The sequence below is a fragment of the Cetorhinus maximus genome, chromosome 8 (assembly GCF_964194155.1).
Source record: "Cetorhinus maximus chromosome 8, sCetMax3.hap1.1, whole genome shotgun sequence".
Lineage (NCBI taxonomy): Eukaryota > Metazoa > Chordata > Chondrichthyes > Lamniformes > Cetorhinidae > Cetorhinus > Cetorhinus maximus.
In genome coordinates this window covers 8172530-8316708 of record NC_135886.1, presented here as the reverse complement: position 1 = coordinate 8316708, position 144179 = coordinate 8172530, and positions in this window count along the sequence as shown.

Genomic DNA, 144179 nt, shown 5'->3' with positions numbered 1-144179 from the left:
GCTGAAACCATATCCCCACCCCCCCGCCAAAAAAAAAAATCAATAATAAATCCCATTTGTAACTCCGCCGCAGTTTAAGCAGTGACCCTGCCCCCTCGCTCCGTCTCTCGCGTTGCTTGGACTGAATATTTGCTGACTTGCCTTTATTTCATTAGTTTGAGGGTCCAGGCACCGGGAGAGGGGGGTAGGGGGGGGTGGGGGGAGGGGGGTGGGGGTGAGTGTGGGGGAGGGGGGTGTGGGTGGGTGGGGGTGAGTGTGGGGGAGGGGGTGGGGGTGGGTGGGGGTGAGTGTGGGGGAGGGGGGTGGGGTGGGTGGGGGTGAGTGTGGGGGAGGGGGGTGGGTGGGGGTGAGTGTGGGGGAGGGGGGTGGGGGGGGTGGGGGTGAGTGTGGGGGAGGGGGGTAGGGGGGGTGGGGGTGAGTGTGGGGGAGGGGGGTGGGTGGGGGTGAGTGTGGGGGAGGGGGGGGTGGGGGTGGGTGGGGGTGAGTGTGGGGGAGGGGGGTGGGTGGGGGTGAGTGTGGGGGAGGGGGGTGGGGGGGGTGGGGGTGAGTGTGGGGGAGGGGGGTAGGGGGGGTGGGGGTGAGTGTGGGGGAGGGGGGTGGGTGGGGGTGAGTGTGGGGGAGGGGGGGTGGGGGTGGGTGGGGGTGAGTGTGGGGGAGGGGGGTGGGTGGGGGTGAGTGTGGGGGAGGGGGGTGGGGGTGGGTGGGGGTGAGTGTGGGGGAGGGGGGTGGGGGTGGGTGGGGGTGAGTGTGGGGGAGGGGGGTGGGGGTGGGTGGGGGTGAGTGTGGGGGAGGGGGGTAGGGTGGGTGGGGGTGAGTGTGGGGGAGGGGGGTAGGGGGGGTGGGGGTGAGTGTGGGGGAGGGGGGGGTGGGGGTGGGTGGGGGTGAGTGTGGGGGAGGGGGGTAGGGGGGTGGGGGTGAGTGTGGGGGAGGGGGGGTGGGGGTGGGGGTGGGGGTGGGGGTGTTCCTATAGACGGAGGAACCTGGCAATTAAGAACCACACAAGGTCACCCACCACCCCCTTGGGAGGGGAGGTGGGATTCAAGATAAAAGCAGGGTCATAACATCAGGAGGTTCCCCCAACCCTGGTTCACCTGCCTTCTTACCCCCCCCCCCCTCCCCATCTCATTCACTGGAGCCCCCTTGGTGAGGGGGGGGAGTTTATCCCAACGCGCGTTCAAAGTGGTCCAGGACCCCCAGATCCTCATATAGGGAGGAGGAGGAGGGCGGTATATAGCCTCACACTCCCATTAAGGCCTCCGATCCCCAATGAAGGGTGATGGGGGGGGGGGAGTCTGTCATCTCCATGAAGGGTCGCTATAATTGCTACACACCCATTACCCAGACCCCACGTACTACCCCTTCAAAATGTGTGTATGTGGGATGTGGGGGTGCCCCTAGTCCCTTGTTAAGGGATCCCAATTGCCCCCCTCGTAAAAGAGGTTCCTAGCCCCATATTGGGGTCCCTATCCCTAGAAAAGCAGGGATCACAGCCCTATATCAGGGGTCCTCTGTCCCCAGGTAGGTAGGTAGGTGGGTGGGTAGACCATCTCCCCATGTTACAGTGGGTCTCTCTCTCTCCCCCTCTCCATGTGCAGGCGGGTCCTGAGCCCCGTTGAAGGAGTCCCCAATATCCCAATGACAGGGAGCTCCATCCCTACACCCACCCACCCATTCAATGCAACACGGGCCTCTCTCTGCTCCTCCAATTCCCCATTCACAGGAGATCAGGGTCCACGGTTGCGTCCCTTTAATCCTTTAACACCCACAGAGGGTCCCACACCCCCAGGTGCAGAGGGTCGCCCTCTTCCCCCGCCAATGCTGGGGGTCCCGGTCCCGGTAACGCACGATGCGCAGCGCCAGCCCCGCAGTTTTGAGAGTACCGGATTCCGCTCCTTCACAGCCCTGTCTCCCTCCTCCGGGGTTCTTACCTGGACCCTTTCGCTTCTTCTCCACCTCCTCCTCCTGCTCCAGCGACCCACCCCCGGCAGCTGGTCCCCTCCCTTCTCCTTCTCTCGCTGTTTAATCTTTTCCTCCCTCTTTCTATTTCAGGTGCATTTCACTGGGGCGCCGCATTACAGCAAAAGAGAAAAAAAAAGCCCCACACACATACTCACATCAGCGTGCGCGCCCCCGACGCCATGCGCGTCCCCCAGCTGCAGTGTGGTGGGGAGGGGAAAAAGGCACTGTGCGCGCTCCCGAGAGCAGCACTGCACATAGGGACACAGGAGCGCGTGCTCGCCGGCTCAGGAGATCCCCCCCCACCTCCACCATCCCATTGATCCTCAGTTAAACTTCGAAAGATCCAAAGAAATCCAACCCTTCCATTCTCTGCATTCAGCAAACAACACAAGTCTCAGCTGCTGTTCCCCAGAGTCCATTGGCCCTGGTATCAGCACCAAGGTCAAACCAGCTCCTGAGGACACGGCCGTATACATTTCTCCACATCGCCTCCCGCCATCTCAGGAAGTTTTCAAAACATCCTACAGCCAATTAAATGTCTGTTTTTGCCAAGTGCAGTCACTGTCGTAATGTAGGGAAAAGTGCTGCGCACACATGGGAACACCACCACCACCACCTGGAGCTTCCCCTCCAAGCCACACACCACCCTGACTTGGAAATATATCGCCGTTCCTTCACTGTCGCTGGGTCAAAATCCTGGAACTCCCTCCCCAACAGCACTGCGGGTGTACCTACACCACATGGGACTGCAGCGGTTCAAGAAGGCAGCTCACCATCACCACCTTCTCCAGGGCAATTAGGGATGGGCAACAAATGTTGGACTAGCCCTGCGACACCCACATCCCGTGAGTGAATAGACAAATAAAGGAAAAAAACCTGAAAATGTTGGGAAAACTCAGCAGGTCTAACAGCACCTGTGGAAAGAAAAACAGAGTCAACATTTCGAGTCGGGTATTCAGTATTTAGGAAGGACAGACAAAAAGGAAAAGGCGGTGGAGTTGCATTGCTGCTTAAAGAGGAAATTAACGCAATAGTGAGGAAAGATATTACCTCCAACGATGTGGAATCTGTATGGGTAGAGCTGAGAAACACTAAGGGGCAAAAAACGTTAGTGGGGGTTGTATATAGACCCCCCAAGCTGTAGTGGTGATGTTGGGAATGACATTAAACAGGAAATTAGAGACACATGCAATAAAGGAACATTTGTAATTGTCTTGCATTCTTAATTAGCACTTTTCTCAGACAAAGACCACCACCTTCAACACCTCTTTGACCCTTTTGTCTCTGACATCTTTTGATTATCTGCTCACACCACACCCTCAATGTGTCTCTTCCCCCCCACCCACCTTAAACCAATTTATATTTCTCCCTTGTTGAAACTATGCTTCAGTTCTGCTGAAGGGCCATGAGGGCTCGAAACGTTGACTGATTTCTTCTCCGCCGATGCTGCCAGACTTGCTGAGTTTTTCCAGGTAATTCTGTTTTTATTTTGATTTGTAATTATGGGTGACTTTAATCTGCATATAGATTGGTCAAATCAAATTAGTAACAATACAGTAGAGGAGGAATTCCTGAAGTGTATAAGGGATGGTTTTCTGGACCAATACGTTGAGGAACCAACTAGAGAACTGGCCATCCTAGACTGGGTATTGTGTAATGAGAAAGGAATAATTGGCAATCTAGTTATGCATTTATTGGGGATGAGTGACCATAATATGTTAGAATTCTTCATCAAGATGGAGAATGACGTAGTTGATTCTGAGACTAAGGTCCTGAATCTTAATAAAAGAAACTACGATGGTATGAGGTGCGAGTTGACTATGATGAATTGGGAAACGTTATTTAAAGGGATGACGGTGGATAGGCAATGGCAAACATTCAAAGAGCGCATGGGTGAACTGCAACAATTGTTTATTCCTGTTTAGCGCAAAAGTAAAACAGGAGAGGTGGCCAAACCATGGCTTACAAGGGAAATTAGAGATAGTATTAGATCCAAGGATGAGGAATACAATTTGGCCAGAAAAAACAACAGACCTGAGGATTGGGAGCAGTTTAGAATTTAGCAAAGGAGGACCAAGGGACTGATTAAGAAGGGGAAAATTGAGTACGAGAGTAAGCTTGCGGGGAACATAAAAACTGACTGTAAAAGTTTCTATAGGTATGTGAAGAGAAAAAGATTGGTGAAGACAAATGTGGGTCCCTTACAGTCAGAAACAGAGGAATATATAATGGGGAACAAAGAAATGGCTGACCAACTAAATACATACTTTAGTTCTGCTTCACAAAGGAGGACACAAATAACATACCAGAAATGTTGGGGAACAGAGGGTTTAGTGAGAGGGAGGAACTGAAAGAAATCAGTATTAGTAGAGAAATAGTGATGGGGAAATTGATGGGATTGAAGGCCAATAAATCCTCAGGGCCTGATAATCTACATCCCAGAGTACTTAAGGAAGTGGCCCTAGAAATAGTAGATGCATTGGTGGTCATCTTCCGAGATTCTATAGACTCTGGAACAGTTCCTACAGATTGGAGGGTAGCTAATGTAACCCCATTATTTAAAAAGGGAGGTAGAGAGAAATCAGGGAATTATAGACCAGTCAGCCTGGCATCAGTAGTGGGGAAAGTTCTAGAGTCCATTATAAAAGATTTAATAGCTGAGCACGTGGAAAACAGTGGCAGAATCAGACAGAGTCAGCATGGATTTATGAAATGGAAATCATGTTTGACAAACCTACTGGAATTTTTCGAGGATGTAACCAGTAGAGTTGATGAGGGGGAGCCAGTGGATGTGGTTTACTTGGACTTTCAGAAGGCTTTTGACATAAGAGATTAGCGTGTAAAATTAAAGCGCATGGGATTGGGGGTAGTGTATTGAGATGGATAGAAAACTGGTTGGCAGACAGGAAACTAAGAGTAAGAATAAACGGGTCTTCTTCCGAACGGCAGGCAATGACTAGCGGGGTACCGCAGGGATCGGTGCTGGGACCTCAGCTATTCACAAGATATATATTAATGATTTAGATGAGGGAACTAAATGTAATATCTCCAGATTTGCAGATGACACAAAGCTGGCTGGGAGAGTGAGCTGTGGGGAGGATGCAGAGAATCTTCAGTGTGTTTTGGACAAGCTAAGTGAGTGGGCAAATGCATGGCAGATGCAGTATAATGTGGATAAATGTGAGGTTATCCACTTTGGTAGCAAAAACAGGAAGGCAGATTATTATCTGAATAGCTATAAATTGAGAGAGGGAAATGTGCAACGAGACCTGGGTGTCCTCGTATACCAGTCGCTGAAGGTAAGCATGCAGGTGCAGCAGGCGGTAAAGAAGGCAAATGGTATGCTGGCCTTCATAGCAAGAGGATTTGAGTACAGGAGCAGGGATGACTTGCTGCAATTACAGATTGCCTTGGTGAGACCACACCTGGAATATTGTGTGCAGTTTTGGTCTCTTTATCTAAGGAATGATGTACTTGCTATAGTGGGAGTGCAGCGAAGGTTTACCAGACTGATTCCTGGGATGGTGGGACTGACATATGAGGAGAGATTGAGTCGATTAGGATTATATTTGCTGGAGTTCAGAAGAATGAGGGGGGATCTCATAGAAACCTATAAAATTCTAACAGGACTAGACAGGGTAGATGCAGGAAGGATGTTCCTGATGGTGAGGGAGTCCAGAACCAGGGGTCACAGTCTGAGGATACGGGCTGGACCATTTAGGACTGAGATGAGGAGAAATTTTTTCACCCAGAGAGTGGTGAGCCTGTGGAATTCGTTACCACAGAAAGTAGTTGAGGCCAAAACATTGTATGTTTTCAAGAAGGAGTTAGATATAGCTCTTGGAACGAAAGGGATCAAAGGATATGGGGAGAAAGCAGGAGCAGGCTATTGAGTTGGATGATCAGCCATGATCATAATGAATGACGGAACAGGCTCGAAGGGCCGAATGGCCTACTCCTGCTCCTATGTTTCTATGAGTCAATGTGACTTTTCTCAGAGCCATGAATGTCAGCTATGAAGAAGAGTCATATGGACTCGAAATGTTATCTCTGTCTTTCTCTCCACAGATGCTGTTAGACCTGCTGAGTTTTTCCAGCAATTTTTGTTTTTGTTTCAGATTTCCAGCATCTGCAGTATTTTGCTTTTATATAAATAAAGGAAATTTGGCAGCTAAATTGCACACAGCAAGCTCCCACAAACAGCAATGACTGGATCTCTTTTTAGTGAGGGATACATATTGGCTGGGAGGCTGGGGAGAATTCCCCTGCTCTTCTTCATATTGTGCCTCGGGATCATTTACAGGACGTTGGTTTAATGTCTCATCTGAAAGACAGCACGTCGGGCAGTGCAGCACTCCCTCTGTCCTGTCCTGAGTGTTACCCCAGGTTCCTCTGATAAAGGGACTGACTCCTGCTGGGGTTATGGTTACTCAGACACAAGCTTCCCTGCAGCATCTCATCCAAGTGATTATTTTTCACGGAGATTTTGGCAATGAATGTCATCAGGGTATTTGACTGTGGTGACGTCATGGTGATAGAATCCTAGAACCATAGAAAATTCATGGCACAGAAGGAGGTCATTCGGCCCATTGTGTCCATGTGGTCAAGGAAGAGTTACCCAGTCTAACCTCGCCTCCCTGTCCTGCAGGTCACAGCTCTTTACTGAATCTGATCTTGTTTTTAATCCAACACCCAAGCAGAATTACTTGCCAGCAGGGCATAAAATGGTTGCAGCACAAAAGGAGGCCATTCTGCCCATCGTGTCCGGGCCAAATCTCTGCAAAAGCAACTCATCTAGCCCCACTCCCCTACCTTTTCCCTGTAGTCCTGCAATTTTTCATTCATTCACAGGAGGTGGATGTTTTTGGCTAGGCCAGCATTTATTTGCCCCTCCTTAATTGCCCTTGAGAAGATGGTGGTGAGCTGCCATCTTGAACCGCTACAGTCCATGTGGTGTACGTAACTGCACAGTGCTGTTAGGGACGGAGTTTCAGGATTTTGGATCAGTGACGATAAAGGAACAGTGATACATTTCCAATTCAGGATGGTATGTGTCCTGGAGGGAAGATTGGAAGTGGTGGTGTTCCCATTGACTTTGGGTCCTTGCCTAACCAAGTGAGGAAGTGGGTTTGGGAGAGGCTGTCGAAGAAGCCTTGGCGAGTTGCTGCAGATGGTACAGACTGCAGCCACAATACACCAATGGTGAAGAGAGTAGCTGTTTAAGCAGATGCAGATCAAACTGCATTAACTAGCAACTTGAGGTTTGTGCACACACCAGCTGAGCCCTGTGACATACAGAGTAATACATCTGTAAGTCAGCAATGTAGGTAAGCAGGAGTGTCAGATGTGGATCAGTAGTAGTACTCTTAAACACAAAATCAGACTGACACTGGGACAGTACTGAGGGAATGCAGCATTGTCAGAGGTGCTGTCCTTTTGGAAAAGGTATCAAATCAAGACCATGTCTGCCCTCTCAGGTTGATGTAAAAATCCATGCGGTATTCTTTTGAAGAAGAGCAGGGGAATTCTCCTTGGGGCCCTGGCTAACTTTAATCCCCCTAACCAAGGTCATTAAAGCAGATCATCTGGTCATTATCACAGTGCTGTTTGTGGGATCTTGGCTGTGGTTGCACATATTCAGATGCACTCTGACAGGGCTGCAGGAGCAGAAAGGACAATCTACGCTGTTCCTGATACAGCAGTGGTGGTCACTAAGAAAACTTTCCCCCAGGCTGTTTCCCAGGAATATCCTGAGATTATCCGTCAATTCTGGGAGACTCCTGAACAACCTGTGTTGCGTGAAAATCTTAGTGCGTGAATTTGGCAGTAGAAACACCTCGACAATCACAAAACAAAAAATGTGTAATATTGAATACATTCAAGGCCGTGTTAGACAGACCTTTGATCGACAAGCGAGTTAAGGGTTATGGGGGGACAGGCAGGGAAGTGGAGTTAAGGCCACATTCAGATCAGCCATGTTCTTATCAAATGGCAGAGTAGGCTCGATGGGCCGAATGGACTACTCATGCTCCTATTCCTTATGATCTTACAACATAGTCCACTGACAAATATGCCAAACAAAATATCAAGAATGGGCCTTTTATTGGTTCCCTCATATTTCCACAAGATGAATAGGACTTAGTGTTTAGCTCTTGCAAAGTACCAGCACAAGCACGATGGGTTGAATGGCCTCCTTCTGTGCTGTATTGTTCTATGAAAATATGAACAGGAGGAGATTATTTAGCACCTTCAGGCTGTTTCATCCTTCAGCTAGGTTACTTTTAATCTGTATCTCGACTCTATTTATCCACCTTGTTTCATATTCCTTGACGCCCTTACTTAAGAAGAGTGTTTGCTACGGCTCTAAGTGACCTAGGCTCTAACTTTATGGTTGTTCCCCTTTGTTCTGCAGTCCCTTACCAGAGGAAATCACTTCTCTCTATCAATCTGTCTGTCGAATCATTTTAACATTTCAAATACCTTGGTCAGATTGCCCCCTTGACCTTCCAAATTTACAGGAACATAAGCCAAGTTAATGCAATCTATCATCATTATTTAACCCTTTAAGCCATGAACACAATTACGTAAAGGAACCCAATTAACTTGTATCTGTGGGCATGTTGGTATTTGAAGATAGGTACCTGTATTTGGATGTGTGCGTGAAATCATTTAGTGTGTGCACAACTGTATCTGTTCAATCTGCGTGCATGTGTATGTCAGTACCACAGTGTGCACATGTTTGTGGCTCTCTCTGATTTGAAACTCCGCCTCTTTAATTTGGGCCTTCATTTCTTCTGCCACTGTCCAATTTAGGGACAGCATTAAAATAAAATTAAAAGGAAAATAAGCGGTGTTAAAATTTATTGGCGATTTCATTCAGCTGTTTAATTTGGAAAGCAAACAGGAATTCTGAGATTCCCTCCTCATTTAAGCTTGCTGTAGTGTACTGCAGTTCCTAACTCTCGTGAGGCGACTGTGATTGCCTTTAGTAGATTGTCCCCTAGAGGTGATAATAGGATGTGCAGTTATTAAACAGGAAAGGCAAGGGGTTGACAGTGGCATATTGCTCATGTCCCTGGGCTAGGAATCCAGAGGCCTAGGCTAATGCTCTGGGGATATGGGTTCAGATACCACCATAACAGCTGGTGGGATTTAATGTAAATTCTAATGAATTATTCTGGAATTGAAAGCTCGTGACCATGAAACTACCATCAGTTGTTAAAAACACACCTGGCTCACTCATGCCCTTTAGGGAAGGAAATGTGCTGTCCTTGCCCAGTCTGGCCTACATGTGACTCCAGGCCCACAGCAATATGGTTGACTCTTAACTGCCCTCTGAATGGCTGAGCAAGCCAATTCAAGGGGCAAGTAGGGATTGGCAACAAAAGCTGACCTTGCCAGAGACACCCACAACCCATGAAAGATTGAGGAACCCTGCCCAATCCCTTCCTTTGATCCAGATTCATTTCTCATATAATATCCTTCCATAGTTGTCAAGTGTATGGGAACACCCCGAGGTTGTAAAAGGTGCTAGAGAAATGTCTTTTTTAAACTTTCTCTACAAGAAAGGCACTTAAAACAGAACACGAGAAGAGAAATAACCCACAGTATCTAACTCTCTTTCCGCTATCAATAAACAGCACTTGGATGTGGTAAAGATAATTAGAAAACTACGCACTGTAACAATAATGAGGCATAGCATCCTCAAGTAAAGATATCGAGTGAGGTGACCTTTTCAAAGTCAGAACTTTAATTGTAGTTCAGTTTTTCGAAATGCATCCAATGAATGGAGTCTCTATATTTCTCTATATTCCAGCTCCAGGACATCACTGCGGGAGTTCCTCAGGGTAGTGTCCTCAGCCCAGCCATCTTCAACTGCTTCATCAAGGACCCCCCTCCCATCATAAGGTCAGAAATGGGGATGTTCGCTGATGATTGCACAATGTTCAGCACCATTAGTGACTCCTCAGGTACTGAAGCAGTCCATGTGCAAATGCAGCAAGGCCTGGACAATATTCAGGCTTGGGCTGATAAGGGGAGGTGTTGGCATTGGGAGGGGGCAGGGAGGTTACCATTGATCAGAAACTGAACTGGACTAGCCATATAAATACTGTGGCTACAAGAGCAGGTCAGAGGCTGGGAATTCTGTGAAGGGGTAACTCACCTCCTGACCCCCCAAAGCCTGCCCATCATCTACAAGGCACAAGTCGGGAGTGTGATGGAATACTCTCCACTTGCCTGGAGGAGTGCAGCTAAAACAATGCTCAACACCATCCAGGGCAAAGCAGCCACCACCATTCAGTCCCTCTACCACTGACGCTCAATGGTAGCAGTGTATACGTTTACAAGATGTACTGCAGCAACACACCACTTCGACAGCACCTTCCAAACCTGCGACCTCTACCAACCAGGAGGACAAGGGCAGCAGGTGCATGGGAACACCACCACCTGCAAGTTCCCCTCTAAGTCACACACCATCCTGACTTGAAACTATATCGCTGTTCCTTCGCTGTTGCTGGGTTAAAATCCAGGAATTGCCTCCCTAACAACACTGTGGGTGCTCCTGCAACACATGGACTGCAGCGGTTCAAGAGGACAGCTCACCACCACCAGAGATGGCCAACAAATGCTGGTCTAGCTGACGCACGCATCCCATGAGGGAATTAAAAAAAAAGATCGGATCCATTGTTTGTGGGATCGCTTAGCTTTGTCTATTGCATGCTGCTTATGCTGTTTGGCATGCAAGTAGTCCTGTGTTGTAGCTTCACCAGTTTGACACCTCATTCTTAGATATCCGTGGTATAGCTCCTGGCATGCCCTCCTGCACTCTTTATTGAACCAGGGTTGATGTTAATGGTAGAGTGGGGGAAATGCTGGGCCATGAGGTTACAGATTGTGGTTGTGATCAATTCTGCTGCTGCTAATGGCCCACAGTTCCCCATGGATGCCCAGTTTTGAGTAGCAAGATCTGTTCAAAATCTAACCCATTTAGCACGGTGGTAGTGCCACACAACATGATGGAGGGTATCCTCAATGTGAAGGCGGGACTTCATCTTCACAGGAACTGTATGGTGGTCACTCCTACCGATACTGTCTTGGACAGATGCACCTGTGGCATATAGATTGGTGAGGATGAGGTCAAGTAGGTTTTTTCCCCTCTTGTTGACTCCCTCACTACCTCCTGCAGACCCAGCCTAGCAGCGATGTCCTTTAGGACTCAGCCAACTTGGTCAGCTCGACCGTTTGAGGGATTCCAAACAAAGCGAAAAGCAATGACTGCATTCAATGAAGTTGAAAAAACTACTTCCATGACGGGAATCTGCTGTAGTTGCCACTGACGACAAGCGAGGTGTCCACCAATTGGCAAGTCTGCGAAATCCACTCTCATCTCAATCCTGAAGGTGATTCAGACATCTTGAGAGGATCACAAAGATTTCACATTGTGGCTGCTTGTCATGGTAAACACTGAGTGATTTTGTGTTCGACTATGCAGTCAATTCCTGGGAACCATATCTTTTCCCCAAGGAGTTTGGTTTGACAATTCCCTGGTGACCGTCATGTGTTGTATCAATGACACATTCCATCAATGAGTGTGGAATGACAATACAGTTGCTGCATAGCGCGAGATCAGCTGGTGTTTGTAACGGTGAGGTAATTTCAAACACTGTGAAGACCTTGTGGTGTGTGTGAAATTTTGTTTGCAGATATTCTTTCAATCTCATCTTCCCAGCTTTGTGATTCCATAGCCGCCAGACATAGTTTCAACGCCTCACCTTGGTTTGTTGCAACTTTGATGTCAGCTATTTTTATCGACTTTGGCACTTCGTTTAGACTTACGTAGTTAAAAAGTTATTCAGCAATCTTTTCGTTGCGACTGGTCGGACTAAATGTCGGCAACGGATGTTACACAAGACAGTTCGCTGGGTTGAGCTTGTCTGGCTGATACTCAACATGGGACTCGTACTCTTGTAGTCTGACCGTCCGACACTCTATTTGAATGGGTGGTTTGCTGTGTGGATTGTTGAACAGGCTCACAATGGTCTATGATCAGTTATTACTTCAAGCTCATTTCCATACATGTAGAGATGAAACTGTAAGATGCTCCATGTGACTGAGGGTGCTTCTATCTCTGCTTGTGAATGCATTGCTCTACACATGTTAGTGATCTCCTTGCCATCACAATGATTTATGGGTCTTGCCTCGTCTTTCTGCATGCGATCTGCATCGAAACCAATCGGGCATGAGCCCACAACAAGCTGGGTCGTTTCCTCAGAGCCGAAATAGACATTTGTGTAACTTGCTGTCAATCGTTGTTTAACCTGGTGTACAGCCTATTTGTGTGATGTAGTCCACTCCCACTTTGTGGTCTATTTTGTCAGATCATGTAGGAGGGCAGATGACATAGCCACGTCAGGAATGAAGCGCGTGATGAGTCCAAGCAGATTCCAGACTTCCTGCACATTGGTGGGATCTTCAGGATTTGCAATGGTTTCAGCTTTCCATGGATCCGGTGATACTCCTTCACCACTGAGCACATGGCTGAAGAATTTGACTCTACTTTCATCAAACAGGCACTTGTCTTTGTTCAAGGTGAGGTTACATTCGCTAAGACGTTGTAGGCATGTGGGTAGTGTTATGACCACAGCCGATGTTATTCGTTGGGCAAGCCAAATCCCAGAGGGAAACTTGACTTACGGATCATAACCTTCCTTTTGTATTTTGAAAACGAGGGGAAAACTACTGATCGCAGAAGCATAGAATCCCAGCAACGCTTTTAGGTTTTTAAAATTATAGGATTTATTAAGAAGAAGAAAAAATACTTAAGCACACAAGGCTAAAGTTACACAGTTAACAGTCTGACAAAACATCCCCCAAAAGAAACCCACCTGGTGAGAACACACAAGTAAACTACTTGGAAACAGCTCCCTTATAGATTTTTAACCATAAAAATCCACTAATAATAGCCAAAGCACAAACTACTGCTACTTTAGTAACGTATACCACATGGCTTCTCACTCTCTTTTAGTCTACTGTGGAAATCCAAGATAAGTTCAAAAACAGACTGCTTTGTGAAAACAAAGACTTTTCTGGCTTGGAACTGGATGGCTGCTTCAAATTCACAACCTTTCCCAGTACAGAGCTGGTCTCAGGACATCTCCCCACACAGCCAACCCAACTCAACTAAACATCTTACTTTATATATCTTCTTTCATCTTAGACTCCATTGTTCTGAATACCTCTTTGAACTCAACTTTCCCAAAATATAAAAATCTTTCATATTTTCCTATTACCTCCACTTTTGGATCAAATAAAATTTAATGACCATCTCTTGTTTACTTATGAAACCTGTGTAAGTTGTAAAAGTCCCTTGTCGCTTCTAAACTCCCCTTTGAAATTAAGCAGCTGAAGAGTCAAATCCCTACCTATCACCTAATGCAAATTTTAAAACCCAACCTATTTATTTGTAATTTCAACTTCACCATAGCCTCTCATTACAAATGCATGCATCTAGCACCTTAACCTCTTACCTCTCAGTTCCCATAAACAAGCTGTCTCTATGAACCTTCCCCTAATTTAATTACCCATGGACACAGAGCCTTCTATACAGAATACCACCATATTCCCAAAAATATTAAAAAAGGTAACATCTATCTTCACAGCAGGCTTGTCTTCAGTTCACTTTCAGCGCAACCATAGATGAGAGTGTCACTGCTAATGTTCAAGTCATTGAAGTGCAGACTGAATCATGTGCTGGAATACCTCAGCTGCTGAGTTGACTCCAAGGTTGAGCCTCTTGTATCGAAGAAGTCCCTCTGGGAGAAAACTGTAATGTACCTTGATTCTTTTGCAAGTTCAGTTTGATGGTAGCCTGCATTGAGGTCAAGTTTAGGAAGGTGTTTAGCCTTCACTTCCAATGATTGACAGTGTCAAGTGCCTTTCTAGTTGTATGGCTTAGTTTGGTGACCACGCATCAACACAGATTCTAATCTGGCTCTCGCTCTTGGGTTTCTTAATGACTTGTATGGGTGAGGCCCAAGGGGAAGGCTCATCCCCATATTTCTCAATAATGTCAAGGTCCACTCGGCTTTGAGGTTCGTCCTCTGCCTGCTTCCTGATATGAAATGGTATACTTTGCTGTTGATGTGCAGCTGGGGACACATTGAGATCCACGTGCAACTTGTATGTAATATCTCCTTTCTTGCCAACACCAGTGAAGCGGTCAGCATACAGTTCGAGAATGTTGTTGGTATGTGTACGAATCACCTGTGTGACCGCGATTTTGTGCAGACCTGTTGCTACGAAGAAACTGACAAGCATGTCACATTCTCCAGATATGACATAAAACACAACATTCTTTCCAGTGTCTTGGAGTGAGACTGGGGTTTCAAAAGCAACGAGAGCTTTCAGTGCTTTGTCACTGATATAAGGGAAAATGTTCGTACCCTCTGGTTTGAATAGAATGGGGCAATTCTGAAGTTTGTTGAACATTTTGTCTCCCATGACATTGACAGATGTTCCTGTACCTATGGGAACATCTACGTTCGAGCAGCCAATGATCACTGTCACACATGGCTGGTTGCTGAGTCCAAACGAATCACAGAATCTTTACAGTGCAGAAGGAGGCCATTCAGCCCATCGAGTCTGCACTGGCTCTCTGAAAGAGCATTCTACCTCGTCCCACTCCCCTGCCTTATCCCCATAACCTTGCTCATTCTCTCTTTTCAGGTAGCAATTCAATTCCCTTTTGAACACCTCGATCAAACCTGCCTCCACCACCCTCTCAGGAAGTTTGTTCCAGACTCCAACCACACTTTAGGTGAAAACACTTTTCCTCACATCACTTTTATCCTTTTGTCAATTATTTTGAATCTGTGCCCTCTAGTTCTTGATGTTCTCTTGAGTGTGAACAGTTTCTCACTACTTAGCCTGCCTATACTCCTCAGGATCCTGAATACCTCTGTCAAGTCTCTTCTCAGCTTCTTTTCTCCCAGGAAAACTGTCTCAACCTCTCCAATCTATCCTCATAGCTACAGTTATTTATCCCTGCAACCATTCTTGTGAATCTCCTCTGTACTCTCTCCAATGCCTTCACATCCTTCCCCAAGTATGGTGCCCAGAACTGGATGCAGTACGCCAGATGAGGCCTAACTAGTGTCTTATACAGGTTTAACATGACCTCCTTACTCTTGTACTCAATGCCCCTATTAATAAAGCCTAAGATACTATATGCTTTATTAACTGCTCTCTCAACATGCCCTGCCATCTTCAACTTATGTACATATACACCAAGGTCCCTCTATTCCTGCACCTCCTTTAGAGTTTCTCCCTTTATTTTGTACTGTCTCCCCATATTCTTCCTGCCAAAATGAATCACCTCACCCTCCTCTGTATTGAACCTTATCTGCCACTTGTCTGCCCAATCCACCAACAAGTCTATGTCCTTTTGAAGTTCACGACTATCCTCATCACAGTTGATGATGTTTCCAATCTTCATATCATCTTCAAATTTTGAAATCATGCCCTGCACACCACAGTCTAGGTCATTAATATATATCAGGAAGAGCAAGGGTCCCAACACTGACCCTCGGGGAACTCTATTACAGGCCTTCCTCCAATCTGAAAAATAACCATTTATCACTACTCTCTGTTTCCTGTCACTTCTTATACAAGTGCCTACTTTCCCTTTTATTCTATGAGCTAGAATTTTGCTCACAAGTCTGTTGTGTGGCACTGTATCAAATGCCTTGTGAAAATCCATATACACCACATCAACAGCATTGCCCTTATCAACCTCCTTTGTTACCTCCTCAAAAAACTCCATGTTAGATAAACATGATTTCCCTTAATGAACCCATGTTGGTTTTCCTTAATTATCCTGCACTTGTCTAAGTGACTACTGATTTTATCCCGCACTATAGTTTCCAGAGGTTTCCCGGCCACTGAGGTCAGACTAAGCGGTCTGTAGTTGCCAGGTTTATCCTTGCACTCCTTTTTGAACAAGGGTGTAACATTTGTGATTCTCCAGTCCTCTGGCATCACCCCTGTGTCTAACTAGTGTCTTGTACAAATTCAACATGACCTCTTTACTCTTATACTCAGTGGGCAGAACCCTCCCAGATTTGCACTAAGTGCGGTAGCGGATAGGTAAAACGATGTTTTACCTACCTGTCACGATTGTGGGTTTTTACGCTGTATCGTCCCAAACCCACCACATTATTTATGCACTCCCAAGAAACACGCCATTTCAATGGAGGGCGGGCTCTTGTTCGCCCGCCCGCCATCACCTCGCCGCTTCATCATGCCGGGCGCCACATTTAAAGTCCTGACGCAAGCACAGATGTCAGTGCTTCCAGCCCACGACTGCTGCACTGAAGACAGGATGGCCCTGAAAAGCAAAAAGACCGCAGCCCCCCTGCTTCAACAACTTGTCTCTGGAACGCCTTTCGGATGCAGTGGAGTCCCGCCAGGCTGTCCTATACCCCTGCCCTGGCCGCAAGACAGGCAGCGGCATCACCAACAAGATTTGGGAGGTGGTGGGAGCACCAACACCCATCAAAAGAGGGCAGCCACCCAGTGCCACAAGAGGATGAATGATCTCCTCCGTTCCACCAGGGTAAGTCACTCTTCTCATCACTCTCAACTCACACACTCACAAACCTATCACACATCCACAGGGCTCTCACTCATTGGCAGTTTAAGGGACATCAACATTCACTCTCTCACACTCACCTTCTTTGTCCTCATCACGTCCATGGGACCACTCACCACACGCACATGACAAACATACTTATCATCTGCTCAGTTGAAGGCAAAATCCAGCGGATGCTGGAAATCTGAAACAAAAACAAAAATAGCTGGAAAAACTCAGCAGGTCTGACAGCATCCATGGAGAGAAAGACAGAGTTAACATTTCTAGTCCATATGACTTAAAGGAGACCTTGGTCTAGGGCGTTGCTGCGCTGCTGCGTGGGCTTAACTCCATTGCTGAGGCCATAGTTGGCTTCCAAAAGTGTGTACACGAAAGGGGTGCAGGGCAACCTGATCTAACTCCAGCTACCTTGCACCCCTCTCCTCAAGGAGTCAGCCTGGGGTCCTCTGGCACCTATAGGGAGGAGGATCAGTAGGTCCACACTCTGGGCCCAACCACCCAGGTGACTCCGAGAGTGTCCGGCCCATCCGAATCCCCTCTTCCTGTCACCTCAGCAGCTCCAGCTCCACAGGCCAAGGAGGAGCCCTCCAAGTCTTGGTCCTCCAGAGGACGCCCGTAAAGGTCATCACAGACAGGGCATAGCAGTCAGTAGGCTGCCTCCACCTCCACTGTGGATGTCCGGGGAGCACCAAGACATAGTGGCAGGGTTAGGAAAGTTAAGAAGAATTAACTCTTGAGTCCAACCAATTAAACTAAATTAACAAAATCAGGAACAAAGCAAACAGAGCCCCAAAGAAGAATTATTTACACAGCCTGGGCACGGGTGTTAATCACTTGTACATATTGTTCACTATTGTCAATAAACTCCCAAGAATGTCTCCCTGCCTATGGCTCCTTGTTCTGATGAGCAGTGTTCTTGTCACTCAGATGTGAAACCTTTCTGCACAAGATAAAGGCAGGTGTCTCAGTCCAGGGCCTCTTCCCTGTGCTCTGTGCAGGCCCTGGACCAAAGTAATGGTCCAGCCTCACACTCCCTGGAGACATTACTGATGCCTGCACCTCGATGGTGCTGGTCATTGCTGCCAGAATGTAGTGGGCAGGGGCCACAGAGTTCTCTCATTCTCTCTGTGTGCTCTCAGCACTTTTGAGGTGGGGCTGGCCCCCATCTCTTCAGCATCTGTGACCACTGATACTGTGCTCCAGCTACTGAAGGGCTGAGGTGCTGAAAGCAGATAAAGGATCAGATGCTCCTAAAGTTTCATGGCTGCGTCTCTATAAAATGACCCTGAACACAGAGCGCAAGCGAGCTGCCCTCGGCCAGACAGGAGTCAGACATTCTCATGGGCTGTGTGAAGATCTACGGAGTGTCCTCACTGCATGTTGTCATCATCTGCCTGCAATTGAGTGACTATTAGGGCCTCCACTGGGTCTCCATGATAGGAGAATTCTCAGAGAGGGTACTCTGGCCATAAGCCAGACTGGAGTTAAACGTTCACAGATGCAATATGAGTAACTATGGGCTCACCTTACTGCAGGTCATCATCATCCTCCACAAATCTAGCAGCTATGAGGGCCTTCCAAGTGCGCCTGCCTTGTCTAGTCAGTGCGAGGGTCTAATCCCCGTCATTGTCTCCACCGAGGACCCCCTCAGCCTCATCCCCATCAGTGTCCTCCTCATCAGAGGAGACGTGCAGCTCCTCCATCTCCTCCTCAGCCAGCTCCTCTCCCCATTGCAGCGCCAGGTTGTAAAGGGTGCAGTAGGCGACAATGATATGTGACACCCTCTGTGGACTGTATTGCAGGGCTCCACCAGACTGGTCCAGACACTGGAACCTCATCTTCAGCATCCCGGTGGTTTGCTCGACCAAGTTACGAGCTGCAGCATGAGCCTCATTATAGCGTCGCTCTGCTGCAGTCTGAGGCCGGCGCACGGGTGTTATCAGCCATGGCTCTGGGGGGAGCCCTTGTTCCCAAGGAGCCATCCCTGTAGCTTCTGTGGACCCTGGAAGACTCCAGGAATCTGTGATAGACTGAGAATGTAGGAGTTGTGCACACTCCCTGGAAACTGTGTGCAGACCTGCAGGATGTGTTTGTGGTTGTCGCACACCAGCTGCACATTCAGCGAATGGAACCCCTTGTGATTGATGTGGTCCATCGTGTGTTGCGACGGAGATCTGAGCGCCACATGAGTGCAGTCGATCACACCCTGCACCTGTGGAAAACCCCAAGATCTGGGCAAATCCAATTGCTCTTGCATCCTGGCTGTCCTGGTCCCGGGCAAAATGCAGAAAGTTGTGTGCTAAAGAGATGGCGTCTGTGACCTCATGGGTGCATTTGTAGGTGAAGGCTTGTGAGATCCCACAGAGGTCACCTGTGGAGCCCTGAAAGGAGCCACCAGCATAGAAATTGAGCATCACGGTCACTTTAACAGTCACTGGCAGTGAATGCCCTCCATGTCCCCATGGTGCCAAATCCTGCGGTAGCTGGCTTGATGTGAGCAATCAGTTCCCTAGACAATCGCAGTCTTCAGCGACACTGGTTGTCGGTCATCTGCAGGAATGACAGGCGGCTGCTATAGACCCTGGGTGTTGCTATGTGCTGACCACTCGCTGTGGCTCTTCAGCAGCGTGTGAGGGAGCCCCAGCCATCCCTTCTTCCTGAGGTTGCTGCTCCTGCCTCTGTACAGCCAGGAGCCTCAGTCACTCTCTCCTCTGTCGTCTTCACGCTCTGTAGGCCATCAGGCATACAGCTAGTTCACCAGGCTCCATGATTCTGATGTACTCCTTCTGCAGGATGAAAGAAAGAGACATGTAGTTAGCTTGGGTGCACTAAGAACCTGTCCTGGTTAAGTCTGAAGGCCCCTTTACGCTTCCTGGAAAGTGCTGGCCACCACTTGGATGGCCAGAGATTAGTGCGCTGCATGGCTGCCCGAAACCCCACCCACCTCCGCCCCACTCCACCTGACCGATTGGCAGAAGCAGATTTACTTCTCCTAACCCGCACTGCAAGACTGCACTGTTAGCTTGAACCACAAGGGAGACTGGTCCAAACTGGGATGCTGACATTGCAAGGGGCTGTGAGCACCTCCACTAGCGAGTGCTCCATGGTCAGCTTTAGCGAGGAGATTATACAACGTGTGCAGTCGCCCAACTCTTCTACAGTCCACGAAAACGCTCATGACTTTTCAGTCTGTGCCAGGTGGTGGGGATTGGGGAGGGTGAAAAGCTCTGGAGCACTTGGTGGCTCTTTGATGCCTCTGCATTGTTTGAGTGGGCAGATAAGCTAGAAGCTCTACTCCAGTCATATCAATGTGGCTGCGCCTGAACTGTCTCAGCTGCAGAGGAATGGTCACTTTATACAAGTTTCCCGAATGTGTGGCCACTTCCCTCACCCACCCTACCCCCCACCCTGAATGCTTGTGCACTATATTCAATGACCGGGCTGCCTTTCCCCCCCACCCCCACAAGTCACCTTAATGACATGGCTGACCTTAACCCTGACCCCCACCCTCCCCCAGCGCCCCTCAAGCTTGAAAGTTTGGAGTCCAACAGGTGACCCTGGTGAGCACTGCACAACGTTACCGTGTACTCACCTCTGAGTTCCTCTCAAAGTTCAGCCCCGCCAAGTGCATGTCGCTTATGTGCTGTTGTGAAACGCATTGGCGTGTGGACAAACAATCTGGCGGGGGGTGGAGGGGGGGAAAATTCTGGCGGGCAGGCCTAATGATGATTTGCTGCTGTATTACAATGAGGTTCCTGACGTCCAATGGAGGGAAAAGCATCATCCCGCCATCGGTGGGCTGAGCAGACGATCGCGAGCTGGTTTCACACCATCGTAACACTGATCGCGCCATATTGTCTGCTCACGCCACCGAACATGCCTGTCGCTGGCGGGCACTCAATATTCTGCTCAATACCCCTATTAGTAAAGCCTAATACACTATTTGCTTTATTAACTGCTCTCTCAACATGGCCCCATGCTTCAGAAATCTAAAGGCCTCCCTCCTACTCCATTTCTCCAGCCATGTGTTGAACTGCTTAATCTTCCTATTCTTATGCTCACTAACACATGGCATTGGCAGTGCTCATAGACTCATAGACGTTTACAGCACAGAAGGGGGCCATTCGGCCCATCATTTCCACACTGGTCAACAAAGATCTGACGACACTAATCCCATTTTCCAGCATTTGGCCCATAGCCCTGGAGGCTATGGCAATGCAAGTAAATATCTAAGTACTTCTTAAAGTTTCTGACTCAACAACCCTTTCAGGCAGTGAGTTCCAGACTCCCACCACCCTCTGGGTGAAAAAATTTCTCCTCAACAAACCTCTTAGCCTTCTACCTCCTACCTTAAATCTACGCCCCCTGGTTATTGACCCTTCCACTATGTAAAAAGTGCCTTCCAATCCATGCTATCTATCCCCCTCATGCTCTTATACACCCCTATCAGGTCCCCTCTCAACCTGCGCTGTTCCAAGGAAAACAGCCCCAGCCTATCCAATCTTTCCTCATAGCTCAGACCCTCCAGCCCAGGCAGCATCCTGGTAAATCTCCTCTGCACCCTCTCCAGTGCAAACACATTCTTCCTATAATGTGGTGACCAGAAATGCACACAGTACGCCAGTTGTGGCCTAACCAGCATTTTATAAAGTTTCACATTACCTCCCTGCTCTTGTATTCTATGCCTCGGCTAATAAAGGCAAGTATCCCATATGCCTTCTTAACCAACTGATCTACCTGTCCTGCTACCTTCAGGAATCTGTGGATATGCACACCAAGGTCCCTCTGATCTTTACTACTTTCCAGGTACTACCATTCATTCACAGTGTAATCCCTTGCTTTGTCAGCCCTCCTCAAGTGCATTACCTCACACTTTTTAGGATTGAATTCCATTTGCCACTGCTCTGCCCACCTGACCAGTTCATTGATATCCCTCTGCAGTTTACGGCTATCCTCCTCACTATTTACCACCCTACCAATTTTCGTGCCATCTGCAAACTTCTTCATCATACCCCCTATATTTAAGTGCAAATCATTTATGTACACCACAAACAGCAAGGGCCCCAGCACCGAGCCCTGCGGAGACCCACTGGAAACAGACTTCCAGTCACAGAAACAACCCTCTACCATCACCCTCTGCTTCCTGCCTCTCAGCCAATTTTGGATCCAACGTGCCACTTTGCCTTGGATCCCATGGGCTCTTACTTTCTTGACCAGTCTGCTATGAGGGACCTTATCAAAAGCCTTGCTAAAGTCCATGTAGACCACATCTAATGCATTACCCTCAGCAACACTCCTGGTTACCTCCTCAAAAAATTCAATCAAATTTGTCAACACAACCTTTCCTTAACAAATCCGTGCTGACTATCCCTGATTAATCCGTGTCTCTCCAAGTGCAGGTATATTCTGTCCCTCATAATTCTTTCTCGTAACTTCCCCACCACTGAGGTTAGACTGACTGGTCTGTAATTTCCTGGTCTATCCCTTTTTCAATAATGGGACAACATTAGCAGTCCTCCAGTCCTCTGGCACCTCACCTGTGGCCAGAGAGGTTTTGAAAATTACTGCCAGGGCCCCTGATATCTCTTCCCTTGCTTCCCTCAACAGCCTGGGATACATCTCATCCGGGCCTGCGGATTTATCCACTTTTAAGGCTGCTAAACCCGTGAGTTCCTCCTCTCTCTCTATGTTAATTTCCTCTAATATTTCACAGTCCTCCGTCCTGATGTCTATACCTGCGTTGTCCTTTTCCATTGTGAAGACTGACGCAAGTATTCATTGAGGGCTTTACCCCTATAAGTCTTCCGGTTCCACACACACATTACCTCTATGGTCCATAATTGGCCCTATTCTTTCCCTAGTTATTCTCTTGCTCTATGGGCTGAATGTTGCCGTTGGTGAGTGGGGGCGGGGACTGCTCGCCGACGCATAAAATGACACGGGGTGACATTGGGCAGAACCCCCGACGTCATCCCGCCCCATTTAAATTTTCAGGAAGGTGGGGGCACAGCCAAATCAGCTGTGTGCCCGCTGACCTGTCAATGGCCAATTGAGGCCATTGACAGGATAATTAAAACAATTAAAGGACCTGCCCATCCAACCTTAAGGCTGGTGGGCAGGCCAGGAGCCCCGGCTGGCGGTATGAGGTTTCATGTAGGGTTTAAAAAACTTTAATAAAGTTTTAGTGAAATTTATTAACATGTCCCATCTCGTGGGACATTGTCACATGAGGGGGACATGTTAAGGATTTTATTATTTTTCTATTTTTAATGTTTGTACAAGTGTCAGCGATCTCCCTGAGGCTGCACTTAGCCTCAGGGAGATGTGCGCTCTTTCGTGCGCATGCGCACTCTCGCTTTTGGGGAATCACCTCCACCGCCTGCACAGGGAGTGCATAGCGCTTCCCGTTGGGTGTCACGCTGGACGGGCCTTAATTGGCCCGCCCACTTAAAATGGCGGCGGGGCCCGCTTCTCCGGCAGGAATCAGCTCCCTGCCCGCCGGAGATTGGGTCAGGCCCGCCCGCCCGACAGGCAGAAAATTCTGCCCTATATAAATTTTAAAAACCCCTTTGGGTTTTCCTTTATTCTACCCACAATGCTTTCTCATGCATTCTCTTAGCTTTCCTAATTTCCTTTTTAATTTCCCCCTGCACTTTTTATACTCCTCTAGGGACTCTGCCGTATTGAGCCCTCGGTAATGCTGAGATTACTGCTCTTGTGGTCCTGATTTTTAATTCCCTTCCTAACTCCCTAAAACCTGCTTTCAGGACCTCATCCCTTTTCCTACCGATGTCATTGGTCCCAATGTGGGCCACGGCTTCTGGCTGTTCACCCTCACACAAAGAACGTCCTGCAGCCACTCTGTGACATCCTTGACCCTGGCACCAGGGCAGCATTCCATCCTGGAGTCATGTCTACAGACACAGAAATGTCTTTCTGCTCCCCTAACTATGGAATCCCCTACTATAGTGGTACTGTAGCTCTTCCAGTCTTCCTGCTCCTTTCCAGTGCCATGAACTTGGCTCTTGATTCAGTCCTCTGAGGAACCATCTCACTCACCAGTATCCAAAATGGAAAAGCAGTTAGAGAAGGAGATATCCCTCTGAAATGGCCTCGTAAGCCACTCAGTTCAAGGGCAGTGAGGGACGGGCAACGAATGCTGGCCTTGCCTGCAATGCCTGCATCCCATGAAAGAATAAAGTAAACAAATATTGTAGTGAGGGAACAGTTGGAAATACCCTCCTTTAGCTGAGGTGTTAAACCAAGACCACTTGCCTCTTAAGGTGGATTTGAAAAATTCCCCATCAATATTCAAAGAAGAGCCATCTTACTCAATCCCAGCTAAAGACAGATAATCTGGCCCATACACTCATGTTCAATTTATGGGTTTTATTTTAATTCATTGTCTGTGAGGTCTGGAGTCACATGTAGGCCAGACCAGGTAAGGACAGCAGATTTCCTTCCCTAATGAATATTAATGAATGAGCCAGGTAGGTTTTTACGACAATCGGTGATGGTTTCACGTTCATCATCGGACTTTTAATTCCAAAGTTTTATTGACTTCAATTTTCACCGTCTACTACGGTGGAATTTGAACCTGGCTCCTCAGAGCATTATGCTGGGTCTCTGGAATACTAATCCAGTAACAATACTACCACGCCACCACCTCCCTGCTGCTGTTTAAACAAAAGAGCCCACAGCAGCAGTGACTGAACTTCAAAGCATTTAATTGTACGCGAAGGGTTTTGGCCTAAAAATCACAAGATTGTACAACTCAAAAAGTGGCCATTCAGTCCATTGTGTCTGGGTTGGCTCTTTGCAAGAGCCATCCCATTAGTCTCACTCCCCTGCTCTTTCCACATAGCTCTGTAATGTTTTTTCCCTTTCAAGTATATCTAACCAGTTTTCCTCTGGAAGTTACTACTGATTCTGCTCCCGTCTCCTTTTCGGGCAGTGCATTGCCAGGTTGTTGTGTAAAAAGCAAAACCCTCCCTTCTCTTCCTTCTGGAACAATATCAATGGCTTAGAATAGTTACAGTAAAGGAAAGCTACAATCAAGCATCAAAGCACTTAACTCAAGGAGAGCTAAATTTAATGAGTTGAACACAAATTTGGATTGGACTCAAAAATGGAACCCAATGTTACAGCAGCTGACCACAAAAGAGTGAGGACCACGGAGACCGGCCTATGTGACAAGCAGACAAACTGGTACGACTCCAAAAATAGAGTCAAGGCTCAAGCCCCCCCTAATACCAGGCCGGAAGGTCTGGATTCAGGATCAGAAATCTGAAAGCACAGTCCTTCAGCGAACGGAATATTCCCACCTCATCCAAGCACCCTTGGGCACTTTCAGAAGAAACAGGAAAGCCTGGATCTCATTGACACCTGCGAGAACACACGTGTTCGATTGCCACAGGATTTGGGATGAAGGTCGGAAGGATACATCAATCAACTTGCGGATTCTTGACCTAGCCAACGAATCAGTTCAAGTCTACCATCCTGCTGAACAGTCAGAACAATGAGGTCAGGGAGAGGTGTGAAGACACCCCAAAGACTAAACCTGTGAACTTTGGACTTTGGGGGGAGGGTAAATGTAATATAAATAGTTTAAGAAATAGTTTAACATTGTTATTAAAGAAGTTAATATTATACTTTGAGGGAAGTGGTTAAGAGTTATGGTAATGAGTTAGCGATGTGTATCATGATGTATATAATGGCGACATCAGCAGTCATGCGTCTGAGACTGTAGAGTAGATGGAATATTCTAAACTCAAGAGAGCTGTGCCTATCTGCATCATGTATATAGTGCATATAGTATAAATAAAGCAGCTTGAAATAATCTTCCTGAGTTAGACCAGAGTTACTCAAGATAAGATAGAACACACTAGAACCAATACACTAAACAACACAGACAGAAAGCAGAGAGTAATGGTGAATGGTTGATTTCTAGACTGGAGAAACATGGTGTGCACAGGAGTCAGAATTGGGACTCATGCTATTTTTAATATATATTAATAACCTAACCTTGGGCCTACAAGGCAGCAGTTTAAAGTTTATAAATGACATGAAACTCAGAAATGTAGCACTGGTAATCAGAGAGGAGAATAGTAAAACAACTCAGGAGGAAAATAGACAGACTGATAAAACAGGCAGGCACAAGGCAGATGAAATTTCACATAGAGGGGTGTGAATTGATGCTTCTTATATAATTGTGGAATCATAGAATGGTTATGACACAAAAAGAAGCCATTCGGCCCATTGTGTCTGTGTTGTCTCTCAGCAAGAGCAGCTCAGCTATTCCCACTGCCTCGCCTTTTCCTGCAATTCCTTTTCTGTTATCCAATTATCCAATTCCATTTTGAAAGCCATGTTTGAATCTGCCCCCACCACACACCTAGGCAGTACATTCCAGATCCTAACTGTTATGTTGTTATATTATTCGCATAGAGCTAGGAACTAATTATTACCTGGATGTACACCCAGCGTGCCACATTTACTGCTGCATTGCGGTCAAGTGCCAAGCAACGACGTATCAGTCCAGCAGTCATTGAAAGCTGCAAGGATTACACTCAATCAAGCTCCAGCATTTTGAGTCTAGAAGTGTGATTATTTCAAACTCATGGGAACCAGAAGGCATAACACTAACTAGTCGCTGCATAAAAAAAGTTTTTTTTCTCATGTCGCCTTTGGTTCTTTTGTCAATCACTAGCACCCTCTAGTTCTCACACCCTCCACCAATGGGAGAGGTGCTGCCCTAGGAGCCACAGCTTCCATGTAGGAAGAATGAGCAGAGGTAATATAAATTAAATGGTGCAATTCTAAAGGATGTACAGAAACAGAGAGACTTGCAGGTCCAGTGACCAGATTTTCAAAAGTCAAAACCGGGACCCATTGACCAGCCCTTGGTAATGTTGAGTTTCACAGTAAGGAGATATGAGAGCCTGTGTGATTGTGCCCCACTCCAGTGTAGTACTGAGTTGCTTCTCCCTCACCGAGTGCTTTTACCTAGAGCTGCACCACCTGCTGCTCCTCCTCCGTCACCAGTGAGCTCATCGTTGCTAACGGACGCTGTCAAGGCCACACCCGTGAAAGTGGCCCAGACAGGTCATGTGAGAGCTCCCGGAGCGCAACCCCGGATGGGTCGGCTGTCAATCATCCTAGAGTGCTCCATCCCACTGCCCAGCTCTGCTGTATCTTATCAGTTTACATTCTGGTTGCAGTCGTATTTTGCTGCCGCATCATTCCTATTGGCTTAGTCTAAGAGTCATCCAAAGAGGGAAAAGCTGAAAACCAGGACATCTGAAGGATTTTAAGGAAATTGTCGGGCCATCGGGATGTTTAATGAAAATCTAAGTGTGAAGAAACAATCATATTTTTCCTAATATTATTGTGGGATATTTTAAAGCAGGTGTGCCTGTGCGTGTGTATTATTCTGTGTGTGTGGCTAATTTAATTAAATTAGAGACAGGTAGACTGCAAGGTTTAAATTCTCAAAGGAGTGAGGTGTGAGACAGGAATTTGAAATGGAGATGGGTAAAGCTAGGGTGAAGTCTCAGCAGGTACGGTGCGAATGATATTTGCATTTTTAGATAAGGGGGAAAGGTGTTTGATTTTCAAAGAGATATAATAAGATTTTTACAACTGGCAAGACAAATAAGACATTGATTTTTCCCAAAAGTGCTGTCCATAATGATAACATGAAAGGTTGTTATATTCTGGGAAAAGTAACTTCTAAAGACAAGGTGAAACAATGGGATTTACAGATCAAAAAGGGAGAAATATATTTCAAGAAGGATGGATGTGTGAGTTGTGGTCATGTGAGATCTTGAAAGGTGATTGTGTGAACCAGACTTGGAAAAAAAAGCTTTTGGCCGGCCTGCAGAAGTCTTCTGTTCCAGTAACCAAAGTTACATTAAGAGCCTTTGGAAGTCTATTGTCCAGTGGGTGCTTGTGGTAAAATTGCTGGATGACTTTATACATTTGCAATCTATTCGGACTGTTGCCTTAAAGGGGGTGTATAGTTGGGAGTCTAGTTAAGTTGAAATTTTGGGAAGAAATGTGTAACTGTAATCTTGGCCAGAATCTTCCATTCAGCGTGCGATGTCACCGCGCGTCATTCCGACCTTCAGTTCGGTGGGCGCGCACTAGAGTCGGCTGCGCACCCGCCGAACTGTCAAAGGCTTGTTAAGGCCATTAGTTAATTAATTAAAATGATTTTCAGGGCTGCCCGTCCAATCTTAAGGTCGGCGGGGGTGGGGGGGAGGGGCAGGCGAAGAGCCCAGGCGGCCTTCGCAATTTTCATGAAACCTCATCCACGGGCGGGAAGAGGCTTCATGAAGTGTTTATTAATTAAATAAAATCTGTTATGAAAATTCATAAACATGTCCCAGCTCATGTGACAATGTCACATGAGGGGACATGTCTGAGTAATTTTATTTGGTCTTTTTTTCCCAATGATTTATTCTTAAATTAATCCCCCTGAGGCAGCTCTGTGCCTCGGGGAGATTTCTGCGCTCTTTCACACACATGCATGAAACAGCGCAGGCCCTGACTCTCCTTCATCCCCCCGCCCGCACAGGGAGCGCTCAGCGCTTCTGGGTGCACATCACGCTGGGCGGGCCTTAACTGCCCCCACCATGTAAAATGGCGGTGCGCAGCCGATTGCAGGCAGCGATCGGCTCTGTGCCCGCCTGCACCCGCTCCCAACCGGCCCACCCGACGGGGAGAAAATTCTCCCCCTTGTGTGTGTTTAAGTTCGTTCTTCTTTTGTTAGTAAATATTTTAATTTAATCTTCAAAATCTTTAAAGGTGGTCGCGGACTCATCACTTCTGACTTCAGTGCACAAGCCTTCTCGTAATAAATATAAATTGCAAAAATGATTGTGTTAGGCGTGGCCAAGTTTCCCTTGTAGACTTGGCCAGCCTGGCAAATACCATCTGCCATATCCTAACACAAGACTGTCCCGGCAAATGCAGGACATCTGGCCACCTGGCTTGGTGGTGTATGTACACAGATCTTTGACTGTGGCAGGACAAGTTGAGAAATCCGTTAAAAAAAGCATTTGAGATCCTTTGGTTTTATTAATAGAGCAGAAAGACAAGAAAGCTCTCAGTCGGATTAGTGTGGAGAATTCTGGGCACCTATATATATATATGTGTGTGTGTGTGTGTGTGTGTGTGTGTGTGTTAAGAAAGGTAAGATGGTTTCATTTTTATTTTTGGTTGTTTATGAGCCTTGGTGCCTAGAAGTCTAGATGGACCCATGGCTGAAATGTCAGTATTTTGGGCTTATTTAAATATATATACATATTAATGAGGTTTTACAACCCCTGGCATTAAAGAGATGGGTTAAAAAGGTGTTAGAAGTTTAGTGATTTCAAGGAAAAAAACGCTAAGTAGAAAAAAATAGGGCCGTTGCCTAGCGACAGTCATCAGGTGACACAGAGACGGAGAGAAAGACAGGGAAGAGTTCAGAGCGTGTCAGAGAGTGAAGACTGGGATTTCTCAGCTGTCTGAGAATAGAAAGTGCAAGGCAAGTGGGACGGTAGTTAACTGAACAGCCAGTTACAGGACTCAGTTTAACGATGTTGCTACCGACACAGGGAGCTGGAAGTACGGTTATTTTGGGGGGTCTCGGGGAGGGATATGAGTTGGATGAGAAGCATCGAGGGAATGCTCAAGGAGTCACTGGAAGAAAAACTGTTTGCGGCTGTGCCAGTCACAAGCAAGGAGTCTCTGTGTCAAGCTAGAGTTAACCCTTCGCTGGTTGATGTGTCTGTAAAGATATTCGACAGCAATATTGTAAAATTGAATCATCTTCTTGGGCAGCGTTTTTCCCCTGTCATGGGGGTTGTGCGGGAGCGAGCGGGTTCCTGATCGGCGCCCCCGGTCGGGGGGTGCGCCGCCATTTTATGAGGGCGGGCCAATTAAGGTGAGCGCTCCCTGTGCAGGCAAGGGTGGGGGATGGGTGCGAAAGAGCAGACAGATCTCCCTGAGACAAAGCGCTGCCTCAGGGAGATCAGTGTTACTTTCAAAAATGGATGAGAAAAATTTTATTGACATGTCCCCTCATGTGACTCTGTCATGTGAGCTGGGACACGCCAATTACTTTTATTAAAAATTGTAACACAAATTTTAAACCCCTCACGAAACCCCCATCCCGCCCGTGGATGAGGTTTCATGTTTTTTCTGAAGGCTGCCTGGGTTCTTTGCCTGCCCGCCAACCTTAAGGTTGGACGGGCAAGTCTATTAAACATTTAAATTACTTTTGTAATGGCCTTAATAGGCTATTGACAAGTCGGTGGGCACGCAGCTGACCCAGCTGTGCACCCACCGAACTGAAAATCTAAATGACGCAGGGTGATGTCAGGACGCATGCCCCACGTCACCCCCGCGTCATTTTACACATCGGCGAGTGGGCCCCACCCCCCACTCGCCAACCGGAAAATGCTGCCCCTTGTGTTTGTATTGGGATCTTTCCAACCTTTTTGTCTGGTGTAATATGGTTCATTTTTGTTCTTGTTTTAATAGGTATTTTATTCTTTGGGTTAAAAGCTCGTCAGCAGACTCCTGTGAATTTGTTCAGTAGCTTTCCTCCATTATTTCTAAAACAAAAGGTAGGATCTATAAAGCCAGGTTTCACCCTGGGATCGGCCTTGTCCAGTATTAACTGGGATTGTAACGAGGTGCCGGTGGGGGGGATTTACTGGGATGGTGCTTCAGGGATCAGGGACTTCAGTTTTGTGGAGACTGGAGAAGCTGAGATTGCATTCCTTTGAACTGGAAAGGTTAAGAGGAGATTAGATAGAGGTGCTCAAAGTGAAAAATGGTTTCAAGGAAGTAAATATTAAAAAAAAAATGTTTCCAGAGGGACACAGATTTAAGGTGATTGGCAGAAAAACCAGAGGTGACTTGAGGAAACATTGCTTTACACAGAGACTTGTTGTGATCTTGAATGTGACTCCTGAAAGGGTGGAAACAGGTTCATTGGTAGCTTAAAAAAGGGAATTGGATAAATACTTGAAGGAAAAACATTTTACTCAGCTATGGGGAAAGAATAGGTGAGTGCGACCAATTGGATAGCTCTTTCAAAGAGCTAGCACAGGCACAATGGGCCGAATGGTTTCCCTTCTGTGCTGTACCATACTATGATCCTAGGTGGAGAAAAGTTTGGATGGAGAGAGAGAAAAACAGACAGAAACGGAATCTAAGAAAAAAATCAAAAATTTGTATTGTTCAAAACTTTTACTGACAATTTACTACCTGCAGGAATGAGACTGCACAGTTTTAAGTCTTCCCTTGATGCAGCAGAGAGGTTGAGTGTCTTTGTAGAAGCTTAAATCCCATCATTATTAAAACTCCTCAAGCTGTTAATTTCCAGCCCTAACTTACTGCGTGAGTTTTATCTGGCAATTAATGCAGCAACTTCATCAATATCATGGGGTGTTTCTTTCTCTTTCAAAAGTTGGTGGTCGATCAAACGTGTGAATTGACATTAAACTTGCAGTTATTTTACCAGCTAACTCTGGGTCAGTATCTTGGCATGAGACATACTTCTGGGCCACCAGGTGGCATTCTGCAGCTGCCATACTTCTGGCTTCCACAAGGTGGCAGAAAGGGCCTAGCAATACCGCAGTTAGCTACCGAAATCAAGCGCCAACTCACACTGGTAGCACATAACCTGGTTCATGTTTCCAGGGGTTACAATACAAAAACTCAAAAGCAGACACAAACCAAAATTATAACAGCATGAAGACGCAATCTTTACAGAACTAATCAGAAATCCAAGCGAAGTGACTGACCCCTTGTTCAGTCAGTGACTCTGATCCGTCACCACATTTACTGCTAATTTCATATTATGGTCAGACAGAACTGATTAGATTTTCTGTGGTTGTAGCTGTTGTGTTATCAGCATCTTCCATAGAATGTCATAGGGTAAGAAGGGGCAGTGATTTAATATATTTTACTGTATTTGTATGTAGATGGAAGAGGAGAGTAAATGGGAATTCAATACTTCATCCTTTTAGTAAATGCATCAATCTCATGCAGTGGCCTCGTACCGGGGTCATTCTTGGTCACTGCCCAGGGTACGGAGGTCAACTTCAGCTGCTACTCATAGTACAAAAGTCAAGCCTGGCCAGTGACCCCCGAACAGGGGCCAATCACAAGCTAGTGGAGATGTCAATCCTGGGCAGTGTCCTGTGTCTGTGTTTCTAGTACAGAGACAGCCTGTCAGTATCTGGGTCTGTATGTGTCTGTGTCTGTGTTTATAACACAGGGACAGTCTGTCAGCGTCTGGGTCGGTATGTGTCTGTGTCTGTGCTTCTAGTACAGGGACAGTCTGTCAGTGTCTGGGTCTGTAAGTGTCTGTGTCAGTGCTTCTAGTACAGGGACAGTCTGTCAGTGTCTGGGTCTGTGTGTGTCTGGGCCTGTGTTTGTAATACAGGGACAGTCTGTCAGTGTCTGGGTCTGTATGTGTCTGGTCTATGTTCCTAAAACAGGGATAGTCTGTCAGTGTCTGGGTGTGTATGTGTCTGGGTGTATGTTCCTAATACAGTGACAGTCTGTCAGTGTCTGGGTGTGTATGTGTCTGTGTCTGTGTTTCTAATATAGGGACAGTCTGTCAGTGTCTGGGTGTGTATGTATCTGGGTTTGTGTTTCTAATACAGTGACAGTCTGTCAATGTCTGGGTCTGTATGTGTCTGGGTCTGTGTTCCTAATACAGGGACAGTCTGTCAGTGTCTGGGTCTGTGTGTGTCAGGACCTGTGTTCCTAATACAGGGACAGCCTGTCAGTGTCCAGGTCCGTATGTGTCTATGTCTGTGTTCCTAATACAGGGACAGTCTGTCAGCATCTTGGTCTGTATGTGTCTGGGTTTGTGTTTCTAATACAGTGACAGTCTGTCAATGTCTGGGTCTGTATGTGCCTGGGTCTGTGTTTCTAATACAGTGACAGTCTGTCAGTGTCTGGGTCTGAATGTGTCTGGGTCTGTGTTTCTAATACAGGGACAGTCTGTCAATGTCTGGGTTTGTATGTGTCTGGGTCTGTGTTTCTAATACAGGGACAGTCTGTCAGTGTCTGGGTCTGTATGTGTCTGGACCTGTGTTTCTAATACAGGGACAGTCTTTCAGTGTCCGGGTCTATATATGTCTGGGTCTGTGTTCCTAATACAGGGACAGTCTGTCAGTGTCTGGGTCTGTATGTGTCTGGGTTTGTGTTTCTAATACAGTGACAGTCTGTCAATGTCTGGGTTTGTATGTGTCTGGGTCTGTGTTTCTAATACAGGGACAGTCTGTCAGTGTCTGGGTCTGTATGTGTCTGGACCTGTGTTTCTAATACGGGGACAGCCTGTCAGCATCTTGGTCTGTATGTATCTGGGTCTGTGTTTCTAATACAGGGACAGCCAGTCAGTGTCTGGGTCTGTATGTATCTGGGTCTGTGTTTCTAATACAGGGACAGCCTGTCAGTGTCTTGGTCTGTATGTGTCTGTGTCTGTGTTCCTAATACAGGGACAATCTGTCAATGTCTGGGTCTGTATGTGTCTGGGCCTGTGTTTCTAATACAAGGACAGTCTGTCAGTGTCTGGGTCTGTATGTGTCTGGGCCTGTGTTTCTAATACAGGGGCAGTCTGTCAGTGTCTGGGTCTGTATGTGTCTGGGCCTGTGTTTCTAATACAGGGACAGCCTGTCAGTGTCTGGGTCTGTCTGAGTCTGGGTCTGTGTTTCTAATACAGGGAAAGCCTGTCAGTGTCTGGGTCTGTATGAGTCTGGGTCTGTGTTTCTAATACAGGGACAGTCTGTCAGTGTCTGGGTCTGTATATGTCTGGGCCTGTGTTCCTAATACAGGGACAGTATGTTAGCATCTTGGTCTGTACGTGTCTGGGTCTGTTTTCCTAAAACAGGGACAGTCTGTCAATGTCTTGGTTTGTATGTGTCTGGGCCTGTGTTTCTAATAATGGACAGCCTGTCAGTTTCTGGGTCTGTATGTGTCTGTGTCTGTGTTTCTAATAATGGACAGCCTGTCAGTTTCTGGGTCTGTCTTTCTAATACTGGGGAGTATGTGTCTGGCACTCGGCCTGGCTTTGGATCAGTGTCCATATGTCTGGGGATGGAGAAAAGGTTTGGGGAGGAGGATGTGTGGTGAAGATGGAAGGGTGAGGGCAAGGAGAGAGCAAGAGATGCGGAGGAGAGAAGAGTGAGCAAAGAATGCGTGGCGAAGGGGAGGAAGTAGGAGAGGGGGAATGGGGAAAGAAATGGGGAAGGGGGAGATGTGGGGGAGGAAGGGAGATATCGGAGAAGGAGGGAGATATTGGGGGAGAGGGAGATGAGGGCAAAGGAGGGAGATATAGGGGAGAAGGAGGGAAATTTGGGGGAGAGGGAGGGAGGTTTGTGGCAGAGGGCAATGTGGGGAATGGGGAAATATGGTCAAGGCAGGGAGATGTGGGAAAGAGAGGGAGAATTGGGGGAGAGTGAGAGAGATATGGCGGGGAGGGAGATGTGGGGAATTGGGAGATGCAGAGAGAGAGGGAGATTTAGGGAGAGGGAGATGTGGGAGAGGGAGCTCGGGAGATCTGGGAGAGAGGGACATGTAGGAGAGGGAGATATGTGGGGAAGAATAGAGGAGACTTGGGAGAGGGAGGGGGAATGGGGGAGGGAAATGGTCGAGGGGGGAGGTGTGCAGAACAGGAAGATAGAGAGGAGGGGCATTCTGCCTCAGTGTGCACCCCTGAACTAGCAAATGTCGACACCTTAGGAGAACAGCAAAGAGGAACAGCTGTGCAGCTGGCAGAGAAGGTCAGTGAGCAGTGAGAGCTGAGGGTGTGACAGATGAGCTGGAATTCATTCACAGTCGCGCTTTCTGGGAGAACTGCAGCTGTAGAGATGCTGCATGTGATGAATGACTCACTGCGCTAACACTCATCAGCTGCCTCACACACTCTCTACCTCTCAGCACTTCTGTAGCCTGCAGAGCCTACAAGACTCCAGTGAACATACATATAACTCACTTCAGTTTAACAAGGTTTCTGTGGTGTTGTAGATTAACACAAGTTTAAAAAAAAAAGCACAGATATTGCTGAGAGTGCATCGCAGCTCCTGAAAGAAACTAGGTTTAGCATGCGGGACCCTTTAAATCATAAAGGGGCCACAGCATCCAGAGTGACATTATGGTGAAGTGGACATTATGATTGAAATGGGTCCTGTGGCTGTGTTTCACAATCGGATGGGAATAGATTGCGGGGTTTAGGAGGTATTCTGTGATTAGGAGGTATTCTGTGATTAGGAGGTATTCTGTGATTAGGGGGTATTCTGTGGTTAGGAGGTATTCTGTGGTTAGGAGGTATTCTGTGATCAGGAGGTATTCTGTGATCAGGAGGTATTCTGTGGTTAGGAGGTATTCTGTGATTAGGAGGTATTCTGTGGTTAGGAGGTATTCTGTGGTTAGGAGGTATTCTGTGGTTAGGGGGTATTCTGTGGTTAGGAGGTATTTTGTGATTAGGAGGTATTCTGTGATTAGGAGGTATTCTGTGGTTAGGAGGTATTTTGTGATTAGGAGGTATTCTGTGGTTAGGAGGTATTCTGTGATTAGTACCAAAGGGCAGAGTCTTGATCTGGTCAGGATGGCTGACTCTACACACCTTCAGAAGGGAAGCTGGAATGTATTCCCAGCTGGGGCAGAGAGTGTATCAGATTCGAGCTAAGTGGATTAACAGTTAATGGAGACATGGGATCTCCTGAATTTCAATCGCCTGAGGGAGCCGGGCAGGAAATTTCCAAATTTCGTTTCAACCCCTTGTTGACCTCAGATTTTCTTCATCGTTTTTGAAAAAAAACAACTCCTGGGCCCGAATTTTGCGCAGGTCGGGCCCGGGAGTGGACGGGAATCGGGGCCCCCTGGACCCCGATCGACCCCTGGCTGTGATTTCACCCTGGCCGGCCAATTAACGGCCCCTGTGGGACGCGCCCTGTGAAAGGCTCGGCGCTGTCGGTGGGGGGTGGGCGGGGAGAGGGTGGGCGCTGACCTCACCGCGGGTGCTGGCGAGCGCTTCCACTGACCCCCCCACCCCGAAGGCAGACGGGTGCCTCAGAGACCCGCAGACCCCCCCAAAACAATAGAAGGAAGCACAAAAAATGCTGCGATAAAGTCTCCATGCAGCACAATCAAGCCCCTGAGAGCATCCCTCACAAACATACCTCTGTCTATGTTACATCCTAACGGAGGTTTCGTCCCACCCTCGCTTGAGGCTTCATCGAAAACGTAAAGGCCGCCTGGCCGATCGGTCTGTCCAACCTTACAATTGGGCCGTTAATGAGCTTAATTGTCGGCGGGCGCTCTTCCGACTGCCCCGCGCGTGCGCCCGCCGAGCGAAATGTCACGAAATATCGCACGAGTGGTCAATGACGTTGGGACGCCCGCTGACACCATCTTGCATGATTTTATGCCCGCCTTGGGTCAGGTGCCCGCCCGCCCGCCAGGCTTAAGATTCTGGCCCTGGAGATGATGTGGGCCGGGAGGAGAGGGGTAAGGAACAGGAAGAACTTGGACATTATTGAAATGAGGGACATGTTGCTGAAGCTTTTCATCCTGCCCTCGTCAGGACAAATGCAAGAATTCCAAATTTCAAATGATCCACAACGCCTTAGGGAGCCTATAGTTCCCAGTTGCTTCCTCCATGGCGACACCCCGGCCAATCAGGATCTACTTATCAACCAATCAGCACCCCTTTTCCCCTCTAGTTTAAGTTGTTGTGTTTTTTTGCCGCTGAGTCACAAGATTCTGGGTTCAAGTCCCTCTCCAGGGCCTGGGCACAATGCTGGCTCTCCAGTGCAATACTGAGGGAGTGCAACACTGTCAGAGGTGCTGTCTTTCAGATGAGATTTTAAACCGAGGTCCCATCTGCCTGCTCAGGTGGATGTAAAAGACCCTGTGGCAATATTTCAAAGAAGAACAGGGGATGGTTGTTTGGTAGTACAGAAGTTGAGTCTTACTGAAAAAAGAGACATGTTGACGCTTTTCATCTTGCACTCACCAGGAAACTTCCCCTTATATCGGTATTCTTGCAAAGTGTCCTGATGAGTGCAAGACGAAAAGCTTTGACATGTCTCTTTTTTCAGTAATACTCAAGAGCAGCGGAGTTATCCTCAATATCCAGGCCAATATTTAACCCTCAATCAGCACATCAAAAAAACCTAGAATATCTGGTCATTATCTCATTGCTAAGCGCCTACTGACTGCCTCATTCCCTACATTATGACATTGGCCACACTTCAAAAAAGGAAGGAAAGTGCTTTGAGATGTTTGGTAGTCATGAAAAGTGCTATATAAATGCAAGTCCTGCTGGGCGCAGTTCCACAGCTGACGACACCACTCTTGGGTACCTCCCAAACACCCATTTATCCTGCCTGAGTCTGGACAGTGATATTTATCTATGAACATTACAACAACTGCTTCAGGTACATTCGCTGGATCACCGGATAGCGATTAAGAACTCTGGCTGACCTTTGACCCACCAGGAATGCTTAAGTCAGTCATAATGGCCTTGTTGTTCAGCTCAGTCAGCACAGCCTGGGGCTCAAACCAGCCATCTTCATGGCCTGTTTACCTACCTCAGTGAATCACCACTGGTGGATGCACCCAGTGAGCCATAGAGGGACAAGCCATTTCGAGATGTGGTGCTGCTTTTCCGTTACTGTCTGCCCTTACTGAGTCTGCCCTTCTTTGTTAATGACTTGTCAAAATGTGTGCATCCTGCTCATATTGATATTGATGTAACTCAACAAAAATAACAATACCAGGACAAACTCAGCAGGTCTGGCAGCATCTGTGGAGAGGAACACAGTTAACGTTTCGAGTCCGTATGACTCTTCAACAGAACTAGGTAAAAATAGAAAAGAAGTGAAATATAACCTGGTTTAAGGGGGGTGGGACAAGTAGAGCTGGATAGAGGGCCAGTGATAGGTGGAGATAGCCAAAAGATGTCATAGACAAAAAGATAAAGAGGTGTTGAAGGTTGTGATATTAGCTAAGGAATGTGATAATTAAGGGTAGAAAGTGGGACAAGCAAGGTACAGATAGCCCTAGTGGGGGTGGGAGTGGGGTGAAGGAATTGAAATAGGCTAAAAGGTAGAGATAAAACAATGGATGGAAATACATTTAAAAATAATGGAAATAGGTGGGAAAAGAAAAATCTCTATAAATTATTGGGAAAAAAAAGTGGGATCGGAAAGGGGGTGGGGATGGAGGAGAGAGTTCATGATCTAAAATTGTTGAACTCAATATTCAGTCCGGAAGGCTGTAAAGTGCCTAATCGGAAGATGAGGTGCTGTTCCTCCAGTTTGCGTTGAGCTTCACTGGAACAATGCAGCAAGCCAAGGACAGACATGTGGGCAAGAGAGCAGGGTGGAGTGTTGAAATGGCAAGTGACAGGGAGGTCTGGGTCATGCTTGTGGACAGACCGAAGATGTTCTGCAAAGCGGTACCCAGTCTGCATTTGGTCTCTCCAATGTAGAGGAAACTGCATTGGGAGCAGCGAATGCAGTAGACTAAATTGAGGGAAGTGCAAGTGAAATGCTGCTTCACTTGAAAGGAGTGTTTGGGCCCTTGGACGGTGAGGAGAGGGGAAGTAAAGGGGCAGGTGTTGCACCTTCTGCGGTTGCATGGGAAGGTGCCATGGGAGGGGGTTGAGGTGTAGGGGGTGATGGAGGAGTGGACCCAGAGGGAACGATCCCTGCGGAATGCCGCCGGGGGGGGGTGAAGGGAAGATGTGTTTGGTGGTGGCATCATGCTGAAGTTGGCGGAAATGGCGGAGGATGATCCTTTGAATGCAGAGGCTGGTGGGGTGATAAGTGAGGACAAGGGGGACCCTATCATGTTTCTGGGAGGGAGAGGAAGGTATGAGGGTGGATGCGCGGGAGATGGGCCGGACACGGTTGAGGGCCCTGTCAACCACCGTGGGTGGAAAACCTCGGTTAAGGAAGAAGGAAGACATGTCAGAGGAACTGTTTTTGAAGGTGGCATCATCAGAACAGATGCAACAGAGGTGAAGGAGCTGAGAGAATGGGATGGAGTCCTTACAGGAAGCAGGGTGTGAGGAGCTGTAGTCGAGGTAGCTGTGGGAGTCTGTAGGCTTGTAATGGATATTGGTGGACAGTCTACCACCAGAGATTGAGACAGAGAGGTCAAGGAAGGGAAGGGAAGTGTCAGAGATGGACCATGTGAAAATAATGAAGGGGTGGAAATTGGAAGCAAAATTAATAAATTTTTCCAGGTGCTTTTATATTATATTGATGTACCTCTTTAAGCTACACCCAGAAGGCAGGCTTGAGCACTGAGGGAAATGTACTCCTTCCCAATGGATGGCCTTCCTGAGTAGGACCGCAGGCCTTGACTGGAATTTGAACTGGAGTCGCGTAGTCAGAAGGAAAGTCAATATTTGCATTGCATAAATGCTTAAATTCACAGAATATTCTAGAGTTTAAGGGCCCCTTCAGTTAAGACAGTAGCTTTTCCTCTATTCATTCATGGGATGTGGGTGTCACTAGTAAGCCATTGAGAAGGTGGTGGTGAGCCACCTTCTTGAACTGCTGCAGTCTGTGTAGTGTAAGTACGACCACACTGCTGTTAGGGAGGGAATTACAGGATTTTGACCCAATGACGGTGAAGGAACAGGGAAATAGTTCCATGTCAGCATAGTGTGTAGCTTGTCGGGGAATTTGCAGGTGGTGGTGTTCCCATGCATCTGCTGCTCTTGTTCTACTGGGGGGTAGAGGTCGTGGTTTTGGAAGGCGACATTAAACATGGCAAGTTGCTGGAGTGCATCTTCTCGATGGAACACTGCTGCCACTCTGCGCTGGTGGTGGATATTCAATATTTGAATGTTCGAATGTTCTCAATTAGAAGCTCAGCATTGAATTCCCAGAAGTTGACTAATGCTCAATTTACCAAATCTTTTATTGATTAACACAGAATGTTCCCATTGACATTTAAATGGAATTCTAACTAGTTGATTGTTATTCACTGTCAGTGTTGGCAAGCACTGACTCTGAGTTTATAAAACAGATTCTTATCAAATCTTGTGCACCACAAGTATTGTCAGATACATACAGATAGATTTTACTGAGGCAGCATCTTCCTTGCTCTCCTGACAGGCAGAGACTGGGTGGCAGTTGGGAGGTGGGTGTTTGTTAGATCTGTGGTAGCCTGAATTATCATCTCCATTTGTACTGTGAATACAGAAAATGATACAGTCCCTGCCCATATGCAGCCAGATCTGGACAGAATGCAGGCTTGGGCTGATAAGTAGCAAGGAACATTCATGCCTTCCAAGTGCCAGGCAATGGCAATCACCAACAGCATAGTCTAATCACTTTCCCTTGACCTTCAGTGGCATTACCATTATTGAATAGCCCACCATCAACATCCTGGGTGTTACCATTGACCAGAAACTGAACAGGACCAGCCATATTAATATTGTTGCCACAAGAGCAGGTCAGAGGCTGGGAATTCTGCAGCAACTCATTCACTCCCTGACTCCCCAAAGTTTGTCCACCATCTACAAGACTCAAGTCCGGAGTGTGATGGAGTACAATCCATTTGCCTGGATGAAGGTCGCTCCAACTACTCAGGGAGCTTGACACCATCCAGGACAAAGCAGCCCACGTGACTGTACTACCACAGGCACACAGTGGCAGCAGTGAGTACCATCTTACAAGATGCACTGCAACAACTCACCAAGCCTCCTTCGGCAGCACCTTCCAAACCTGCGACCTCTACCCAGGGCCAGGGAGAGAAAGCATGGGGCCTGGGCTTCTCCTGTTTCTAGGCTCTCAGTTGTGCCTGTGGGACTGCAATGGTTCAAGGAGGCAGCTCACCACCACCTTCTCAAGGGCAACTTGAGGGATGGGCAATAAACGCTGGCCCAGCCAGCAATGCCCATATCCCGTAAATGAATTTAAAAAACTGAACTTTTAAGAGGCCAGAGAACAAAGACTGAATGGTTCACAACTGCATCTGTTTCCTGATTAGCAAGTCTGAAGACTCTGCTCTTTGCTGCTTCTCACTAAAATATATTTTCAATATCTATATACAACATAACTTTATCATGATATTTTCATACTTAAAACTCTTTAAAAGCACCAAGCTAGAGTGGGATAATAGGTAAATAGACAAAAAGGGTAAGGTTAAAGTCAATGGAAAAGACTCTTGAGAACCATGTGCAGGAATAAAACAGGTTACTGATTCACTATGAGCCCATTATACAGCCCTGCCCTGGCCATCTCACCCCACAAAACCCACCCACAGTAAATCTTCATTAGCAACAAAATAAACAGAGCTCCAGCCATGATTCCACCCTCTGTTCACAAGATAATGATGGATGACAAAGGCCATCTAGCCCAGTTCATCCCATCCATCCCAGAATGACACATGAACATATATATTAGGAGCAGGAGTAGGTCATTCAGCCCTGGAGTCTGCTCAGCTATTTGATAACGTTGCCTGTATTATACCAGTGACTCCAACTCAGAGGGCCTTAATTGGCTGTAAAGCGATTTGGGACATTGTGAAAGGTGCTGTATAAATGTAGCTTTTGGCTTTCTTTCATTCCACCTCAATGCAATAGGCAGAGTGACTGTAACAATGGTGAAATTGGGGGCCCAATGCTGACTCTCTGAAGATAATTAATCACAGAGCAATCAACTGATGTTAGGAACGTGGCTACAAAGAAATCAATACATTTACAAAACAATTCAACTCTGCAGCTAACCTCCCTCCAAATGCCCCTCAAACCCCCCTCTAACATCGCCCAACCCCTTCTCCAAACTACCTCCCAAACCCCCTTCCAACCTTTCCCTCAACACCCCATCCAACCTCCCCCAAGCCCCCCCAAGCCCCTCCAATGTCTCCTCAAACCCCCCTACAACCTCCTTTCAAGACTCCCAACCTTCCTTGAACCCCTCTCCAACCTCCTCCCCAACCTCCCCACAACCTCCCCTCCAAACTTCCACCAACTCCCCCAAACCTACCCCCAACCCCTCCAGCCTTCCCCAAGCCCCACAAACTTCCCCCAACCCCCTTTCAACCTTCATCCCAACCCCACTCCCAGCCCCCCCCCAACCCTTCTCCAAACTTCCCCAACCCTTCCCAAACCCCCCAAAACTCCCCCCAACACCCCAACCATCCCCTCAACAACCCAACCTTCCCCCAACCCCCCAAACTTCCTCCAACCCTTCCAACCTTCCCCTAACTTCCCCTCCAAGCTTCTCCCCAATCCCCCTCCAACCTTCCACGCTGACTAAAATGCAATTTACCCGATTTTATCTTTGAAATAGATTCTGGTTCTGCAGCTCACGCCACGTCCCCCACCACCCTACACCCATCACTTCCCCACTACCTTGTCAAACTCCACGGGACCCCTGCCTAAGCACATTGATGAGAGGGGTCTTGTTCATCATTCTAAACCCCATTATGTCCTCACTCAGTAAAACATTCCTACTCTGCCTCTCAGAGGCTGCGCCCATCACTCTGTTGATTCCGGATTACTACTTGTCCATGAAGTACAAACGTTGTTTCTACCCGGTCTCAGCCGTGACTCGCTAAGCGGCGCCGCCGGCCTCAGAGTCGCGCTTCAGAGGCTTTTGCACAAAATTCCAGTCTGACAATTTTATTGCCAGTACCGCGGAGGTGCTTCCCTGCAGGAGGTGCTGTCTTTCGGTTGAGGTTTTGGCTCGAGGCCTGTCTTCCCTCTCAAGTGGACGTGAAAGATCCCAAGGCGTTATTTAGGAGAATAGTTAAGGGAGCTCTCTTTGGTGTCCTGGTGGATAGTAGTTTCTCAAACAACTTCTAAAACATTGATCTGGTCATTATCACATTGCTGCTTCTTTAGCTTTTTAATGGGACTTTGTGGTGTGACGCTTGGCTGCCGTGTTTTCTACATCACAACAGCGACTACGTTTCACTGAGGATTTAATTGCTGTAAACATCTTTGGGATGTCCTGGGGCCATGAACAGTACTATGTCGTATTTTGCGTGAACTCTGTGTTGGATTCCGAGGAGACGCATAGTCTTCGGTCAGCTCCTGGCTTTGTCATAACCGGATCAGCAAAACCAGAGACCCATGGAAGGTGGGTAAATGTGAACATCACTGAGTTATGTAATGGCCAAATTTTAGGTGTTTCCTTTTATTTTCCCACGATCAATGTTTTTGGATGTGGGTGTGTGTATTTTCTTAGCCTTGGAGTGATTGATTCAATTTTAATAACCCAGCAGCAAGCTTTGGTGCAGTTAAAAATGAAGAAGGCTATTTTATTTCTCACACACTTGCCGCGGAGGTTAACAAAATGTGACATCCCACTCACTGGACTCACCCACACTATCACATACACACACAAAATGAGATACAGATGAAGATTACAATTACTGTTTTAAAATGGAATTTAACTCCGCCTCTATTTCAGTGCAGGCCTGATGTTTCTTGGTTGATTTGATGCTTTGGTTGGAGCGAAGGTCTTGAAAAGGCAGAGATTTCTCAGTAGCTGCGAAGGTTCTTGTAGTTGATTTGACTGGAGGTGGATTTCTCAGGTGAACCTGAAGGTGCAACAGACTAGAGGAGAGGGTCATTCTTTCTTTTTCAAGATATTGCAGTTAGAGTACGAGAAGCAGCGGCGTCATTAACAGTGAGAGAGCGAGAGGAGCAACAGGGCCATTAACAGTGAGAGAGAGTGAGAGAAGCAGCGGCGTCATTAACAGTGAGAGAGCGAGAGGAGCAACAGGGTCATTAACAGTGAGACAGCGAGAAGAGCAGCAGGGCCATTAACAGTGAGAGAGCGAGAGGAGCAGCAGGGCCATTAACAGTGAGACAGCGAGAAGAGCAGCGGGGCCTTTAACAGTGAGAGTGCGGGAGAAAAGTGAGAGGCCATTAAAGAGCATGGAGAGCAGCTGATTGGTGAGTAGGATTGGTGAGTATTTCTAGTTTTAAAGCAAAAGTAAGGTCTTTAGTTTGTGTTTAGGTTTCTAGTCTTTTCTTTCCTATTTTCTCTTTTTCTTAAAAATTGCTTGTTAATTATAAGATAGATACTGGTGTGTAAAAAAATTACAATAAAGTGTAAAGAGGGGAGATTCTTCAAGTGTAAAGAGCAGGGATACTGGAGTAATTAATTAAATAATTAAATAAAATACAATAGCGATGGCAGGACTGGTGATGTGTTGCTGCTGCAGCATGTGAGAGCTGCTGGACACCAAGATGATCCAGACCAAACACATCTGTACCAAGTGTTTGCAGCTCAAGGAACTTTGGATCCGAGTTAAGGAGCTGGAGTCTGAGCTGCAGATATTACGCCACATCAGGAAGCGGGAAAGTTACCCAGACACTTTGCTCCAGGAGGCAGTCACACCTCTCAGATTAGGTCATTCAAATTTGGTCTGTGATCAGGGACAGGGGGGCGGTGTGACTGCAGGTGAAGCAGGTATGGGGGCTCTGGAGGTAGTGTTCGAGGAACCTCAGCCCGTGCAACTGTCCAACAGTTACAAGGTTCTTCCAAGCTGTGTGGATGAAAGCGGGGACTGCAGGAAGGATGAGAGAATTTACCACGACACCATGGTTCAGGAGCCATTCAAGTCGGGGGAGGAATTAGGGATGTGGTAGTAGGGGACAGTAAAATTAGGGGATAGATGCTGTTCTGTGCAGCCATGAGCATGAGTCCCGAAGGCTGTGTGGCCTGCCCAGTGCCAGGGTTAAGGGTGTCTCCTCAGGGCTGGAGAGGAACCTGGAGTGGGATGGGAGGGATCCAGTTGTCGTCATCCATGTTGATACCAACGACATTGATAGGACTAGAAAGGAGGTTCTGCTTAAAGAATTTGAACAGTTAGGGGTAAATTAAGAAGCGGAACTTCCAAAGTAATAATCTCGGGATTGCTACCTGAGCCAAGGGCAAACTGGCATAGGGTAAATAAAAGTCAAGGAATTAACTGTGTGGCTCAGAGATTGTTGTGGGAGGAATGGGTTTCAGTTCATGGGGCACTGGCACCAGTACTGGGCTAGAAGGGAGCTGTTCCGGTGGGATGGGCTTCACTTGAACCGTGCTGGGACCAGGGTCCTGGTGAATCGAATAACTTGGGCTGTAGAGAGGGGTTCAAACTAAATAGAGGTGGGGAGAGTGTTCTGGAGAGGGGTTACGCAGGCTAACAATGCAAAAGGATTTTGCAGCCTTGCAGGGCAGTTATATTAGGTAATGATACCCAGAGTGTGACAGGAAGGGATAGAGTGTACAAACATCAAAAAAGCAGCAAATAGGGTCAAAGGGGGAAAAAATGGTAAAAGGCAAAATTAATGGCTCTTTACTTAAATGCACGTAGTATTCGGAACAAAATAAATGAATTAACGGCACAAATAGAGGTTAATGGGTATGATCTTATAGCCATTACAGAGATGTGGTTACAAGGAGATCAAAGCTGGGAAATAAATATTTAGGGGTATGTGACTTTTTGAAAGGACAGGCAGGAAGGAAAGGGTGGTGGGGTAGCTTTGTTAGTACGAGATGGAATAAGTACAATAGCAAGAAATGATCTTGGATTGGAAGATGTAGAATCTACGTGGGTGTAGGTAAAAAATAACAAGAGGAAGAAGACACTGGTGGGAGTAGTCTATAGGTCCCCTACCAGTAGCTATACTGTAGGAGAGTGAATAAATCAAGAGATAATGAGGACATGTAAAAAAGGCAGTACATTAATCATGGGTGACTTTAATCTTCATGTAGATTGGGAAAATCAAACTAGCAGAGGTAGCCACGAGCAAGAATTCATAGAGTGTATTTGGGACAGTTTTCTAGAACAATATGTTGTGGATCCAACCAGGGATCAAGCTATTTTGGATCTGGTAATGTGTAATTGAGACAGGTTTAATAAATGATCTCAGTGTAAAAGATCCCCTAGGAAACAGTGACCATAATATTGTAGAATTTAGCATTCAGTTTGAGAGTGAGAAACTTGGGTGGGAAACAACTGTGCTAAACTTAAATAAGGGTAATTACAAAGGAATGAGGGCAGAGTTGGCTGGAGTGGACTGGGAAGGAGGTTAGCAGAAAAGATGCTTGATGAGCAATGGCAGAAAATAGTTCATGACTCACAACAAAGATATATCCCAGTGAGGAAGAAGGATCCTAGGAAGGGGTTAACCCAACCATGGTTAACCAAGGAAGTTAAGGATAGTATCAAATTGAAAGAAAAAACATACAATGTGGCAAAGATTAGTGGTAAGACAGAGGATTGGGAAAGTTTTAAAAACTAACAAAAGATGACCAAAAAATAATAAAGAGTAAACTTGGAGGGTAAATTAGCCAGTAATATAAAAACGAACAGTAAGAGCATCTTTAAATATATAAAAAGGAAGAGAGAGGCCAAAGTTGACATAGACCTCTTAGAGAATGAGGCTGGGAAAATAAGTATGGGGAACCAGGAAATGGCAGAGGAGTTGAATAAACACTTTACATTAGTCTTCATGGTAGGAGACACTAATTGCATTCCAAAAATACTAAATAATCAAGGGGGGTGGGGGCTGCAGTGGAGGGGAAATAAATACAATAACTATCACTACAGAAAAAGTACTAGGGAAACTAATGGGGCTAAAGGCTGATAAGTCCCCTGGACCTGATGGGTTGCATCCTAGGATATTAAAGGAAGTAGCTATAGAGATAGTGGATGCATTGGTAGTAATCTTCTAAGAATCTTTACATTCTGGAAAAGTCCCAGAAGATTGGAAAACTGCCAATGTAACACCCTTAATCAAAAAGGGAGGGAGACAAAAAGCAGGTAACTATGGGCCAGTTAGCTTAACATCTGTCATTGGGAAAATGTTAGAGTCAATTATAAAGGATGTAATAGAGCATTTAGAAATGCATAATATAATCAAACAGACTCAGCATGGCTTCATGAAGGGGAAATCATGCCTGACAAATTTATTAGAATTCTTTGAGGAGGTAACAAGCAGGATAGATAAAGGGGAACCAATAGATGTAATAAATTTGGATTTCCAAAAGGTATTCGATATATAACGCTACTTAATAAGGTAAGAGCCCATGGTGTTGGGGATAGTATATTAGCGTGGATAGAGGATTAGCTAATTAATAGAAGACAGAGAGTTGGGATAAGGGGAGCATTTTCAGGATGGCAACCTGTAACTAGTGGACTGCCACAGGGATCAGTGCTGGGCCACAATTGTTTACAATATATATTAATGACTAGGATGAGGGAAGCAAATGTCCTATTGCCAGGTTTGCGGATGACACAAAAATAGATGGGAAGGCAAGTGTTGAGGATGACACAAAGAGATAGATTAAGTCAGTTTGCAAAAACTTGGCAGATGGAATATAATGTGGGAAAATGTGAGGTTATGCATTTTGGCAGGAAGAATAAAGGAGCTGAATATTATTTAAATGGAGAAAAACTGCAGAAAGCTGCAGCACAGAGGGATTTTGAGTCCTCGTATATGAATCCCAAAAAGCTAACATACAAGTTCAGCAGGTAATAGGGATGGCAAATGGAATGTTGGCCTTTATTTCAAAGGGAATGGAGTATAAAAATAGGGAAGTCTTGCTAAAACTAGACAAGGCACTAGTTAGACCACCCCTAGAATATTGTGAACAATTTCGGTCCCCTTGTCTAAGGAAGGATATACTAGCACTGGAGGCAGTCCAGAGAATGTTCACTAGGTTGATCCTGAGTATGGAGGGATTTTCTCATGAGGAGAGTTTGAGTAGGTTGGGCCTGTACTCATTGGGGTTTAGATGAATGAGAGGTGACCCTATTGAAACTTATAAGATTCTTAGGGTGCTTGAGAGGGTAGATACTGAGAGGTTGTTTCCCCTTGTGGGAGAATCTAGGACCAGAGGGCATAATCTCAGAGTAAGGAGTCACCCATTTAAGACAGAAATGAGGAGGAATTTCCTCTCTCAGAGGGTAGCGAATCTGTGGAATTCTTCACCGCAGAGGGCTGTAAGGGCTGGGTCCTTAAGTATTTTCAAAGCTGAGATAGACAGATTTTTAATCAGTAAGGGAATCAAGGGCTAAGGGGAAAAGGCAGGGGAGTGGAGTTGAAGATCTCATTGAATGGCGGAGCAGACTCGATGGGTCCAATTGCCTACTTCTGCTCCTACGTCTTATGGTCTTATGGCCTTTGATGCATTCGGCTACTTAGCTGACTGCAGCGGTCTGATGGCTTTATCTGCAGAACTCTCACATTGATGGGATTCTTCTCTGGAGCTGTTTGAATTCTGCTGTATCTTTTAGCAGAGAGCAAAGATGGCCACCATACCATGTGACCTCGCATGACATGTCAAGTCATGGTCCAAATAAGGTATTGTGGTAATTTATTCAGCAGTCTGAATTCTTCTCCCACCTGTGACTTCCGTCGGACAAAACGTTTAGCGTCTGAAAAGGCAAACCCATATTTTTACAATGAAGGTGCTGAGAGGCCTTATCTATCCCTTGGCCAAACCACAGTGAGTCACAACCAAAGGTATTTATGCCTTCTCAGAACCACAGAATCACAGGGATAAATAATAATAATAATAATAATAATAATGATAATAATAATTGAGGGATAAGAGAACTCAATCCACAAAAGTGTTTGGAAAGCATCATGACTTTCGGTCTTTTTGAAATGTACTTTTAAAAAATATAGTTCTTAAAGATTCCCAATATTGTCATGCTGGCGTGACAGCTAAGAGGACCGGCTTAATCGGTTTAAATCCAGGGAGCCAGCTCTTGAACAGCCAGGAGCTTAATGAGTGCTGACGTGAAAATAGTCCATGTCATTCTGCTGGCCTACCCTACTGTACTGCCAAAATAAGCCCTTAAATATAATAACAAAGCCAATACTGCCGCCGACTGTGGGAGAACATGAAACATCCACTTTCAAATTGCAAGAATTTCTCTAGATTGTATATTTTTATGCAAATTTTTAGTAGTGAGGCAAGGGCAGGAAAATCTTCTGTATCTGGAAATTTCCGTTATTCTTTTTTTTTAAGCCTACCGTAAAACACAAGTCTGATTCAAGTTTATTCAAGTCAAATATTCTTTGACTAGGCTTTTGTTGAAGGTGCAAACATTTTTAAGTTCCTTTTAGCCTCTGGTCTGACTCTGCAGGAAGTCATTCCAAATGGGACTTTTTTTTTTCAATTCTGAAGGGTACTGTTCCTTTTCCATTGTGTCAGTGCAGAATGTAAGAAATAAGAGCAGGAGTAACAGCCCTCCAGGCCTGCTCTGCTAGTCAATATGATCATGGCTGATATTGAAGGAAAGGGAGAAATTGATAGGCAGGCTGATGCCCGATGCTCGAGCGTCAGCCTTGGCTCAGTGGGTAGCACACTCATCTCTCAGTTAGAAGCTTATGGGTTCAAGTCCCACTGAGCAGACTTGAGCATGTTGGCCAGTGCAGTATGGAGTGACTGCTGCACTGTTGACGGTGCCATCTATTGCACATAACATTTCTTCTTCTTAGAAAGACCCTCGAGATGGAGGCTGTCTCTCCAGTTCAATGGGTTATGGTCTCCTCCACCATCTTCCCTCTGCTGGCCTTATAAAATACTTTCGAAATCTTAACGGTTTCCATCAGGCCATCTCTTTTCCTAAAGATAAGAGTCCCAATCTTCTAGATGAGCTGCCAAGCCGAAAGTCTGCCTTTCAGGTGGATGTAAAAGAGCGCTGGGCACTCTTTGAAGAAGAGCAGGGGAGTTCTCTGCCCATGTCCTGACCAATATTCATCCCACAACTAACATTACTAAATAAAAAGACAGATTATCTGGTCATTATCTCATTGCTGTTGGTGAGACCTTGCTGTACATAAGTTGGCTGACACATTCCCTACAACCGTATTTACACTCAAGAAAGTATCGACCTGGCTGTAATGCACTTTTAGAACACCCCCAGGTCATGAAAGAGGCTTTTAAAATGGAAGTTCTTTCTTTTCCTGTTCCACTGAGTCATCGTGTAGATCAATGACTAATAAAAACTCTGTGAAGATTAATTTCTCATGTGAAAGTTTGTGAACTCATGTTTGCAAGCTATTGGAGTGAACTACATTGAATCAGAACTTTTATTGTTTTGATACAGTTTAATTTGCAGGGCACAGTAACATAGTAGTTATGTTATTGGACTAGTAATCGAGACCGGGATTAATGGCCTGAATTTTCAGAAACACATCGCCGTTGACTCCAGCAGCCCCGCTGCCATTTTAAGCTCTAACGAGCGTTGATTGGCATAAGACTGGACTTCTGCCCTTACTTGGGAGGAGGTCCCATCTTGGAGAGCTGCCGGCCAATCCGATTGGCTGGCAATTCTCCAGTCTCTCCAAGCACAGCGCTGCGGTGGCTGGAAGAGGCACAGCAAGGAGCTGCTTGGAATTAAGTCCCAGGACCTGGAGGACAGGTAAGTGGCAGGGGGTCCCAGGGCGGGGAGGGTAGGCAACATCTGGGGGGTCATGAGGGGGCGGCGATCATGGTCCCGGGGGATAGGCTGTGGGTTTTAAGGGTGGGCCGAAGGTCCTAAAGGGAGGACACCCCCAGTCAGAAGTGGCCTTCTGATGGAGGTGTCTCCCCCTTCCCGCCCGAGATGGAACTCAGTTTATTTCCCCCCCCCACCACTCCCTGAGTTGTCATCCACCCGCCAGCCTAAAAATTGAGGCTGGGTGGGAAAATGCCCATAAGCAGCCATTAAATGACCACTTAAGGGCCTGAATTGGGGCAAGGGCAGGCTACCCATCCAAGGCCCTGCCAGCCCCAGTATAAAATCGCTGTCAGGTCAGGACGGGTGGGAACCCAGAGGGAATCCCGTCCATGCAATTTCACGCTCCTTCCACCTCCCCACCCAGCCTCGGAACCCGCTGGGGGGGAGCGTAAAATTCTGGCCAATGATCTTAAGGCAGGAGTTCAAATCCCAGGCAGCTGAAGCAATTTAAATCCGGTAAATTAAATAAATCCAGAATTAAAAAGCTAGTCTCAGTAATGGTGACTAACTATTGGATTGTAGTTAAAAACTCATCGGGGTTCACTTTTGGGGGAGGAAACCTGCCATCCTTACCTGGCCTGGCCTACGTGTGACTCCAGACCCACAGCAATGTGGTTCACTCTTAATTGCCCTCGAAATGGCCTCCAAGCCAGTTGGTTGTAATCAAGAAGGTGGTTCACCACCACCTTCCTGATTAGGGATGGGCATTAAACACTGGCCTTGCCAGCGATGTTGACATCCTTTGAATAAGTAAAGGAAACCTACCTTTGAATGTTAAGTGTTGTATTGCTATTTTACTCTGTTGACTTAATTTGCTTCTATGTAAATTTCTTCCTTGCAATAAATAATTCACAGTTTAGTTTGAACAATATGGGCCCAATTCTTCTGGTCTCCGGATCGTCGGAGACTGGAGTACAAACCAAGACCTCCGTGGGAATTGCCCAGGGAGTTTCAACTCCCGATCAGCAATTCCCCTGCTACCTGGGACTCTTCAGGAATGTCTTTGACCCTGAGTTAGAGTTGGAGACTTCGGACGGTTCCACGGTAAGTACCTGGAAATGCTAGACAGAAAAGTCCTAATCCAACTCTCGGGTAAATAAAGACTTGACTCCCTAGCCACACCCCCCACCCCCACCCCCCACTCCCGGTCTACCCACCTCGACGCACCAACCAAACCCACTGACCCACCAACCTAAACCCTGGCCTCCAACTATGCCTCAACCCGAATACCCCACCCAATCACCTGGCTAACCCCCCAAACCCTGGATTACCCCGACCCAATCTGACTAGCCCCCCCCTCGACCACCTGATTACCCCCTAATCTGACCTGCCAACCCCCGACCTGACTACCCCTCTCGACCCGACCTGACCACTGTCCCGACCCACCTCCCACCTGCCACCCTAATCACCTCCCTACTTACCTGCTTACCTCACCCACCTACCCACCCTACCCATTCACTTACTCATCCATTCACCCACTAACACTCAAGCATTCACCAATTCACTAACATTCATCTGTTCAACCATTGACTTATTCATCCATTCATCCATTCACTAACACTCATCCATATCCATTCATCCATTCACTATCACACAAGCATTCACCCATTCACTCATTCATCCATTCACCCGTTCACTCATTCATCCATTCACCCATTCACTAACATTCACACTGAGCATTTAAACTAGCCATACGGCAGCTTGTGCTGTAAAAAGGGGTTGTGCCTTGTCTTCTCCCCAATAATCCAGCACTGTGGTGGAGTTCTACGAGGGATGTGGCATTCCGCATTTCTGGAGAAGCTGGGCTTGGAAGATCAAGCTTGAAATGGGAAGCAACAAGAGGTGTGGGAAAGATTGAGTAGATCGGTAATCCGTAGTTCCAGGCCAATGTCTCTCAGCTTTGTGTGCTTTTGCCTGTCGGAGGGATAAAGTGATATTGTGTAAAAAAAGATCCAGCACCATAATACACTACATAAACTCAGCCGGCTGTACCCTAACTTGCAGCAAGTCCTGTTCACCCTGTGCTTACTGACTTACATTGGCTCCTGGTCCACCATCACCTTGATTTTAACATTCCCACCTTCATGTTCAAATCTCTCCTTGGTCTCACCCCATTCTATCTTTATAGCCCCATTACACTCCTAGAACTCTGCATTGCTTTAACTCTGGCCTCTTGTACATCCCCCACTTGCTTTGCCCCACCAATTTCATAGAGTCATAGAGTCATAGAGGTCTGCAGCGCAGAAAAAGGCCCTTCGGCCCATTGAGTCTGCGCCGGTCAAACAAGTACCTAACTATTCTAAACCCATTTTCCAGTACTAGGCCCATAGCCTTGTATGCCATGGCATCGCAAGTGCACATCCATTCTTTCAGGTAGTGAGTTCCAGATTCCCACCACCCTCTGGGTGATGACATGACCTCCCCTTAACAAAACCATGCTGACTGTCCTTGATTAATCCCTGCTTCTCCAAGTGTAGATTAATTCTGTCCCTCAGAATTGCTTCCAATAGTTTTCCCACCCCTGAGTTTAGACTGACTGGCCAGTAGTTCCCTGGTTTATCCCTTCCTCCCTTCTTGAATAACAGTACCACATTGGCTGTCCTCCAGTCCTCTGGCACCTCTCCTGTCGCCAGAGAGGTTTTGAAAATTATTGCCAGCGCTCCTGCTATCTCCTCCCTTGCCTCGCTCAACAGCCTGGGATACCTTTCATCCGGGCCTGGAGATTTATTTACTTTTAAGCCTGCCAGGCCACTTAGAACCTCCTCTCTTTCTATGCTAATTTCTTTAATTATTTCACAGTCCTTCTGCCTGATTTCCATACCCACCTTGTCCCTCTCACTTGTGAACATCGACACAAAGTATTAATTTAGAACCCTACCTATGTCTTCTGGCTCCACACACAAATGACCACTATGGTCCTAATGGGCCCTATTCTTTCCCTAGTTATCCTCTTACTCTTAATATACTTGTAAAATGACTTTGAATTTTCCTTCATTTTACCTGCCAATGTTTTTTCATGCCCCCTTTTTGCTCCCCTAATTTCCTTTTTAAGTTCCCCTCTACACATTCTACACTCCTCTAGAGCTTCCGCTGTTTTGAGCCCTTGGTATCTGCCATAAGCCTCCCTTTTTCTCTTTATCCAATCCTGTAAATCCTCAGCCACCTTAGCTCTGAAATGCCCTCCGTAACCTCTTTGCATCTGTACCCCCTCCTTTAAAACCTACCTCTTTGTCCGAGCTTTTGTGCTAAACCTCCTTCTTTGGCTCCATGTCATTGTCTGATTACCCTCCTGTGAAACGCCTTAGGATATGTTACCATGTTAAAGGTGCTATACAAATGCAGCTTATTTCTGTTGCGCTCCGTACTTAAAAGAGAAAAAGACTTGCATTTTTTACAGCTTTTTTCACACCCATTGGGGGTCTCAAAGCACTTCACAGCACCTCTTGAAATGTAATGACTATTGTAATGCACCAGATAAACCTGTTTTTGTGATGTTGATTGAGAGATAAACACTACTCAGGACATCAGGGATAGCATTTGTGTTCAAGCTCTGAAGTGGGTCTTGAGCCCAAATGCTTGAGTGTTGCCAACTGAGCCACAATGACTTCATACGTAAAACGGTGTTTTGGTTCAAAGGAAGTGCATGGAAGCTATATTTTGCTTTCAGCATCAATAAAAAGCATCGAAAAGAAGCAGAGACAGGCTAATGAATTAAAAGCAAAGAACTGCGGATGCTGGAAATCCAAAACAAAAACAGAAACAGAAATACCTGGGAAAACTCAGCAGGTCTGGCAGCATCGGTGGAGAAGAGCACAATTGACGTTTCGAGTCCGAATGACCCTGCAACAGAACTAAGTAAAAATAGGAAGGGGGTGAAATATAAGCTGGTTTAAGGGGGGAGGGGTTGTTGGACAAGCAGCCAGTAATAGGTGGAGATAACCAAAAGATGTCACAGACAAATAGGACAAAGAGGTGTTGAAGGTGGTGATATTATCTAAAGGAATGTGCTAATTAAGAGTAGAAAGCAGGACAAACAAGGTACAGATAGCTCAGATGGGGGTGGGGTGGGGTGAAGGAATACTAAAAAAGCTAAAAGGTAGATATAAAACAATGGGTGGAAATACATTTAAAAATAATGGAAATAGGTGGGAAAAGAAAAATCTATATAAATTATTGGAAAAAACAAAAAGGAGGGGGAAGAAACGGAAAGGGGGTGGGGATGGAGGAGAGAGTTCATGATCTAAAATTGTTGAACTCAATATTCAGTCCGGAAGGCTGTAAAGTGCCTAGTCGGAAGATGAGGTGCTGTTCCTCCAGTTTGCGTTGGGCTTCACTGGAACAATGCAGCAGGCCAAGGACAGACATGTGGGAATGAGAGCAGGGTGGAGTGTTGAAATGACAAGCGACAGGGAGGTCTGGGTCATGCTTGCGGACAGACCGAAGGTGTTCTGCAAAGTGGACACCCAGTCTGCATTTGGTCTCTCCAATGTAGAGGAAACCGCATTGGGAGCAACGAATGCAGTAGACTAAATTGAGGGAAGTGCAAGTGAAAAGCTGGTTCACTTGAAAGGCTAATGAATTGCTTATTATCTACAGTCTATGGGGAAACAACATCAGATTTGGCAGCATTGGCATTTTAGCTACCTATCATTTCAGATTTTTACTGAAAACCTGTTCTAATGCAGAGAAGTGAAAAAACCTCCTTCTAAATAACACCTTTCACGACTTCAAGGTGTTCCAAAGTATTTCACTCCCGATGTACAACTTCTGAATCACTGGTGTCATACAGGGGAATGTAGCGGCCAATTTGCGCACAGCAAGATCTCACAAATCAGACAGATAGGTGTCAGATGAAAGTTAATAAGGCGGCATATTGCTCGTGGAGAAAGAAATGGAAAAAATATACCAAGTGGTAAAACTTTCAAAGAATTGAGATGAGCAGTGCGGCTCAGGTGGATAAATGCATAGGATATAGGGTGCAGAAACAGACCATTTGGCCCAACCAGTAACCAGTCCATAAGACCATAACACATAGGAGCAGAGTAGGCCATTCGGCCCATCGAGTCTGCTCTGCCATTCAATGAGATCATGGCTGATCTGATAATCCTCAACTCCACCTTCCTGCCTTTACCCCATAACCCTTGATTCCTTTACTGATTAAAAATTTGTCTAGCCCCGCCTTAAATATACTTATCCTTTATAGCCCTCTGTGGCAAAGAATTCCATAGATTCACTACCCTCTGAGAGACAAAATTCCTCCTAATTTCTGTTTTAAATGGGCAACCCCTTATTTTGATGTTATGCCTTTTGGTCCTAGATTCTCCCACAAGGGGAAACAGCCTCTCAGCAGCTACCCTGCCAAGCCCCCTAAGAATCTTATATGTTTCACTAAGGTCGCCTCTCATTCGTCTAAATTCCAGTAAGTACAAGCCCAACCTACTCAACCTCCCCTCATGAGAAAATCCCTCCATACTCAGGATCAACCCAGTGAACCTTCTCTGGACTGCCTCCAATGCCAGTACATCTTTTCTTAGATAAGGGGATCTGTCACAGTATTCTAGGTGTGGTCTGACTAGTGCCTTGTATAGTTTTACAAGACTTCCCTATTTTTATACTCCATTCCCTTTGAAATAATGTCCAACATTCTATTTGTCTTCCCTATTACCTGTTGAACTTGTATGTTAGCTTTTGGGGATTCATGCACAAAGACTTCTAAATCCCTCTGTGCTACAGCCTTCTACAGTCTTTCTCCATTTAAATAGTATTCAGCTCCTCTATTCTTCCTGCCAAAGTGCATAACCTCACATTTTCCCACATTATATTCCATCTGCCACTTTTCTTCCTACTCACTTAACCTGTCTATATCCCTCTGTAGACTCCTTGTTTCATCCTCACCACTTGTCTTCCCACCTATTTTTGTGTCATCCACAAACTTGGCAAAAGTACATTCACTTCCCTCATCTAAGTCATTAGTATATATTGTAAATAATTGAGGCCCCAGCACTGATCCCTGTGGCACTTCACTAGTTACAGGTTGCCATCCTGAAAATGCCCCCTTTATTCCAACTCTCTGTCTTCTATTAATTAGCCAATCCTCTATCCATGCTAGTACACTACCCCCAACACCGTGGGCTCTTCTCTTATTAAGCAGCCTTATGTGTGGTACCTTATCAAACGCCTTTTAGAAATCCAAATAGCTTACATCTACTGGTTCCCCTTTCTCTATCCTGCTTGTTACCTCCTGCTGTTGTTTATGTTCCAGTCAAGCCTCCTCCCACCTTTCTTCATCTAAGTCTTATCTCTGCTCCTTGCTCCCTACTCATGCTTGTCTAGCTTCCCCTTAAGTGCATCTATACTATTGCTTCAACCACTCCTTGTGGCAGTGAGTTCCACATTTGCACCATTCTTTGGGTACAGAGGTTTCTTCTGGAGTTTTTAAACTAATTCTTTCATGGGCTGTGGGCATCGCTGTGAAGACCAGCATTTGTTGCCCATCCTTAATCACCCTTGAATTGAGTGAGTCAGAGGGCCTTGCTGTGGGCCTGGAGTCATATGTAGGCCAGACCAGTTAAGGAAGACAGATTTCTTCTCCTAAAGGGCATTAATGAAACCAGGTGGGTTTTATTTTAATGACAATTTCATGGTTAACATTACTAAGACTAATTTTCAATTCCAGATAGAAATTGAATTCAAATTCCACCAGCTGCCGGGGTGGGATTTGAACCCATGTCCCTAGAGCATTAGCCCGAGCCTTTGGATTACTAGTCCAGTGACATTACCCTAACTCCCTCTTGGATTTTTTGATGACTATCGTATATTGATGGGCCCTAGTTATGTTCTTCCCCACAAGAGGAGATATTCTCTCTTTATCTATTCGCTATCCAACTTCTAGACCAGCTTTCATCATTTTGTCTTCCCGCATTTAAAGGTTGAGAGAGAATAGAGATAGAATGAAACAAGCGAATTAGGAGCAGGATATTCATATGTTTCACTCTATCCCTATTCTCTTTCAACCTTTAAAAGCGGGAAGACAAACTAATCCAAACTGGTCTAGAAATTGGATCGCTCAGCCCCTATATTTCAGGTGAAAATTGGGTGCTGAGAGGTTCAATATGGCACACGGAGTGTGGCATTCATTCTGTGCTGGGGAAGTGCCACGAGTCACGTTGATTAGGCCAACCCACCAAATTCTGAAAAGCCAGGAGAAAAACATTTCCTCAGATGGAGAAGTGAAAAGTGTTCCAGCCTTCTTATACATTTCAACTCAGGGCCTACAAAGCGATGCCAAAAGTGCTCTTAGCTCTACAGAGCTTGGATTATTCATGTTGAGCCTCACTCCTGTCAACATAAGTAGCCTAGGGGTTATTGTCAGTGGCAGTTAGCACTCTTGTCTCTAAGTTACAAAGCTGTGGGTTCAAGTCCCACTCCAAAGACTTGAGCACAAAATCCAGGCTGATGCTCCAGTGTGGTACTGAGGGAATGCTGTACTGTCGGTGGGTGCCATCTTTTGGGTGAGATGTTAAACTCAGGTTCCGTCTGCTCTCTCAGGTAGATGCAAAAAGATTCAATGGCACAATTTTGAAAAAAAGATTAGAGGAGTTCTCCCTGGTGTTCTGTCCAATAGTTGTCTCTCTATGAACATCACAAAAACAGATTACCTGGTTATTATCACATAGTTGGTTGCTGTGAGCATATTGGTTGCTGCATGTTCTACATGACAACATTTCAAAGTACTTCATTGGCTGAAAAGCACTTTGTAATGTTATGAAAGGTGCTATATAAATGCAACTCTTTCTCTTCTATGGCTGTGGATGAGAAACCAAGCAGTTATGTGTTAAAATCCCACAATTACGAAATGGAATTCAATTAATCCAGTGTTTGGCGTTAAAAATGGCCATCAAAGCTGCTAGATATTGTTAAAATAAAGCAACTGGTTCATTCATTCCCTTCAGGGAAGGGAATCTGCCACCTCTACACAGTCTGGCCTACATGTGACTCCAGCTCCTCACTGCATGGTTGAAATAATATCTTCACAGCAGAGTTCTTCACACAGAATTTTCTATCTTCCAGTTAGATCACCTATCATTCTTCTAAATTATGGGGAATTTAGGCCCATTCTACTTAATCTCTCCTCAGCCTCTCATCCCTGGAACCTAGTAGGCTTTAAGGAGCATTTTAAAGGAGGAGGCAGAGGGTAAGAGACAGAAAGAGGTTTTAGGCAGGGAATTCCAGAGCTTAGGGGCCCAGGTAGCAGAAAGCATGGTCCCCTCTGCTGGAACAATAAATATCAACAATGTTATCAATAAGTGTTGCTGCCTTTTGCCCAGTTTGCAGGTATAGCGATTGCGTCTTGTCCATGTTTGATTGCTGGAGGTCCATGCTCTCTGCTATATGTTAATAGCCATGATATTTATCTTCGGGAAGGATCACGTCATTTTCATTAATGCTCTAACGGGAGGGAGATTAAAGACAGCAAACAGCATTTAGGAGTTGATCTGTCTCGCTGGATCTTTAGGGTTTACCGTTTAGCTGTTTTTGTCTTGCAGCTATTTTAATTCAGATTCTCTTTCTCTAATTTGTTCTCCGGGTGTGGGTATCACTGGCAAGGCTGACATTTATCGCCTACCCCTGGTTGCTCTCATACAATGGAGTAGCTTGGTGGATTGCACAGAGTGATGGTGGAAAAGAGTGCAACGTGAACAGAGAGCTAAAGTTGGGGAATTTGCAAGTTGAAATTCAGTGCAAAGAGGGTAAAGGAAGTGCTGCACAAATACTTGGTGTGGAACTTTGAGGCAGCAAATATTTAAATGTTTTGTCCGTTGCTTAGCACAAGTTACTGTGTAGAAAAAAAAACTTACAACAAACTGGATATAAATAATAAAATTAATCAAAACTAGGATATGGCAGAGAAGGCTGTGTGGCTGGACCGCAGTATGCAGGAGTTTGAACAGTGAGACTGCACCACGCACACAGATCTGCAGCAATGTCTCTATCTTGAATGGATCCAGAGTCATTGAGCTGAAGTGTGAGTTGGAGACACCCTGACCACATAAAGGGAGGGAAGCAGTAGCTGGGCAGCTTGCCCCAGATCTCGGTCACACCTCTCAGAGAGGTACAGGTTCAGAACTGGGTTGGTGTGACCGATAGTGTCCAGAGGAAGTGGAATCCAGGTGAGATAGAGATCAAGGAACTGCACAAACCCGCCCTACCCAACAGGTATAATACCCTTGCTTTCTGTGAGGCTAAGGATGAAGACTGTCAGAAGGACAGCTAGAATGCGGGGCCATGGTGGCACCCAGGAGCAAGAGGTTGTTCAACGAACGGAGGGTAGGGAGGGGAAGACTAAAGTGGTAGTCATAGGAGATTCAGTAATTAAGGAGGGGACAGGGCATCCTTTGTAAGCAGCATCAAGAATCCCAGATGGTTTGCTACCTATCTGGTGACAAGGACATTGTCATGAAAAAATAATAATTTTCATAACATTATTGTGATTTATTGTAAAGGTAGGTTAACAGTGGGGTTTGGCTTAGTTTCTCTGTGTAAGGTTGTGTGTGTGTATGTGGGTTTTAATTGAATTGCAGACAGCTAGTCTGGAGCTTTTGAGTTATCAAAAGAGAAGCTCGGTTTAAAATGCTAAGTATGTAAACATGGCTTTAGAATGTGAGGTGTGAAGAACATTTGCATTTTTAGACAGAGTAGCTTGAATTTCAAAGAGATGGTAAGGTGTTACGCCTAGCCATAAGAGGCTAAGCCAAACAGTGTGTTTATTTTTCCCAAAGATTACTGATAAAATGAGTACTATGAAAGATATATATTATGGGAAATGTAAAGTTGCAATGACATATTGGGATAATGGAATTTACATTAAAAAAGGAGACACCTGTATAAAAGAGATGAGGTTATGTGTAAGGGGAAGGAATTCTGAGATCTAACAAGTGTGAAAAGACTCCAGCCTCTATGTATCAAGCTGCTGTCTACAGGAACCAAAGCTAAGAGAATTCACTTTGTATATCATTGTCCAGGATATTGTGCGCTTTGCCTGGGTCTGTTGAGATCTATGTTGTTTTATTGTTGCCTTAATGGAGGTGGAACTGGGAGCCAGATTAATTAGGGGAGTTAGGAATTATCATAGTAGTAATTTGTAGACCTATGTATGTGCTTAAAATCATTTCTTTTATTAATAACTGTATAATTTAGTTTTGTAAAAAAAAAACCTCTAAGACTAGGTGGACTTATTACTACTGAATACAAAGCACGCACCTCAAAATAAAAATACAAATTGCAAAAACAGTTGTGGCAGCTGTTTCTAGTTTCCCTCTGGGATTTGAGCAGCTCAGCGTTTACCATCTACTGTGCCATAACAGAATTGGGGCCCTTTGTGGGATATATCTGAAAGTCCTTGATTGGTTTGGAATTGGTGAATCTTAAAGTTACAAGTATGAGAGGCACTTTGAATTCAGGATTTGGTGTGAGGTTTTTTTTAAGTGGTGAGGCTGCAAAAATGGCTGTATCCATGGCTAAAACTTTTTTGGAAGTAGAAGATATAACTCTGCTTGGGTTACAAAAAGTATCTAAAAGTAAGTTAACAGAGTTGGTGGATATGCTGCACTGGAGGTTAGCTGTAGGGGCAAAGAAAGCAGACATAGTTGAAATGATAGCACAGTATTTAAAGTTGGAAGTGATGCCTGACACCAGTGAGTTACAGCTAGAGATAATGAGAGTTCAGTTACAAATGAAGAGACTTGAATTTGAACAAGCGAAGGAACTGAGAAAACTTGAATTGGAGGCAAACGAAAAGGAAAAATAATTGGAAATTAAAAAAAAAACTGGAACTAGAGGCAGCAGAAAAAGAAAGGGAAAAAAGAGAGATTATTTCAAAAAGAAAGGGAAATACGAAAACTTGATCTCCAGAGAAAAAGGTTAGCAACGGAAGAGAGAATGAAGGAAAGAGATAGAGAGTGCCGGCTTAAAAAGCTGGATTTTAAAAAGGAGACCTCAGATGCTGAGGAAAGCTCTGATGAAGAGAAAACCTTTAACCTAAAACCCAGCGAGGAGATGTTTAAATTTGTACAAGTTCTTCCAAAGTTGGAGAAAAGGGATGTTGAAGCATTCTTTATTTCATTTGAGAAGATAGCTAAACAGATGAAATGGCCCAGGGAAACTGGACATCGTTGTTACAATCCAGGTTGGTGGGTAGAGCACATGAGGTTTACGCTTCACTGTCAGAAGAACTGTTGGTGAGCTGTGATGTGGTAAAAAGGGCTATTTTGAGTGCATATTAGTTGGTTCCTGAGGCATACAGGTAGAAATTTAGGAACATGAGTAAAGGCAAACTTATATTGAGTTTGAGAGAGTAAAACAAAGTAATTTTGACCGGTGGGAAGGTGAAAGGAAGGTAGGTAGTCAGGGAAGAGGAGTAGGTGGAAATTCCCAGGAAGTTTTTTCTCAGACTAAAAAAGAAGGTGCTGAGTGTAGAAGTGATACTCAAAAACTGAGGTGTTTTCATTGTAATTAAGTTGGACACACTAAGTCAGTGTGTTGGAAATTATAGGGAAAATCTGTTGGGATTATTGGGGTGTAGGAAAGTTCTAAATGTAAAAGTACTATGGGTTCTGAGGTTCAGGCACAGGAAAAAACAATGGTTTGTGTACAGGTAAAACAGGAAGAATCAGTGATAGGTAAAGAAATGGAAATGTGTTTACAATTTATCCAAGGAAGTTCTGAGGAGCAGGTTGCAGAAATGTTTAAAGATTTTGTATGTGAAGGGAAATTTTTTCCATGTGTACAGGATGGAGTAGGTAAAGATGTTAAAATTTTAAGAGACACAGGGGCTAGTCAATCCTTAATGTTGTGTGATAGTGACATTTGTTGTTCAGAGGGAGTATTGCAGGAACAGATGATAATAAGTGGGCTTCATGGAGATGCTAAACCTATTCCTTTGTGGAAGGTAAATTTAAAGACTATGTGGAATTTAGGTGAGGTAATTGTTGGAGTAGTGGAAAAATTGCCCATTGCAGGGGTTCAATTTATTTTAGGTGATGATATAGCTGGGTCCCAGATGTGGATGATACCTATGGTAGTTGAGCAGCCTGAATGTTTCCAGTATTTTCTGTTATCCTGTATCTCTTGACTCCCTTAGTGCTCAAAAATCTATCGATCGCAGCCTTGAATGTATTTGATGACTGAGCATCCACATCTCTCTGGGTTAGAGAATTCCAAAGATTCATAACCCACTGAGTGAAGAAATGTCTCCTTATCTTGGTCCTAAATGGCTGACTCCTTATCCTGAGACTATGATCCCTGGTTCTGGACTCTCCAGCCAGGGGGAATCAGCCTCTCAACATCTATCTTGCCAAGCCTTATAAGAATTCTTTACATTTCAGAGAGATCGCCTCTCATTCTCCTCAAGTGCAGAGAATATAAGAACATTTTACCCAATCCTTCCTCATAGAACAACCCTCTCATCCCAGAAATCAATCTAGTGCAGTTGCTTTGAAGCGCAGTGGTAGGTTGTGGTTGCAAATTTGGCAGCCATTTTATGCACAGCAAGATGCCACAATGTTGAGAAGGACAAGCAATTATTTTTGGTGGTGTTGGCTGGGGGGGTGGAATGTTGACCAGGACACGAGAATGCAAACATATGAAAAAAGCCGGACAGAAAGTAAATCCAGCCTGTTCCACACATTTACAGCACTTTGTGAATCATAATATATACACTCTTCACTACACCTAAAATTATGTGGTCTCCTGGGACAGGTGAAAGACAAGATGAAAACTCAGGCTAATTTTGGGGGAAAAAAACTGGAAAATTCTCCTCCGCCCCATGTAAGCAGTTGAAATGAGCCAAGGGGAACATTCTGGCCCTGGTGTTTCCCCTTTCGTTAGAGGTGATTTCATCCCATCCAGGAAAAGTTGTCCACCTCTCATGTGAAGTGATTTAGTAAGTCAGCATCCGACAGAAGAACAGCCTTTGAATAGCACCATGGAAATAATTCACGTCTCTTTGTACGGGTAGACTGGGGTCAAGAGTGCCTCACCTAAAGGATGGCACATCAGGCAACACATAATTCCTTCAGAACTGTAATGTGGTGTCCCCCTAGTGCTAAAGCATTGGATTTGAACCCATAATCGCTCCAGGCCCCGCTTCCTAGGATGGCGGGACTGACATATGAGGAGAGGTTAAGTCGGTTAGGATTATATTTGCTGGAGTTCAGAAGAATATGGGGGGATCTCATAGAAACCTATAAAATTCTAACAGGGCTAGACAGGGTAGATGCAGGAAGGGTGTTCCCGATGGTGAGGGAGTCCAGAACCAGGGGTCACAGTCTGAGGATATGGGGTAGACCATTTGGGACTGAGATGAGGAGAAATTTCTTCACCCAGAGTGGTGAGCCTGTGGAATTCACTACCACAGAAAGTAGTTGAGGCCAAAACATTGTATGTTTTCAAGAAGGAGTTAGATATAGCTCTTGGGGCAAAAGGTATCAAAGGATAAGGGGAGAAAACTGGAGCAGGCTATTGAGTTGGATGATCAGCCATGATCATAATGAATGGCGGAGCAGGCTCAAAGGGCCGAATGGTTTACTTCTGCTCCTATTTTTTATGTTTCTATGTTTCAAGGATGCATGCAAGTGTGATATGAAGGCCCTAAACATCGACTATCGCACCTGGGAGTTACTAGCTGGTGGAAGAGAGAAACGGCAACATCTCCTGTGGGCTGGTGTGCACCGCCACAATGAACAGTGGCTACAGCGGCTTGGCAACAGGTGCCAACACCAAAACAGGAACCCTGTCAACTGGCAGCTTCATGTGCGGCACTTGTGGCCGATCCTGCCTCTCAAGGATTGTCCTTCACATCCATCAGCAAAGGTGCACCAAATGACGACACCACACCGAAATGGATTATTTGCTGCATATCCATCGTCTTTTGTAGATGGAAAGACGCCAACACAATCGCTCCACTTTTGGCGGCCATGCCTTCAGTTGCCTAGGCCCTAAGTTCTGGAATTTCCTCCTTAAGCCTCTACGCCGCTTTACCTCACTTTCCTTCTTTAAAACACTCTTTAAAACTTACCTTTCTTGACCAAGCTTTTGATTAAGAGGAAGGAACAAATGGATTGTTTATTTATTTCTTTATCACATCCACTGAAAATATTCAAAATCACATTGCAGAAAATGAGTCACTAATAAAGAAAGTCTTGCATGATATATCACACCTTGTGGTATATATTAATGACTTAGACTTAAATGTGAGAGGCATGATTGGGTAATTTGCAGATGACACAAAAATTGGCCGTGTAGTTGATAATGAAGAGGATAGCTGTCGACTCCAGAATGATGCCAATGGTTTGGTTGAGTGAGCGGAAAAGTGGCAAATGAAATTCAACCTGGAGAAGTGTGAGGTATTGCATTTTGGGAGGACAAATAAAGCAAGGGAGAATATTGAGAGGGGCGGAGGCAGTGAAAGACCTTGGAGTGCATGTCCGCAGGTCCCTGAAGGTGGCAGGACATGTGGATAAGGTGGTAAAGAAAGCATTTGGAATGTTTTCCTTTATTGCAAAAGGTATAGAATACAGAAGAAGGGATGTAATTCTAGAACTGTATAAAATACTGGTGAGGCCACAACTGTAGTTTTGTATACAGTTCTTGTCACCTCATTACAGGAAGAACATAATTGCTTTGGAGAGAGTACAGAAGAGGTTTACAAGAATGTTGCCAGGTCTTGAAAATTGCAACTATGATGAAAGCAGAAAATGCTAGAAAAACTCAGCAAATCTGACAGCATCTGTGGAGAGAGAAACAGAGTTAACGTTTCGAGTCCATATACGGACTCGAAACGTTAACTCTGTTTCTCTCTCCACAGATGCTGTCAGATCTGCTGAGTTTTTCCAGCATTTTCTGTTTTTATTTCAGGTTTCCAGCATCAGCAGTATTTTGCTTTTAGCTATGAGGAGAGATTGGATAGGCTAGGGTTGTTTCCCTTAGAACAGAGAAGGCTGAGGGGTTACCTGATTGAGGTGTACAAAATTATGAATGGCCTAGATAGGGTAGACAGGAAAGAGTTGTTTCACCTTGCTGGGGGGGGCGGGGGGGCGTCAATCACCATTGGGCACAGTTTTAAGGTGATTGGTAGAAGGATTAGAGGGGATATGAGGGAAAACCTTTTCACCCAGTGGGTGGTAAGTGGCTGAAATTCACTGCTCGGGTTAGTGGCTGAGGCAGAAACCCTCAACTCACTTAAAAGGTACCTGGATCTGCAACTGAAGTGCTGTAACCTGCAGGGCTACGGACTGGGAGCTGGAAGGTGGGATTAGAATGGGCGGCTAGTTTTTTCAGCCAGCGCGGGCACGATGGGCTGAACGGCCTCTTTCTGTGCCGTTGATTTACTATGGTTTTATGATGTAACAGTCAATGAAATATGTTTGAAGTGTAGTTACTGTTATAATATTGGAATGTGCAGCAACTGTTATAGAATCTTACAAATGTTTCCACAGAGAGGGAGGTCATTGATCCAATCAAGTCTGTGTTGTTATCATTCTCCACTTAAGGGTGTACAGCACTGAAACAGGCCATTGGGTCCAACTGGTCCATGCTGTCCGTTATGCATCCAATCCCACTCCCCCCCCTCCTCCAGGTTGCTCCCATCAATATTCCTGTTTGTCAGGAAACTATCCACTTCCCTTTTAAACAGAATTCAGGGACTCCGCAAGTCTCTGCCACGAGCCGTTGAAACATTCTCACCAAAACCTTCATGCAAAAAATTTCTTCCTCTAATTTTTCCTTTTAATGCTTTATGGGATTACCCTAAATTTGTGCCCTGTTCCGACACCAACACATCAACCAATCACTATTCATCTATTGTAACCCTCAATAATCTTGAAGGCCTCTTGGCTTCCTAATTTAATAAACCTTGACTAAGAATATGTGAAAGGAACCTTCAAGGACAAATATGAAGAGGGTGACCAAACATGGCTTGTTAAGGGAAATGTCGGCATCCTGTTACCATAACAACGCAAGTGCAAATGTGTTTTTTTTCACTGCTCAAGTGCTGGAATTCTACTTGAGAGGATAGAGTTGAGTGGCAAAGCTGCTTCCAAGTATGGGGAGTTTATGTTCTGAAGGGAAGCTAAGGAGGGTGACTTTGTTCTCTGTGGATGAGCAGATACTTGGAGCTGACCCTTTCAAAGCTTTCAGAATTAAGCAGGGAATTGACAAAGAGATGATGCAGGCAATTTACTGTGGGGAGAATTTAAAAACAACAGCAACTTGAGTCTTTTGCCTGGAAAAGTGCGTCAAGACCCTTGACAAAAGGGGAGCAGGGAGAACATTTATTTGATTAGCAAATAAAGAGGGTAGAGGTTGAGGCTTAGAGTAAGGGTGAGAAAAGAATGACAGAAGAGCATGCAGGACAATTGAATTTAGAAAAGGTTTTTAAGGAATGAAAGGGAAAAATTGGTTGTATTCTTTTCACCCAAGATCTGAGGAATAGGTTCGTAGGATTCATTAACCCATTATTCATCTTGGTAGCCTTCAACTTTTCCAGGTCAATTCCCTGACCTGAAAACCTTCCCTGCCCCTTCAACCCCTTCCACATGCCCGTCAGCTGAGCCCATTTTCACCAATCTAGAGTAAGGAGAGAGGAAGGCTGGATGAAACCTAAGCCAGGAACATGAAGCTCCTGACAAACATAATGGTGGAACTGGTAGTGTTCAACCATTCTGTGTTTGATTATGTGAGTCTGTTTACTGTTGATGCTCACTGTGCTTGATTGGTTGAGCCTGGCTGTGGACTCAGGGAAAAGTAAACAATCTATAGAAGGAGCTGGAAGCATGGAGCAGACATTTTAGAGCACTGTAAATAAATTGCTACACACATAGAAACTAGCATCATTTCTGCATTGCTCTAGGTATAAAGTATACTGTGACGAACCCCAAAGAGAAAGGACAAAAAAAACCCCACTTTTCAAGTCGCAGACCAGGCCTCGGAGTTTGGGAACCACAGCTCCCAGCGGGCCCCGGCAGCTTCTGCGCATGCGCCGACTGTGGAATGGCCGCATGTGTTGCAGTTTGTTCTTCTTACGATCTTTGGTGGTCCTGAGCATACGCTGGCCGGAGAATGGCCGCACATGCGCAGTTGGTCCAGCTCGATGTCTTCAGGCCGGTAAACAGCTCTGCGCACATGCACAGTTTGTTTCTTTTCTCTTATCTTAGCTGGAAACTGTCCCTGTGCGCCTGCACAGAAGGGAGTCACAAGACCCAAAAGTGAAACAGTGGGCAAAGAAGGTCAGGTGACCTTCTACATCGACGCAGAGGAGTGCGATTCTGCAAAAAAAAAGTGCTAGCGGAAGAAGCAGGACACGGAGCTGCAGGGAGCATGTCCCAGAACAAAGAAGAAAGGTCCTAAAAGCAGGGAGTGGGATAGAAAGAAGTCCCAAGAAGACAGTCAAGTCAAGGGACAAGAACAGGAATCTGAAACAGGTCTTGTTAAGTGGAATTGAATGTAAGGAGCAGAAGAAAAGACTCTGAATTGAAGAGACAGAGCAGCAAGGAACAGACCTAAAGCTCAGGTTAGATGTAAAAGACCCCATGGCATTTTTCAGATGAAAATCTGAGGAGTTCTCCCTGGTGTCCTGACCAGTATATCTACCCTCAATCAACAGATTATCTTGGCATTATCATGTTGCTGTTTGTGGGAGCTTGCTGTGTACAATTTGGCTGCCGCAATATTACAACAGTGACTTTACTTCAAAACTAATTAATTGGCTTGCTATATAAATGCAAGCTATGTCTTTCCTTAGGATAGTGTAGCAAAAAGTGCAATTAAGTTGAAAGGCAATGAACCCCGGAAATCTCCTGATACTTATGTCAGGCTCATACAAACCTGTGCCCACCATCACAGACCCTGCTGGAGTTTACCAGGTCAGGGGGAAGGTATCTAAGTTGCATGGAATTGTCGGGTATCCACTTTTCTGTGTGGGCACCTCTGCAGGTGGGCATCTTTGTGGGGAAGTGGTGGCATAGTGGTATTGTCACTGCCACTGCGCTGGTATCCCAGAGACCTAGGGTCCTGCTCTGTGTTCAAATCCCACCACGGCAGATGGTGAAATTTGAATCCAATAAAAAAAATCTGGAATTAAAAGCCTAAGGATGACCATGAAACCATTGTCGATTGTCGTAAAAACCCATCTGGGTCACTAATACCCTTCAGGGAAGGAAATCTGCCATCCTTACCTGGTCTGGCCTACATATGACACCAGACCCTCAGCAATGTGGTTGATTCTTAAATGCCCTCTGAACAAGGGCAATTAGGGATGGGCAATAAATGCTGGCTTAGCCAGTGACACCCACATCCCATGAACGAATACATATAAAAAAAAATCATAGAACCAGGAATGATACAGCATTTGGCTTGCTGTATCTGTTTGAAAGCTATCCTATGAGTCCTACTTTTTCCCATAATCTTGCAAATCTTTCTGCTTCGAGTATTTATCCAATTCCCTTTTGAAAGGCTTCCCTTAACTTTTCTTCTCAAAAAAAATCAGCATTTAGGTAAGAGGCGGGTGATGGTGGTGAGTGGGAAGGCCTGGCTCGGCCAGGATCCTTTCTCATACCAGCAGAGATTCCCTGTGTAATGAGCCCACTGCTGAAAAAAATATCTCGGTAGCCTTCAAACTTTCCAGGTCAATTCCCTTCCCCTTCAACCTCCTCCACACGCCTGTCCATTGAGCCCATTTTCACCAATTGCAATGAGCAAGATTGAATATACCAGTACCATGCAGGGTCCTGACTGTAATGTTCAATGGTTTAATTGACCTGTATTTGATTATGTTTTTGTGTGGTAACTGATCTATGCTCACTGCGCTTAATTGGTTGAGCCTGGGTGTGGATTCAGAGCAAAGTAAACAGACAGCACAGAAGCTGAGCCGAGACAACCATGAGTGAAGACATTTTTTTGATTGCAGAGATATTTTAAAACACTAGTAAATAAATCTGTTGTACACTTAGAAACCAGTGTCATCTTTTCATTGCTCTGAGGCCAATCAAGCGTGTAAAATATACAACACCGAATGGGCTAGAGAAGCAGGAGCCCCTGGCACAGAAAGTCACCGTACCTTAGCCATCCTGGTATTGTTTGTCTTGCATGAGGAGGGAAACGGGTTTGCGCTCCCACCCCTCACCCACCCAAAGGACACCTGTAAAATTTCAGGGAAGGTTAGGAAGATGGTACCTATAGCCGGCTCCCTTCTATTTCTCGGCAGATTCTCCTGTCATTCACCATTGGGAGGGGAGGGGAGTGGAGTGGGGCACTCAGAAGAAAATGAGGGATTTGTGTTTTGTGGAGTTTGGGGATTGAGGGCTGTTTGAGGGACAAGAGGGATGTTTCCCACCTCTCACTAAGCGCAGATTGAAAAACCAGCTCCTGTAAAGCAAATTTGAATAAAACGTGCATTTTATACGGCACCGAATCATTCATGTTTGATGTGCAGCGATAGCTGTTCTGCAGGAATGCTAGTGCCAGATCTTACGCCAACCTTGAAGAATGACAGGCCTTCTTCTGAAGTGCTGTGATGGGAGCATTCATGGCATCAATGTTTTCAGCAGCAACATCCTCCAGCAGTAAAATAAAAAAAGAATGCCTGGTTCATTTTTGTTGTTGTTTTCTTGCAAGAGAGAAATATTGGCCAAGTGGCGGTGAGGGTTACATGCCCCTCTTCGTGTGCTTCAGAAGCCAGGGCAGAATTTTACCAGCCCACACGACGTGTGTGTGGATCGGCTCCCTGACTATGTGCCACCATCAGGGAATTTTCCCAATGTTGGGAACGGGATTGGACAGGCTGCTTCCACAAGGAGGCGGGAAGCCAATTTAAATCTGCGAAGATGCTATTAAGGGCCACATTGCCAGACCGTCTGCATTTTGCCAATAGCAAATTGACCCTCCTCCAGCTGAATGGACGCAGACATGGAGTCATAGAGTCACAGAAGTCTACAGCACAGAAAAAAGGCCCTTCGGCCCATCGAGTCTGCGCCGGTCAGTGACAGCCCCGGATAGGGGGAAGGACCTTTGAAGCATAGAGGCCGTGGGCGGGGAAAGCATCCCCTACGGCCTCAGCCAATGCATTGGAGGGGTTTCCCCTCCATCACTCGAACACTTAATTTTAATTTTTTTTCCAGCCTCCTTCCTCAAAGCTGCAGAGCCCCTGCCTTTCTCAGCCGTGGCCACTGCTTTTGGTGGTGCTACTGATCTACCGTGATTGGTCCGGCAGCTCTCAGGGGTGGGTTGAATAAGCGGCAACCCCGGCAACGTTTACCTAATTAGACATATAAGAGCCTGAGGGGTCTTGACAGGGTGGATGCGGAGAGGATGTTTCCTCATGTGGGAGAATCTAGAACTAGGGGCCACTGTTTAAAAATAAGGGGTCGCCCATTTACGACAGAGGTGAGGAGAAATTTTTTTCTCTCAGAGGATAGTGAGTCTTTGGAACTCACTTCCTCAAAAGGCAGTGGAAGTGAGTCTTTGTATATTTTTAAGGCAGAGGTAGATAGATAGATTCTCGGTAAGCAAGGGGGTGAAAGGTTATTGGGGGCAGGTGGGAATGTAGAGTTGAGGTTACAATCAGATCAGCCATGATCTCATTGAATGGCGGAGTAGGCTCGAGGGGCCGAGTGGCCTCCTCCTAATCAAATCTGCATGTTCATGTGTTCTTAGCTGCTACCTGTAAAATTAGGAGGGAAGTCCTGCTGGCTTCACCCTCCTCTCCCAACCACCTGCATGTTGCTGACTCACATTACCAGCCAGTGTTGTGACCTCAACGAATTTGGTAAAATCCTGCCCCAGGGAGCAATGATTATAAAGGTCAGGTAGAAGGGGAGGAGGAGTTTGAAATGGAATTAGCATGATTAGATTTCTAAGAGCCCAACATTCAATCATAGAGGGAAAACCATTAGATTTAATATGATTAAGCACAACTATAAATAAATTGCAGCTATCTTAATTTACTGACTCATCTCTGGTTTTAAACTGTTGCCTAATTGTAATATTACACCGCTCGCTGATGTTAAGGGAAAAAAGAGACATGTCGAAGCTTTTCATCTTGCACTCATCAGGACTCTTTGCAAGAATACCAATATAAGGGGAAAACAACAATTTATACTGTATGGGAAGAGAGTGCTGATTGGTTGGCCAGTGGGCTTTGATTGGTAGAGGTATTGATCATTACTGTTGTTGCTTCAGTTTTTCGGCAGGTGAATTGGTTCCTGAAGAAGACTGCTACAAACTGGCCAAATTCATTAGAACCAGAACCAATAAAGGGCATGTTTATTCCATCAATTGAAGCACTTGACACTTTCAGTTCCCACACTACCCACCCTTACCGCTTGTCACATGATTCCACCTATTTAGTGCCATCAGTAGTAAATGAGAATCTTTACAATGGCCAAGGATTCAAACTCAACTAGGAACTGTGTACAGGTAGAGGTAGAGAGAGAGAGAGAGAGAGAGAGTAGAGAGGTTGAGAAAGAGAGAACAATTACCTCAGACTGAGGCCAGGATTTTCTGTCCCCATTGGCGTTGGGCGTGTTCGATGGCACGAGCAGATAATACAGTGAGAAGGCCAAAAATCGGTTTCACAACATCATGAAACCAGTTTGCAATCGCCCACTCAACCTGTCGACGGAGGGCTGCATTTCCCGCCATCAGACGTCAGGAACATCATTGTAATATATCTGCATATCTTTATACAGCCTGCCTGCTGGGCATGAGCCCCCCCACGCTGGATCGTCCACCCACACTGGCGGGAAAACACAACAACGTGTTTCACAACAGCATATATAAGGTCTGCACCTGGCGGGCTGCATTTCACTCTGGACTTCAAGGTTTGTTTTCCTACCTTGCGTCGGTCAGCACTCGCAGTTATCAGCGCCAGGCTTCGCAGGCAGCACCACATCAATTTTATCGGGGGTTTCATGGGTAGGTCTCTGTCTGCCAGATCAGCCATATGTGGGCAGCTTTTCAATAGCTGCAGGGCTAGGGCTTGCTTAGCAAAGAGGGAGAAGTGGCCTCAGGCAAGGGAAGAGGCCGCAGGACGAGGGCTGTGCTGGGGAAGGAGGGGATCCCAGGGCTTGTGTGGGGACACGTGTTGATCTGTGCAAGTAGCCTCAAAATAATGAGGGCTGAGGATGCAGTCTCCAGGGGAGATGAGGCCAGATGGAGTTGTGAGGGTGTGTGTGTGAGAGAGTGAGTGGTGATGTCCCTTGAGCTGGCAGTGAGTGAGATGCCAGTGAATGTGTGATGGGCTTGTGAGTGTGTGAGTGTAGAGTGATGAGATGGTTGCCTTACCCTGGTGGCACAGATGAGATCATTCATCCTCTTTCTGCACTGGATGGCCAACCTCTTCTGTGTGGCATTGGCACTGATCACCACTGCCATCTTCTATCAAGCCGGTGTGGTAATATAGCCCCTCCTGCAGCCACAGCGGGGGTAGAGGACATCATAGCGGGCCCCTACAGTGTCCAAAATGTGTTCGAGGGCTGCAGTCTTCTTGCCTTTCGGGGCCAAGTCTTCTTTGTTGCAGTCCTGGGCTGGAAGCGCTGAGCGTGGCTGTACTTTAAATGTGGTGCCTGGCGTGATGAGGTGGCGAGGTGACAGCGTACCAGGCGAATCGGAGCCTGCCCGCCATGGAAATGCATGGCGTATTTCCCGGGAATGCATAATTAATGCAGTGGGTTTGGGACGAGGCTGCGTGAAAAGCTGCCATTACGGCTGGCGGGTAAAACGTCGTGTTTTTCCTGCTGGCTACCGCATTTAGTGCAAATCTGGGACGATTCCGCCCTAATAGTGGGCAGGATTCCATAATCTCTTCAGCCTTCAGGTGAAGGACACTTGAAGGGACATAGAAAAAGAGCTGGAAATAAATTGACAGGCCACCACAGAATGCTCAGAGCAGAACCTTCCCATTTATCAGACGGGCAATTGAGCAGATATTTCAAGGTCTGTTGCTATTGTTGTGGTCTGAAAACATGATAGTAAACCATTGTACAGGTGCATCCAATTTCTTATTTGACACCCTCTTTACACAAAGAACAGACCTTTCCAGAGTCTGTGTGAAAAGAAGTCATCAGTTTCCATGGACTAACAGTTGGTGAAATGTGCTCGGTGGGTGCAGAGTTCACATTTCCATTTGCCTGTATGTTCCTTGTTATTGTTTTATATTTTGTGACATGTATTTCTTTTTCTGCTTGTTGATCATCAAGTTGATGGAGCGAAGCAATGTGCGTTGTATGACCTTCACAAGATGCCTTTGTGTTAATTATCCTACTCCTCAGCACCCTTTCCTGCCGAATATTTTCATCAAACCTCTGTCAGAAATCGAAGACTGGGTGAATGAAGAGCAGCCGGCCATTGCAAAGCCTTCTGCCCTGATTGTGGTTTCCTCTTTCCCTAGTGCACAAGGCAATTCTTCCCTCGTGTGTGTGCACAGCAAGATCAAACAAACAGCAATGATCAAACGATCTGTTTGCAATGGTGTTAAGAGGCACATTGATGAGGGTATGTGTGTAGCATTTGATTGCATCATTTTAGAAGAGAGCACAGCTTCACCAGCATGATGCCCGGGATGGGAAACTATAGTTATGGGGAGAGATTTGAAATGCTATTTCCACTTGAGAGTTTGGCGGAGGCAGATTCGGCTGTGACTTTAAAAAGGGAATTGGATATTTAAACAAATCCAAAAAAAAAAATGCTCGGCCATGGGGAAAAGGTGGGAGAATGGGACTAGCTGAGTTGTTCTTGCAGAGAGCTGGCATGGAAGCGATGGACTGAATGGCCTCCTCCTGTGCTGTATCCTTTCTATGATTCCATGATTCTATGACTCTAAAAACAATCCCATGGGATTATTTCGAAGAAGAGAAGAGGAGCTATCCCCAGCTTCCTAGTCAATATCTATCCCTCTATCACAAGCAGATGACCTAGTCATTATCGCATTGCAGTTTAGTGGGAACTTGCTGTGTGCAAATTGGCTGCCACATTTCCTACATTACAACAGTGACTACATTTCAAAAGTGCTTAATGAGCTGGAAAGTGCTTTGGGATCTCCTGAACTTGTGAAAGGAGCTCATTGCATGCGAGTCTTATTTCATTACTCCCTTTGAATCATATTGAAGAATGTTTAATGTGTAACAAAACCAGCATTGCATCCCTTCCAAGGTGTGAGGAACTGGTTGACAAAAGGCCAAGGTATTCATTGCATATACAAAACAAACAACACGTTACAGAGGGGGATGAGTGAGGAAAGGGTCAGCGATGAATTCCCCCATTATTAAAGCATTTCAACCTGTGCAGGGAGCCAGTGACACCAAATCACAGGCTAATGCAGACAAATTGGAATGACTAAATTTGCAGATCTGTGATTTGACCCCAGATAGTCGTTGGGTGAAGAGATAATTATACCGGTTAATTGACTCTTGCACTGTGAAGCTGCGACATGCTAATGGATTTAATGTATGAGTCAAGATCAGCATACAAGGAAATTTCTTTGGAGGTTCTTCATTGTGTTGCAGCTGCATTGATTTCACAAGGGCCACAAGAGAAATGCGGATGAGGAAGGCCATTTGGCCCATTGTAGATAGCAAGCCCAGAGAATCCTACAGTTCCTTCATGGAGATTGCTGCCTCTTGAGAGACTCCGGCTGACTGGAATCTGCAAACCAGCTTTTACTGGGATTTATATTGTATTCAAATAACAAACATGGAGTTGAAAGCTAACCTGAGTAATGGTGTCCATGAAGCTATCAGCGATTGTTGTAAAAATAACCCATCTAGTTTACAAATGTCCTTTAGGGAAGGAAATCTGCCATCCTTACCTGGCCTGGCCTACAGGTGACTCCAGACCCACAGATGTAGTTGACCCTTAACTGCCCTCTGAAATTGCCGAGCAAGCCACTCAGTTCAAAGGCAATTAGGGATGAGCAACAAATGTTGGTCTTGCCAGTGACGTCCATAATCCATGCAAAGCTAAAATAAGATGTTCTTACAGCCGCACAAATGAACTGGATCAACTGTTGGCATAAAGGAGTCTATGGCTTTGCCACCCACACAAGAACCTTCTCACCTATCATGCCAATCCATGCCAACCTGCACTGGCTACCCATCCATAGGCCAATTAACTTCAAAATCCACATCCTTGTCTTCGAATACCTCCATACCTATATCTCTGCAACCTCCTTCCTACTTATTTTCCACCTCATACCCTCAGCCCTCCTGTACACTCTCCCACGGTCTGCTCTGCCATTCCGGCAGAGCAACCTTTCTGCTAGCGCCTCCTGTTAATGAATGGCCTCATTCTCTAGAATCTTGTTCTGTGACTCTCACTCCAAACCCCTTTTGTCCTGGTCCGTGTATCCTAACCTTCACAATCCCCCCTAAAACCTCTTCAGTGATGCTTGCTGCCTCCACCAGTTCACCCTCCTACCCCATACTGGGGGTTGACCCACAACTGTTAACCACTTTGTGGAACTCCTTGCTACATCAAGGTCGCAAGAAGAGGAAGGGCCGAGCTTAAAATTGTTAACCTATCTTTTCTCACCGCACGTACTGACTCAGCTACTGCATGGCTACCAGCATTTCCTGTTTGTGTTCAAGAGGCCGCCCAGACTGCTCTCTCATTCAGTCATTCCGTACAAACAGAATGACTGCAGTGACTGTATAGAAGAAGTGCCGGAGATGAGTGAAGCGGCCACATTCGACAACTCTGTAAAAAGGGACCAGAGACCGTGAAGTGAGCACGTGATCAGTAAAGACCCTGTGTAACTGAGCCATAAAGACCAGAGTGTGAACTCTGACCTTCACTGTCCGGGCAGTAAACCAGTGGAGAAAACCGCCCCTCCTGTTATTGAGCCCATTCGAGTTGCACGACATTGAAATCAATCGAATGTAAAGGCAGTGCCTCCAGGAGGTAACTGGGCTGTTAAAGAGCATCTGTAATGACTCAGACCGTGCATTGCCTTCCGGGCTCTCACACGTAACAAAGGACTGGGGAGGTGCAGCAGTTCCCATCTGGGCCATTCTGTGCCAGAACGCTTGAGCGTTTGAAAAAGGATGGTTATGCTCACAGGCAGAGGACTATAAAAAAATTAAATTAAATCTAAGCAGACTGCACCGTCTTTAAACATTCTAACAGCTAAATTCGGCAGAAGAGATTGTACAGAGAGGGGAGGTTGCCAGCTTCCTAGTACACACGGGACGCAACTCAGCCTGTGTTACGCTTCGATACTCATGGATATTGCCAGTTCTCTCTTATTAGTGCGTTTCATGGATTGTTTGGCCTGCTAGGTTGGAGCCACAGTGATTCCAGCCAAGTCTGTGTTGGCTGATACTAAACTGGCAAGCCAAGTGCTGCTGAGCTGCATGATTCAATCTCGATGTGAGAAGCGTAGGATTTAAGGTGACATGCACCTGGAAGTTTCTCAGTGCCAACTGGTGTGGGGCTGGAAGAGCTGCGACATGGACACTAGTTACCTCCTCACACCCCATCCACCTTCACCGCTTCACATCCCCCCCCACTCAAAAGATTCTCCCTGTTTCTCTCATCTTCAAGTCAGAAGGGCATTGGTTCAAAATTCACTAAATTACAGCTATTGTTATGAACAATGTATAATTTTAATTTGAAAATATATCTACATAATTTGCATATTAAGAAAGGTAAAGATGCATTCAGTTTCATTTCGGTTTTGTTTACAAACCTTGGTGCCTGGGTGCCTGGATAGAGTTGTCAATGAAAGGTTTCGGGTCTTTTGGGCTTGTTTGTATATATACATTTTTAATTAAGTTTCACAACCCCTGAGGTGAAGGAGATGTGTTAAAAGGTGTTGGAAGTTCAGTGGCTGGGGAAACAAAACAAAAAAAAAGTAGACAAGGCTTTATTGCAAAAACAGAATTACCTGGAAAAACTCAGCAGGTCTGGCAGCATCGGTGGAGAAGAAAAGAGTCGACGTTTCGGGTCCACACTGCCTAGCAACAGTGATCCAGTGACACAGAGACAGAAAAAGGCAGGAATGGAGAGAGGAAGTTCAGTGTGTGTGTCAGAGAGAGAAGACAGGGTTTAAGCTCTCTGGGATGTAAAAGTACAAGGTGGGTGGGACAATAATTAACTGAATAATCAGTTGTGGGACTCAGTAAAGTGATCAGTTTAGCAGAGGTGCTACTGGAAGACTGATTTTAGAGAACTCATTTGTTGCTCTGCAGTTGAAGAAACAGTGAGTTTGGTGTGTAGCTTTTGGGTGTCCCAGGGAGAGATATGAGTTGGGTCCGAAGCATCAAGTGAATGCTCAGGAATTCACTGGAGGAAAACCATTTGCAACTGTACCATTCCCAAGCGAGAAGCCTTTGTGTCAAACTAGTGGTAACTCTTCACTGGTTTAAGGGTGGAATTTTCCATGCCCACTGGCGTCGGGCGACATGATGGGCGTCAGTAGACAATGTGGTGGGAAGGCCAAAAATCGGTTTCACGATGTTGTGAAACGAGTTTGCAATTGTCCGCTCTGCCCATCAATGGTGGGTCGTGTTTCCCACTGCCGGACATTGGGAACTTTATTGTAATACTCCTGCATTTCATTATAAGCCCAGCTCACCGGAATCACCCTCACGCTGGATCATCCGAGCACATCGGCATGATTGCACACTGACACGTTTCACGATAACATTTATAAGGCGTGCATCTGGCGAGCTGCACTTTGAGGGGAACTTGGAGGTGAGTGCGCAGTAACATTGCACAGCCCTCACGAGGGTCGCCTGCTGGACCTCAAGGTTGAGGTGCTGTGCATTCAGGTGAGGGCACAGGCAAGTCGCTCTTTCCTAGCTGGCTGAGAGTGCGGTGCTGGTGCAAGGACGCCACCCTGGTTGAGATGAATTAGGGGGAGAGGCCAAGGGCAACACTCCGGTTGAGGCAAATTTGCGGGGGGGGGGAAGGTTGGCAAGGGCAGCACCCCAGTTGAGGCGAGTTGGGGTGGGGGACAAGCACATGCAGGGTGAGGGGGGAAGGAAGGGGCCACACACATTGGTGAGACTGTTGTACAAACTGACCATTCCTCTGCAGCTGAGATGGTTCAGGTGTAGCCACATTGACTTGGAGTCCGGCCTCTAGCTTATCTGCCCACTCAAGCGAGGCAGAGGCATGAAATCGCCGGCAAACGCTCCTGAGATTTTCACCCTTCAGGCACAGGCTGCAAACTAATGAGCATTTTAGTGGACTGCAGAACGACTGGGTGACTGCACACGTTGTACAATCTCCTTGCGAAAGCTGGCCATGGTGCAGTCACTGGTGGAGGTGCTCACAGCCCCTTTGCAATATCACCATGCACAGCCTGGCAGTGACGAAGACAAAGGGGAGCGACGGAGGTGCCTGGCTGGGCAGAGGGAGGAGCAGCACCATCAGGAAGTAGAGCTGGCTCGGCCTCCGTACACACGGCTGTAGAGCCAGGGCCAGCCATCGCTGGTCAGTGCCTAGCTAGACCCAGGGACTGGAGATGCTGTTACGATTGGGATGGGAGGAATGCATGAATTATCAAGCCCCACTACCCCACAGGCTATACCATTAACCTAAATGTTTAAGTTTCTCACCAAAATGACCAATGGTGTCCCTCTACCTCTAGTACCCAGAAGAAAAGAGACTCTGACCAGGCTTCTTTCAAAAAACTCAGCATGGTTCATTTATTTTCAAAACAAAACTTCTTTTAACAAGTTGTAGGTATTGGTTAACACACAACTGTAATCGGGAAGTATAACTACCTATCTTTTCCTAAAGAATTCCCCCAGAGCACACACACACACACACACACAGACAAACAAAGGACAAACAGGTAGAGTCTCTCTGCAGGGATAGGCTTTGGAGGATGGGAGTTATGAAATAAGGGATAAAGTCTGCAGGGTCTTGCGCCTGTCAACCTGGAGTTCTTTCGTGTGAAGATGAGTCGCTGGTCCTGATGGATGCCTGGAAGTTCCCACTGCTGATCTCAGCTTTGCAGCTCCCAATGCAGACTGGTTACACTCAGATGAGCATTCTCTCGCTACAGGTTGATAGACACACATCATTTTAGGAAAGGTAGAGAGAGGAAGCCAGTCAAGGTAGCTTTCCTTACTCAGCTTGTTCTTCAATAAGACTGCCTTCAAAACCAGCAGGTTCACAACTTAAGTTTTTTTCCTCTCTCATGTCATTGCCTTTCTGTCTCCCAACTTTTCATTAATTAAAGACCTTTGCAGTTCAACACAAAAAAACAACCCATTCTCAAGTCCCTTATAGGTCAGGTGATTTCTTGGAAGAGGTCTGCTTGTTGACAGTTCCAAGGTGAACTTATGACCTTTTTAAAAAAAAATCCCAGGTTAGCATCCACATGTCCAAATCATGCCAAATCCTCCCATTTTGTAAAAGAAAACTTCAGTCTTAAGGGATATGATTCTAACAGCGCCGTCTTTCATTCCTGCAGATGACCAAGAACCAGTGTCACTGAAGACTGCACACGTCCAGGGAACTGGACGGTCACTTCTGCCACCTGCTGCAGGATTTGGTGCCATGGGGACAAGGAGGACATCCACTGCCGGTAGCCGTGAAAGTGACTGTGGTGCTCAATTTTTACGTCAGTGGCTCCTTTCAGGGCTCCACAGGTGACCTCTGTGGGATCGCACAACCCTCCACCCACAAATGCATCCAAGAGGTCATGGATGCCACCTTTGCGAGGGCACACAACTTTGTGCATTTCGCCCCGGACCAGGACAGCCAGGATACAAGAGCGCTGGGATTTCCCAGATCTCAGGTTTCCCACAGGTGCAGGGTGCCATCGACTGCACTCCCGTGACGCTCAGATCACCGTGGCAACAAGCAGTCAACTATGTCAACGGCAAGGGATTCCATTCACTGAATGCTCAGCTGGTGTGCGACCAGCAGAAATGCATCTGCAGGTGTGCGCACGGTTGTTATAACACAGCAGTTTGTAAAGGCAGAGTTATTTAAAATCCCAGAGGGAAACTTTAAACAACTGTCATAACCTATATTTTCAATTGGTATGTTTTGAGCTGCAGCTCTGAATTCAGGAATAAGACCACCAGTTCTCACAATGTTTTTATATGAAATTAATGAAACATTTACTCTGAAGAAGAGTCATACGGACTCGAAACGTTAACTCTGTCTTTCTCTCCACAGATGCTGTCAGACCTGCTGAGTTTTTCCAGCATTCTTTGTTTTTGAAACATTTATTAATTTACAACAAATTAAACACATACACATGGCTACAAATTACTACCATCATAACTTTTAACAAATTCCCAATTTAATCTCCACTAAGACCACAATAACCAATAGACTTAACCAGACTCCAGGCAAAGCATTTTGACCTGATGAATTCAAAATGGGGTTCCTTTCAATGTGGTTCCTTTGCAGACAGTTGTAGGCTTACAGGCTTTGACCTTACATGCCTCTGACCAGCACACACAAAACTGCTTTCTCTTAAACCCAGCCTTTCTCTCTGAATGTAAATTTTCATTGTATCACCAGGTCCTTTGAACCCCCTTTCATGATACCAATTTTATTAATAATATAAACACATTGCTTGGTGTCTCCTAGCTAGGTGCAAGATTTCACCCCCAGTCTTTGAATGCTCTATTTAAAAATGCAAATTGCCCCCACGTTTATCTAATTACCATTTCAAACCTACTTCTTTCTATGCATCAAAGCACCCAGACTAGCTGGCTTTAATCCAATTAACATGCACACAGACTAAACCTCTATTTAAAAAAATATAATTTCCAATAACATTATATACATTAATATCTCTTCCTGACAATGGTTTCCAGGGACTGTGCACGACTCCTACATCCTCAGTCGGTCATAGATCTCTGACGTCTTCCAGGGTCCACAGAGGCTGCAGGGATGGATCCCTCTGGACAAGGGCTACCCACAGAGGACGTGGCTGATGACACCCATGCAGCAGCCTGAGAGTGTAGCAGAGAGAAGGTACAATAAGGCTCATGCTGCAACTCGTACCTTGGTGGAGCAAATCATCAGAATGTTGAAAATGAGGTTGCGGTGCCTGGACCGGACTGGTGGAGCCCTGCAATATAGTCCACAGAGCGTGTCGCACATCTTCGCTGCCTGCTGCACCCTTAACAACCTAACTGATGAGGAGGAGATGGAGGAGCGGGACATCTCTTCCGATGAGGAGGACTGTCGACGAGGATGAGGGTGAAGAGGTTCTTGAAGGTGAGGATGAGGTGATGAGGCTATTGCTCTGGCCTGACAAAACAGGTGCACTCGGGAGGCCCTCATAGATGCTAGATTCATGGAGGATGATGATGATATGCAGTGAGCAGACACCATAGATCCTCACTTCACATCTGTGAACTTATTACTCGAGTCTGGCTGATGGTAGTGCATATACCCTCTGTGATAATGCTTCTGTCATGGAGACACAATGGTGGTCCTAATAGTCGCTAGATTCCAGGAGAATGATGACAACATGCAATGAGGACACTCCATAGATCTTCACACAGCCTCTGTGAATGTCTAACTCCTGCCTAGCTGAGGGCAGCTCGCTTGCGCTCTGTGATCAGGGTCATATCATAGAGATGCAGCCATGAAACTTTAAATGCACCTGATCCTTTGTCAGTTTTTAGCACCTGACCCCTTCAGGAGAACAGCGTCACTGGTCACAGAAGCTGAAGAGATGGGGGGGCCAGCCCCACCCACAGGCCAGTTAGCCTAACATCTGCCAAAGGGAAAATGTTAGAAGCTATAATTAAAGATGTTATAGCAGGGCACTTAGAAAAATTCAAGGCCATCAGGCAGAGTCAGCATGGTTTTGTAAAAGGGAAATCATGTTTAACCAATTTATTGGAGTTCTTTGAAGGAGTCACATGTGCTGTGGATAAAGTGGAACTGATGGGTTTACTGCACTTTGATTTCCAGAAGGCATTTGATAAAGTGCCACATCAAAGGTTTTTGTCGAAAATGAAAGCTCATGATAAATGGGTGTTAAGTTCCTACTGTCGGGTCGCTTTGCTCAGTGAACATGGTTGCACACCTATCTACTGGTGAGTGAGTTGGTAAACAAGATACTGCAGACTCAGAGACCAATGTAAGATGAAGCACATGCTGTTTATTAACTCCAGTAACAGAGCACTAACCCATGAGCTTCTCCAACCAGACCCTATTCTAAATACTGATTAACATTGTTACACAGCAATTGGGTAATACAGTCACGTGGTCAATCTGCTCACGTTCTCTTAAAGGTGTATTGCACCTCAGATTACCACATCCCTCCCCCTTTACCCGAAAGTACAATTCAGAATCTTTACAATATATCAACTATTTGCATAAATAAACTATCTACAAATTCAGTCCCCTGGAAACTTCTTCAACCATGTCGAACATCATAGTTCTACGACTTTGGATGGTTTATCTGAGGCCTCCATCTCAGGGGTTATCTGTCCACTAGGATCTCCAGCAGGAACCTGTAAGTTTGTTTCTTCAACTCTCTTAGGCTCAACGGATCCTACAGGCTCTTCCAAACCAAGGGGAGTTCCTTCCACATGCAGTGTAGACTCCAATGGGAATGCTTTCACCCTCTTTTGGGCCCAATCGCATGCACTCCTGCTGCTCCTCCCCTCCAAGTTCAACAATCTGAAGGTCAACTGTCAGGAAGGTTCCCAATATCAGGACGTGGGCAAGGCTAAATTCAACACGGTATGATCAGCTACCTGTTGTGTAAAAAAAATTCCAGGCCTTGTCGGTAATTACGCTATTTCTTCCTCCGTGCTTCTTTTGGTGGGTTTTCTTCTTGGCAGCGCTGACTTTAATCTCGGTTTCTTTTCAACTTCCCTTTTGGCCAGACTAGGTTCAGGTACGAGCTCAACTTGACTGAGCTCAGTGGTTGAGTCTTCCAGTGTTTCCTCATCTGTCAGCTCCTTTAAAAACTCAGGGGTCTCTATTTTTAAAGCTCCTCGGTTTTCACGTTGCTGATTCTTCAGCTCTTCCTTTGATTTTTTTTATATTTGTTAGTTGTTTCCTGGAGAATTAAGTACTGTCGTGTTTTCTTGGCTAATTTATTCTTCATCTCGACCAGAGATACGCTGAATTCTTCCTGTTCTTCATCATACATTTTCAGTGTTGCAAATTGGGATCTGAGGGAATCTTGCAATATGCGAAAGTCCTTCGGCAGATTGTCTTTTTCTTTTTGGAGGTTACTGATATCGACTCAAATTCTGCCCTGAAGCATCAGCTCTACGAGTTCCTTTCATTGAGTCTTTACATATTCCCTTTTCCCAGCAGTAACATATCCTGCTTCTGACTGAGATTTCAGTAGTCTCTCAAGATTAATCTCTCTCAACCAGTTCCTTCCGAGGAGACTTGATCCCCTGCCTTTTAAAAATGTTTTATTCATTCGCGGGATGTGGACTTCACTGGCTGGGCCAACATTTATTGCCCATTCCAAGTTGGCCTTGAGATGCTATAACTATTAGGGGTAGATTAACAGACTGATTTTCATACTGTACTGGAACATTGCATATACTTCTTACTTGTATGTCTTCACCAGCCTACGTCTTTAGCATCGGAATTGTCCAGATTTAATGAGTGGCCTCCTCCATTCAGATATTTGAACATATGTTCCCTATAACTGTTGTGGATGCCCCTGTCACCCACCTCCATTCGGATGGATTTCCCTTTGACTTCCACTGTCACGTAGGTTGGCACTGTTTTACCCATTTTTAAGCTGTGTAGTGAGTAAATATCTGGCTCTGTTTCTTCTGGTTCCTCTATGATGTGGATTTCACGATTTCCACCTTTCTGCTTAAAGTTTTGTCTTAATCTGCCTTTACTATATCACACCATATGCCCATTACAATCGCAGTAGAAACACTTGATTCTTTTAAATTGTCATTCATTGGCAGGCTGTCTGGTTCCATTTCTGTTGTTATTGTTATAGGTTTTCTCTGTTAACCCACTGCTTTTTGCTGGTCTGTTAATGGTGGTTGTTTCCTTCCTTACCGCGGAGCCCAGAGCTTCTGCACCGTTTCTAACCGGTGCTTCCCTCTCGATGTGAAGGACGGTGCCATTTTGTGCTCCCTTGATTGCTTCTGAGTCCCTGACTGCGTCTCCATTGTGAGCACCAACTCCAGCCCCTTGCTGAAGTCTAAATTCAATTCTGAAAACAACCTCTTTTGAATGGCGCCTTCATTAATCCCACTTACTTATCGTTTCTTAACATGTCGTTAATCGACATCCCGAACTCAGAGTGCTCTGTCAGTTGTTTTAAGGTTGCTACATAGCAAGTGACTGTCTCTCCAGGGATGCAACACCTCGAATTAAATTTAAAACATTGCGTTGTTACCGAGGGTTTCGGCTGAAAGTGGCTTTTCACAAGATTCACCGGCTCATCAAAGCTCTTGGAATCTGGGGTGTTGGGTGTTATTAGACTACAAATTAGGCCGTATGTTTTACTGCCACATGTTGATATGAGGATCGCTCGCCTCTTGTCCTCCCCCAATATGTCATTGGCCAAAAAGAAGAAGGCAAGGCATTCAATATAATGTGACCAGTCAGTGTTGGTCTGATCAAAGGGTTTGATACAGCCAAACAGTGGCATACTGGAGGCAGATAACTTCAATGACTATGATGAAGGCTGTACTCACAATCGCCTTGCAGGGAACGGCTGATTTACTTTGGTTGAATTTCCCACGGCTTTCTTTGGTGTCGCCAACTGGTCATGTTTTGCCTCGTCACCATTCGTTATGTTCCTTCTGTCGGGTCGCTTTGCTCAGTGAACACGGTTGCACACCTATCTACTGGTGAGTGAGTTGGTAAACAAGATACTGCAGACTCAGAGACCATGTAAGATGAAGCACATGCACTTTATTAACACAAGTAACAGAGCACTAACACAATGTGTGCTTCTCCAACCAGACCCTATTCTAAACTACTGATTAACATTGCAGCCCACGTTACACAGCTTTGGGGTCTTACAGTCACATGGTCAACCTGCTCACATTCCCTTAAAAGTGTATTGGGCACCCCAGATTACCACAAGGGGGCAATATATTGGCATGGATAGAAGATTGGTTAGCTAACAGGAAGCAGAGAGTTGGCATAAATGGGACTTTTTCTGTTTGGCAGGATGTGACGAGTGGTGTGCCAAAGGAATCAGTGCTGGGGCCTCAACTTTTTACAATTTATATAAATGATTTGGACGAAGGGACCAAAAGAATGGTGGCTAAATTTGCTGATGACACAAAGATAGGTGGGCAAGTAAATTGTGAAGAGAACGTAAGGAGGCTACCAAATGACACAGGTAGGTTAAGTGAGTGGGCAAAGACATGGCAAATGGAGTACAATGTGGGCAAATGTGAAATTGTTCATTTTGGCAGGAAGAATAAAAAAGAAGCTTATTATATAAATGGTGCGAGATTGCAGAGCTCTGAGATTCAGAGGAACCTGGGTGTCCTAGTGCATGAATCGCGAGGGGTTAGTATGCAGGTAAAACAGGTAGCTGGAAAGCTAATAGAATGTTATCATTTATTGTGAAGGGAATTGATTACAAAAGTAGGGAGGTTATGCTTCAGTTGTACAGGGCATTAGTGAGACCACATGTGGAGTATTGTGTACAGTACTGGTCTCCTTATTTAAAGAAAGATGTAAGTGCGTTAGAAGCCGTTCAGAGAAGGTTTACTAGATTAATACCAGAATGGGCAGGTTGCCTATGGGGAAGGGCTGGACAGGTTAGGCTTGTATCGACTGGAATTTAGAAGAGTAAGAGGTGACTTACTTGAAACCTTTAAGATCTTGAGGGGTCTTGACAGGGCGGATGTGGAGAGGATGTTTCCTCTTGTGGGAGAATCTAGAACTAGGGGTCACTGTTTAAAAATAAGGGGTCGCTCATTTAAGACAGAGATGAGAAGAAATTTTTTCTCTCAGAGGGCTGTGAGTCTTTGGAACTCTCTTCCTGAAAAGGCGGTGGAAGCAGAGTCTTTGAATATTTTTAAGGCAGAACTAGATAGATTCTTGATTAATAAGGAATGTGGGGTTGAGGTTACAGTCAGATCAGCCATGATCTTACTGAATGGCAGAGCAGGCTCGAGGGGCCGAGTGGCCTACTCTTGCTCCTAATTTGTATGTTCGTATGAGAGCACACCAAGAGAATGGTGGAACTCTGACACCTGCCCACGACATTCTGGCAGCAAAGACAAGCACCATCGAGAGGCAGGCATCATAATGTGCCCAGTGAGTGTGAAGCCAGACCATCACTTTGGTCTGAATGTTACACACTGCACAGGGAAGAGGCCCTGGACTGAGACACCTGCCTTTATCTTATGCAACCAAGGTTTCACATCTTAGTGACATGAACACTGCTCCTCAGAACAAGGAGACATGCGCAGGGAGACATTCTTGGGGGTTTACTTACAATAGTGAACAGGATGTACAAGTGATTAACACCCATGCCCAGACTGTGCAACTTTGTCTTCTTAACTTTTCTAACCCTGCGGCTATGTCGTGGTGCTCCCCGGACATCCACAGTGGAGGTGGAGGCAGCCTGCTGGCTGTGACTGTGACGTCTGTGATGACCTTGGTGGGCGTCTTCTGGAGGGCCGTGACTTAGAGGGCCCCGGCCTGCTTTCGGAGTCCTGCTGTGTGGCAGTGGCACCCTCCTCGGCCTCTGGAGTTGGAGCTGCTGAGGTCACAGAAGAAGGGATTTGGATGGACCAGATATTCCTGGAGTCACCTGGGTGGTTGGCCCCAGGGGGGACACCTGCTGATCTCCCTCCCTGTGGGTACACGAGGGCCCCAGGCTGACTCCTTTAGGAGAAGGGAAAGTTAGAGTGAGATCGAGCAGCCCCGCACCCCTCTCGCATTGACACTATTGGAGGCCAACTATGGCATCAGCGATGGAGTTCTTGCCACACAGCAGTGCAGGGGCGATGTCCTGGACCAAGGTCTCCATGACATTGACATTGGTGCATTGACATGCTGATGCTATCACCTCAGACTGAAGGCGGACAGACTCCTCCCTTGTGCCTTACAATCTGAGGAGTGCAGCGGACATCCCTTCCTGATGTTCCTGAGTTTGCCTTTGCAGCTCCAGCAACTGAGGTATAACCGAGTCCAGAGGCTCCTCACCTAACTAGGACTCAGCAGATTTCTGGCCTCCGGCAGTCCTCCGAGTGCTGGGAACCTGGGAAGCCCCTGCCTCTGCCTGCTGTGGATCAGACAGTGCGATGTGCTCACCAGATTGTCACCCCAAGGCTACTCTACAATTAAGTCCCACTGAGGTGTGTGTCTCTGCGCTGGCGGAGGGTGTGGGTGGGTGAGCGCTGTGTAGGGTCTTCATTTGGGGTTTCAGCAGATTCCTCTTTCCAGGTGTCTTCAGGGCTTGAGTCGAGGATCTGGGTCGTGAACCCCCTCAGCTATTTCCCAGATGTGTCTGAGAGATAACTAGTGCCTGTGAAACAGAACACATCACTCACAGCATGGTTATCTGAAGGATGTTGCACTGCTGAATCCTCACTTGGTAGAGCACTGCTGACCTCACCGTCAGCACAGGAACAGTCCAAATCTTCGCTGGCCAGCTGTGTGAATCTATTCACAAAGCTTATTAGAACCTTGATGTCGGGCATTCCTCCACCAGTCTGCGACCTCTCCCTCCTGTGTGTCAGCTTGGCTTGCATGTGTACAGATACAGTGTAAGCAGGACGCCTGCCAGGCCAGGTGATGAGTATGCCTGGCGTGGGTGGGTAGTGAGTGGTGGCATGGACGGGATGAGGACAATGAAGGTGTGCGTGAGAGAGTGAATGGTGATGCCCCTTGAACTGGCAGTGAGTGAGGGCCCTGTGGATGTGTGCTGGGTTTGTGAGTGTGTGAGTTGAGAATAATAAGAAGAGTGACTTAACCCAGCGGAACAGAAGAGATCATTCATCCTGTTTCGGTACTGGGTGGTTGTCCTCTTTTGCAAGGCATTGGCACTGACCACCATTGCCACCACCTCCCAAGCTGGATTTGGTGATGTTGCTGCCACTCCTGTGGCCAGAGTGGGGGTAGGGAACATCACGGCGGGCCTCCAAGGCATCCAAAAGGCGTTCCGGGGACGCGTCACTAAATCGGGGAGCTGCAGCCTTCTTGCCTTTCGGGGCCATGTCTTCTGTGCAGCAGTGCTGGGCTGGAAGCACTGAGAGGGTGTGTGTATGGCTGCAATTTAACTATGGCACGTGGGTGAATGAGACCCTGCCTGCCATTGAAACGGCGTGCTTCCCGGGAAAACATGGTTAATGAGGCGGGATTGGGACAATACGGGCGTGAAAAACCGTCATTGCGGCCGGCGGGTAAAACATTCTTTTTCCTGCCCGCTAGCACACTTTGGCACAAACCTGGGATGATTCAGCCTTATGTGTCTGTAAAGATATTGCTGGGGTAAAGGGATAGTGGGAATTTGAAATGTCTTCTTGTATTTGTGTTGAGATCTTTCCAACCTTTTTTGTCTGGTGTAATATAATTCACTTTTCTTGTTTCAATAAATATTTCATTCTTTGTATTAAAAGTTCCACAGCAGACTCCTGTGAATTTGTTCAGTCGCTTGCCTCCACAGTTTAAAGTTAGGATCTATCGAGCCAGGTTTCACTCTGGGATCTGACTTGTCCAGTGTTAACATCAGCTGGGATTATAACACTGTGAGATAGTAACCTTGGCTGACATTCCTGGACAGCACTGAGGGAGTGTTGCATTGTTGGAGGCACTGACTTTCAGACAAACCATGGCTCTGCCAGCCTTTTTGGATGGACACAAAAATCATCTCCTAACGCTATTTAACCAAAAGCCTTAACCAGTTGCCAGTTGCCTTAATCATTTTTTATCCGTCCATCAGGACAGATTAATTTATCAGCCATTTCATTGCTGATTGTGGGCCCTTGCTGTGATACAGCACAGAGTGAGGCCATTCTGCCTATCACGTTTGCACCAGCTCTCAGGGCAGACCGAATGAGCGATCCACTTAGTGCCATTCTCCCCGCAACCCTGTACATACACTTCAAAAATATTCGTTGGCTTTGAAAAATCCTGAGGATGTGGGTCTGGAGTCATTTGTAGGCAAGATTTCCTTCCCTAAAGGACATTAATGAACCAGATGGGTTTTCACAACAGTTGATGGTAGTTTCATGAAACTGTTACTGAGACCAGCTTTTAATTAATTAATTGAATTTAAGTTCCACCAGCCCTGTGGTGGATTTTGAATGAATGCCCCCAGATCATTATCCTTGGACTCTGAATTACTAGTCCAGTGACATTATCACTACATCACTGTCTCCCCCAATTTAAAGTCCTTCTTTCTTCTGGGTGGCCATGTTTTAGACACAAGGCCGCAGGATGAAGCCATGCAGTAAGGGGAGGCACCATCACAGGTGAACTGAATGTTCATACGAGTGAACTTTCTATTAGGTTTCTATTATTATCGTTCCCTCCGGGACACCCTGGTCCACTCCTCCATCACCCCCTACATCTCAACGCCCTCCCACGGCACCTTCCCATGCAACCGCAGAAGGTGCAACACCTGCCCCTTTACTTCCCCTCTCCTCACCGTCCAAGGGCCCAAACACTCCTTTCAAGTGAAGCAGCATTTCATTTGCACTTCCCTCAATTTAGTCTACTGCATTCGCTGCTCCCAATGCAGTTTCCTCTACATTGGAGAGACCAAACGCAGACTGTGTGACAACTTTGCAGAACACCTTCGGTCTGTCCACAAGCATGGCCCAGACCTCCCTGTCGCTTGCCATTTCAACACTCCACCCTGCTCCCATGCCCACATGTCCGTCCTTGGCCTGCTGCATTGTTCCAGTGAAGCTCAACGCAAACTGGAGGAACAGCAACTCATCTTCCGACTAGGCACTTTATAGCCTTCCGGACTGAATATTGAGTTCAACAATTATAGATCATGAACTCTCTCCTACATCCCCACTCCCTTTCCGATTCCCCTTTTTTCCAATAATTTATTAGGATTTTTCTTTTCCCACCTATTTCCATTATTTTTAAATGTATTTCCATCCGTTGTTTTATCTCTACCTTTTAGCCTATTTCAATCCCTTCCCTTCACCCCACTCCCACTAGGGCTATCTGTACCTTGCTTGTCCTGCTTTCTACCCTTAATTATCACATTCCTTAGACAATATCACCCCTTCAACACCTCTTTGTTCTTTTGTCTATGACATCTTTTGGCAATCTCCACCTATCACTGGCCCTCAATCCAGCTCTACCCTCCCCCCTTAAACCAGGTTATATTTCACCTCTCTTCTATTTTTCCTTAGTTCTGTTGAAGAGTCATGCGGACTCGAAACGTTAACTGTGTTCCTCTCCGCAGATGCTGCCAGACCTGCTGAGTTTTTCCAGGTATTTTTATTTTTGTTTTTTTCTATTAGGGCTATTGGACCAGAATCAGGAGCTGGAGCTCTGGCTGGTTTGGCCCTTACCTTGTCCAGGTTTGTTAACATCCGGGTGACCAGCTAACCCAGAGATACTGTCACATCTTTACGTGGTTCAAGGAATCGAGCCTTTTGTCTTCTCAGTCTCAGTGCCCCATTGGCACGTGTATTATTTATCAACTCGCCCTCCAGTGGAGCCACTTATCAGAGGAGCCATGCATGAAAAAGAAAGGAACTTGCATTGATGTTGAGGCTTTTACGCTCTAAGGGCATCCCAAAATGCTTTGCAGCAGATGAACGACTATTGAAATGTAATCGTTGTTGTAATGGAAGAAATGCCACAGCCGATCTGTGCAAAGCAAGATCCCACAATTAATAAATGGCAAGCTCATTGGTTTTAGGTGCTCATTGAGGGATAAATATTGGCCAGCTGGGGGAGAACTGCACTGCTCCGTGATAATGCGCCCATGAAACACCTTGAGGCATTTTAAGGTGCCATATAAGTGTAAGCTGTTGTTGTATTGGAGGGTGGCACTGTAGGATATCAGGTAAAATGTCTCCTCAGCAGTTTTCTGGGAAATAACAATTACTGATTAATTACTTCCCCACGGGAAAGGAGAAGTCACCCTGGGGCATTTCTTCCAGCCTATTTCCTGGCAGTTAGTAATGGAGACCTTGTAGCCTTCAATCGCTAACTACCGAGTGCTGTCTGTTAGCTGAAATACTGGAAAGTCCTGATTTCCTTCGGCAGGTATCATGGGTTCCTCAAGGTTCACCTAAATGAACAAGACCCATAGGGAAGGTTAAGGAAATGATGAGACTGAGTGAACGAAATCATACTGTAGCTTATTAAAATAAAGCGTGTAACGGTGAATAATGTCCTCATTAAATCTTTACAGTTTTTTCTGATCTTATTCGATGTTATTTATAGATAGGATTAAAACACCTAACTTCTGCCTCATGTGCCTGCACGCAGAGTAGTCAATAGATACAGTCTTCAGGTGGATTCTGTTTAGAATGGGAGGTCCTCTTCCACTAGAATATTTGCCCATGTTTGAATCTCTCTATCGCTTTCACTAGAATATTTTGGGAGGTGATGGCGCAGTGGTATTGTCACTGGGCTAGTAATCCAGAGACCCAGGGTAATACTCCGGGGACCCGGGTTTGAATCCCAACATGGCAGATGGTGGAATTTGACTTCAACAAAAATCTGGAATTAAAAGTCTAATGATGACTGATTGCTGTAAAGACCCATCCGGTTCACTATTATCCTTTAGGGAAGGAAATCCTCACCTGGTCTGGCCTACACGTAACTCCAGACCCACAGCAATGTGGTTGACTCTTAAATGGCCTAGCAAACCAATCAGTTGTATCAAACTGCTACAAAGTCTCAAAAAGAATGGACCACCTAGCATGAATGTAGGCACTGGAAACCGCCTGTTGACCCTGCAATGTCCTCCTTACTAACATCAATGCAAAAGTTGGGAGAGCTGTCTCACAAACTAGTTAAGCAACAGCCTGACATATTCATCCTCATGATATTCTATCTTATGGATCCCAGAGACCACCATTACCATCAGCAGAGGTGGCGGCACAGTGGTATACAGTTGGGAGGGAGTTGCCCTGGGAGTCCTCAACATCGACTCCGGACCCCATGAAGTCTCATGGCATCAGGTCAGACATGGGGAAGGAAACCTCCTGTTGATCACCATGTACAGTCCTCCCTCAGCTGATGAATCAGTGCTCCTTGGAGGAAGCACTGAAGGTGGCAAGGGCGCAGAATGTACTCTGGTTGGGGGACTTCAATGACCATCACCAAGAGTGGATTGGTAACACGCCTGCTGGCTGAGTCCTAAATGACATAGCTGCTAGACTGGGTCTGAAGCAGGTAATCAGGGAACCAACAAGAGGGAAAAACATACTTGACCTCATCCTCACCAACCTGCTTGCCGCAGATGCATCTGTCCATGACAGTATCGGTAGGAGTGACCACCGCACAGTCCTTGTGGAGATAAAATCCTGCCTCCATCGTGTTGTTTGGCACTACCACCGTGCTAAATGGGATAGATTTCGAACAGATCTAACAACTCAAGGCTGAGCATCCATGAGGTGCTGTGGGCATCAGCAGCAGCAGAATTGGACTCGAACACAATCTGTAACCTCATGGCCCAGCATATCCCCCAATCTACCATGACCATCAAGCCAGGGGATCAACCCTGGTTCAATGAAGAGTGCAGGAGGGCATGACCTAAAAGAGTGCAGGAGGGCAGAAGAGAAGCAGCACCAGGCAGACCTAAAAAAAATGATGAGGTGTCAACCTGGTGAAGCTATAACACAGGACTACTTCCGTGCTAAACATAGTTTCTTAAAATCCAAGGTTTACAACCCCACTCATGACCCTTCACGCTATGTGGGATGGGGGTGGGGGGAGGTTCAATCTCATTTGTTGATCACCCTTTGTATGAGGAAGAGGTCTCACATTTCAGTCATAAATTTTCCTACAAGATCTTGCTTTTATATAGTGACTTTAAAATAGTCAGTCCTCCCAAGGAGCTATTTCAAACAAAAAATTTCACTATAAGTCGCATTAGGAAGTATTAGACAGATAGCCTAAAGTTTGGTCAAAGAAACGGGTTTTAAGAAGTTGCTTAAAGGCAGGATAAAAAGTAGAGAGAGAGAGAGGGGTTTATGAAGGGAATTCTACAGCTTTGAGCCATGGCAGCTGAAGACATGGCCACCAATGGTCGGGAGGTCAGAACTGGAGGTGTGCAGAGATCTTGGAGGGTTGGAGGTTACTGTTGAAACTATGTGCCCTTGCCATATTCCTGCAATTTGTTTCTAAGGATATAGTATTCAAAAGTAATGAAGTTATTTTAAACTCTTGTACCTGTATTTCACCTGCCAGTCTGGCCTCGCCATGACCTCAGTCCATTTTTCTGGGGTTGATTAAGCATGCAAGGATCCTAGGAACATAGGAATAAGAAAAGGCCATTTAGCCCCTCGAGAGCCTGTTTTGCTATTCAATGAGATCATGGCTGATCTGCGAACTAACTCTACATATCCACTTTTACCCCATATTACTTTGGTTGACCAATATTAACCTCAGGGTTAAAATTCACAATCGATCTTGCATCAATTGACTTTTGCAGAAGAAAGTCCCAAACTTCTACTACACTTTGTTTGTAGAACTGTTTTCAAATTCCACTCCTTTGAGGTCGACTCTTGCCCCCTAGTCCTAGAGTCCCCAACCAATGGAAATAGTTTCTCTCTATCTATCCTACCTGTTCCCCTTAATACCCTGAAGACTTCAATCAAATCACCCCTTAACCTTCTGTATTGCAGGGATCAGATACCACCCTAGTTTGTGCAATTTCACCTTGAAATTTAACCTTTGGAATCCAGGTGTAATTCTGGTAAACGCATGTTACACTCTCTCCAAGGCCAATATATCCTTCCTAAGGTGTGGTGCCCAGAGCTGCTCAGAGTACTCGAGGCTTGGTCTAACCAGAACTTTGAATAGCTGAAGCATGACCTTTAACTCTTGTATTCTGGCCCTCTTCTGATATAAGCCAGCATAACATTAACTGCTTTGATTATTTTCTGTACCTTTTTAAAAATTCATTCATGCGATATGGGCTTCGCTGACTGCGCCGGCATCTATTGCCCATCCCTAATTGCCCCTGAGAAGGTGGTGATGAGTGTCATGAAGCTATTAATGTATGTAACATTTTGGGAAATATTTTTCATTTAAAGCAGAGGTTTAGTCTGCAAGTGTGTCTTAATTGGATTAAAGCCAGCTAGTCTGGGTGCTTTGATGGGCACTAGTTTTGATATGTAAGAGAGATAGTGTGCATTTGCATTTTTTGAATACAGCATTCAAGACGTGGGGTGAAAACTGACACCTTTCTAGCAGATACCAAGCAATATGTTTATATTACTAATAAAATTGGTACAATGAATGGGGTTTTACTGTTAGAGAGGTTTAGTTCAGAGGTTGTTGATACAATGAGAATTAACATTCAATGGGGCTGGTAGGTATAACATCAGTAGTTTTTGGGTGTGCAGAGCAGAGGCAATGTGAGATCAAAAGGCAGCTGTAAGCCTCCAACTGGGTCCACAGGTTTTGAATTCGTAAGGTGAAAATGCTTTGCCTGGTGTTTGGCTAAGTCTATGAGTTGCTGTTGCCTTAATGGAGATTAGTTTGGGAATTTGTTAAAAGTTATGACAGTAGTAATTTGTAGCCATGTGTATATATTTTAACTTGTGTAAATGAATAAAATGTTTCCTTTAGTTTAATGTAAAACCTCAAGAACTGGTTGTCTGATTCCTGCATTTAGAGTTGCATCTCAAACATAACACTTAAAATTATTGGTTATGACAGTTGTTTAAAGTTTCCCTCTGGGCTTTTTAAATAACTCCGCTGTACCAACTGCATTGGTCATAACAGTGAGCTATGTTCATAGATCCCCAAGTTTCTTTGGCCCTCTGCTGTTTCTAGCTTTTCCCCATTTAAGAAGGACCCGGTTCTATCTTGTTTAGGTCCATAGTGGATGACCTCACATTTTCCTATATTTAAATCAATTTTCTACTGTTCTTTTCCATTCAGGTTCAATTCAATCTATCAATATCTCTTTAATTTAATGCTTCTATTTACCCTATTTAAAATGCTGTCTATCTTTGTGTTACTGGCAAATTTGGATACGTGGCTTTCTATCCCATTATCTAAGTTGTTAATAAATGCAAAAATTTGATGCCGCATATATCGCCGTTCCTTCACTTGTCGCTGGGTCAAAATCCTGGAACTCCATCCCTAACAGCACAGTGGATGAACCTACACCACATGGACTACAGTGGTTCAGGAAGGTAGCTCACCACCACCTTCTCAAGGACAACTAGGGATGGGCAATAAATGCTGGCCCAGCCAGCGAAGCCCACATCCCATGAATGAATAAAAAAAAACCCAGGTTCTTGAGGGACACTGCTCATCACATCCTGCCAATGGGAGTACCTGCCCATTATCCCTATTCTGTGGAGGCAAAAAGGGTCTCAAGCACTTAACTGGACAATGGCAGGTCTTCCCAGTGATCAAGGGCCCCAGGGGGAAGTCCCGGCTGCTGAGAGCTATTGGTCAATCAGAGGCTGGTGGCTCGACTGAATAGCAGAGTCATAATAGCGGGGAAGCAGTGGCTACTGTTGCTACAACGCCCACTCAATGCCTAGGATGGCGGGAGGGGAGTCACTGGGTGGGTGGGGGGAGTTAGTAACAAAGGCAAGGAGGTGGCTCTCAGCGAGCCCTAACCTTCCCGGTGCCGGGTCCCTCAATCAGGCACTGAGTGCCTTAAGACAAGGCCCTCCCCGCAACGCCACCACATCGCCCACCTCCACCGACCCCCCTCCACCGCTCTCCTCCACCCACCCTCCCTCCCAGCCACCCACCCTCCCTCCCAGTCACCCACCCTACCCAGGAGCCTGGAAACAACCCGGCAAGAGTTTGCTTGTTGTGTTCCATGCATGACGAGTCCCTCCACCCCCTGCTGGGCTAATACCACTGGCAGTGGGATGAGACCCTTAAGTGGGCATTAATTTCCCACTTAAGGGCCTCAATTGGTCACGGGACAGGAAGGCAGTCCACAGGGATGAAGGTGGGAGGCCGGCGGGGCCCTTGCATCTGATTAAATGCCACCCCACTACCAAACCCACCAGGAGCATTAAATTTCGCCCTCTGTCTCCTTAACTTATCTCTTCAGGTCAATAATTAACATTTAATTTGCTTTTTGTTTTTCATTCTATGAGCTTAAACTTTGGCTAATAGTCTCTTTTAAGGGACTTCATCAAAAACCACAGGACAAGGTTTTTCGGTGAGCTGGTGGGCGCCTGCCAAACAAGGTAAAAGCCCTGCCCATAGACTTTCCACTCTGCATTACTTTAGCCACAGGAGGTAGGTTCATGGTGATACGAGATGGGATCTAACACTGCCAAGGGGTTGGTGGCGGGGGATGGGGGCGGTGGGGTGGTGGAGTGGATTGTAACCATAACCCCTTATGGGGCTATTCTAGATCAGGAGCACTCCCCTGATAATCACCCTCGCCTGAGTTTAAATCAGCCAGCCCTCATGGACACTCATTTGGGTCTGAAGAGATGATCTGTTTCTCCCTCAGGGAGGTTAATTAGCAATAAATGTTACCTCCTTCCAGATAGCCGCCTTTAAAAAGCATCAGCTGTGTTACAATTACCCGGACATTATAAATGTCCGGAGGTCTCTCTTCAAAAATGTATCTCCCCACTTGGGAATATACAGAGAGGGGTTCTTTGGAGCTGTATACAAGATGCTACATGAGACATTATATTTTACTAACTTAATTAAACACTTATTAAGGAACCAAACATGGTTAAGTGGCTAAGTGCATCGCAACGTTAAAGGTTAGGAGAAGATGGAAAACATAATCTTAGTTCTATTATAGAATCTAAAAGTTAAACCTCTACAAAGCTACAATCAAAAATATCTTAGAATATCCATCAAAATCGAAAGTAATGTGTTACCTTCAATGCCCTGAGCTGTCTGCTTCGCAGGACATTTTTTTCTCAATTAAGGTTAGAAATGTCCAAATGTGCCGTTGCCTCTAATGAGAAGCACTGATTTGAGGATTTCAATACTCCTGAGTTTCCAATGTGAATTTCCTAATTTTATACTAACGTTTCTAATTGGATTAGGTCATCTTTAGCAAACTTGGGTGTAGCCTCTTTGTGCAAGTTCATCCCCTTTTCATTACCCTTGAAAGGCTCTATCATTCCTTATTGTTTAGCAAATTATTTAATTGTTGAGAATTTTCCTATTACGAAGTGTGAACTTTTATCTGGTCAATAAATGTTTGTAGTGTTTTACAGTAGCAATTCCTTTTACTTGTTTCTTAGTTTCATAATCTGTATTTTATAAAAAGGGCTTCTAAACTTTAAACTATAGGTGTTTTTACAATTAGGTCACCCAAAGGCTAAAACCCTTTTTTTTATCATATATGATTCAACTAAGGGGCCTGTGCACTGCTCCATTTCTGTCTTTTGATTGCTAATTTGAAATGGATTGATAATAGTTCACAACATATTGTTTCCAACTACTACCCAAGATCTACTGAACTCTTTCTCCAAATTTAAAACATTAATGGAGCCAGGTTAGAAGCAAAACTGATATTGATGAATGTGAATAACCTTTTAACATTCCTTTTGCTAAAAACTACATAAATAGGATTGTCAAATAGAACTCAAATATTCTATTTTTCTCATATTAGCCTGTATCTGGTACCTATATTCGAAAAAGGCTTTTAAAGAAATTCCAGCGAGTTCTGAGATCATTAAATAATGATTATATGTTCCAAGCCAAGGATCAGGGATGGTCGTGTGTGTGCAAAGATGCCTGGGTGAAAGCATTAACCCTTTTCTGTTCCTTAAAAAAGAGTGACTGCTTATCCAATTCATTTGTGTTAGCTAAAATAATGTCCGAATTATATATGAATTCTGCGTAATTACCTCTCGTCCACCTAACTATATCTGCATTTTGTCACGAGGGTGGAGGGAAGGGGAGAGGGGAAGGAAGGACAATTTCTGCTCTTGCGTCATCGCCCTTGCAGCAGCAGCAGCTTAACCCACTGCTGGCCCACAAGTGCCAGATGAAAGTAAAACCCTTGAAAATGCAGGGGAACAAAGGGATTCGGAGACCTGCTTTGGTGAGTCATCATAGGAGGTGGCAGGAAGCAGTTGGAAGGGACAAAGGAGGCAGGTTCCTGGTCTCAGTGTCGACGCTCCTGGTTCCTTCTAATGAAGTACACCAACGGCCCTTCAAAACAGGTGCCATTCGGGCAGGGGGTGGGGGAATGGAGCAGAGGTGGGGCAGGCAGTAGGGAAATTGGGTGACCCGCAAACATTGGCTTCCAGTGTGGCGCAGCAGGCAGTCCACTTTGTGGGCTGAGAAAAATAACTGCAGTTTGTTTTAGGGGCAGGGTTTCAGTGAAAGGATTCCCTGTGTCAATTCCCTACATTGTCTACAGGCCTGTCCAAAAACAGGAGGTTTTCGTGAAGAAGGAACTTGCATTTATCTAGTACCTTCCGCATTCTCAAGATGCCCTAGGTTGCTTCGCAGCCAATGAAGCCCTTTTGCAATGTAGTCGCAATTCTTACGCAAGCAAAAATAACATAACGATGTGTGCACAGCAAGATTCCACAAGAAACAATGCGATAGATGGCCTGTTTTGACGACACTGGTTGGGTGGGGGGGGATAAATGTTGGCTAGGACATCAGGAGAACTCCATTGCTCTTCTTCAAGAAACACCTGAGCAGACAGAACTGGGTCTCAATTCAGGACCTCATCCCAAAGGATTCATGTCTCTGGTTGCCAACCCTCCAGGGCTGTCCTGGCCGCTCCAGGAATTAAACTTCAATCTCTTGGAAAACCACTGAGAATCCCAGGAGAAAATTCCTAAGGGTGTTAAATTGTGGTTTCTTTTCATTGAATGCTTTCAATTCCATCTTCTCCTCACGTCTAGCCACGCATGACACAGACAAAGCACATGTTTGTGTCTGTTCGACCTCCCCTGCTTTCAATTTTCAGTTATAAAAATATTGGAGATGGAAGGAAAGGCTGGTTGACTGGTGAGAGGCAGTTGGAGGTCATGTGGTGAAGCCTTCAGAATGTGTCTGAGCAGATTTGGGTGCTCTGGGAGTGGGGCTTGAACCCACAGCTCACTGCACTGTAAGCAAGAGAGCCATCATCGAGATAATGCTGGCAGAAGTTACTCTCCTGCTTCACATATAAAAAGGCTTGAAAGAGTTGCATTTCTATAGCACCTTTCATGCCCTCAGGGTGTGCCAAAGCACTTTGCAGCCAATGAAATACTTTTTTCAACTATAATCGCTATTGTAATGTAGGAAACGAGGAGGTCTTGCGGGGCAGTGGGTAGTGCCCCTACCTCTGGGTTCAAGTCCCACCTCAGGACTTAACGGCCACAGAAGGTGTGTGTAGAATGTGGCCAAACAGGTTGATTACCAGCCTGCAAATCCTTCCGATGTGCCTGATGGCAGGTGGTAAAAGCGGGAGAGTTTCCTGGCCAGCCATACTGCAGGAGGCAACGGCAAACCGCTGCAGCACTTTGCCGGGTAGAATCATGGACGAATCACAGAAGTCCATGGTCGCCAACGCCCTCCTAGGGCATGGTGCCCAAAGAAGGAGGAACGTAGGAAACAGGGCAGCCAATTTGTGAGCCGCAAACAGCAAATGTTTTAATTTGAGTGATTTGGGTTGATGGATAACTATTAGCTAGGACGCCAGGTAGGACTCCCCTTCCCTTTCTCGAATAGTGGCCCTGGGAGTGTTAACGTCCGCCTGAGATGGTAGGCCAGGCCTCGGTTTAATGTCTCATCTGAAAGGCAAGCCCTCTGTCAGTGCGGTGCTCCCTCACTGGGTGTGTCAGCCTAGGACCACACTGCACATGCCATTAGCCAGTGGGGGAGTTCCCAAGATGATCCCTCAGGGCCAGTGGTTGCATCGGTATCGAGTAGAGTGACATCAGAGGTCGCAGCGGAAGGGTTTATGTCATTTGAATCCAGTTTAATTGGAGCTGGGTCAGAGCTCGTGTCGGCATGTGGGTGGGAGATACGCATCCGAGCTGGAATCAAAGCAGATGTGCTCGTGCGGGTGCCACATGTGGCCAGTACTCCGTGATCTACCGAGGCCCCGTGTGAGACCAAATAATTCATTACCACTCATCAATCCCTCCAGAGATGTCCCGCTGTCATTCCAAATATAACAGCTGAGCATTCCTCTCTTGTCCCTCAGAGCGCTCTCTCCCCGCAGTCCTGCAAATTGTCTTTCATTTGCCTGGTTTGGTGCTCTCAAGCAAATTGACAGCCCTGCTTCTGGGGAGATGTCACTGCACGGTGTAGGTGCATGTGACATCGATGGATTGCAGCCTCATTGCCTGTCACTAACAAGCTGCTATTGAGCCACCTAATGAGTTGCAAGCGTGCCACATGATGGGGAGTTGCTGCAGTGATTTTCCAGTCGGATCTTTATTTCGGAGGCTGTGGTTTCAGAGATTCTCCATGGGGTGAGGCAGGTGTGTGGAGCCGGCAATGTTTTCCTGACACTTCACTTTAATTTTAATTTGCTTGTCTTAGCATCTTCCTTCCCGCCCTGCCTGACCCCCTGCCGCGTGGTGGGTAACGCTAAATTTAAAACATCTCAGTCAAGTCATCGCTTTGCCTACACAAGGTGGGCATCAACAAGCTATTTGACTGTGGCAGCATTGCAACTGAGCCCAATTCTGCCCTCAGCCAACCTCCAACCCTCCGAAGTTTCTAGCACTTGACCGCCTTATCTTTATCCCGCAGTCAATTCCAGTCATCAAACCGCAGCCCTGGATGAGGGAGGGTCATTTAAATATGTGACAGAATGTTTATAAACATAGGTAGGAGGATGTAAGTGTGCGTGTAAATGAGGATGCGAGGGCTTGTGCAGTAAGGAGCTCCGGCCACTATGTAATGGGTGGTGGAAGTCAGGGTGGGCGGGTGGTGTGGAGGTTAGGGAAGGAGGTGGGGGGTTGGCGTGGAGGTTAGGGAGGGGGGCGTTAGCGTGGAGGTTAGGGAGGGGGGGTGGCGTGGAGGTTAGGGTGAGGGGATGTCGTGGAGATCAGGGTGGGGGGTGGTGTGGAGGTTGAGGGGGGTGTTGAGGTCAGGGTGGGGGGTTGGTGTGGAGGTTATGGGAGGGGTGGCGTGGAGGTTAGGGAGGGGGGTTGGTGTGGAGGTTAGGGAGGGGGGTTTGGCGTGGAGGTTAGGGAGGGGGGAGTTGGCGTGGAGGTTAGGGAGGGGGGAGTTGGTGTGGAGGTTAGGGTGCGGGCGAGTTGGTGTGGAGGTTAGGGAGGGGGGTTAGGTGTGGAGGTTAGGGAGGGGGGAGTTGGTGTGGAGGTTAGGGAGGGGGAGTTGGTGTGGAGGTTAGGGAGGGGGGGTTGATGTGCTGGTTAGGGAGGGGGGGTAAGGGTGGAGGTTAGGGAGGGGGGAGTTGGTGTGGAGGTTAGGGAGGGGGGCTAGTTGTGCTGGTTAGGGAGGGGGGTAGGGGTGGAGGTTAGGGAGGGGGGAGTTGGTGTGGAGGTTAGGGAGGGGGGCTAGTTGTGCTGGTTAGGGAGGGGGGTAGGGGTGGAGGTTAGGGAGGGGGGAGTTGGTGTGGAGGTTAGGGAGGGGGAGTTGGTGTGGAGGTTAGGGAGGGGGGGTTGATGTGCTGGTTAGGGAGGGGGGCTAGTTGTGCTGGTTAGGGAGGGGGGAGTTGGTGTGGAGGTTAGGGAGGGGGAGTTGGTGTGGAGGTTAGGGAGGGGGAGTTGATGTGCTGGTTAGGGAGGGGGGCTAGTTGTGCTGGTTAGGGAGGGGGGAGTTGGTGTGGAGGTTAGGGAGGGGGGAGTTGGTGTGGAGGTTAGGGAGGGGGGAGTTGGTGTGGAGGTTAGGGAGGGGGGGTTGGTGTGGAGGTTAGGGAGGGGGGAGTTGGTGTGGAAGTTAGGGAGGGGGGAGTTGGCGTGGAGGTTAGGGAGGGGGGAGTTGGTGTGGAGGTTAGGGAGGGGGGGTTGGTGTGGATGTTAGGGAGGGGGGGTAGTTGTACTGGTTAGGGAGGGGGGTAGGGGTGGAGGTTAGGGAGGGGGGGTTGGTGTGGAGGTTAGGGAGGGGGGGTAGTTGTGCTGGTTAGGGAGGGGGGCTAGTTGTGCTGGTTAGGGAGGGGGGAGTTGGTGTGGAGGTTAGGGAGGGGGGAGTTGGTGTGGAGGTTAGGGAGGGGGGAGTTGGTGTGGAGGTTAGGGAGGGGGGGTTGGTGTGGAGGTTAGGGAGGGGGGAGTTGGTGTGGAAGTTAGGGAGGGGGGAGTTGGCGTGGAGGTTAGGGAGGGGGGAGTTGGTGTGGAGGTTAGGGAGGGGGGGTTGGTGTGGATGTTAGGGAGGGGGGGTAGTTGTACTGGTTAGGGAGGGGGGGTAGGGGTGGAGGTTAGGGAGGGGGGGTTGGTGTGGAGGTTAGGGAGGGGGAGTAGTTGTGCTGGTTAGGGAGGGGGGGGTAGTTTTTGTGGTGGTCTACTGAAATTATGTAAAGAAATCTAACCCTGGAAAATTTGCTGTGAATCAGAATCAACTGACCTCAGACATTGACCGACAGTCAAACCCCCCCCACCCCCAACTACTGCGCAACACATTGGGCGGGATCGTCCAGTGCCATTGGCAGCAGGTGTCATGGCGGGCCTGAGTGGACAATATGGCGTGAAAGCCAAAAGTCAGTTTTAAGCTGTTGTGTAACCCGTTTACAATCGTCCGCTCCACCAATGGTGGGTCGGGTCTCCTGCCGGCGCATGTCGGGAACCTAATTTCAATACTTTACCATCTCAATATAAGTCCTTCTTGCCGGAATCAACCCCCCCACGCCGGAACATCCAGGCACCCCAATCACGTCGATGTGTTTCACAACTGTACATAAGTGACGTGTGCCTGGCGAGCTGCACATCGCTCAGGACTTCGAGGTTTCTTTGCCTACCTGGCTTCGGGCAGCACTCACGGTCATCAGCGCCAGGCTTCACAGCCAGCGCCACATCACTTTTAGGGAGGCTCACGGGCAGGTCTCTATCTATCAGACCAGCCGTAAGGCAGGGGTGGCTTTTCAACGGCTGCAGAGGTAGGACTTGCTTGGGGAAAGGGGGTGAAGTGGCCTTAGGCAAGGGAAGAGGCTGCAGGATGAGAGCTATACTGGGGAATGGGGGTATCCCAGGGTGTGTGTGGGGGGCACATGTTGATCTGTGCAAGTGGCCTCAAGATGGTGAGGGGTGAAGAGGCAGTCTCCAGAGGAGATGAGGCCAGAAGGAGACATGAGGGTGTGTGTGTGAGAGAGTGAGTGGTGATGTCCCTTGAGCTGGCAGTGAGTGAGATGCCAGTGAATATGTGATGGGCTTGTGAGTGTGTGAGTGTAGAGTGATGAGATGGTTGCCTTACCCTGGTGGCACAGGTGAGATCATTCATCCTCTTCCTGCACTGGATGGCCAACCTCCTCTGTGCAGCATTGGCACTGACCACCACTGCCACTGCGTCCCGAGCTGGAGTGGTGAGCCTGATGGGCCTCCTGCAACCAGAGCGGGGGCGGAGGACATCACGTTGGGCCTCCAGAAGGTATTCCAATGATGGGTCACTGAACTCCTCTGGCTTTCAGGGCCATGTTTTCACTGGAACAGCCCAGGGCTGCAAACATTGAGGACTGTGCACACGGTCGCAATTTAGATACGGCACCCGGAGTGAGGTAATGGTGAGGAAATGGCATGGCGGACGATTCAAAGGCCGCCCACCAGCGAGATGGCGAGGTTCCTGTGGCTGCATAATTAATGAGGCAGAAAGCAGACGGTGTAGCGTGAAAACCCACCGTGGTGTCCGGCAGGTAAAACGTCGTTTTATTCGCGCCCACTTTTTACACTTTGTGCAATTCTGGGATGATTCCGCCCGTCATATTCATGAGCGCCAGAATGTTTTGGCTTATTTTTGGGGTTGTCCCAATGCCAGCTCCTTCGCTTGGCTTGCAGTAATGTAGCCTCAGGCCTTGAAGGCTCAGATCAGACGCCTTTCTAACTACATGTCCTAATGCTCCGCTGTACACTGCTGCGGCACTCTCCTCTCTGAGGCTGACTCCCCACTCCAGAGACATAATCCAGCAGGCTGACGCTGCAGCCCAGCACTGAGCGAGTGCTGCACTGTCCCAGGTACCGCCTTTCAGAAGGGACATAAAGCCAAGGCCTCGTCCGTCTGCTCAGGTGGATGTGAAAGATTGCGTGTCACTATCCCGAGAAGGTCAAGGGGGTCCTCCCCAGACGTCCTGGTCAACCCCAACCAACATCAATAGAAATCTAAACATTACCTGGTTTATTTTTGTGGGAGCTTGCTGTGCAGACGTAGGCTGCTGTATTTCCTCCAACCGTGGCTACACTTTCAAAATGAATTCATTGGCTGTGAAGTGCTTCGGGACATCCTGAGGTCATGAAATGTGTGATCTAAATGTAAATCCGTTTTTGTGCAGCATCATTAGGGATGCAGCATCATCCACCAGCAGGACTGAAAAGCAGCATTGCCTTCGGCCTTGGAAGCCTTCTAATGCTCCGGCCTTTAGGGGCCGAGCAAATGTAAGTGAAGCCTGTAAAACTGGGATGCCTTATGTAAAGTGGCAGTTTAAGAATAGCTGTGCCACCTGAGGTCCCAATGTCTTTGAGCACACGCTGTGATTGTCTTCGAATATCAGCCCTGTAATATCAGGGGCAGGTACGAGGACTGTGCGCTCTGTCCAATTAGTCAGTGCCTTTCCAGCCCCACTTGGAGACCAAGTAATTATTCCGGGGATTAGTTTTTTTTTTGCCCTGAATCTCCGAGGTTCTGCTGAACTTTCCGAAGTCACGGAGCTAATTCCTGCATTGGGATTGCCGTAGTTGCAGCAAAATAGAGAGTCACTGGGGAAAATTTTCCTCCCGTCGAGGGTTGTTGCGGGGGGGAAGTGCAGGAGCGGGCGCAGGCGGGTGTGCCTCTGATCGGCGCCCCCCCCAGTCGGGCCGCCATTTTATGTTGGCGGGCCAATTAAGGCCCACCCGGTGTGATGTCCACTCAGAAGCGCTATGCGCTCCCTGTGCGGGCGGGGGGGCGGGGGGTGGGGGAATTCCCTCAGCTGGGAGTGCGCTCTTTCGCGTGAAAGAGCACACAGATCGCCCTGAGGCTAAGTGCTGCCTCAGGGAGATCGGCTTCAAATTAAAATTTGCAATAGAAAATGATAGAAAAATTTCCCTGACATGTCCCCACGTGAAACCTTTATTAAAAATTTTAAAAACCTACATGAAACCTCATCCCGCCCGTGGATGAGGTTTGATGCTTTTTCTAAAGCCCGCCAGGGCTCCCGGCCTGCCCACCAATCTTAAGGTTGGACGGGCAGGTCCATTAATGACTTGAATTAGTTTCTCAATGGCCTCAATCGGCCGTTGACAGGTCGGGGGGCCCACAGCTGATTCGGCTGTGCCCCCGCCGACCTGAAAATGGAAATGCCGCGGGGTTCCGCCCAACGTCATCCCGCGTCATTTTACACGTTGGCGAGTGGGCCTCGCCCCCTTCTCGATGAGCGGAAGACCCTGCCCACTAAAATGAATGACCTGGTCATTCTCTCATTGTGGGATCTTGCTGTGTGTATTTCTTTTACACTACAGCTGTGGGGTTCCCTGTCAGATGGAGTGATTGAGGTGAATCAAAGAGAGGGTAGATAAATGCTTGAGGGAGAAATGAATAGAAGGATATGATTTTTGTTTTATTCTTTAATGGGACGTGGGCATTGCTGGCAAAAAGCCAGCATTTGTTGCCCATCCCTAATTGGCCTTAAACTGAGTGGCTTACTAGGCCATTTCAGAGTCAACCACATTGCTGTGGGTCAGGAGTCACAGGTAGGCCAGACCAGGGTAAGGACAGCAGATTTCCTTCCCTAGAGGGCATTAGTGGACCAGATGGGCTTTCACAGCAATCAGTGATAGATTCACGGTCATCATTACTGAGACTAGCTTTCAATTTTGGATTTTATTAATTGACTTTAAATTCCACCAGCTGCCATGGATGGGATTTGAACACTTACCCCTGGATTATTAGTCCAGTGACATCACCACTACGCCACCATCTCCCCTTACTTGATGAGGGGTCATGGGAGGAAACTCGTGTGAAGCATAAACACTGGAAAAGACCAGGGGATGAATGACCTGTTTCTCCACAGTAAATACAAGGTCATTTTATGACTATACTTCAAAAGGGGGAGGAGGGAAAGATTTATGGTAATTGGCCAAAGAAGCAATGAGACAGGAGGAGAAACTTTGAGTAAGTTTGAGATCACATGTGAAAGTGTATAAGAATGGACACCCCATTCACACTCTTGTATGAGAATCTGTTGGTATCTGTAAGCGCACGCAAGTATATGTGGAGTTGAGTATGTGTGACAGAGTATATGGGTAAATTTAAGTGAGGATCTGTGAGCTTACTTAAATGAGAGTTTAGCAGGATACTTGACTGAGACTTTTTCACAGAGCGAGTGGTTAGGACCTGGAATGCATTGCCTTGGAGTGCGATGGAGGCAGTTCAATCGAGGCATTCAAGGGGGGGAATTGGATTATTATCTGAAAAGGAAGAATGTACAGGTTTACAATGATAAGGTGGGGGAATGGCACTAGGCGAATTGCTCCTTCACAGAGCCAGCACAGACAAGATGGGCCGAATGGTCTCCTTCTGTGCTGAAACCATTCTGTGATTCTGAAAAGTATTTCATTGATTGTTAAGCGTTCTGGGACATCCTGAGGTCATGGAAGACATTATATAAATGCAAACCTTTCTTCCCAAACTTGTTTGGCATTTTTCATTAAACAATAATTTTCTGACTGTAATTCAGTCCAACTGTTCTAGACCTCCTTGTTGATAGAACATTCCGGAGACCTCAAACGTCCTCCCAGATTCACTCAAACATCCCCCCAGAGCCTCACTCAAATATCCTCCTAAACTCTCACTCAGGTATACTCATAGACCCTCACTTAAATTTACTCATATACTCTCTCACATATACTCAACTCCACATATACTCTTACAGATACCAACGTGCTCTCATACAAGAGTATGGATGGGCATTCTTACACACCTTCACATGTATACTCCGTTTTTTTTTCGGTTGACTACAAATGGTGGGGAGGGGGGGTGGTTGCTGCGGTGGGGGCTGCTGGTTTTGGTATCGCTTGTTTTGTATGATCGCCGAAGACATTTTTTCTCCCTTTGTCCTACACCCCCACTCTCACCGTGTGGCCTCCTGTCACTCACTATTTATTTCCCCGCTTGGCTCATCTGGACGTGGTATAGCTGATGTTTCTGAACTGCCCTGTGCACACACAACAGAAACTACTGAGGGCCCTTTAATTACTGTTCAGCATCATCAAACATTCATAGGAAGGAATAAATAAATAAGTCCCCAGTACCATTTTTAAATCTCTATCGTCTACTTCCTACCTGTAGGAAACTCGTTCGAGTTACCAACAGTCACAGATTGCAACTCTTTTCGAGTACAATCACAGTTCTTGGTTTCCGGGAGTGGGACATGAACCCACAACCCTCTGATTCAAAGGCGAGGGTGCTATGAACTGAGCCACAGCTGACAAGTCCCCAGTACCCTTTGTAAGCCAGGTTGTCATATCGTGAGGAGTGAAATGGGTCTGCATGTGATTAGCTGCGCCACATCCTTCAGCACCGAGCACTTTACAGTTATAACAACAGCCAGGAAAGTAAATCCGCTGGCGTCAGAATTCATCAAATGCACTCAGCTTTTTGACAGTGATGGGCACAAGTGAACCACCACATTTTACCAAAGTTTTAAACTTCAAAGTTCCCTTTAAAAAAACTGGCAAAGAATCATATGCATAACCTTCAAAAAACCTCAAAAAGGGCGATCCAATTGGATAAAAATGACTTGCAAACAGAAAAAAAACAAATCTACCCATTTAATAAAAAGTAATTAGGCAAAGTCGTGAAGGAATTGGCAGCCGGGCAATCTATTGGCATAATTCCAAAGCGATGGTGTCATATAAGGGGAGAATTAAGTGGCATTGTGGAGTTCTGTAATTGAGATAGCTTAACCAAGCAATGCTATTAATCATTGCTCACCTCATTGCTGCTAAGGGGAATTTTGTCCTCCCTGGAGTTGTTAATGGACAACTACTTAGCATATTGCACACTGCTCCAGATGTGCATAGCAAGGCAAGGATCCTGCTGGGAGACCTGCTCAGCTAATGGGCCCGCTTGTGGGAAAATTGTTGGTGCATTCCACAGGATTTAACAATCCCCAATATTTCCATTACACATGGAATTCCTGCTTTTCCACCAGCTGCTGGATGTGAAAGGGTGAATTCCAGTTCTTTTATTTTGTCGTTACAGATTCCCTGTGTGCCATTTCAGCAGAAAGGCAGTAGACTGTTTGGGAGAATTGGAACTGGAACCGGGATGCGGGGAAAAACTTTTCACCCAGAGGGTGGTTGGAGTCTGCATATAGCTTCCTGAGAGGGTGGTGGAGGCAGGTTCGATCAAGGCATTTCAAAAGGGAATTGGATTGCGACCTGAAAAGAGAGGATGTGCAAGGTTACGGGGATAAGGTAGGGGAGTGGCACCAGGTGGAATGCTCTTTCAGAGAGCCACTGCAGACCCGATGGGCCGAATGGCCTCTTTCTGCACTGTAACGATACTGTGATATTTAAGGCTTTTGAATTCCCCATTATATAAGTGCTGGAAAAGTCACTGTGCAGTTTCACTAGCTTCATTGATGTGTCACCTATGGATCCATTGGTAGCATTCTTGATTCTGAGTCAAAAAGTTGTGAAGTTCAAGTTCCACTCCGGAGACTTAAGCACAGCGATCTAGGCTGACACTCAAATGCAGCACTGAGGGAGTGCTACACTGTCAGAGGTGCCGTTTCTTGGATGGGATGTTAAGCTGAGGTCCCGTCTGCTCTCTCAAAAGATCCCGCGGTGACATTTGGAAGAAGAGCAGGGGAGTTAGCCCTGGAGTCCTGGTCAATATTTATCCCTTATTTAACATCACAAAAAATAGATCATCTGGTCATTATCATGTTGCTGTTTGCAGGAGTTTCCTGTGTGTAAATTGGTTGCTGCGCTTCCTGCGTTATGTCATTTGTAATTGAATTGACTACAATTCGGAAGTACACCATTGGCTGTGAAGTGCTTTGGAATGTCATAAAAGGTGTTGTATAATTGCAAGTTTTTTTAGTGATGTCCCTGGGGTGCGGGCATTACTGTAATGAAGAGAGGCTTGAGAATTTCAGGCTTTTCTTTGTCACGAGAGCTCAGGCGGTTAACAGTGATGTCGTCATAATTGGAAGAGTTTATGTGAAGTTACATAGTTAGAGATTGTTTTGACTGGTTGGCAAAGCATGAATGAGAGAGTGCAAATTTAAAACAGTGTTACCCAATAGAAATCACTGACTAACCGCAGGTGTAGCTGCAGCCACACTTTTAACGATACAGCATGCAGTAATTTTAATCCAGAGCAATTTACATACACAACTTGCATTTATATAGCACCTCTAATATAGTACATTGTCTTGAGGCACTTCACAGGAGCATCGTCAGATAAGGATTGACACTAGTCTAATATGTTAAACCTCTCGGCATCTCCATTTAGCCTCTTGAGAGCATCCCCCCACCTTCCTTCACTCCATCATTGCCTTCAACAGCCTAGATCCTAAATTCAGGTCTCCCTTTCCTAAACGTCTCCACCCCTCCGCCTTTCTCTTCTCCTTTGAGACACTCTTCAAAATCTATCTCTTTGTCTAAGCTTCTGGTGACCTGCCCTGATATCTCCTTTCTTGGCTCAATGTCAATATTTTGTCTGATTATCCCACACACCGTACAAGTAAATACATTTTACAGGCATATCGTTACTTAACAAACATCTATCACTCTTCAGTAACCAAGCACTCACAATGCATAAAAATCATTTGCGCGGTCTGCTTTTTGCCTGAACATTTGACCAGTAAATGCGCAAAGAAGGTTAAAGCTCACATGCATATACCATGCAAATGAGTATTGAAGGCATATGATCAACGACTGTGTCTATTACTCAGTTTTCATTTACTTATCAAAAATGCAATTAGCCTCATCTAGATTCCCAGTGAGCCACATGTGGCTAATGACTGATGTGTGGAAAAGCACTCATTCGGGTTAATCACTCGAAGAATCAAATCCGAGGTTGGAAAATTTTTTTCTCGCACAGAGGACGATTGGAATGCGAAATTCTGTGCCACAGAGCAGAGCCCGTAAATCCTTGCAAAATGGGTTCCATGGCTTAAAAAGGAGGAACATTGAAGGGTGTGAGGAGCCAGAGGAGCAGAGTGGGGTAGACTCAAGTGGAGATTGGAGGGGCCAAAGAGCCTCTTTCTGTGCTGTAATGTTCTGGCCGATATTAATCCATCAATCCACAGCATTGGAACAGAGTATCCGATCATTATCACTCTGCTGTTTTGGAACTTCGCTGTGTGCAAGTTGTTGGGACACCACACCTCCCAGGTTTCCCTACAGGACCCGAATCATCCTCACTTGCAGCTATATCTCTGTTCCTTATCCTTGGTCAAAAACCCAGAACTCCCTGCCTAACATACAGACAATAGTGATTCTTAAAGGCAGCTGAGAGTGGACAAAAATGCTGACCTTTCCAGCAACGGCCGTGTCCTGAGAATGAATCATTTAAAAATAAACCCAGTATTCAAAATCATGAAGTGTTTTGATAGAGTAAATAAGGAGTCGTTATTTCCACTGGCCGGAGGGTTGAGGACCAGAGGACGCAGATTTAAGGCAATTAGTCAAAAAAAAACTAAAGGAGAATTTTTCTTTCTGCAGCCTGTTGTTACAGTCTGCATGTGAACCTGAAAGGGTAGTGGACAGATTCAAAACCTAGAAAATATGCATCACCAGAGACAAGAGTGCCACACACCTGAACTACAGCTGATATCGAGGAGCCTGGACAGTGATGTTAGCAGACAACATAATGTCCAGGACCTCAGAGATAACCTCTTAGGATAGCGATCAGGATGGGAATCCCAACTCACTCTTAACCCCTCCCTTTCCCAGGAGCAGGGCCTGACTGTAGCTCCCTGCAATGTTTTTCTTAAACCTTGGTTAGGCCACACTTGGAGTATTGTGCACAGTTCTGATCCGTAAAGGATATAAAAATGTTGGTCAGGGTTCACAAAGGTACTCCAATGGTTAGCAAGCAGTGGGCGGGGGCGGGGATGGGGGCCTATCCGCTGCTGGGTTTAAAACTGGCACAGTCAGGCCCTAAAACCCTACCGGCGATGAGGTCAACTCCGGTGTTGTCAATGGGCGCGTATAAATTATGAAGAGTAGTGCGGCTGCAGGCGCCAGGCGGGAGGACAGGTTGGGTGAGCACTCGGCACCACCTCCTGGTTTCCTGGTGAGTGCCTCGTGGTCCTCCTGGGGGAGGCAGCTGCCAGGAGGGACACCTTTGTCCCCAGAGATGGAAGGAGGAGGTCTCTACAACTAATGAAAAGAGCTTGGGAGGAGGTGGCAGTGCTGGTCGGCAGCCATGATGTGGTCCAGTGCCGCAAGAGGTTTAACAGCCTCCTGCGCTCAGGAAAGGGTGAGTACCATGTTGGCATGGACCAGTGTGTTGAAGGGTTAAGGTCTGGTCGTTCCCCCGTCCCCCTCCCCAGTGGAGCTCAGGGGTGTTAGAGTCTGAGTGTCAATGACGCCGGAGCTGGCAAAGGGGAGAGCCCTGGCTGCTTGGACTGAGTTCCTTGCAGATCGAGGGCCATGATTCTGGCGTACCTGCGAGGTGTTCCTCAGGTGGGGTTGGCCAGGTTGCAATGGCGCTGCAGGTAGAGAGGGGACTGATCAGTGCTCCTCTGTTCTTTTTAAGAGAAGACGGCCCATAACAACATTGAAAGGCCGGGGACTGGCAGTGGCCCAGCTAACCTCCTAATCCTTTCCTAATATGAGTAAGATGCGTTGGACCTGGAGAGGCGCCACACACCTCGGTCACCAGGCTGCGGAGAGGCCGGGGTGTCAGATGAAGGTAAGAGTGCAGTGCACTGAGGTGAAAGTTTCAGATGTTGCAAACAATCTTGTGTAGTCTCATCATTAATGGGAGCCTCGAACCTGGATTCCCCATTGATCATTGAAAGATGATGGCACCATGATGCAGATCTCCATTGTCTCGCCAGGGTGCCTGGCATGCACAGTGACAGTGTGATGACTTAAACTAATAACACGTCATTGTTCTCCCTTAGGTTTGCCACAATGCACCCAATCGCAGGACCCCGAAGGCCCACCCCTGATGCCAGAGGCCCTCCAAGCTTCAGATGTATCTGCGTCACACTGGTTCTCTGAACCAGACACCAGCGCGAATACCAGCACCTCGGTGGGTGTTAGATCTTTGGCTAAAATGTCAGTGCACAGCAGTGAGGGCACTTCACACTTGCTTGAGGTGCAGGTAGAGGCAGAGGGTGCCCAGGGCACCAGCAGTCAGAGGACTGCTGGAGGCCAGGACAATGCTCAGTCAAAGGCAGGCATTGAGCCTCTGGATTCGGCCATTAGGCGGCAGATGCTGGATGTCCAGTGGGAGGATCTGGCGGAGATCCATGAGGGTCTGTGTGCCATGGGCTCTGTTGTGGAGGAGTCCATGGAGAGCATAAGCACTGCTTTGACTCTCATGGCCAAGCACACTGCCTGCTCCATGGAGAAAGTGGCGACTCGCATGGAGAGGCAGCTCCAGGGACAGAATCAGGTGTTCCTGGGTTTGCGCTCGGACCTGCAAGCCCTCACATAGGCACTGAGCTCAGGTGGTCAGTGCCAGTGTGAGAGATGGATGAGGCATCCAGTATCCCAGCTAGGTGCCCGTCCATCAATGGTGAACAGGGAGGTCCAGAGCGACCTCACATTGGCGCATGAGCTGCTTGTCGTCTCTGCGGGCATCTCTCAGGGCACTCCGGATGATGGCAGCAGCTCCTCTGCCCCTCTAGCAGTGACCATGGCATCCGATGAGGCTGTGGCGACTGGGGAGATGCCAGCTGTGGAACTGGCCGCTCCCGCCCAGGCGGGGACAGCACAGGCTCCACTGGCCAGAAGGCGACCAAGGCCAACAAGACCCCAGAGTAAGCAGGCTGTGCCCAATGCTGCTGCCAGCGTTGGGGGGCACCAAGACGTAGCACACGCAAACATAAGTTTAAGGCACCGTGAGCACAAGAGGGGCTGGTCACAGGTGATCTTCTGTTGTGCGTTGTTTTGTTTATTTTAACTGGTCTGGGGTGGAAGACCAGAGCAGGCTCGATTAATTTGTTATGAGTGTCAACATGAGATAACTTTTATTTTGTCGTAATGGCCTGAGTATGCTTCACCTTTTTTTAGTTAATGTGGTGCAGGGTTCGCCAATATGTAAATCTGGACATGGGTGGCTCGAAACGTTATTGCACAGGCACTGAGTGGACTTTGGGTTCAAATGAATGGGTCATTTCAAACATCCTGGATGGAGGCGGCAGCCCTGGCGTGAGATAGAAGCTGATCTTTGGCAGCCTAGCTGAAGGAGTATTGGATCAAAGTGTCCCTGGTGTCCCTGCCTCCCTGGAGGTTACCGCGATCTGCCTCCATGCCCTCAGCGTTCCCCTCACTGTGCTCCTCTTCTGACTCACTGCTGGACTCATCCTCTGGGGCCTGTGCAGCTGCCTCAGGATCCTCTTCCTCCAGTGGGTCCCCCCTTGCCAGTGCCAGATTGTGGTGAGTGCAGCATGCAACCACTATCAGTGACACCCACTCTGGGGGGTATTGTAGTTTTCCCCCTGAACGGTCCAGGCATCGGAAGTGCATCTTGAGAAGACCGATGGTCCTCTCTATCATCGCCCTTGTGGAGATATGACTCCTACTATAACGCTGCTCTTCCTCTGTTCTTGGATGGCGGAGAGGTGTCATGAGCCACCTTTTCAACGCATAGCCCTTGTCACCCAGCAGCCATCCATCCAGTCTGGCTGGAGCACTGAAGAGTCTCAGGACCTGGGAGTGTCTCAGGATGTAAACCTCATGGGAGCTGCCTAGGTACCTTGCACAGACTTGTAGAATCAGCATCCTGTGATCACACACTATCTGCACGTTCATGGAGTGGAAGCCCTTCCTGTTGATGACGGCACCCGGCTCACCCACTGACACCTTGATGGCCACGTGTGGGCAGCCGATGGCACCCTGGACGCGGGGAAGCCCAGCAATCGATGCAAAGCCTCTGGCTCACTCTGCCTGGCTGGCCTCATCCATATCGTAAAGGATAAAGGTCAGTACTTGCCTGAAAAGAGCTTCTGTCACCAGCTTGACGCAACTGTGGACAGCTGATTGGGAGACTCCACACAGATCCCCCACTGACCCCTGGAAAGAGCCGGAGGGATAGAGGTTGAGGACCACTGTGATCTTCAGAGCCACTGGCATGGGGTGTCCACTAATACAGTCGGAGCTGACCTCAGACCCAATCTTCTGACAAATGGAGGTCACTGTTTCCCTTGAGAGGCGGAGCCTCCTTCGGCATTGCACTTCGGACATATTGAGGTAGCTGCATCGCCGCCTGTGAACCCTGGCTGCGGGATAGTGGTGTCTTCCGCGGCCCCTTCCACCTTGTACTACCTGCTGGTCCTGCGCCACTTGTGCCTGCGCCTCTCCTCCCACAGGTCCCTCCCCTCGACGCTGCATTGGGACACCTGGCCTCCTCTCCCTTCTGCCCCTCTCTCCCTCCTCAGAGGAGGTGCCTCCAGTGGAGACCACAATCCCCATTACCAGGGTAACGGAAGGCTGCCTGATGCCTGGAAGAGTCCACACAGTCTGAATCCTCCGGGGGACTTTGGAGACACCAATGGGTCCTGAAATGGAGCCTGGAAATGCTAACAACGGAGCCTTGAACAGAGATGAAGCTGCCAAGTAATAATGAGTCACCAGCAGCAAACTATGTACCCGCTACTGACACTGCAATGCTGCTCACCCCTTTAATCCTACCTGTCAATGAAGATTTTGAAACTGTTGGTTGGCTGCCTGCCCGTTTTTCCCATGAGACGAGCGCAAAATCGCATGGGCAACGAAAAATCGCCGCCAATTAGTGGCCTTATTTTAATGGCCTTAAGCCGCCTCTTAATTAATGGCAGGTGTGGCTCCAGCACCCGTTCCCCAACTGACTGAAATGTCGCGTGAGCGCGCGATGACGTTGGGACGCTCACCCGATGTCATCGCGCGCTGGGGTCGGGCGCGCGCCCACCCACGGGGCGTAAAATTCTGCCCCAAAATTGGGAGGATATATCAGGAAAGGCTAAACAGGCGGGGGTTCTTTTCTCTAGAAAAGGAATGCTGAGGGGTGACCCGATAAATGTCTTTAGGATATTTAAAGTGTTTGATAAGGTAGGTGGAAGATGTTTCCACATTTGGGAGTTGTCCAAAACTAGAGGGCATAAATAAAGACAGTCACTAATAAATGTCACAGGAAATTCAGGCAAAGCTTCTTCATTCAGAGAGTGACTGGAATGTGGAACTCACTGCCAGAAGGATTAGTTGAGGCCAATAGCACAGATACATTTAAAGGGAAGCTGGATAAACATATAAGGGAGAACGGATTAGAAGGATATACCAAGAGGGTTAGTTGAAGAGTGGATGGAGGTGTGAGGAGGCTTGTGTGGTGCATAAATGCCGGCATGGAGGAGTTTGGTCAAATGGCCTGTCTTTGATGTACATGCATGTGGAACTTCCGTTTCCCTTTGGTTTCAGGAAATCTTCATGAAGATGGGAAACGTGCATTCGAGTGGATCCTTCAAAATCCCTCTTTTAAACTCTGATGCGTTCATGCCCACGGAATCCAGCATCACATTGTTTGTTCTCTCCAAGGGCCCAAACAGATCCCATTCATCAGGGATTGGACACCTCGCTGTTCATATTGCTTTGCAGTGGTAAACGGCACGATCGCGTGAGTGATAGCTTTCTATATTTAACCATAGCTCTGCAGCTCATCAATAACTCCTGTCCCTCAGAAAGGCTTTCAGCTACAGAAACTCTGTTCATTCGTCTGCTGAAAGCAGCTGTCCATTCAGACCGGTTTCCTCTCGGTCATCTTGGGTTTTCTTTTATGAGGTGACTCCCCTTCAAATAAAGAGCATGTTTTCTTTTTTTGAAAGCTTGTCCTACTGGCTTAGTGAGTAATGTCACTCTAGCCTCTATGCCAGAAAGTTGTGCGTTCAAGTCCTACTCCAGATCCTTGAGCACAAGGTCTAGGCTGATACATCCAATAAATGGGAAATAATTATTTTACGATTGGACTAGACGTAGACCAACTAGACTTACATCAAGGCTGGGCAGAAAGTTTAGCTGGAGTATCCAATTCCAGATACCATGGACAATAGAGGGAGTGCTGCACAGTCAGAGGTGCTGTCTTCCAGATATAACATTAAACTCATTCACAGGATGTGGGCTTTGCTGGCTGGGCCAGCATTTACTGCCCATCCCTAATTGCCCTTGAGAAGGTGGTAGTGAGCTGCCTTCTTGAACTGCTGCAGTCCGTGTGGTGTAGGTACACCCACAGCACTGTTAGGGAGGGAGTTCCAGGATTTTGACCCAGCGACAGTGAAGGAACGGCGATATATCTCCAAGTCAGGATGGTGAGTGACTTGGAGGGGAACTTCCAGGTGGTGGTGTTCCCATCTATCTGCTGCCCTTGATCTTCTAGATGGTAGCGGCCGTGGGTTTGGAAGGTGTTGTCTAAGGGGCCTTGGTGAATTCCTGCAGTGCATCTCGTAGATGGTATATGAGACCCTTTCTGGCCTCTCAAGTGGACTTAACAGATCCCATAGCCACTATTTTGAAGGAGAGCAGGGGAGTTCTCCTGAATGTACTGGGCCATCATTTATTCCTCAATCAACATCAATAAAACGGATGATCTGTTCATTATCACATTGCTGTTTGTGGGAGTTTGCTGTGCACCAACTGGCTGCTGTATTTCCTGTGTTACAACAGTGACGACACTTCAAAAATATTTCATCAGCTGAAAAGTGCCTTGGAAAATCCTGAGGTTGCGATAGGCGCTATGTAAATGCAAGTTCATTTTTTCTTTCTGGCATGGGCTGAAAATAGCCCTTGAACTTCAACCTCTTACATGCAGCAGGTCAGGACAGGTTACTGGGCTCTCCCCAGTGGCTTAGCATAGAGGCTACATTATCCAGCCATACAAGTTTCAAGAGGCAGCAACAGTGTTCCTTAGAGTCAAAAGCCAAAAGTTTTAAAAGCCGAGTTTTAATGAGGGTGGAGGTTGTAAAGTTTCTTTCAGTTCTAGAGTGATTGGGAATGTAACAAACAAACCCAACTGCCCTGGACACACCTGCTCATACTTCCGCAGCTGAGGTTAGTGCTGGGTGTTAGGACAACTTTGACTTGCGCACAATGAGGTTTAATAAGAAGCCCCTGGTCCGCATCTTTGGCATTATGAGGCACTAGTATTTTGAGAGGGGCCTTGCCTATTGCCCATGGCCCTCCCCCAGAATATGAGGAACTAAAATGAATGGGTATACGTGATGACTGCCAGCTATTCCTAGATCCTCTCCATCCATATATATATATATTTGGCCCATTGAGCTTGTGCTGGCTCTTTCTGAGAGCAAAACAGTTAGTCCCATTCTCTTTCCCCATATCCCTGCAACTCTTTCTATTTCAAACTTTTATCCAATTCCCTTTTGAATGCCACTATTGAATCCATCGGCCAGTAGGCAATGCACTCCAAATCTTAACTGCTCATTGTAGAAAAAAAAATCCGCCCTCATGTCACCCCTAGTTATTTTGCCAATAACCTTCGACCTGTTCCCTCTGCTTATCAACGATGCTAGAGCTACAGGGAACAGCTTCTATTTACCTATTCTATTGAAACACTTCCTTTGAAGACCTCTTTAAATCCCCACTCAGCCTTCTCTGCTCTAAGGAGAACAGCCCCAATTTATCCAAGGTAACTGTAACCCCTCATCCCTGGTACAATTCTTGTAGTTCTTTCCCGTGGCATCTCCAACCTTCCTCAGGCGTGGTGTTCAGAATTGGATACTCCAGCTAAGCCGTCCGCTCAGACTTGAAAGCAAGTCTACTTGGTCTAATTCTGGCCCAGTCAGAAAATAGTTATTTTTCCTTTGCTCCTGCCGTATTTTGCCCATACAAAATTCAGTAACTAAAACCCCAGGCACATTCACATTTTTTCAGGTAGGCCTATCCCTTTAAGGATGAGGGTGCACACCTGTGGAAGGACCTTTTGCATATTTGGTTCGAAATTGCCCATATTTGCAGAATTATAAGCACAAGGAAATAAAACTGCCTTCTTTTTTCCCCTGATTTTCTTAAGGGGGTTGCTCACACTGAGATGTAGGTAGACAGATCCTCCATGAACTTCAGTGTCTTCCTCGCGTGATTAATTCTTCCAGTCAAATCGTCAGAGTTGCTAAACCCTGGTTGCTAATGAGTCATAATTGTGATTAACAACAACAATAGCTTGCATTCGTATAGCATAGTAAAATATCCCAAGGCGCTTCACAGAAAAGTTATCAGACAAAATTTGACACCGATTCACATAAGGAGATATCGGGACAAGTGGCCTAAAGCTTAGTTAAGGAGGTGGGGTTTAACAAGTGTCTTAAGGGGGAGAGAGTTGGATAGGTGGAGGGAAGGAATTCCAGAGTTTAGGGTCCAGGCAGTTGAAGGCCTGTCTTCCAAAGGTGGAGCAATTAAAATTGGTGATTCACAAGAGACCAGAAAAGAGAGAAAGAGAGAAGAAAGGGAGTGGAGAGTTATGTGGAGAAGCAGGAGAGGGCTGAAGCTGACAGCTACTCAACAGCTCATCATTCCCCTCCTTCTTCAATGAATGGATGACACAGGCATATTAGAACAGAAACCTGCACTAGGCATTTAAGGGACATGGGCCAACAGCGAAATCTATGAAAAATAGATAATCAGTCAAAGATATGATGAGAGTTCCTATAGATGTAGCCCCAAACCATTAACGTACTTCATCGTTGAAAGGCTAATGGATAACATTCTTGATATTTTACTTTAAAAAGGGAACTCCTGTGAGGCAATAATAAATAAAGTGAAAGGAGCAGTGGAATGATTTATTATACACCAAATAAAAAGAAAAGCAATTTAGTGTGCGAGAGAAATAAAAAAAACCCTCATCTTGCTATTGAAAGTAAAGCGGAAAAAGACACACACACACACACACATGCACACTCACACTCAGAAGCACACACACACGCACACACACACACACACGCACTCAGAAGCACACACACACACGCGCACACACACACACATGCACTCAGAAGCACACACACACACGCACACACACACACGCACACACACACACACACACGCACACACACACACGCACACGGACACATACATGCACACTCACACTCAGAAGCACACACACATGCACACGGACACACACGCACTCAGAAGCACACACACACACGCACACACACACACACACACACACACACACACACGCGCGCACACACACACGCACACACACACACACACACGCACACGCACACACACACACACACATGCGCACACGGACACACATGCACACTCACAAGCACACACACGCACACATGCGCACACACACACACGCACACGGACACATACATGCACACACACTCAGAAGCACACACACATGCACACACACACACACACGCGTGCACACATACATGCACACTCACAAGCACACACACGCACACATGCGCACACACACACACACACTCACAAGCAAACACACACACACACACAAACACACACAGATTCTGTTAGGACCGGGTGAGGAGGAGTGAGCTGATTCCCCTTTATTCAGCCTTCTCAGCTGGTCGCAAGAAAGGTTTTTAAATTTCTTTTCTCCGTAGATGCCTTTTCCAATCCAGATGTATTTACTTTTTAATAAGAAGCTAATCATATCAGCTTTTCTTGAGTCGAAGGAAGAGCAAGTTTATTAGCTATTAAACCCGAGGAAAAATAATAAAGGATGTGACAACACATAAACACACAGATATCAGAAGCAAAAAAAAAATTAAACTCCAAATAAAAGTTAAAAGAATTTATGATTAAGTCTTTTGTTTGTCCTTGAGGCATAGATTGTTGAATGTTGTGGCCATTTGAAGCTAGCTGGTTTCCTTTAAAATCCTGGAGTTGAGTTGAAGTCCAAGTAACTGCACTTTGCTAGAGTCAATTTCCTTTCTTTTAATTCCGCCATCTGTCTCCCTGAAGTCCATGGGTTTCTCCTGAGATTCTTTCCTATGGATAGTCAGTAGCTCTTGGGTTGGATTTTTATACTGTAGAGATAGGGCTTTTCTTAACTTAAAAGAGAGAGAGAGAGAGAGAGAGAGATTCCTTACTGCTCCCTTTCTCCAGATGACTTTGATGACTTCTCTCTGTATCTGACTTGGCAAAACCAGTTCTTAAAAACCTCCTGTCTGTATATTCCCAAAAACTTACAGAATACTGAAAGGCCTGGATAGAGTGGACGTGGGGAAGATGTTTCCATTAGTAGGAGAGACTAGGACCCAAGGGCACAGCCTCAGAGTAAAGGGAAGACCTTTTAGAACAGAGATGAGGAGAAACTTCTTTAGCCAGAGAGTGGTGAATCTATGGAATTCATTGCTACAGAAGACTGTGGAGGACAGGTCATTGAGTGTATTTAAGACCGAGATAGATAGGTTCTTGATTGGTAAGGGGATCAAAGGTTACAGGGAGAAGGCGGGACAATGGGGTTGAGAAACTTATCAGCCATGATTGAATGGCGGAGCAGACTCGATGGGCTGAATGGCCTAATTTCTGCTCCTATGTCTTATGGTCTTCTGGTCTTATTAATCCTACTTTCAGTAGTACAGAGTCATACAACAACAACAACTTATATTTATATAACATTTTTAACATAATAAAACATTCCAGGCACAGGAGCGTAATAAAATAAAATTTGACACCCAGCCATGTAAGGAGATATTAGGACAGATGGCCAAAAACTTAGTCAAAGAGTCTTAAGGAGAGTCTTAAAGAAGGAATGAGCAGTAGAGAGTGAATTCCAGACCTTAGACTCTAGTCAGCTGAAGGGGTGGCCACCAATGGTGGAGTGATTAAAATCAGGGATGCTCAAGAGGCCAGGATTAGAGGGCTGTGGGCCTGGAGGAGATTACAGAGATAGGGAGGGGACCAGGTTATGTAGGAATTTGAAAACAAGGATGAGAATTTTAAAATGCACAAATGTGGCCTCAGTTGTCAAATTTAGTGGTAGCTCAGTTGATAGGACTCTTAGATCCTGAGTGGTTGGGTGTTCAAGGTTCACACCAAGGCTTTGAGTTTTTATTGTGGGCTGATAGTCAGCACAAACCTGAGGGATTGTTGCAGCTTTTCAGTGAAACATTAGTCGATAATATATGTGGCTGCTCAGGTTGATGTAAACGATCTCATAGCACATTTCAAAGAAAAGGGGCTTCGGTAGATCATGACTTTATGCAATAATGAAAAACAGATAATAGTGAGTGGCAGTACAATTTACATCTTCCCCCTGATTTTTATTCCCATTGACTTTAAGGCTTCACTGCTTAACCCCAACTCCTAGCTCCCTTTCCCTGTGTGGAAGAAACATAACTATAACCATAGCTCAGTTCCTCAGGACCATTGCAACTTCAAAGGTTCTGTTCGTCTGTTAAGTTGTGCAATCATTTAAGACAGACGTAAGTCGCTATTTTCCATTCTAGTCAATTTGAGTTAAATGCTCTGGATATTTTGGGTAGAAACAGGTGTTTGCTCAGTAGTTGACTGCTTCAATATGTAAACTTCTTGAATAAATGCTACAAATTGATGAAGTGCTGATTGTGACTAATTAACAATGATAGCCTTTGATGAATTTATCCAGTTATGGTTTGATGATGTTCAAAAACTTGCCACTCAGCTCACTTTCCCTCCTGGCTCCGAATCTTCATTAACTGGTTGAACGTCCCTTCTCTCCCAGAGCAGCTGCGACTTCTATCTCTCTAAGGACGCTGCTCCTTTCCCAGGTGCCCATTTCCCTCATTCCCCATGCGGCTCTCCTTCTGTGGTCTGAATGCTCGTCCCAATCTGGCAGCTGCTAGAAGCTCAGCTGCCATGTGCTATGAGGTTGTTGTTGGATCTGTGCAATGACCCCATGCTACATCATGTTATGTGTTAACTAAATCTTTACCCGTATTAGACAGAATCTTATGTTTAGTAATATGTTTGATGATTCACCTCATTTGTTATTGTCAAGACATTAATTTTAAACACCCTAACCATCCATGCAGAGCAATACAGGCTAGCCTCACCTCCAAAACTCACGTGCGTGGCTACTAATGAGAAGCCGTGAAGATGGCTTCTCCAGGTCTATACATGCCACCAGCTCTTTCTGACTAAGTAAAAATATGGCCTCTCTTTCTGCCATTTTATTTTTTGGTCTATTGCTTGCTGGGTATAACGCCAGTCGATGTTTTATGACCGCACGGTCGGTTGAACTGATTGCTAGACAGAGATGAGATACCCATGTCTTTGCACACCATACTGTTACTTCCCTCAATGCTTTTTCCAGGCCTTTGTTGAAAATACGCTTTGATACATGTTCTCATAGCAGCATTATACCTTTTATATCTTAGCAATCTCCTGCCTTTACATTACCCATGTTGTGATGAAAAGCCTGCGTTTTAAAAGCTTATATGTTTCAATCTTAATAATTCTTTAAAGCTCAATACCTCTCTTCCTAGGTTATTTATTTATAGGTCGCTGTCTTTGCAGCATAATGTCCTTGGTCCTGAAATTCATCTTCCTCTAATGTTATCAGGACCATTGAGGAGAAAAGATAAGCTTTTCAAGAGCAAGATTTAAACCAATTCTCTCCACTTCACTGTATTGTTTTGTTGAAAACAAAAGTAATATAGAAATGTACCAATATTCTACAGCAAAGACTTCAAGGTCAGAACATTGGAAGATCCCCATGCTCAAACATACCTCCTCTCCAGGAAAGGTGGCGTTGTGTTCATATGGCTGGATTAGTAATCCAGAGAGCCTGGAACTAATGATCCAGACACATGTCCCGGAATTTTCCAGCCCCTCACGCTGGAGGGGTCTTCCTGTCCCACCGATGTGAATGGAGGTTTCAAGGGCTCACCGGCCCCGCCATAGAGAAACCCACCCGGGGTGGGGGGGGGCGCTGGAAGATTCCGGTCATGAGTTCCGGAGAACTTGAATTGAATTAACTGAATCTGGAATAAAAAGCTAGTATCTGTAATTGTGATAATTTAACTAGCAGATTGTCAAATACCCATCTGTACCACAAATGTACTTTAGAGAAGGAAATCTGCCATCCTTACTCGGCCTGACCTACATATAACACCAGGTCAAAATAAAAACAGAAAATGCTGGAAATACTCAGCAGGTCTGGCAGCATCTGTGGAGAGAGAAACAGAGTTAACGTTTCAAGGTATGATGGGTCTACCACCTTTCAGTTCTGAAGAAGGGTCATATTCAACTTGAAACATTAACTCTGTTTCTCCCTCCACATTGGCTGCCAGACCCGCTGTTTTTATTTCAGATTTTCAGCATCTGCAGCATTTTGCTTTATGCTCCAGCCCCATTCTGAAATGACCTAGTTGTGTCAAACCACTAGGAACAAGTCCAATAGGAACACCACACAGACTGCGGCGGCTCAGGAAGTCAGCTCACCACCACCCGCTCAACAACAGTTAGGGATGGGCAACAAATGATGGCCTTGCCAGTGATGCCCACATCCTGTGGGCAAATTTTTTTAAAAATGGCCCAGGCATTGCTGGCCACCTGGTGACTGAGATGGTTCCCTATAAAGCATCCAAAGTGTAAAGCAGGCAAATCACATTAGGGCCTCCCATAAGCAGCGGGGACTGTAAATCATTAAATGTGAAGCATTTTGAGACATCCTATTGACTTGACTGAGAGACTATGTCAATGAAAGTCGTTTGTCTTTCACTCACATAGAGCTAGAAGGTTACTATTTACGAATGGTGCTCCTAACTAAGATCAGCTACCCAGTCACTTAACATTATTTTTTGTATTCACATCTGAAGCAGAGTTTTATATCCCCTCACTATAAACTCTTCATCGCAAATGAAACTACAGCTGTTTGGAAGAATTGAAATTAATTATTGCTGACTATGGACGGGATTTTCCGGCCTCTCCCGCCGTCGGGGTCAGCCGCTCCCACCGAAGGTCAATGAACATCTGGCTGGGCCACCACAACCCCCTCCCGGGTGGGTGGGGGGGGGGTGCGGTGGGGGAGGGTCATGCCACAGCGGAGCCGGGAAATCCCAGCCGTTGGTGGAAAAGCAAAAGCATTTTAGAATTTTTACACAATGCATCACTCTTGAAACCCCCAGCTAGAAATATTCTAAAACCTATGAAAACATATTGGGCGGTAGCTTCCGAGCTCTCCAATGTCGGATTGGGGGGAGGGAGCAACCCAAAGATGCGGTGGAGAATCCTCACCAGAAGTTCTCAGGTAAGGGTTTGCATGGCAATTGTCCAGAAGCGTAAACTTCCCCTGGGCAATTGCCCTGCACTGGGAACCGTCCGAAAATGCAATTAAATTGCAAACTTCGGATGGTTCTGGCTGTGTTACACAAATGGTTACCCAAAAAAATGCTAGAAGAATTAAAGCCTCTTCTAACTTCTGGATAGCTATTGTACGGACCCAGAATGGGCCCCCAATAGGATTACTCCCCCGTCAATGACCTCCCCCAAGGGACTCCCCACAACCTTTTATTACCCCACCCACTGACTTAACCACCCCCCCATGGTATTCCTCATCCCCCGATTCCCCATGGGATTCCCACTTTCACCCAAGCCTACACCCACCCTTCATCATACCCGAGCCCTGCTGACCCCCCTCTACTTCAGGCCCGATCCACCCACCACCCGTACAATAGGTATCCAGAAGTTAGAAGAGGCTTGCTCCCACCCAGCAAGCTCGACCAGACCCAACCCCACCCTACCCCCAACACAAGTCCGACACCTACCCACTATCCTCCTTGCAGGCCCGACCCAACCTGACCCTAGCCCCACCTCCAAGGTCCATCCCAACTCCCCCCCACCCCTGTCCCGACGTCTGACACCACCTGCCTCCCCCTGAGGCCCGAACTTCCCGTCCCCCTCTGAGACCCAACCCCACCCCACCCAACACCACCTCCTCTCAGGTTCAAACCACCCCCACACAGGTCCAAACTCACCCCCCAACCTGACCTAACCCGACCCCCAGCTCCCCAAGGTCCGACCAAACCCACCCTCCCGAGGTTCAATCCACCTACCCATCACCCCGCCCAGAGTATGACACCCCCCATTCCCCATTGAGGACCAAACCACCCCCCCCAGCACCCCAAGTCCCAACACCCCTTAAGGTCTGACCCCTACCCCCCATGCAGGCCCAACCATCCTTCCAACCCAAACTGACTTCTCCGCTCCTCCCCACCGGCCAAATCTGACCCGACCTGTCCACCAAGACCAGAGGTCCGACCACACCAACCTTCCTGAGCTTTGACCCACCCCCCCTCTGGGTCCGGCCCCACCCCCCCAGCTCTAAACCCTGCACCCCGCCCCCTACCCAAGGTGCAAACCTGCCCACCCACACCAATGTCTGACCTCCCCATAACCCCCCAAAGTCCAACCCCCCCTGAGGTCACACCACCTGAGGTCCATAGCCCCAAACCCACCACACCCCCCCACCCCGCCCCCCACCTCCGAGGTCCAACTTCCCCCACCCCCTCGAGGTCGGACCCCCGCCCCAAGGTCCGACCTCCCATAAAGAAAGGGGACGTTTCCTCCTTCAAGTTGACAGAGCTGGACTTCAGCGTTGGGCCTTGGGGAGAAGCTGCGCTGCCTGGATCTCACCCGGCCTGAGTTGGAACATTGGGCGCGAGACAGGCACGGAAAAATGTTCACGTAAATAACTGGGCGCAGAGGGTCAATCCGACACTGGCTGGTGCTCCGAGGAAGCTGCAGCCCTCGTTGCTCAGTGTGAAGTGCTCTCGTCTTGGAGCAGAGGGTTGTGGGTTGAAATTTCGCTTCACAAAATCCAGGCTGACACAACCAGTGCACTTCTGTCATAGCGTTGATTTTCCAGGCAACTTTTCTTGGTGGAAACATTGAACTTTATTTACAAAACAACAGCAACAGCTTCATGTGTGTATCTAACTCTATAATTAAAGAAGAACTGTCCCCTAGACGTTCCCCACGTTGCTAACCCATTGGTTTACACAGATCATGTGATCTTACAACACAGGACTATTGTTAAAGCTGCAGTCCTACGTTTATCCAAACTATAATTACTACATTCCTCCCCCTTTAACTTTTCTGTACATTTTGCATTTACAAGGATATTTATCTCATGACTTTACAATATTTACACAGGTCATGAAAATACAAGTTCAGTCTTTCAGGTGGTTTCCTGGTCCGTGTGGAACATCGCAGCTCCACAACTTCCGGCTCTTTGACAGGGACCACATTCTCTGGAACCGCACTGACTTCAGGTACCTCATTAGGCACAGGCAGTTCAGTATCTTCGACTCTGACAGAGACATCGGGCATGTCTGTCCTCGGTTGAGCAACTTCAACAGGAAACACAGGTTCAGCAATGGTTACAGGTGGAACATCATTTTGTTGGGGTATCTCCCCTTTTCTTAGATAATCCACATGCTTACAGGTGATCCGGCCCTCCACTTCCACGTGGTACAACAATGGTCCAGTCACAGAGCTCACTTTACCAGGTAACCACTTCGGTCCTCCACTGAAATTCTTCACATTTACTGCTTCTCCAACAGTAAATTGTTGCTCATGACTATGCAAATCGTGAGTCGCTTTTTGGTTCCCATGACTTTTCTCCACCTTCCCCTCCAAGTTGGGAAGTATCAAGCTTAGTCTTGCCCAAAGACGGTGCCTCATCAGTAACACTACATTCTCTTTCTACGTGTCTTCTTCCTTTTACCACAGAATTTAATCTCGGCCCTCTTTTTGACTTCACTGTCGGGCAGACTTCTCTCAGGTAAAATCTCAACTTGCCTTAGTTCAGTAGTTGAGCTGCCCATGACTTCATTATCTATTCACATCTTGGAACAATCTACGACTTTTGCTTTCGAAGCCTCTTTAGCTTCATTCAGCTGATTCTTCAGCTTTTCTGTCTTCTCCTTGTGTCTGTTGGCTTCCTCCTGGAAACTTGAACATTGCTGTGTCTTCTCTGCCAACTGGTTCTTCAGTTTGTTCAGAGAGACGTTACAATCTTCCTGTTTCCCTTTGTACTTTTCCAGAGGCACAAACTTTGACCTGAGAGATCCTTGTCGTGCGTGAAGGTCTTTCAACAGGTTTTCCTTTTCTTTGCGAAGTTCACTCACTTCATCTTGAATCCTGTTATTCAGCAGAGTCTCCTTGAGTTTCTTCTGTTGTTCTTCCATGTCGTTGTTTAAGACAGTCTTCATTTCCTCAAGTTGTTGAATGCTTACACATTCCTTTTTCATCCAGTTGCGGTCCTTGGACTCTCCACGCTCTTTCTGAAGTTACCTTGCCTTGTTCCTTGTACAACTCAGGAACTCTTCCTGCTTCCTTTTGAAATCTCACTGGCCAATCAAGATTAATTTCCCTCAACCAATTTTGACCTAGGAGGCTTGGTTTCTCTGCTTTCTAATACCACCACAGGTAGATGTGCTGTTTGGTGTCTATGATGAACAGTTGCTCTGGTGATACCCTTTACCTGGATTTCTTCACCTGCGTACATTTTCAACTTGTCAGGTGTTTGATCAAAATTTAACTATTGAGCACCTTTATTTAAATATTTGAAAGTGTGTTCTCCTATTATCGTGGTAGTACCCGTGTCTACTTCAATTTTTAATGGTTTACCGTTCACTTGTACTGTGATAATAATTGGTTCTGTCTTCCCAACTTTCATGTTGAATAAGGAGTAAATGTCAGAATTGGTTGTTTCTGGCTCTTCCACACTATACATTTCATTGGACTTTGATTGATGCCTGGAAACCTGTTTAAATCTCACTTCGAATGTTTCAATATGTGTCCTCTTTTGTGACAAAAATAACACTCCATCTTTTTAAATTGCCAATTATTAGGAGTATGATTGTTTCTACATTGATAAAAATTAGTTTTCGATCTTGCTGCTAAGCTGTTTCCTCTAAATTTTCGGTTAGCAGGGACTGTTTCCCGCTTCGCGGCGGAGTCCCAGATTTTCGCGCCACTTTCGACTGGCTGTTCCCACCCAACTAGGAGAACGGTGCCATTTTGTGCCCCTTGAATTGCCTGTGAATCCCTGACAGCGCTTTCCATCGCCAGCGCTATTTCTAACGCTCCCTTAAAATCAAGAGTCACTTCAGACAGCAATATTCGCCGAATAGCACTCTCCTGCACGCCACATACCAAACGCTGCCTGAGCATGTCATCCGGGGTTTCACCGAAATCACAATATTCTGTTTGTTGTTTTAATTTTGCCACTTAGGTAGCAGCGGTCTCTCCCGGGGCTCTATTCCGTGAATTGAACCTGAACCTCTGCGTTGTGACTGAGGGATTGAGTTAGAAATGTCCCTAAACGAGGTCTACGAATTCACTAAAAATCTTTGAATCTGGAACACGGGGGGCTGTCAATATTCAAATGAAACTGTAGGTCTTGGTCCCACAAATACTCGGAGAATCACTCTCTTTTCCTTCCCTGTGTTTTCTTTGGTTTGAAAGTAGAACATAAGACATTCTATGTGCTGAGACCAGTCATCTGTGTCTAGCTCAAAGGGATCGATTCTGCCAAACTGTGGCACCTTGGATGAGTCTATCTTCCTCTCTTTTTAATTATCTTAGGTACTCACAATCGCTGGCCGAGGGACAGTACCAGATCTGATTTATCCTCATTGCCAGTTTGTTATAGAGTTGATTTTCCAGGCAACATTGAACTTTATTTACAATACAGCAGCAGCAACTACACGTGTGCATCTAACTCTATAACTAAAGAAGAACTCTCCCTTAGAGGTTCCCCACGCTGCTAAACCATTGGTTTACACAGGTCATGTGATCTTACAACACAGGATTATTCTTAAAACTACAGTCCTATGTTTATAATTACTATAGGTACCATAGTGAGGGAGTGCTGCACTGTTGGAGGTGCTATCTTTTGGACAGGAGGCTGTGAAAGATGCTATAGAAATGCAAGTCTTTCCTTTCCCTTTTTAGCCAAAATGACAGGCTAGTGTTTTAGGTGTGAACCACGTGTCAGAACTGCAAGCTGGAAAATAAGTGAATTATTTATCAAAACTGAACGGATCTAAAGTGGGGTTTGGGGATGGGGGTGTTGGGGAGGGTGCAGGGAAATGTATTGGATGCTACAAGTTTGAAAAAAAAATGAAAATTAGCTGCAGTGCTGCAGTGGGACGATATTAATAGATTGACAATGTGTGAAAAAAAACTAATGAGAAAAATTGCAAGACTGAAACAAAAATAGAATGTGCCAGAAACACAAAGCAGGCCAACAGTACAACACGAACAATTAGCACCATGTATTTATATCGTGGCTTTAATGTAGTAAAATGCTGCAAAGCACTTCACAGGAGTGTTATCAAACAAACTTTGATACCAAGCCACATAAGGTGACATTAGAGCAGATGGTGACGTAGTGGTAATATCTTTGGACTAGTAATCCAGATGCTCTGGGGACATGGGTTCTAATCCCACCATAGCAGCTGGTGGAATTTTAATTCAATTAATAAATCTGGGATATAAAGCTAATTTTAGTAATAGTGACCATGATAACTATCATCAATTGTTGTAAAAAAAAACCCATCTGGTTCATTAATGTCCTTTAGAGAAGGAAATCTGCCGTCCTTATGTGGTCTGGTCTAAATGTGACTCCACACCCACAACGTAGTTGCCTCTTAAATGCCCTCTGAAAAGGCCTAGCAAGCCAATTAAGGATGGGCAACAAATGCTGGCCTTGCCAGATGCCTCCACATCCCATGAAATATGAAATAATAAAGAAAAGATGACCAAAAGCTAATTGGTCAAAAAGTAGGTTTTAAAGACGCCTGATAGGTGAAAAGAGAGATGGAGGGGCAAAAGGTTTAGGGAGGGATTTCCAGAGCTGAGGGACCAGGCAGTTGAAAGCACAATTTATTAATGGCGGCCCTAACTAAGATCAGCTACCCAGGAGATGGAGTCACTCATGATGGAGAGATTAAAGCTGGTGATTTGCAAGATGCCAGAATTAGCCAAAATGTTGACCACATCGCCAGAACTGCATTGTAATGAAGCGTCAATGCCTACAACATCAAACCACTTCCATCCTCCCAAACCACAGCTGCCCCAAGTTCTGACGAAATGTTAACTCGGTTTCTCTCCATAGATGCCTCCTGACCTGCTGCGCATCTCCAGGATTTTCTGTTTTTGTTTCAGAGTTCCCAGGTCAGCAGTATTTTGCTTTTGTACTGATCAACTCAGAGGGTTGTGGATGCTTCATCATTGAATACATTTAAGGCTGGGATAGATGGAGTTTTGGTCTCTCAGGGGATTAAGGGATCTGGGAGTGGGCGAGAAAATGGAGTTGAAGCCCAAGATCAGCCAGGATCGCATTGAATGGTGGAGCAAGTTCGATGTGCCACGTGGTCTACTCTGGCTTCTACTTCTTGTGTTCTTGTGTAACAGGACTGTCATCTCAAAGAGACTTGCTGAGGTGGATGTCCCTGCTTGCTGAGGAACTGCTGACTTTTGTGTGAGATGTTAAACCAAGACCCTATCTGCTCTCTCAGGTGAAAGTAGAAGTCACTATTTTGAAGAATAATAGGGGAGTTCTCCATGATGCTCTGGCCAATATTCACCCAAAAATCAAGAAAAACGGAGAGGGGAATTTTATAGAAGTGACAAGTGTCTGGGCCATCAGCTGGATAGCTGGCGAAAGAACTGCATTGTCTCCTTTTGGGAAGCCCGCCGAATTATGAGGCAATCAGGCAATTAACGGGCTACCAGTGTGCTTTTCATGGGATCGTGAAGGACCCCGGGGTGGGGTTAGTACTGCCTGTCAAGATCTGCCAGCCAATCAGAGGCTGGCAGCTCTTTTGCTCAGCAGTGCCACCAGGGAGTGGGTGGTTGCTGTCAGAATGACACCCACCAGAGGCCCAGGATCACAGAGCAACCCAGTCCAGAGGTAAGTGATGGCGGGAGGGGTTTTGCATGGTGGGGGGCACAAAGGAGGGGTTGTAGGGAGATCAGCAGCACGAGCATTCCTGATGCCGGCTTCCTCTATCAGGCACCAAGTGTCTTTGAACGAGGGCCCCCACTTCCCCGGGAGACCACAAGCAGCCTCGCATGGGTTTGCATGTCTTCCTCATCACCTGACGACAGGCCCACCCGTTGCTGGGCTAATACCAGCGGCAGCGGGAAGAAGCCCTTAATTGGGCATTAATTGCCCATTAATGGCCTCATTGGCAGTGGGGTGGGAAGGCTGTCCACAGGCTTTCTCACCTAGGACTTAATTGGGATGGGGGCAGGAAGGTGGCAGTATCCCCACCTGCCGCCATCCCACCCGATTAAATGCCCTCCCCACCTCCAAACTAACCACGGAGGAGGGGCATTAAATGCCACCAGGTTACCTGGTCATTATCCCATTGCTGTTTGTGGGGGCTTGCTGTGCACAAACTGTCTGCTGCGTTTCCAACATTACAACAGTGGTTAAACCTCAAAAATGTCTCATTGGGTGTAAAATGCTTTGAGGTTGTGAAAGCTGTCAGGCAAATACAAATCCTTTCTGCCTTTCTCAGCACTGTTATACTTTATACCTAAAGGAACAGAAGTAGATGGGATATAAATAGAAACTGCATTATTCCTCAAATGTCAATGGGTTATTAAACCGCGGGAGCATCACTGCTGAGCTTAATCCTGCCCTTAAGCAGTGTTTGAGTGGGTCCTCCAGCACTGATCACTGAGTAACACCTAAGAACATAAGAATTAGGAGCAGGAGTGGTCCACTCGGCCCCTTGAGTCTGCTCCGCCATTCAGTAAGATCATGGCTGATCTTCTGGCCTTGACTCCACTTTTCTGCCTGTACCCCATAACCATTGACTTCCTTGTAGAAAATAAAATAAACCAGCCTTGAATATATTCAGTGGGCCTCCATTGCCCAGAGAGTTCCAAAGATTAATGACTCTGAGTGAAGAAATTCCTCCTCATCTCCGTCTTAAATGGGAAACCTCTTATTTTGAACCTGTTTCTCCTAGATACCCCGACAAGGGCAAACATCCCTTCAGCATCTACCCTGTCATGCCCCCTTAGGATCTTACCTCAGACTGGAAACCATTCCACTGGGGGAATTTGCATCTCATTATGCCGGCAGCAGTGCCAAAGTTATCAACCACAAACAGCAACAATGCTCAATGGGTGGTGAATCTTTGGAATTCTCTACCCTAGAGAGCCGTGGAGGCTCAATCATTGACAGGTATCAATAGATTTTTAGGTTTTAAAGACCTCAAAGGATGGGAGATAGTACGGGAAGATTGTGTTGAGATAGAAGATCAGCCATGATCTAGTTGAGTGGTGGAGCAGGCTCAAGGGGCCGAATGGCCTACTCCTGGTCCTATTTCCTGTCCCTAACAAGACAACAACAACTTGCATTTATATAACACAATTACTGTGGTAATGTGTAAACCTTCTCAAGGGCAATAGGGTGAGCAACATTGGTTGGCCTTGCCAGCGATGCTCGTATTCCATGAAAGAATTTTTTAAAATGGAATAAATCACCCCAAGGCACTTCACAGGCAAATTATAAAGCAACATTTGACATCAAGCCACGTAAAGAGGTATTGGGATAAATGGCCAAAAGCTTGCTCAATTTTAGGTTTTAAGGAGAGTCTTGAAGGAGGAAAGCAGGTAACCAGGCAGAAAGGTTTACCAAGGGTATTCCAGAGCTTCAGGCTGAGGTAACTGAATCATGGTGGCCAGTGGTGGAGTGATTAAAATCTCGGATGCTCAAGAGGCCAGGGTTAGATGAGCGCAGGTATCTCAGAGGCAAAATAGAAGCACTGACTTAACGTTAGTTGTTCTACAAGCCTCTGAGATCTCTGCTCTCATCATCACCTTCACGAGGGCAATTGGAGATAGGCAATAAATATTGGCTTTGCCAGCAACACTCATATCCATGAGTGAGCATATCTGAAATGTTAAAAAATTAACTCATCCTAAATGTCCCTTGCTGTGTGATAAGACAACGTTGATGGTGCCTTGGAGTTTTTTTATACACCCACTAAGATTTATAAATCAACTGAAGGATGTTTTCCTTTCCTACTTCCCATTTCTCAGCTGTAAAGTTTCTTGTCATCTTGACAAGGAGCTTATCCTGTGATCAAGAACTCATATAATGACACTCATTCAATCAACCAAGAACAAAAGAGACAGATTATCTTTAGAGTTATATTGATGACCTGTAAGTTGACATCAAAAATGTTTGGATCTAATACACTTATCAGCAGTCTAACTCACATCAAGTCCTCTCACCTATCATACCTGTGCTCGCTGCCTTGCTTTGACTGTCAGTCCAGCAACGCTTCAGTATTAAAATTCTCATCCTGGTGTTCAAATCCCTACATGGCCTTCCCCCTCCCTAGCTCTGTAACCTCTTCCAGACTTACAACCCTCCTAGATCTCTGCACTTGTCCAATTCAGACCTCTTGTGCATCATCAATTTCCATCATTCCTCTACCGGTGGTCATGCCTTCAACTGCCTGGGTCCTAAGACCATAAGAAATAGGAGCAGGATTAGGCTATTTTGCCCCTCAAGCCTGCTCCACCATTCAATAAGACCATGGCTAAACTGATTGTGGTCTTAGCTCCACTTTCCTCCTCCCCTCCATAGCCCTTGGCTCCTTTGTCAATCAAAAATTTGTCTAACTCAGTCTTGAATATATTCAATGACCCAGCCTCCACTGCTCACTGGGGAAGAAAATTCCAAAGATTAATGACACTGAGAAAAATATTCCTCCTCATCTCCATCCTAAACGACAGCCCATTATTTTGAAACAGTATCCCCTAGTTCTAGATTCCCCATGACGGGAAACATTCTCTCAGAAGCTACCCTGTCAAGCCCGCTCATAATCCTATATGTTTCATTAAGGGTCCTAAGCTCTGGAATTCCCTTATTAAACATCTCTGCCTCCCTACCTCTCTCCCCTCCTTTAAGACATTCCTCAAAATCCACCTCTTTGATCAAGCTTTTGGTCACCTATCCTCATATTCCCTTATGTAACTTAATGGCAAATATTTGTTTGATAATTGCTGCTGTGAGGTACCTGGGGTCTTGGTGACTATAGTTAAGGTAAGTGTAAATAGATGTAAATTATTGCTGCTGTGCTGGCAGAGCTTACAGGCTCAGGACAACCCACCTGCAGTTCCCTGAGGAGTAGCGTTTTATGAGGTATAGGTTACCTAGGAAGGCTGTAACAGGGTCTGCAAACAATTGCTGCAACTGGAGAAACAGCGCCTTTTGCAGTCAACGTCACTGCAGATCTTAATGTCATTGTCTCAGGGGCATCAGCCGTGGCTCAGTTGGCAGCACTTCCGCCTTCTGCCAGGGAATTGCAAGCTCATCATTCTACACCAGAGACTTGAGCACCAAAGTTCAGGCTGAAGGAGTAATGCACTACCGTCATAGGAGTGTAGCTCTGAAGAAGCACTGCAGCTGTTGGAGGTGCATTTCAAATGAAAAGTTAAATTGGAGCCTTGCCTGCACTCTGAGATGGATGTTAAAGATCCCTGGGCACTATTTGGAAGAAGAGAAGGGGAGATACCGCCAATGCCATGGCCAATATTTATCCTTCAACAAACATCATTTAAAAAAAAAACCACAGATGATCTGATCATTGCTGTTTGTGGGATCTTGCTGTGCGCATATTGGTTGCTGTATTTCCTACATTACAACAGTGACTACATTACAAAAGTAGGGAGGTTATGCTTCAGTTATACAGGGCATTGGTGAGACCATGTCTGGAGCGCTGTATTCAGTATTTGTTATGGCACAGCCGCTGGGAAATGCTGAGTTGTTCAAATCCCAAAGGGAAACTTGAAACAACCGCTGCAACTTGTTTTGCAGGTTGTATAAATTTCGAGATGCGTGCCTTGAATTCAGTAGTAATAAGACCACCAAGTCTCATAGGTTTTTGCAAAACTAGATTAAGCATTTATTAATAAGAGAAATGATTTTAAACAGATACATAGATCTACAAATTACTACTATGATAACTTCTAAATGTCCTACTTAATCTGACTCCCAGTTACACTTTTGTTAAGCAAACAGTAAGGCACGTAGATCTTAAAAGACCCAGGCAAAGAAACATGATACCCTGAACAAGTCGAATTCAAAGTGAGCTTTCTTAACTTCAGTTCTTTGAAAACAGCAGTTTGAGGCATAGGCTTGAGGCTGAAGGCTTTTCACACTTGTAAGATCTTAAAATGTCTTCCCTTACACATAACCTTCGCTCCTTTATACACATTTTCCCCTTTGAATGCAAATTCCCATTGTTTCACTATGTCTTTGGACTTAATCTTCCAGACAATAAAAACCTCTCATGGCACTAAGTTTTACCAGTAATCTTTGGGAAAAATAAACACACTGTTTCTAAACTTCACCTGGCTGGGTGACACATTTCACCCCTCCTTTGAAAACAATTTAGTCTGGTTTATTTAAAACTGCAAATATCCTTTTCCCTTCAATTCTAAACTTCCCCCATGTTTACCATGTTTACATCAAAGTCTTCATACCAGCTACCTTTAATCCAATTAAGTCTCACACACATATGTAGACGCATCCCACTATTACTCCATTTTACAATAAACTCCAATAACATTATGAGAATTATGATATCTTCCTGACTTACTGGTTTCCTTATTTAAAGAAAGATGTAAATGTGTTAGAAGCAGTTCAGAGAAGGTTTACTAGACTAGTACCAGGAATGTTCAGGTGGTCTTATGAGGAAAGGTTGGACAGGTTGGGCTTGTATCCACTGGAATTTAGAAGAGTAAGAGGTGACTTAATTGAAACCTTTAAGATCCTGAGGGCTCTTGACAGGATGGATGTGGAGAGGATGTTTCCTCTTGTGGGAGAATGTAGAAATAGGGTCACTGTTCAAAAATAAGTGGTCGCACATTTAAAACGGAGATGAGGAGAAATTTTTTCTCCAAGAGGGTTGTGTGTCTTTGGAACTCTGTTCCTCAAAAGGTGGTGGAAGCAGAGACTTTGAATATTTTTAAGGCAGGGCTAGATAGATTCTTGATTAAAAAAAGGGGGTGAAAGGTTCTCGGGGGTAGGCAGGAATGTGGGGTTGAGGTTACATTCAGATCAGCCATGGTCTTATTGAATGGCAGAACAGGCTCAGGAAGCCGAGTGGCCGACTCCTGCTCCTAATTTGTATGTTCATATGTACTTCATTGCCTGTGACACACTTTGGGGCATCCAGAGGTTATGAAAAGTGCTATATAAATCCTGTCTTTCTTTTTTCTAGGCTTTCACAGGGCATTATTAATAATAGCAGTCAGTCTACACATCATGCTTCCATTAATGACTAATGGGATGTATCTTCATGGACGTTGGGGAGCAGTAGAATTGCCCTGAGTTTCACACAGAAAACACCATCAGCAACCCCCCCTCATCAAAAAAAAGCCACTCTCGACCTCTCTGTCCTTGCAAACTACTGCCCATCTTCAAACTCTGTTTGCTCTTCAAAGTCCTTGAACTTATTGTTGTCTCCCAGTCCATGCCAATCATTTCCACTCTCTATCTTTGAGCTTCTCCAATGGGGGGTTTCTAAAATGGACCAAATGGATGTCACAAAGTGTGACATTGTCTGTGTCTGACACTGTGGTGCATTATCCCTCCTCAACCACCTTTGTCACGATTGGTCACACTATCCTCCTCCTAAGTCTCTCCTACATCAGTGGAGCTGCCCTCACCTGGGTGCATTATCATCTGTACAATAATAGCCAAAGCATCTTCAGAGCAAACCCTGTCCACATGGATTGAATCTAATCCCTCTGTTATTTTCAAGGCCTCAGTCAAGTCTCTTTGAAGTCTATGCTTCCTACAGCAGGAGGCCCCAGCTTTCTGTTCTTATGTTGATATCAGAGGTCCTTTAAACTGGGTGTTAAACTAGTGGAAAAGCAAAATACATGGATGCTGGATATTTGAAATCAGAACAGAAAATACTGGGAAACACAGCAGATCAGGCAGCCTCTGTGGAGAGAGAAACAAACCGATAGAAAGTTATCAACATGAAACATTAACTCAGCCACGCAGGCTGACCTGATGAGCGTTTTCCAGCATTTTCTGTTTTTGTTGTTCACCTACAATCTTTATCACCCACCAAGAGAAAGCTATGCTGGGCACACTAGTCTTGACGAGGCCTAACCAGGGTCTGATACAAGGACAATATAGTTTTTTTGTTGTTTTGCACTTGATCATGCTGGCCAAGTGTCCAACAAGCCTCAGACAGGCCTCAGTGTGTATCTTACATGGCTTTTTATCAAAAGGTTCTGGGTTCAAGTCCCACTCCAGAGACTTCAGTATAAAATCCAGGTTAACACTTCAGAAGAGTGCTGCACTGTTGGAGGTGCCGTCTTTCATTTTTCCTTCATTACAATCGTAACATAATTCCATGTTTACTTCATTTATGTCACCCGGACCTTCCTAACCTATCTAACACAAGCAGTGGGTAGAAAGTGGTTTTGGGCAGTAGTGCCAGACAGGTGAATTGGCAACCTGTAAACCTCCCACCCAATATGCAGCTCCATCACTGGCCAATGCAATTAAAGCCGCCTGTTTTGTGCTTTCATCCAACTTGGGCCAGATCTAATCATTTCCTTTATTTAAAAGAACTCAATCAAATCTCCTCTAGGTGCTGGTCGTACTCACATCCATAGCATTGCATTTATCCATATTAATCCTGTTAGGCCCGGGCCTATTCCCAATCACCAGTGGATCTACTTCTAATCTGTAACAATAAAACTTGAGCAGCATTCCTCGGGGAAATTATCTGCCACAGATTCAGCAATTAGTTGAAAACCTATAAATTTAGAAATATCCAAATCCAAACACAAACACGTGGCTGGTACATACAAAGTGACTTTTCCTCCCAGTAGCTCTATACGTATGAAGGTAAAATGACTATCACCATCATTCTCATCTGTAAGCAGGGTGACCTCTACCACTGAGAATGAAAAGGGAAGCAATATCATGGGAATATCATAGAATCAAAGAACAATACAGAACAGAAGGAGGCCATTCAGTCCATCATGCCTGTTCCTGTGTGGTTGTGAAAAAAGCGCGGCATGAATAAAGTTCAAGGGCAAGATTTTCCCCCTGTCGGGGGGGGAAGTTCAGGAGCGGGCGCTTGGAGGCACACCTCCGATTGGTGCCCCCAATCGGGGGTGCACCGCCATTTTACGTGGGCGGGCCAATTAAGGCCCGCCCAGCGTGATGCCCGCCAGGAATCGCTATGAGCTCCATGTGCGGGCAAGGGGGGAATTCCCTGATCCGAGAGTGCGCTCTTTCACACATGCGCACGAAAGGACGCACTCATCTCCCTGAGGCTAAGTGCTGCCTCAGGAAGATTGGCTCCACCTTAAAAAATGTTGAAAATAGAAAAAAAAATTTCCCTGACATATCCCCTCATGCGACGCTATCACATGAGTTGGGACATGTCCATCACTTTTACTTACTTTTATTAAATTTTTAAAAACCTATATGAAACTTCATCCTGCCTGTGGATGAGGGTTCATGCTTTCTCTCAAACTCGCCAGGGCTCCTGGCCTGCCCGCCAACCTTAAGGGTTTAACCTTAACCCTCAATAGGCCATTGACAGGTTGGTGGGCACACAGCTGATTCAGCTAAGCCCCCGCCAACCTGAAAATTGAAATGATGCGGGGTGACGTCAGGAGTTCCGCCCAACATCATCCTGCGTCATTTTACACGTCGGCGAGTGGGCCCCGCTCTCGGCTCGCCGACCAGGAAATCCTGGCCCAAAAGTCCGGAATTTGGTGAGAGTGGGAATTGACTGGTAAATAATTGCTGATGGATTAAAGGTGAATCCTCCTCAATGGTCAGCTGGTTCTGTCTCTACAATATGCAGGTCACTACACTGAGGTTACAATATCACTTCATCCTCTGCAATCATCTTTCGTTCCTGAATTGTTAACCACCTTTCTCTTGGTTTTCTCTGGATGCCAGCCTCATGTCCTCAGCCTTCTAGCTCCTAAACTCCCTAAAATTCTCTGCCTGTCCTCCTTTAGGACGTTCTTTGACCAAGCATTTGGTCATCTGTCCTAATATATTTGACTTGGTGTCAGATTTTGTTTGAAAGTGCCTTGGGATATTTTAGTACATTGAAGGTGCTTTATAATTGCAAATTGCTGTTTCTGTACACTCATTTAAGTTTCTGTTAAGTGTGGATTAACTAATTGTCTAATCCAAGTACTCAATTCTTTTGAATTTTTCCAACACCTACCCTGCCCCAACTACTTTCTTGACGGGTTTGACTTGTCTTATTGTAGCTGTTTATGAGATTGACCTACATTTTTTGGCCCTTTCTTTTCTTTCTGCCTTTCATCGAAAATCTGAGGTGAGTCTGATTCCTTTATATCCCAACATCAAAGATTCAAAAGAGTATGGCTCCAATATTCACTCTTTTTTTTGTTAAGCCTAAATGATGAAAACACGTTAGCCATTCAATATTTGACTTGTGCTGTTCTATTTTATTGCATCATTTTAAACTTAAAAGATTTCAGTGCTGACAGATCTGTTCTTTTGCTGATCACTAAGGGCAAGATACGTTCGCAGGGAGAATTCACTTCCAAGGAATGGCCATTATTATAAGCAGCCGCAATTTATGTTGGAAAGGATGCTCCTCAACTTTGGCCGTTAGTTATCGACAGATTTTCAAAGGAGCTGAGTTGGATCTCTGTTTATTAGCAAGAGAGGAAAGAAACAAGATTTACAGAGGGTTTGATGGGCAGATAATGATACGAAGCTCAAAGGATTCAATGGGGCAGTATCACAGGACTAGGAGATATGGCAGTTGTGAGCCCAGCCTTTTAGGAAAGGTCAGGAGCACAGTCCTGGGAACTCTAAGCCTGTTAACTTGACATCAATAGTAAGAGAAATACTGCAGTCTGTTATAAAAGAAATAACTGGAACATTTGGTGAGAGGGAAGTCGATAAATCCAAGCCAATGTGGGTTTATTATGAAAGACAGGTTGTGTCCAACACATTTATTGCAATTATTTAAGCAGTAACAGTGGACTGATGAAGGTAGGGAAGCAACTATTAGATACTTGGACTTTCAAAAATTACTCAGAAGCTTTCTCACCAGAGAACTGCACCATTAGTCCATTTTGGCATGAAAAGCCAAAATATTTGTGAATAAACGGAGGCAAATTGCACTGTTGCTTTGTAGGGTAGATTGATCAGAACTATAAACTGTTGCACTTTGATCCCTCTGCCCTAGGTCTGGGACTGGGTTAGTTAGGAACAAGGAATTACTGAATGAAAAAGTACCCAGGTGTCATCTAGCTCACCTTCTACCATCCTGCTAGTCACAAGATACAACAATAATGGAGTTGATAGCTAATCACAGCAATAAATCTCTATAGATCAGTCTAAAACAGGTCTAGGCATGAGGGCCGGTATTGTGTTATAGGTTCGTTTGATGTCTCAATGATGAGATCTTGAGACTTATATGTTTAAACGTGAATCATTTATTGTTAATCTTTAACTATGTACAGACCCCAGTTAATGTCATGCATGGTTCTGCTGTCATTCAGGTAGCCTTCTTCTAGATTGTTCTCTCAGTCTATTACCATGTGACTCTATACATTATTCCATGGGTGGGCCTATTCTCCAGTCCCACGTTAACCCTTGCTCTGCTGAGCACCTTTACGTTACAATAGCTTGAGGCATATACAACAGCCAGAATCTTACTCCCTTTAAAAAATTATCATGGGCAGAGACTTTTTCCAGGCCCTGACCTCCGCACTTGCTGGCAATGCCCCCACTATTGCGATCTGATGGGAAGTGTCCTCCAATTGGCCGCCTCTGTGATCACCATCCAGTTAAGAATGGCAGGTGGGTTTCTGAGAGTGTGGACCAACCAAATGGCCTGCACCCACTTGGAAGGATGGCAGCTGCAGCACTGCTGCTGGAGGGGGACCTCAAGAGCGCCACCATCTTGAGGCGCCTTCTGTGGCGGTACTTACTTTTATAAAATTAACGATGGTGGGGAGCTAAAAAGAGGGTTCATGGAATCCACAACCAGCCATTGGCAAGCTGCCTCCAGGTACCTGCCAGGTTTGGCCTCAGTGAGGGGCCTGTCCACTGCTGGAAGATCCCAGCTGTGTCCCCAGTCTGCCCACATATGGACAATTAATTATTCGAATTGACTAGCTGCCTACTGGCAGTGGGTAGGCCTTGCCAGCTTTACCCCGCCTCTGGCAACATTGGCCACCATCAGGAATGCACGGCTCACTTTACCAATGCCCTTCTTTCCAACTTCCCTCCTGGTCCCACCTTCCAACCAGTGTCCGTGGGACCGGGAAGATTCTGCATCGAGGTGAGGAAAACCAGCAGTGGTGAAAAGCTTTGGGAACCATAGGTCCAAAGTCACCCATTCCTCCCAAACTACACTCACTAAATGTCATGTCTCCGATTATGTTATTTTCTGTAAGTCTGGGCTCTGTGGACAAAGTGGCCTTTGGAGATTCCATTCAATGCGCTTCGTGTATGGCCATATTTGCCTGGTGGTGAATTATGATTCAGTTCAATGCTAAATCACAGACCAAGAAAGGTCACCGACCTGAAATGTTAACTCTGTTTCTCTCTACATAGATGCTGTGTAGCCTCCTGAGTATTAACAGTGCTTTCTGTTTTTCATTCAGGAAGGTTCCAGGTTTGATTCTTGGTCTCTATTGAATTCAGGGAAGGTGGTGGTGTAGTGACATTGTCACTGGACTGGTAATTCAGAGACCCAGGGTAATGTTCTGGGAACCCAGATTCATGGGTTCAGCATGGCAGATTGTGAAGTTGAAAGTCTAATGTTGATTGTCATAAAAACCCATCTGGGGCCAGATTTTATGACAATCAACATTAGACTTTTAATTCCAGATTTTTTATTGAATTCAAATTCCACCATCTGGTTCACTAATGTCCTTTAGGGAAGGAAATCTGCTGCCTTACCTGGCTTGGGCTACATGTGACTCCAGACCCACTGCAATGTGGTTGACTCTTAAATGCCCTCTGAAATGGTCTGGCAAGACACTCAGTTCAAGGGCAATTAGGGATGGGCAAAATAAATGCTGGTCTAGCCAGTGGTGCACACATCCCATGAATGAATAAAAAAAAAACCTCAGTTTCCTAAGTTTGAGGCTTTGCTGAGCTTTGAGATTCCGAGCTGCCTTCCGTCTGTGCTCCCAACACATGGTTTTCCCTCAGCCCGGTGCTTCCCTCCAAGGATTTACTCAGGTTGGATTTTTCCTGCATCTCACATGAACAACAATCGCAGCATCTCTGGGTGTACCAACACCACAGGGACTGCAGCGTTTCAAGAAGGCAGCTCACCACCACCTTCTCATGGGCAACTAGGGATGGGCAATAAATGCTGGTCTGGACTGTAGCACCCACATCCCGTGAGATAATTTAAAAAAATTTACAGTTATAGAGCACACTAAATGTAGCAAAGTGTCCCATGGTGCCTAGCACAATCAATATCAATCAAAACATCTTTGACACTGAGTCAGGAGGAGCTATCAGGACTAGTGACCAAAAGCTTAAAGGAGAAGAGTGTGGCAGAGATAGGCAGAGAGGTTTAGGGAGGGAATCCCAGAGTTTAAGGCCTAGGCAGCTTGAAGGCATGACCACCAAGGGTGGAATGCAGAAAATCAGGGATGTGCAAGAATTGGAGGATTGCTGGGATCTCAAAAGCTCGTAGGGGTGCAAGAGGTCACAGAGATAAGTAGGGGTGAGGTCACGGAGGGATTTGAAAAGAAGGGTGACAGTTTTAAAACTGAAGCGTTATTGGAATGGGAGCCAATGTAGGTCAGCAGGCACAGGGGTGAAGGGTGAACAAGGTTTGGAACGATTTAAGATATGGGCAGCAGAGTTGTTGATGAGCACAAGTTTATGTTGGATGGAAGTCAGAGGCTGGTCAGGAGATGGTGTTGGGGTGGGGAAGGGGTGGGGGGTGGGGAGGGTGGGGGGATTGTGGTTGGTGCGGAATTAAAAATAGACAAGAAAGAATTTATTGAAAATGTAATAACCATTACACTGAAGATAGGGCAGAGAAGTCAATTAAATCCCTGGATTTTATGGCAAAGGACCTTCATTGAGCTTTATAACTATTGTACTTTAGTGTTTCAATAATTTCTCTCCGAACATGAAATATTAAAGTTTTTGATAGAACTGGGTTTGTGATTCCTGACCATCCTTGGAATAGTCAAGTCTCGACACAAAGGCATAGATGAGGGTTTCAGTAGAAAATGAGTTTAGGCAGACCAGAGTCAGATACTCTGACATGGAGGTGAAAGTAGTCAGTCTTGGCAATGTAGCGTCTATGGGGTCAGAAACTCACCTCAGTGTGAAACACAACATCAAAGACTGGGAACAGTCTGGCTCAGGTTCAGAATATTGCCAGGGAGAGGGATGGAAAAGGTGGCGAGCTAAGCAGTTTGTAAGCAGACCTGATGTCTTTTTGGATGATATCGCCAAGGAGCATCATGTAGATGAAGAATGGAAGAAGACAAAGGATAGATCATTAGGGAGTGGGAAGAGAAACCATTGCAGGTGATTCTCTGACTATGACCCAACAGGTAAGAATGGAATCAGGTTAGAGCAGTTTCACCCAGCTGGACAACGGAGGAGTGGAGTTGGAGTATGATGGTATGGTCAACTGCATCAAAGGCTGCAGACAGGTTTAGAAAGTTGAGGAGAGATAGTTCATCACAGCCACATT